At 39.7% G+C, this 144,179-nt stretch overlaps 1 protein-coding gene and 1 pseudogene across 3 annotated transcripts; both read right to left on the minus strand.

The window, feature by feature from the left end:
* Positions 1-21,592: 21,592 nt before the first annotated feature.
* On the minus strand, positions 21,593-22,158 carry LOC109248166 (zinc finger protein with KRAB and SCAN domains 1-like; annotated as a pseudogene).
* A 13,440-nt stretch (positions 22,159-35,598) lies between these two features.
* Positions 35,599-120,649, minus strand: ZNF81 (zinc finger protein 81). Of its 3 annotated transcripts, none has more exons than XM_019417558.2 (6): positions 120,517-120,649; positions 119,003-119,030; positions 114,485-114,723; positions 60,016-60,142; positions 51,323-51,418; positions 35,599-39,566 (listed from the first exon to the last, which is right to left on the minus strand). In XM_019417558.2, the coding sequence occupies exons 3-6, from the start codon at positions 114,554-114,556 to the stop codon at positions 37,858-37,860; spliced, it is 2,004 nt and encodes a 667-aa protein (XP_019273103.2). In that variant the 5' UTR covers positions 114,557-114,723; positions 119,003-119,030; positions 120,517-120,649; the 3' UTR covers positions 35,599-37,857. The 3 variants fall into 3 exon arrangements, with proteins under 3 accessions (XP_019273103.2, XP_019273104.2, XP_019273105.2); XM_019417559.2 differs by lacking the exon at positions 120,517-120,649 and adding an exon at positions 120,390-120,510; XM_019417560.2 differs by lacking the exon at positions 119,003-119,030.
* Positions 120,650-144,179: the final 23,530 nt, after the last annotated feature.

The raw sequence follows: 144,179 nt of genomic DNA on the forward strand, positions 1-144,179 counted from the left end.
GCCCCTCCCCCACTCACACTTTCTCTCTCTCAAAATAAAGAAATAAACTTTAAAAAAAATTTAAAAACCTTGTTTTGTTTTATTGTGAACCCCCCAATGCATTTTTTTGTTTCCTCTTTCTGGAAACTCAGATATTGAACTTATGGATAGGTCCTCTAATTTCTTTTCTTTTTATTGTCTCTTTCTTTGATTTTTTGCTCTGTATTCTCGATCTTTCAATCATTCAATCATAGAATCTTTCATTCATTCTATTGACTAATTTTATATTTGATTTTACATGTATTTAATTACCCAAATTCTCTTATTTTTGTTCATAGTTCCTTATTCCTGTTTCTGCTCTTTATATTGTCTCTATTTCCTCTGAGTTCCTTTTAAAAATGTCTATTTGCTCTCTGTATTCCATGTTGGAGATGTTTCTCAAATGTCTAGAGGTCCTTTCATTATGACTCAATATAAAGCTGATTGGAAACTCCATGGCATGGATGAGGCTTGTCAATCAGTAGATACCATCAGGTGATGAGCTGCTTCATTTGTTGGAAAACTTCTGTGAATTAATAAGCCCATTAACAGTAGTGCAGTGGCTAACAGGGCCACAAGGATCACTACTGCAGCTGTTAGGTTGGCTCATCATACTTTCATATTAAGCCAGTAAGTAGACAACAAACCCAAATTCATTCTCATAGTTTATTACTTATAGACACAGCAAAAGCAAGGTCAGCTTGGTGTCAGCTCTCCGTATCTCTTGTCCCACAGAATGATACCAAATGGGAGGAGCCAGATGACAGGCAGCATGGGTAGCTCTGTGTAACAACCGATTTTTTCGTTTCTGTAGTTGTTTGGACACCTGGGGCCTTGCTGACCCTGAAGGGCCTGTCCCTCCAACGGTTAACTAATTCCCGGAGATAGCAAAAAACTGATCTGCAAGTGTACCTGTCATATCCAAACCAACCAATCCAGAGTCCATACCCCCAACCACCTGCTTTATTGGGTTCTCACACTCCTGGCTCTCTCCACCTGCCCTGATCACCCCATGGCCAGGTACCAGACAGCTAGGGACAGCTTTTAAGCCCCAGTGCTCACTGAAATTGTTCAAGCTAGCCAATTGCAAGACTGCTTCACCTGCCTTGCCTGTTACTTCGCTCAGAAACGACAATAAAAGCTTTTGCCCACATTTTCTTCTCACTCCTTCTGCCTCCTGGCTGACCCTGATGCTTCCCCATATGGTCCTGCATGGTATACCCTGCCTCTTGTTTCTAGGGATCTGTGAATATAGAAATCTTTCTTCATGATAGTAATCTCCATGTTTGCATGATTAAAACAAATCCTGGGTACATTAAAAACATTCTTCCATTGAAGTCCCAACTCTAAACTACAGCCAAGAAGTTTTATAGACTTATGCAGAAGGTTACAGCAAAGTCCTGTGCTCAAGTACACCAGGGAGATGGATGAGAAATGGCCTTGTGATGGTCTCCCATAAAGTAGAGAGGCAGATGGGAAACTGCTTCACAGCAGCTTTTCATGAAACTGCTTGTCTTGCTATGTTCCAGGTAAAGCTGCAGGACATTCTGCCAAGACTCATGTCAAACTTCAGCCTAGCATTTTCCTGTGTGGCCTATGTGGAGCTGTGCAAGTTGACCATGCTGCCATGGCAAAGCTGTTCCCCCCCAAGTGTACTGCCTGACCTTTCATGTATCAAGCTAGGGATTTTTTTTTTTTTTTTAGAATCATAAGCCATCCCATCAGTTGCCCCAGTTATTTGTACTGATAAGGGCTTGGATGAAGTCTTTTCTATTTGTCTTAGGAGACATAAGATAGGAGTGACCATGGTTATGACTCCAAATAGAATAATCAGACCCACTGGAGGATGGACAGCAGCCAGACTCCTAGTCTGGATCCAAGCCAGCTATGTCATTAATCCAGGTTCAGCAAGAGGTGTTGGCAACCTCATACAGCCTGCCTTAGGGTGGCCGTTAAGGAATCAAGGGCAATGATATTTTCCATCCCCAGTCATACCAGAGTTTATACTGGTTTGTGTGTGGCAGGCAAATATAGGCCTAATGTCTGTGTTAGAAGTAGTACCCTACTGGGGCATAAGTGTAGTGTAAGTATCATTTATTAGAACAGGAATAAGCCAATTTTGTGTCCCTTATGGTAGACAAACTCAGTTGAATTAACAGTTTCTGCAAAGCAGGCTGGAGTGCCTTTGATGATAGTAACTTGGCTATCATATCTGGCCTACTCTCAATGCTCTGTCCTGCTCTGGGTGGACTAGAATCTGCCAATATTTGTAGTGACCTAAGAAGCAACATTTTATTGACTTGGGGTTAGGGTACAATCCTTATAAGCCTGAAGGTTTCGATTAATAACGGGAACCTTAAGTACCAGAACGGACTTGTTAGAGGAATATGACCTTCTGAAGTTTTCAAAGGAACAGCTATTGAATTCTATTGAAAGAGTTGAGTGGAAGATGACGGATCCAGCAATTGATTAAATTCAGAGCAATAGCTATGTTCAAGTAAAAGTATACAAGAGACATTTGTTTTTACTTAGGCAGTAGAGGGAGACCACAGGGAGCTGTCAATAATAAGATAAAGTTGTATCTTGCCGCTGAAAGAAAAATTATTAGTTCCAACAAGATTTTTGTGGATCCCTTTGGATTTTATATAAAAAATCATGTCATATGAAAGTAAAGATTTTTACTTATTCCTTTCCAACCTGGCTGCATTTTATTTCTTTTTCTTGCCTAATTTCCCTGGCTATAACTTCCAGTACAATGTTCAATTTAAGTGGTGAGAACAGACACCCTTGTCTTGTTCCTGATCTTAGTGAGAAGAAAGCAGTCTTTCACCATTAAATGTGATGTTAACTGTGGATTTTTTGTAGATGGTCTTATTACACTGAGAAAGTTACTTCTGATCCTAGTTTTTCAGTGTTTTTATCCTGAAAGGGTATTGGATTTTGTCAAATGCTTTTTCTGTGTCTACTGAGATGACCATATGGTTTTTAATCTTTTATTTTATTAATTTTGTGTATTTGTTACATTGATTTTCACATGTTAAATCAACCTTGCATTTCTTGCATAAAATCCCACCTGCCCAATGGTATATAATCCTTTTTTTATGTTGCTGGATTTGTTTTGCTAGTATTTTGTTGACAATTTTTTGCATGTTCATAAAGTTTATTGGTCTGTAGTTTTATTTTCTTGTGGTATCTTTATCTAGTTTTGATATTAGTGTAATACTAGCCTTATAGAATGAGTTGGGAAGTGTTTCCCTTCTTCTATTTTTTGGATGAGCTTGTGAACTTTGGTAACAATTCTTTAAATGTTTGCAAGAATTCACCAATGAGACCATCTGGGCTTGGGGTTTCCTTTGTTGGAAGTTTTAAAATTACAAATTCTATCATTTTGCTTGTTATAGGCCAATCTAGATGGTCTATTTCTTTTTTTAAGGTTTCCATTTAAATTCCAGTTCGTTAACGTACAGTATATTATTAGTTTTCAGTGTACAATATAGTGATTCAACACTTCCATACAACACCTGGCACTCATCACAAGTGCATCCTTAATCCCCATCACCTATTTAGTCCATCCCCACACCCACCTCCCCTCTGGTAACCATCAGTTTCTTCTCAGTAGTTTAAAGTCTGTTTCTTGGTTGGCCTCTCTTTCTCTTTTTTTACCCTTGCTCGTTTGTAAATTCCATGTATGAATGAAATCATGGTATTTGTCTTTCTCTGACTGATTTCTTTCACTTATAATACACTCTAGCTCCATCCACGTTGTTGCAAATGGCAAGATTTCATTCTTTTGTATGGCTGAGTAATATATATATATATATATATATATATATATATATGCCACATCTTTATCCATTCATCAGTTGATGGACACTTGGGCTATTTCCATAATTTGGCTATTATAGTTAATACTGCTATGGTCTATTTTATTTATTCATTTATTTATTTATTAATGTTTATTTTTGAAAGAGAGAGAGAGTGAGGGAGGGGCAGAAGAGAGATGGGGACATTCAGAATTTGAAACCAGCTTCAGGCTCTGCACTGTCAGCACAGAGCCCGAAGCGGGGCTCGAACTTGCAAAATGTGAGATCATGACCTGGGCTGAAGTCAGATTCTTAACTGACTGAGCCACCCAGGTGCCCCTGGTTTATTTATTTTTTTTTATTTTATTTTTATTTATTTTTGGGACAGAGAGAGACAGAGCATGAACGGGGGAGGGGCAGAGAGAGAGGGAGACACAGAATCGGAAACAGGCTCCAGGCTCCGAGCTGTCAGCACAGAGCCCGACGCGGGGCTCGAACTCACGGACCGCGAGATCGTGACCTGGCTGAAGTCGGACGCTTAACCGACTGCGCCACCCAGGCGCCCCAGCCCCTGGTTTATTTATTGAACCAATCTTGGTAGTTTCTGTCTTTCTTGAAATTAAGCTATTTCATCTAAATTATCTCATTTGTTGACATACAGTTATTAATAGGTGTCCTAATCCCTTCAGGCTACTATAACCAAAATACCATAAACTGGGTGGCTTATAAACAACAAACATTTATTTCTCAAAGCTCTGGAGGCTGAGAAGTCCAAGATCATGATACCAAAAGATTTGGTGTCTGGTGAGCCCTTGCTTTCTCATTGTAACCTCACATGGTGGAAGGGACTAGAGATCTCTGTGGGGTCTCTTTTATAAAGGCACTAATTCCATTTACGAGGGCTCTGCCTTCATGCTCTCATCACCTCCCAAATGCCCCACCTCCAAATACCATCACATTGGGCAATGGATTTCAACATATGAATTTTGTTGGACTTTCAATATGGACATTCAGTCCATAGCGGTGGTGTCTTATGATCCTTTTTATTATTGTGGGGTCAATAATGATACCCCTTATTTCATTCCTGATTTTAGTAATTTGAATATTTTCTCTTTTTTTCTTAATCAATCTAGCTAGAAACTTCTCAAGTTTTTTGACCTTTTTAAAGAACAATTTTTGGTTTTGTCGAGGTATTTTTTTTGTTTTGTTTTTCATTCTCCATTTCATTCATTTCCCCTCTTGTTTTTTATTTCCTTCCTTCTGGTTGCTCTGGTGTTTGTTCTTCTTTTTGTAGTTTGTTAGGATGGAAGGTTAGATTATTGATTTGAGATCTTTCTTATTTTTTAATAGAGGAATTTACAGCTTGTACATTTCCCTCTAAGCACTGCTTAACTGCATCCCATAAATTTTGTTTTTATTTTCATTTGCCTAAAAGTACTTTCTAAGTTCACTTTTATTTTTTTACTTTGACCCATTGATTGTTTAAGAGTGTGTTGTGTAATTTCCACATATTTATGAATTTTCCAGTGTTTCTTCTATTGATTTCCATTTTTTTCCATTGTGGTCACAGTAAATACTTTGTATGATTTCAATTGTTTTAACTTCACTGATGATTACTTTATGGCCTAGCATATGCTCTCTTCTGGAGAATGTTTCATGTGTAACATGTAGTTTAAGACTGTTGAGTGGAGTGCTCTATAGATATCTTTTGATCTAATTGATTTTTATTGTTCTTCATGTCTTCTGTTTCCTTGTTGATCTTCTTCTTACTTGTTTTGTCCATTATTGAAAGTGAGGCATTGAAATCTCCACTTATTATTGTTGAATTATGTATTTCTCCCTTTACCTCAGCTCCTAGTGGCTGCCCATATTTCCTTGCCATGTGGGCTTCTCTATTATAGTCACTTTATGACATTTATTTCTTCAAAGCTACCCATAGTTAGAGAGTCTCTGACCTCAGGAGGGCCCAGTCCCCCTTTTAGAATTTTTAACATGATTAAGCAGGCACAGATGGGGTAATATGCCCTTATTAACTAAAAATCAATTGATCTACATGTGCAAAATCCCCTCTCCTTTGCCATATTCTTTTTTAAATATAATTTATTGTCAAATTGGCTTACATACAACACCCAGTGCTCATCCTAACAAGTGCCCTCCTCAATGCCCATCACCCATTTTCCCTATCCCCCACGCCCCCATCCACCCTCAGTTTGTTTTCTGTATTTAGCAGTCTTGTGGTTTGCCTCCCTCCCTCTCTGTTTGTAACTATTTTTCCCCTTCACTTCCCCCATGGTCTTCTGTTAAGTTTCTCAATATCCACATATGAGTGAAAACATGATATCTATCCTTCTCTGACTAACTTATTGCACTGAGCATAGTACCTTTCAGTTCCATCCACGTTGCTACAAATGGCATGACTTCATTCTTTCTCATTGCCAAGTAGTATTCCACAATCTTTATCCACAAGCCACATCTTCTTTATCCATTCATCAGTTGAAAGACATTTAAGTTCTTTCCATAATTTGGCTATTGTTGAAAGCGCTGCTATAAACATTGGGGTACATGTGCCCCTATGCATCAGCACTCCTGTATTCCTTGGGTAAATTCCTAGTAGTGCTATTGCTGGGTCATAAGATAGTTCTATTTTTAATTTTTTGAATAACCTCCACACTGTTTTCCAGAGCAGCTGCAGCAGTTTGCATTCGCACCAACAGTGCAAGGGGGTTCCCGTTTCTCCACATCCTCACCAGCATCTGTAGTTTCCTGATTTGTTCATTTTAGCCACTCTGACCAGTGTGAGGTGGTATCTCAGTGTGGCTTTGATTTGTATTTCCCTGATGAGGAGTGACGTTGAGCATCTTTTCATGTGTCTGTTGGCCATCTGGATGTCTTCTTTGGAAAAGTGTCTATTCATGTCTTCTGCCCATTTCTTCACTGGATTATTTGTTTTTCAGGTGTTGAGTTTGGTAAGTTCTTTATAGATTTTGGATACTAACCTTTTATCTGATATGTCATTTGCAAATATCTTTTCCCATTCCGTAAGTTGCCGTTTAGTTTTGTTGATTGTTTCCTTTGCAGTGCAGAAGATTTTTATCTTGATGAGGTCCCAATAGTTCATTTTTGCTTTTAATTCCCTGCCTTTGCAAAGAGATGTGTCGAGAAGGAAATTGCTGTGGCTGAGGTAAAACAGGTTGTTGCCTGTTTTCTTCTCTAGGGTTTTGATGGTTTCCTGTCTCACATTTAGGTCTTTCATCCATTTTGAGTTTATTTTTGTATATGGTGTAATAAAGTGGTCTAGTTTCATTCTTCTGCATTTTGCTGTCCAGTTCTCCCTGCACCATTTGCTAAAGAGACTGTCTTTTTTCCATTGGGTGCCCTTTCCTGCTTTGTCAAAGATTAGTTGGCCATACATTTGTGAGCCCAATTCTTGGTTCTCTATTCTATTCCATTGGTCTATGTGTCTGTTTTTGTGCCAATACCATACTGTCTTGATGAGTTCTGTATGCTGAAAACTATAGAAAGCTTATGAAGGAAACTGAAGAAGACACAAAGAAATGGAAAAACATTCCATGCTCATGGATTGGAAGAATAAATATTGTTAAAATGTCAATACTACCCAAAGCAATCTACCCATTCAATGCAATCCCAATCAAAATTGCACCAGCATTCTTCTCAAAGCTGGAACAAACAATCCTAAAATTTTTATGGAACTACAAAAGACCCCAATAGCCAAAGTAATATTGAAGAAAAAAACCAAAGCGGGAGGCATCACAATCCCAGACTTTAGCCTCTAATACAACGTTGTAAAGCCATATTCTTTTTTAAGTGTTTATTCATTTATTTTGAGGGAGAGTGAGGGAGAGGCAGAGAGAAAGGGAGAGAGAATTCCAAGAAGTCTCCGTGCTGTCAGTGCAGAGCATGACACAGGGCTCAATCCTGTGTCAGTCATGACCTGAGCTGAAATCAAGAGTCAGACACTTAACCAATTGAGCCACCCAGGCGCCCCACCTTTAACATATTCTATTGACTAGAAGCAAGTCACAGGTCCTGTCCACACTCACAAATTATAAAGGGCATGAATACCAGGTGTCAGGAATCATAAGGTCATCATAGGGTCTACACCCTACAAGGGGTATATATTGTAAATGTCTAATAATTTTTATGTGCATTTAATCTATAGAGTCTCCTCTAAAATAGCTTTTCTTACATTTTAATTGTTGTTATTGAAAAACCCGGGTCATTTATCCTGTACTATTTCCAATAGTCTGGATTTTGCTGATTATATCCCCATGATGTTGTCAAACGTATTATTTTTTATTTTTAATTTCCTATAAATTGATAGTTATATTTAGGGGTTGATCACATGCAAATTATATTTTTCTTTTTTTGGCAAGACCACAACACAGAAGACCATTACAGAAGGAACATGTTGACCAGTTTTTCTCTTGTTGTAATAGTATCACCTGTTGACGATTGTTTCCTAGATCCATTAATTCGTTAGAAGTTGACAATGGTGAATTTCAATTCTATCTTTTTTTCTTTATCTGGCTATGCTGAAGTACAGTTCACATAAAAAGGTCAGGATAAATGTTTGATTCTTTTTTTGGTCAATTATCAAATAATGAGATGATTATCTTGTGTCCTCTAAAGATGTAATACTAACTTAACAGAAGACCATGGGGGAAGAGAAGGGGAAAAATAGTTACAAACAGAGAGGGAGGGAAGCAAACCACAAGAGACTCTTAAATACAGACAACAAACTGAGCGTGTCTCTGACTGTTCAACTTTGGAGCTGGGGTGGGGGAGAGGGCAAAATGGGTGATGGGCATTGAGGAGGGCACTTGGGATGAGCACTGGGTGTTGTATGAAAGGCAATCTGTTAATAAGTTGTGTTTAAAAAATAAAATTACAATCTAAAAAATAAATAAAAACATTAAAAAATTTTTAAATAATAAAAAACCATATTTGATATATTTCAATCCATTGCAGTTATTTACTGCTACATAGGTGTCCCATCTTTGGCCAATAGGAGCCTGTTTGGGTTGGCTCCTGGGTCTGTTTGGCATGAATTAGCACTCTTTGAGAGCTTCTCTGCTTTCTGATGTTTCAGGTTCAAGGTTTATCATATATATCTTTGCTACCCCAGACCTGAAAATCAGACATTTCTCCAGGAGCTTTTCCTTTAGGTGGGAGATGGTATTTGAGCCCACAATCTGGGTTGCTAGGTGTTTTCATGGCTCTGGATTGGTCATCATTTCCAGTTCTTTTTAGGTGGAACAAAGTGAAGAAATATACATTTTAAGAGAAGGTGTATCATTACTTCATATAGATATTCCCAAATAAAATTTAGGATTACAAAAAGGATAATAGAAAGGAGTTGAAACCTTATTCCTAAAAGAGTCTGAAGGGAACAGAGGCTATATCCCAATGGTCAGCACAAAGTGTCTGTCTCTGAAGGTTCAACTTCGGAGCCTGGCTATGCTGATCAGAATATCCAGGGGTGTGGATGGGTGTAAATATAGCCATGGTTGGCTGGTCCTTCGAACTCTGTCCTGGGATCTGGAGAGAATGCCTAAAAGGGCATCCCAGGTACTTATACTGGTGCAGTGGGGCAAGTGGGAGAGTTGTTTACAGAGACAACGGAGGGCAAGTGAATGGAATTTGTGGACTCATCTGCAATGAGAAGTATCGTGCTGGGGTATGTCCTTTTATAGACATGATCACATTTCTCTTTATTTTCAGGTGTTTCCACAAACCAGAGGTCTAGTCCCTTGAGGGGCCTTGATTGTTTTCAAGGGAATGAGGAACATTGGAACTGAAGAGAGTTTATGGGGTGAGGGACTGAATGCTTGCAGTTCACCAGGACCTATTAAGCCCCAGGGATCCACCTTACTCCCTCCACAAGAACAGAGTTGAGGTGACTGTGTTCTGGTGGGAGATATGTATGAAGAAAGTATGTAAATAGCTCTGTTGAAGTTTATAGGGTAATACCATATTGCCTGAGTGATGGAGGGTTTGACCAACAAACAAGCCACAACACTGTAGAGGCAGAAATGGATCAAGCATTCACAGATTCAAGATTTCTTCATTTCAAAATCTCCGGAAGATAGTGTATAGAACCACTTCCCAAACTCCTCCCATGCAGCCACATCGAGATGGTATTTATGGCCCTTCTAGAACCCCTTGTTGTGATACCCATGGTAGGGAATTTTCAGGAGTTTATCCAGAATTACACAAGTCCAAGTCATATTAAAGGGACTTGGGGTGCATGAGTGCTAATGGACAGAACCAGGAGCAAAGCAGAGGTCAGAAAGAATGTGTGGTCCATATTGAGGGCTTTGGAGGAACAAAGTGAGGAAGTCGAGGAATGACTTCCTCCAGCCCAGCTTGCATCTACCTCCAGTAGGAGACAAGGCTGCATTTCAGGGAACATTTACATCTGTTACTTCTCAGAGGCATATAGGATGGGGAGGGTATTGAAACTGCTCAAGTGGAAGAAGGAACACTGAGTCTGGTGCCTTAGATACAATGGCCCCCTCTCTGTTAGAGCCTTGTTTCTCCACAAACATCAGGCAATCCAACAACACGGAATTGTGGCCTGGGTGGGGCTGCTCATGTGAACCATTCTTGCGGTTTAATTATCTCTAGAACGTATGTGTATAACCTACCTGAGTGGGAAACTGACAGTAGGGAGTGTATTCAGAACTCAAACAGCTTCTTCTCTCCTCCAGGGTTATGTTTTTATTTTATTTTTCATAAATATACCTATTTAAGATTTGGTAATAAATTTACATGGTTCAGAAATCAAAGTGATAAAACAATATATAAATTAAGAAGTCCCACTCCCACCCATGTGTGTGAGTGTGTGTGCACACTTTCACACACATGTCTAGGTTTTAGCAAAAATTTATTTAATTCGCTTGTTGGTTTACTTGGTTTTCTTTTTGCAAATATAAGCAATACGAATATATATTTTTACTTAACCCCTTTTCTCACACATAATTTAGCATGCTATATATACTGTTCTATACCTAGTTAGGTCTTCTATTCTCAGTATATTCTAAAGATCTGCCTATGAATATATACATGGTTTTGTTATTTCAATGTATTCCAGTGTGCATATCACCATATTTTATTTCTATTGATGAACAATTGAGTTATTACTAGTCTTCTAGTAGTACAGACAATACTACAACATAACTGTTTCCATATGTTATTATTTAATAATTATTTTTTATTTTTTCAGTCCACATGCACACTTTTTTATAGTTTATTCTTGAGAGAGAGAGAGGGAGGAGGGGCAGAGAGAGAGGAGACAGAGAATGGGCTACAGAGAAATCTGTAGCTTCCTCTAAGTTTTGTTGTGAACATAAAACTGCATTTTAAAAAGTCTATTTTTATAAGGTTGTTTCTTTTTTGAATTTAAATTCAAAGTGAGTTAACATACAATGTAGTCTTGGCTCCAGGAGTAGAACCCAGTGTCTCATCTCTTACATAGGATACGCAGCGTTCATCCCCAAAAGTGCCCTCCTTAATGTCCATCACCCATTTAACCCATCCCCTCACCCACCTCCCTCCAGCAACCCTCAGTTTGTTCTCTGCATTTAAGAGTCTCTTATGGTTTGCCTCCCTTACTGTTTTTATATACCTCACACCTGTCAGAAATGTTAAAATCAAAAACACAAGAAACAACAAGTGTTGGCAAGGATGTGAAGAAAAGGGAACCTTTGTGCAACTGTTGACAGGGTTCCTCAAAAAATTAAAAATAGAACTACCCTATGATTCAGTAATCACACTACTGGGTATTTACCTAAAGAAAATGAAACACTACTTTGAAAGGATACATACACCCCTGAATTTATTGCAGCATTATTTACAATAGCCAAATTATGGAAACAGCCCAAGTGTCCATTGATAGATGAATGGATAAAGAAGAAGTGGTATATATATTCAATGGAATATTATTCAGGCTTAAAAAAGAATGAAATCTTGCCATTTGCAACAACATAGATGGAACTAGGAGTATATGCTAAGTGAATAAGCCAGGTAGAGAAAGGCAAATACCATATATTTTACTCATATGTAGAATTTAAGAAAGAAAATAAACAAAAGGGAAAAGAAGAGACAAACCAAAACCCAGACTCTTAACTACAGAGAACAAATAAATGGTTACCAGAGGTGAGGTTAGTGGGGGGATGGGTGAAATAGGTGGAGGGGATTAAGAGTACACTTATCTTGATGAGTAATGAATAATATATAGAATTGTTGAATCAGCATATTGTATACTTGAAACTAACATAACACTGTATATTAACCACACATAAATAAATAAGTAAATAAATAAATAGATAAATAAAGCAGTTTCATTAGAAACAGAAAAAAAACTTTTCTTAACAGTGTGAGGGGTGCCTGGGTGGCTCTGTCGGTTGTCTGATTCTTGATTTCAGCTCAGGTCATGATCTCATGGTTTGTGACATTGAGCCCTGCATCGGACTCTGTGCTGAAAGTGAGGAGCCTGCTTGGGATTCTCTCTCCCCCTCTCTCCATGCCCCTCCCCCGTTCTATCTCTAGCTCTCTCAAAATAAATAAATAAACTTAAAAATGGGCAAAGGATGGGGCGCCTGGGTGGCTCAGACGGTTGAGCGTCTGACTTCGGCTCAGGTCATGATCTCACAGCTTGTGAGTTCGAGCCCCGCATCAGGCCCTGTGCTGACAGCTCAGAGCCTGGAGCCTGCTTCGGATTCTGTGCCTCCCTCTCTCTCTGCCCCAACCCACTCGCATTCTGTCTCTGTCTCTCTCAAAAATAAACATTAAAAAAAATGAGCAAAGGAATAATAAAAAAAAGAAAAATGGGCAAAAGACCTGAATAGACACCTCACCAAAGAATATACACAGATGATAAATAAGCATGACAAAATACTCCATGTCATATGTCATTAGGGAATTACAAATTAAAACAACAATGGGATATAATTACACACCTATTAAAATGGTAAAAATCCAAATCACTGACAACATGAAATGTTGGTGAGCAACATGAACTCTCATTTATTAGTGGTAGGAATGCAAATGGTACAGCCACTTTGGAAGACAGTTTGGTGGTTTCTTATAAAACTGAACATACTCTTACCACACGATCCAAAAATTGCACTCCTTGCTATTTATCCAAATAACTTGAAAACTTGTATCCATATGAAAACCTATACATAGTTGTTTGTAGCAGCATTATTTACAAGTGTCAAAACTTGGAAGCAACCAAGATGTCTTTCAGTAGGTGAATGGGTAGGTAAACTGTGGTATATCTAGACAATGGGATTTTATTTATTTATTTATTTATTTATTTGCATTTTTAAAAAAATGTTTATTTTTGAGAGAGAGCGTGAGCAGGGAAGGGGCAGAGAGAGAGAGGGAGACACAGAATCCAAAGCAGGCTCCAGGCTCTGAGCTGTCAGCACAGTGCCCGACATGGGGCTGAAACCCACAAACTATGAGATCGTGACCTGAGCCAAAGTCGGACGCTTAACCGACTGAGCCACCCAGGCACCCCATTGGGATATTATTTACTATGAAAAAGAAATAAGCTAAAAAGCATGAAAAGACATGGGAAGACCTTAACTGCATATTACTAAGTGACAGAAATCAATCTGAAAAGGCCACATACTGTATTATTCCAACTCTATGACATTCTGGAAAAAGGGAAACTATGAAAGCAGCAAAAACAAACAAACAAACAGCAACAACAACAAAAAACAAGACAAAAAAAGCAAACAAAAAACAGTGGTTGCCAGGGGATAGGAGGTAGGGAATCATAAATAGGTGGAGCACAGAAGACTTTTGAGACACCAAAACTATTTTGTATGATACTGTAATAGCAGATCCATGCCATTATACATTTTTCAAAACCCATAGAATGTACAACACCAAGAGTGAACTCAAACATAAACTATGGGGTGATGATGTTAATGTAGGTTCATCAATTTTAACAAAGGTACTACTCTGATGGGGGATGTTGATAGTAGGGGATGCTATGCATGTAGGGGGAAAGGGAGAGAGAGAGCTCTTCTGCCCATTTTTATTTATTTTTTTTAAATCTGAAATTTATTGTCAAATTGGTTTCTATGCAACACCCAGTGCTCATCCCCACAGGTGCCCTCCTCAATACCCATCATCCACCCTCCTCTCCCTCCCACCCCCCATCAACCCTCAGTTTGTTCTCAGTTTTTAAGAATCTCTTATGTTTTGGCTCCCTCCCTCTCTAACCTTTTTTTTTAATTGTGTTCTTTGTTTTCTTATTGCTGAGTTTAAGAGTTCTTTGAATATTTTGGATAATAATCCTTTATCAGGTATCCTTCGGAAATATTTTCTCCCAGTCCAGCCTGTAGCTTATCTTCTCATTTCTTGACACACACACACACACACACACACACACACACATTTACATGATCATATGTATATAAACATATGTTTTACATCATATGTCTCTAATAAATTCTTAGAAGTGGAATTTCTTAAAGGTAAATACTTCTCCATTTTTAAAGTACTAAATGAGCCCCATAAGAGCTCTACTATTTTTATTTTATACTTATAACATCACTGTATGAGAGTGCCTGTGTCCCCATTCCATCATCAACCTTCCCCCTCCCCTCACCATATCACAGTTGAAGGATAATACCTTAATGTGGTTTGGATATGTGTGTTAGTTATTTATAGCTGAGTAACAAATTACCCATAATTCAGCAGCTTAAAACATAGGACTGCTCAAAACATGGAATTTTTCTTTTGTCAGTATAAGTGATACAAGATAGAGTGCCCAACATGGATGCCACAATCTTTTATAACTTAATCTTGGAAGTGACATTCCATCACTTTTGCTGAATTCTCTTCATTGGAAGTGAATTGATGAGTCTAGCCTCACTCAGGGGGAGAGGATTATACAAGGGAGTAAATACTAGAAGGTGGTATCATTGGGGCCATCTTAGAAGCTGACTACCACAATATACATTGATATAGCCACTGTTGGTGAAGATGTGGAGCAGCTGGAACTCCCATAAGTTCCTGGTGGGAGTGTGAAATGGTATAACCACCTTGGAAACTAGTTCCACAGTTTCTTATAAAGTTAACCATATACTTACTATGAGACCAACAATTCTACATCTTTTACTTTTTTGATCATGGTCATTCATAAACTTTTATTTAACCATTTATTTTGAAATATTTTATTGTTTTTATAAACGTTTATTTATTTTGAGAGAGAGAGAGAGAGAGAGTTCATGCACAAGTGAGGGAGGGGCAGTGAGAGGTGGAGAGAGAATCCCAAACAGCCTCCTCACTTTCAGCACAGAGCCTGATGCGGGGCTCGATGTCACAAATCGTGAGATCATGATCTGAGCTGAAATCAAGAATCAGACACTTAACCGACTGAGCCACCCAGGCATCCCAAACACTTTAAAAAAATTTTTTTTCCTGTTTCTACTGAAACTGTTATTTATTTATTTATTTATTTACTTACTTACTTATTAACTTATTTATTTATGTGTAGTTAATATACAGTGTTATATTAGTTTCAGGTATACAATATACTGATTTATCAATTCCATATAGTATTCATTACTTATCAAGATAAGTGTACTCTTAATCTCTTTCACCTATTTCACCCATCCCCCCACTAACCTCACCTCTGGTAACCATTTATTTGTTCTCTGTAGTTAAGAGTCTGGGTTTTGGTTTGTCTTTTCTTTTCCCTTCTGTTTATTTTGTTTCTTATGAGTGAAATCATATGGTATTTGTTTTTCTCTGAATGGCTTATTTCACTTAGCATTATACTCTGAGAGCCCAACGTGGGGCTGGATCTCACAAACTGCAGGGTCATGACCTGAGCTGAAATCAAGAGCTGGACACTTAACCAACTGAGCCATTTAGGCACCCCTGAAATAATTTTAGACAGACAAAAGTTGAAAAAAATAGTACAGAGAGTTCTTCTATTCCCTTCATCTAGTTTCCTTTCATATTAACATATTCCATATTGCTCATGTTAACACATTGCATAATCATTTTATATAATCATTGATATAATTATCAAAACTAGAAATCAACGTTAGAACAATATCATTACTTGACCTAAAGACTTTATTCAGATTTCACCAGTTCTTCCACTAACGTTCCTTTTCAGTTCCAGGAAACAATCCAAGACACCACATGGTAATTTAGTTTTCACAGCTTTATTGTGTCATCCACTCTGTACAGCCCCTTAGTCTTTAATTGTCTTTCATGGCCTTGACACTTTTGAAGAGTACTGGTCAGCTATTTTGCAGGATGTCCCTCAGTTTGGGTTGGAGCTACAATTTTTTTGCTTATATTTTAATTCCAGTTAGTTAACATACAGTGTTATATTAGTTTCAGGTGTGCAGTATACTTATTCAACACTTACATACCTCATTGCGTGCTCATCACAAGTACATTCCTTATTCCCCATCACCTATTTAACACATCCCCCCCCCCCCCACCTCACCTCTGGTAATCATCAGTTTGTTCTCTATAGTTAAGACTCCACTTCTTGGGGCACCTGGGTGGTTCAGTCAAGCATCTGACTGTTGATTTCAGCTCAGGTCATGATTTCATGGTCATGAGATCAAGCCCCACATTGGGCTCCATGCTGAGCATGGAGCCTGCTTAAGATTCTCTCTCTCTCTCTAAAACAAAGCAAAAGAAATGAGTCTGTTTCTTGATTTGTCTCTCTTTTCCTCTTTTCTTTTTGTTTTGTTTCTTAAATTCCATGTATGAGTGAAGTCATTTGGTATTTGTCTTTGTCTGACTGGTTTATTTAACTTAGCATTATACTCACTAGCTCCATCCATGTCATTGCAAATGGCAAGATTTCATTCTTTTTATGGCTGAATAATATTACACACACACACACACACACACACACACACACACACACACACCCATACATACCATATCTTTTTTATCCATTCATCTAGGCATTTGGTCTGCTTCCATATCGTGGCTGTTGTAAATAATGCTGCTATAAACATAGGGATGCATGTATCTCTTTGAATTAGTGTTGTTTTATTCTTTGGGTAAATACCCAGTAGTACAATTGCTGGATCATTAGGTAGTTGTATTTTTAACTTTTTGAGGAACTCCATACTGTTTTCAACAGTGGCTTCACTAGTTTGCATTCTCACCAACAGTGCATGAGTGTTCTTTTTCCTCCACATCTTCACCAATACCTGTTGTTTCTTGTGTTGTTGATTTTTAGCCATTCTGGCAGGTGTGAGGTGATATCTTATTGTACTTTTGATTTGTATTTCCCTGATGATGAGTGATGTTGAGCGTCTTTTCATGTGTCTGTTAGCCATCTGGATGTCTTCTTTGAAAAAATGTCCATTCGTGTCTTCTGCCCATTTTTTAAACTGAATTATCTGTTTATTTGGTGTCGGAGTTTGAGAAGTTCTTTATAGAGTTTGGATACTAACCCTTTATCAGATATGTCATTTGCAAATATCTTCTCCCATTCTAAACGTGCCTTTTAGTTTTGTTGATTGTTTCCTTCGCTGTGCAGAAGCCTTTTATTTTGAAGTCCCAATAGCTTATTTCTGCGTTTGTTTCCCTTGCCTCTGGAGACATATATAGAAAGAAGTTACTATAGCCAATGTCAAAGAAGTTACTGCCAAAGAAATGGTCCAGATTCATTCTTTTGCATGGTGCTGCCCAGTTTTCCCAGCACCTTTGGATATTCTTTCTTGCTCTGTTGAAGATTAATTGACCATTAATTACATTAATTACATTAATTGTGGGCTTATTTCTGGATTTTCTGGATTTTCTATTCTGTTCTACTTTTGTGGAGTACCATACTGTTTATATTACTACAGCTTTGTAATATAACTTGAAGTCTGGAATTGTGATGCCACCAGCTTCACTTTTCTTTTTCAAGATTGCTTTGGCTATTTGGGGTCTTTTGTGGTTTCATACAAATTATAGGATTTTTTGTTCTAGTTCTCTGAAAACTGCTGTTGGTATTTTGATAAGGATTGCATTAAATCTGTAGATTGCTTTGGGTAGTATAGACATTTTAATAATATTTGTTTTTCCAATCCACAAGCATAAAAATTCTTTCTATGTCTTTGTGTCATCTTCAATTTCTTTCATCAATGTTTTATGCTTTTACGAGTATAGGTTTTTCACCTCTTTGGTTAGATTTATTCCTAGGTACCCTATTATTTTATGTACAATTGCAAATGGGATTGTTTTCTTAATTTCTCTTTCTGCTGATTCATTATTGGTGTATAGAAATGCAACAGATTTCTGCACATTGATTTTATATCCTGCAACTTTGCTGATTTCATTTATCAGTTTTAGCAGTTTTTTGGTGGAGTCTTTAGGGTTTTCTATACATAGTATCATGTCATCTGCAAATAGTGACAGTTTTACTTCTGCCTTACATCCTTTCATTTCTTTTTGTTTTCTGATTGCTGTTGCTAGGACTTTCAGGACTATGTTAAATAAAAGTAGTGAGAATGGACATCTTTGTCTTGTTTTTGACCTTAGAAGAAAAGCCCTCAGTTTTTCTCCATTAAGGATGATGTTGGCTGTGAGTTTTTCATGTATGGCCTTTACTGAGGCTACACATTTTTAAATTTTTTCATGTTTTACTCATTTTGAAAGACAGAGAGAGAGAGAGAGAACGTGAACAGGGGAGGGGCAGAGAGAGAGGAAGATACAGAATCCCACACGGGCTCCAGGCTCTGAGCTGTCAGCACAGAGCCTGACGGGGGGCTCGAACCCACAGACTGTGAGATCATGACCTGAGCTGAAGTCGACACTCACTGGACTAAGGCACTCAGGTGCCCTGAGGCTACACATTTTTGACAAGAATACTACAGAAGTTATGTGCCCTTCTTAGTGCTGCATATTAGGACACATGTAACACCAAGGTCATTTTACTGGTGATGTTGACTTTGATCAGTTGGTTAACCCAGGCGTATCTGCCAGGTTTCTAAACCATAAAGTTACTATTTTCCCTTTGTAATTAATAAATATCTTGGGGAAGATATGTTGAGACTATGCAAATACATTGTTTCTCATCAAACTTTCACCTACTAATTTTAGTACCTATGTATGGATCTTGTCTGCAACAATTATTACAGTGCTATTCTAATAGTGCTTTTCTGATCTCATTCTTTTCACATTTATTAATTAGAATTATTCTGTAAGTAAAAGTTGCCTCTTTCCCCTCATTTATTTATTCAATTAGTTATTTACATCAATTTTGACTCATTTATTTTATTCTATGGGTTATAATCTAATAGTATCATTATTTTCTGGTTCAAATTGTTCCACCTATGGCCATTCACAAGCTCTTTCAGGTTGGCTATAGTGCTTGTTTGATATGCCCACATTTTTTAAATTATTTTTTTGAGTACTTCCTTAATTTCTGGGACTACAAGATGCTCCAACTCATCTTGTATTTTCCCTGTCCCAGTTCAAATACTTCTTCAAGGAACTCTGTTTCCTTCTGACTACCACCTATGTTCACTGGTACTCATTGGGCTATTATTGCTTCTACACTATCTTAAGTAACTTGGAGACTTGGAGATATATGAATGTATTATTATCCCATGTCGCACACATTTTGTCTTTTTTCTTTCTTCCTTTCTCACTGTCTCTTTACCCCTTTCTCCCTTTCTCTTTCTTTCTTCTTTCTTTCTTTCCTTCTTTTCTTTTCTTTTTTTTTCTCCCTCCATCCTCCTACTCTCTTTTCTTTGTCTCTCTCCATCTCTGTCTTCCATCTACCTACCTGCCTACCTACTTACCTCTCTACCTACCTACCCGCCTCTGATTCCAACCCAACACCACAGGGCTCATTCCAACCTTACCCTTTTCCTTAATTTTAACATCTTTCACTCACAGTGAGAAATCTGGCTCTCATTAACTACAGTAAATTTACTTATTTGTTCAACTATTGTATTCACATTAAAAAAATTCAAAATTGCCAACCCATACCCCTGGGAGAAAAAAATTTATTAATTATAGTACACTATTTATGTTCAGTTCTTTTCACTAATATCCAGCAGAAATGCTATTTTCCAAATTATGTAGGTTATGTCTTTTCTTCCCCACCCCTTCAGTGTAGTCTTAGTGATTTGTAAACCAATTAGGTTCATTTTTTAAAGTTTTTGTTCCATTTTAGGTCCCCCCCATATCCCTTTTATTTTATTTTATTTTATTTATTTTTTAAAAATATAATTTATTGTCAAATTGACTTCTATACAACACCCAGCCAGTGCTCATCCCAACAAGTGCTCTCCTCAATGCCCATCACCTCCATATCCCTTTTAAAAAAATTATATATTGGGGCACCTGGGTAGCTCAGTCGGTTAAGTGTCCAACTTCTGCTCAGGTCATGATTTCAAGGTTTGTGAGTTTGAGCCCCGCTTCAGGCTCTGTGCTGACAGCTCAGAGCCTGGAGCCTGCTTCAATTCTGTCTCTCCCTCTCTCTCTCTGCCCCTCCCCTGTTCATGCTCTGTTTCTCTCTCTCAAAAAATAAATATTAAAAAAATTATATATTATAAAATTCACATTTTATCATATACATTTCTATGGGTTCCGACAAATGCAGAGTCATGTATCCACCACCACAGACATGAATGAAGTCTAATTTATAGATTTTTAATTTTTAATTAATTGAATTTAATTTTTAATTTTTAATTTATAGATTTTTAAAATATGTTTATTTATTTTTGAGAGAGAGAGAGAGAGAGCAAGTGCAAGGAGGGGAGGGGCAGAGAGAGAGAGAGAGAAAGAGAGGGAGAGAATCCCAAGTAGGCTCCACACTGTCAGTGCACAGCCTGACCCGGGGCTCAAACTTATGAATTGTGAGACCATGACCTGAGCCAAAATCAAGTCAGCTGCTTAACTGACTGAGGCACCCAGGCACTCCCAATTTATTGATTTTTTTTAAATGGATTGTACTTTTTCACGTCATATCTAAGAAATCTTTGCTAACCCAAGATCACAAGCTCTTCTTCCATCTTCCATGTTTTCGTCTAGAAGTTTTATATTTTTATGTTTTACATTTAGGTCTATGATACACTTTTTTGTGGTAAAATATACATAACACAAAATTCATCTTTTTTTTAACTGTTGGAAATTATGTAATTATTAGATAAAATTAACAGTAGTTTACAATTACATGTCACTTTACAGTTTACAAAGTTGTTAAATATACATTCAGTTTAATACCCTGAAATAAGGAAATTCAATTCTTTTGCCCTCCCATCTCCCATCCGTGAAGGACAGAGCTAAGGAAAACTTGATCAGGAAAGGTCATATAAATGCATCAATCTGTATAGCACCACAAAGAGTAAAGGAGACAAAGGCACGGCTTTGGAAGGGGCCACAGGGACGTAAAGGAGAAGACTAGAGTGTTAAATATGAAGAAAGGCCAGGGGTTGTAGGCAAATTAGGCAACAGAAATGGCAGGGTCACGTTCACTCAGAAAAGAACAGTGCACAGCATATGTCCCACATTCTAAAATAACATGAAAAGATCATAACTGAAGAGCTGGAGTTGAACTTTGTAGTTTCACAGAACACAAGTAGATGACCACCAACCGTGGCTTATGAATGAACTCAGAACTCAGGTTCAAAATGCATCTGGCTGCAACGGAGGGCCTCCTTGGCCCTTCAGAAATTTAACAAAGGTCATCTGAGGAGCTGCAATTTTACATAGTGGTGGCATCCTGAGAGCATCGATCAAGTGTTAATATCTTACAATCGTGGAAAAGGAGTTTCCAAGAGGGGCCGAGCAATATCGATGGGAAGTCGATACCTGGGCCATCTCTTGGAGATTCCAGCTGAAAGAACTGCCAAGTGTTTCTCCAGAGAAAGCACTTGCCTGGGTACGACTCAGGGCCGGGCAGGAATTCACACTATGAAACCGGCTGGAGGAAGGCGGAGAAGTAGCCCAGGAGACCACGTTCCCATAATTCTCTAACATCACTTCTCTGTAGAGATTCCTCCGAACAGGGTCCAGGCATCCCCATTCCTCTCAAGTAGGGTGCACAGCCACATCCTCAAATGTCACAAACTCCTGGTACCTGGCTGGCAGGAGCGTGGCTGCCTGGTCTCCTGGGCTTCCCTTATGGGGAAGAGCAGGCACCTGGGGAACAGGTGGAGCCCCGTTGAGCTCCTGTTCTATGTCAGTGCCCTGTGCGAACTGAGGCTCTGGGGACAGACCCTCAGACTGGCTCTCCAAAGACTGAAACTGGACAATTGGTGATCCTGCTGATTCATGGGCTGATATTTCCTCCATCCTTGTTCTGGAGGACAATGGTCATCACTGAAAGGAGGGTCAGGCCAAGCAGCTGTCCCGTCGCGGACACCCTCACTCTAGGGGCAGCCCCTCCAAAATTCATGCTTTATCCACTTTAAAATGTACAATTTGGTAGCATTTAGTATATTCACAATGTTCAGCAACCATCACCACTATCTAGTTCCAGAATATTTCCATCACCCCAAAAGGAAACCAATCCATTAAGCAGTCACCTGTCATCCCACTCTCCCACCAGCCTCTGGCAACAACTACTACTGTCTGTCTCTACAGATTTGCCTATTCTGGGTATTTCCTTTAAATGGAAACATACGGGGCACTTGGGTGGCTCAGTTGGTTAAGTGACTGACTCTTTTTTTTTTTTCAATATATGAAGTTTATTGTCAAACTGGTTTCCATACAACACCCAGTGCTCATCCCAAAAGGTGCCCTCCTCAATACCCATCACCCACCCTCCCCTCCCTCCCACCCCCCATCAACCCTCAGTTTGTTCTCAGTTTTTAAGAGTCTCTTATGTTTTGGCTCTCTTCCACTCTAACCTCTTTTTTTTTTCCTTCCCCTCCCCCATGGGTTTCTGTTAAGTTTCTCAGGATCCACATAAGAGTGAAACCATATGGTATCTGTCTTTCTCTGTATGGCTTATTTCACTTGGCATCACACTCTCCAGTTCCATCCATGTTGCTACAAAGGGCCATATTTCATTCTTTTTCATTGCCACGTAGTACTCCATTGTGTATATAAACCACAATTTGTTTATCCATTCATCAGTTGATGGACATTTAGGCTCTTTCCATAATTTGGCTATTGTTGAGAGTGCTGCTATAAACATTGGGGTACAAGTGCCCCTATGCATCAGTTAAGTGACTCTTAATCTCAGCTCAGGTCATGATCTCACAGTTTGTGAAACTGAGCCCTGCATTGGGCTCTGTGCTGGCAGCGTGGAGCTGGCCTGGGATTCTCTCTCTCCCTCTCTCTGCCTCTCCCCTGTTTGTGCTCTCTCTCTCTTTCTCAAAATAAATAAATTAAAATAAATGGAATCATACAATATGTGGCCTTTTGCATCTGGCTACTTTCACGTAGCATAATGTTTTCAAAGTTTATGTTGCAGCATGCAACCATGCTTCATTTGTTTTTATGGCTGTGTGAATATACCACATTTTCTTTATCCACTCATCAGCTGACAGACACTTGGGTTATTTCCACCTTTCAGCTATTGTGAATAGTGCCTCTGAATATCTGTGTACAAGTTTTTATTTGAACACATGTTTTCAACTATTTAGGATATATACCTATAAGTAGAATCAATGAATCATATGGTAATTCTATGTTTAACTTATTGAGGAACTGCCAAACTATTCTCCATGGAGGTGGTTCAATTTTACATTCCCATAAGAAATGTGTGTAAGTTCCAATTTCTCCATATCCTTGCCAACATTTCGGAGTACATAACTTCTTTCAGAAAAAGAGGAGGGGACACTTCCCAACTCATTTTATTAGGCAAGCTTTATCCAAATACTACAGTTAGAAAAAGATATGACAGAAAAAGAAATCTGAAGACCAATATCTCTCAGGAACATGACACGAAAGTCTTCATTAAAATATTAGCCATATATAAATATGTAAATATATTTTATATACTTACATTTATTAAAAGATATAGAAAACATACAGGAGATTTTATAAAGGAGATCACCCACACACACACACATATTTATATATCTTACACATCACAACAATGAGGGTTCATGCCAGGAATGCAAGGGTGTTTCAACATATGAAAATCAATCATTTTAATTCACCATATTAACAGACTAAGTAAGTCATGCCATATAATTATCTCAGTAGATGCAAAGAAAGCAGTTTATGAAATTAAATATTTATTTGTTATAAAAGTTCAAAGCAAGCTAGGAATATAATGGAAATTCCTTAACTTAAATAGCATCTACACAAACCCTACATCATACTGAATGGTGAAATATTGCATGCTTTCTTCCTAAGATCAGAAAAAAGGCAAGGATGCCCTCTCTGACTATTCAACATTCTGCTGCAAGTCCTAGATAGTGCTGTCAGATAAGAAAAAGAAATAAGAGGCATTCATATTAGAAAGAAAGAAAGAAAACTCTATTTCCAGACATTGTTGTCCACATAGGGATAATTTAAAAATCTACAACTAGAACTAGGGAGTTTAGTAAAGTCTCAGGATATACTGTCAATATACGAAAGTCATTTATTTCCTATATACCAGTTATGAACAATAGGAATTTGAAATTTAAAAATATAACACATACAATATCACCACAAAACACAAAAATGAACTACTTAGGTAGATACCTAACAAAATTTGTATGGGATCTGTATACTGAAAGTAAAAAAAAAGATCAATGAGAGAAATCAAACATCATCTAAATAAATGGGAAGAAGGACCATACTCAAAAAATTAAGATGACAATTCTCTTCAATTTGATCTATAGATACAAGGTAATCCCAGTCAAATTCCCAGCAAGCCTTTGTTTTTTAGATACAAACAAATTCAAAAATTAATGTGGTAAAATAAAGGAGCAAGACTACAGAATGGGAGAAGATATTTACACATGATATATCTGATAAAGGGTTAGTATCCAAAATCTATAAAAAACTTATCAAAATCAGCACCCAAAAACCAAATAATCCAGTGAAGTAATGGGCAGAAGACATGAATAGACACTTTTCCACAGAAGACATCCAGATGGCTAACAGACACATGAAAAGATGTTCAACATCACTCATCATCAGAGAAATATAAATCAAAATCATAATGAGATACCACCTCACACCTGTCAGAATAGCTAAAATTAAGATCACAAGAAACAACAGGTGTTGCGAGGATGCAGAGAAAAAGGAAACCTTGTGCACTGCTGGTGGGAATGCAAACTGGTGCAGCCACTGTGGAAAACAGTATGGCGGGTCCTCAAAAAACTAAAAATAGAACTACCCTATAATCCATTACTCAGCCTTGTAGAGGAATGAAATATTGCCATTTGTAATGATGTGGATGGAGCTTGAGTATATTATGCTAAGTGAAATAAGTCAGGCAGAGAAAGACAAATGTCATATGATTTCACTCATACGTGGAAGTTAAGAAACAAAACAGATGAACATGTGTGAAGGGGAAAAAACGAGAGGGAAACAAACCATAAGAGACTCTTTATGATAGAGAATAAACTGAGGGTTGATGGAGGGATGTGGGTGGGGGATGGGCTAAATGGGTGATGGGTATTAAGGAAGGCACTTGTTGAGCACGGGGTGTTGTATGTAAGTGATGAGTCACTAACTTCTACTCCTGAAAACAATATTACACTATATGTTAACTAACTAGAATTTAAATAGAAATTTGAAAAAGAAAAAAAAAAATAAAGGGGCAAGAATAGCCAAAACAATTCTGAAAAATAAAACAAAGTTGGAATATTTGCATTACTAAATTTTACGACTCACTGTAGAGACTCAGTTATCAAAACAGTGTAGTATTGACAAAGCATAAGAAGCATAGATTAATGGAATAGAATAGAGAATGGAGAACAATATAGAGAATCCTAAAATTGGCTCACACAAATGGAATCAACTGTTTTTCTTTCCTGTCAGAGAAAAAAGTACAAATAAACAAGAACAGGGAGAAGGCTAAAGGAACCCTTTGGTACTGGGTTTGAGTCAAAAATATCAGTATAAACTCTTGTTTATTTAAAGATATACACAGCTAAAGAAATAAAAATAAATATGTATGTGTACATGGGTTAGAATATCTGTATGTATTTCCTTGCTCTTCGACACTATTAGCAGTAATACACCAGTAGCAATGAACACAACTAATACCAAGGGTTTGGTTTCTAATGCCAATTTCCAGCAAAGGAATCAGATCTCATTGGAGAAATTAATAGCTGACTGTAGATCTGGAATAGGGAAAATTCAAGATGACCCTGGACCATCCTATAGTTCTAGTAGATAAGGAAGTGCCCTCTTCTACAATAAAAGGATGGGGGCATGTCAGAGGGATGCAGGAACCAACTTCAAAGACCTAACAATGGCCAAATCTGTAACAATTTGTGCCACATATTTAAAAAATGCAGTATTGGATTATAACACAAAGAATAAAATAAATGTCCATTAATTCATATTGCTATAAACAAATAACTGAATGAATAAGTAAATAAATAGAAGATGGAAAGGGCAAATCTTTCTTACAGAAGAATCTCAATTAATAAATGCAGAAGCAACGAGGGAAACAGAAAATTACTATTAGAACAAGACAGCAGTATTGCCTAAGGTAAGATCCACTGATGAATGCTAAAATTACTGGGTAAAACTTTAAGGAGAAACAGGATATTTGCATAACCTCAAAGTAATTCCCTTGTGGTGGTTTTAAAATATGACCATAAACTCTTTGCTACCTCTCTAACCAGAAAGTGGAGTTTAATCCCCTTCTCCTTTAATACTGAGGACTTTGACTCATTTCTAATGAAGATTATGGAAAGATGAAAAATAATAACTTTATAACAGAGAAACTTGGGAGATACCACTATAACAAAGTAACCAAGGTTAATATCACCAGTAATAAGTCATGTTGATATCATCTGTTCCCTGAAACAATGCAATGAGAAGGGCACATGATCTCTGTGATATCCATCCCTCAAATATATAACCTCATCTGTTCATGATAAAACAGACAAAAACTGAGAGACAATCTACAAGATACATGACTACTCTTCAAAAGTGTCAAGCTCATGGAAGACCAAGAAATACCAAGAGGCTGTCACAGACTGGAGGAGACTAAAGAAACGTGACATCTAAAAGTAAAGTGATATCCTGGATTGGATTCTGAAACAGAAAAAGCTTAGTGTACAGTAAAGGATTAACCTTGTCCAAAGAAAGGTTTGGTCCTTTGCCCTGGCTTCTAGGAGGTAACTTCTAAGCCTTTGGAGTGTCTTGTTTGATAAGAGAATCTGTTTACCTGAAGGCTTGAGCCATGCTGGACAGTCTACACTAACAGTATAATTTATGGTAGGGGCTTTGGGCTATGTGGTATCAGCACAGTCTCTGGAGGGCTAGAGATTATATATATTTATATATACATAAAAATATATACTTGCTAAAATTAATCAAAAGAAAAAATGGAGTGGCTATTATTGTATAATTTTTTTAAGCCAGGATAGAGTAATTTCATAATAAAATAAATGGAAAGATATATCCTGTTCATGGACCTGAAAACTCAATATTGTTAAAATGTCAATTATTTACAAATAGATCTATAGATTCAATTCAATCTCAATCAAAACTCAAACAGGCTATTTTATAGTTTTATAGTAACCAACAAACTGATTCTAAAATTCATATGGAATTTCAAAAGACCTACAATAGTCAAAACGACTGTAGAAAAGTAAACTTGGAGGACTTATACCAACTGACTTCAGGAAGCTACAGTAAGCAGTAATGCTATAGTAATACAGAATCTACAGCAATACCAGTAGTGGTGTTGGCATTAAGATGGACAAAGAGGGGTGTCTGGGTGGCTCAGTCGATTAAGCGTCCGACTTCGGCTCAGGTCAGCATCTCGCGGTTTGTGAGTTCGAGCCCTGCGTCAGGCTCTGTGCTGACAGCACGGAGCCTGGAGCCTGCTTCAGATTCTGTGTCTCCTTCTCTCTCTGCCCCTCCCCAACTTGTGCTCTGTCTCTCTATGTCTCTCAAAAAATAAATAAATGTAAAAAAAAAAATGGACAAAGAGAAAAACAGAACTGAAGTACTTCAAGAAATAATACTGCCAACTGATTTTTTACAAAGATGACAAGGCAATTCAGTGGAGCAAGAATAATTTTTTTCAACAAATGGTTCTAGAACAATTGAACAGCCATATGCAAAACAAAATGAACTTAAATATTTTCCTAAGTAAGACCATATAGAAAAGTAAATAAAAATGGATCACAGAACTAAAAGAGCCAATATTGGGGTGCCTGGCTGGCTCAGTCGGTAGAGTAAGTGACTCTTGGTCTTGGGGTTGTGAGTTTGAGCTCCAAGTTGGGTCCATGTGGAGATAACTTAAAAATAAAATCTTTAAAAATAAATAGAGGAGCCAATATTATAACACACCTAGATGAAAGCATAAGATAAAATCTTAGTGACTTTGAGTTCTGCAAAAATTTCTTAACCATTACTCAAAAAGCATGAGCTATAAAAGAAAGTATAAATGAATTGGAATCATTAAAATTAAAAGTTTTTTCTCTTCTGTTATTGAGATGAAAAGGCAAACCTGGGAGAAAAATGTTTGCAAAATATATACCTAACAAAGGACTTATTATCTAGGATACATAAAGGACTCTTACAATTCAATAATAAGACAAACAGCCCAATTTAAAAATGGGCGAAATATTTTCAGGGAAACATCAACCAAGATGATATATAAATGACAAACAAGCACAAGATTCTCAACAACATTAGTTATTAGGAGAGTGTACATTAAAACCACAGTGAGATACCACTTCACTCCCACTAAAATGGCTTAAATTAATAGGAATCATCATGCCCAATGAGGACAAAGATGTGAAGCAAATGAAACACTTATATACCGCTGGAATACAAGATTGGTACACCACTTTGGAAAACAGTTTAGCAGTTTCTTAAAAAGTTAAATATACACTCACCATATGACCAAACCATTCATTCCCAGATATTTATACAAGATAAATGAAAGCTATGTCCACACAAAGACTTGTACATAAATGTTCATATCAGCTTTATTGTAATTTATTTGTAATTAGAAATAACATGTTAATCAACACATGAACGGATAAACAAATTTGGTATATCTATACAATGAAATACCACTTAGCAATAAAAAGGAATGTATATAGATACATGTAACAACACAAATAAATCACAAAATAATTACGGTAAATGCAAGAAGCCAAACAAGAGTGCCTATTGTATGATTCCATTTATACAAAATTGTAGAAAATGCAACTAATCTATAATGACTGAAAACAGATCAGTGGTTGCCTGTGGATGGGGAAGGGTATGGGGAGGGACAGTTGGATGACAAGGGACATGCTTGTCATTGTAATGATGGTTTTAAAGGTGCATGTATATGTCAAAACTCATCAAATTCTATTTACCATGTGCTAATTATACCTCAATAAAGTTGTAAAATATATTTGGGGGTCAATGGAAGAAATCTGAAAATAGGCTAGATATGAAGTATCATTGAATTAGGTTGATAATGATAATCCAGTTATGTGGGAGAATGTCCTTATTTTTAGGAAATGGATGCTCAAGTATTTATGAGTGTAATGCTATGTCTATAACTTACCATCGACTTTTCAGAAAAAAATTTACATATACACTGTTGAATCTAGGTGAAAGTTATGTGTGTTCACTGTACTGTTCTTTCAGTATTTCTATATGATTGGAAATTTGAATAATTAAAATGTGGGGGAAAACCAATATTGCTATATTGTTTTATTGCCCATCCTCCTCTTCAGAGAGAGAGAGAGAGACACTGACACTATCGTACTGGAATGTAGGCAGATCTTTTCTGGGAATTTCTCCAGGGAGAAAGACATTTTCTATCTTTACTGTCCTGGAATATAAATAAATCTGAACACACTGGCTGTTAATAAGCAGACAATAAGAAATATGAGAGATTCATGGAGATCTATCTTTGAACAGGAGGCTAGAGATAATCACGCACAACTAAAATAAATAATGATATTAAATGAATGTAGACTGGTATGAAATGGATGGAGAAGATGACAAAGACATATTATATATGCATAATTGATATCCTTGAAGAAGAAAAGAAATGGATCAGAAAAAAATTTAGGTAAATTAAAACTTCACTGAAATGAAAGGCTTGAATCATGATTGAAACTGCTCTTTGTAACTAAAATTAATTCACAAAAATCAAGACCAAGGCATATGCTTCTAAAGATCATTAACTTTGACTATATAAAAGAATCATAAGGCAGAAAGGTACAAGACAAAAAGAGAGATTAGCCTAAGACTTCTCAATGGCATCACCCAATTTTAGAAAAGCAACACTCACTAAGTTTTCAGGAAAAGGAAGTAACTTAGCAGTCAGGGTTCAATTAGGGAGTGGATTCACTATAATTATTATGGAATAAGGAGTTTTTTAATATGAATTCGACCATGCACAATTGTGAGAGTAGCTGGGAAAGTAAAGGTATGGAAAGGGGAGATGGAAGATTAGAGAAGTCACTAAAACAGCCCTTTTGAAATGCTGGCATGGGAGGATAAGGCAGAGCTTGCAGGAAAATCTGAGAAGCCAGGCACATCCAGCTGCCACAGTGAGATTGTCAAGGGAGAACTTAAAGAGAAGTCTATGAAAAGCTGTTGCCTTTATGGGCCTCAACCAAGCATCTGGTGGTAGACCTGGGATCACTGGTGGTCAGCAGGGCTGGGAGATACAAAGAAGGATGGAATATAGAATGGAAGAGAGAGAGGAAAAATTAAAACTTTCTGGGTACCTCTGCATCTGTCCTCTACTGTATCTAATCTCAGACTTGTAGAGTAATGGTTATTCCTTCACTTTGACCTCCCAAACCTCATGCAATTTTTACTTCTGGACAATTCTAATCTGGAGCCAAATAGGACTTTTGAAAAATGCATTTCTTAGTATAACCCAGACAACAGAGCAGTACAGCCCAATGACCTAATTATTTTTCTACTGAAAAAGTTTTGTGGTGAAGTAACATTACCTGAGTTCAGAAATTCCTTCAGGTTTGCTAAGTTTTTTCCCTTTAGTTAAATTCACTTTTAAAATAACACTCATTGGGGCGCCTGGGTGGCTCAGTAGGTTAAGCGTCTGACTTCGGCTCAGGTCATGATCTCATGGTTCGTGAGTTCAAGCCCCTCGTGGGGCTCTGTGCTGACAGCTCAGAGCCTGGAGCCTGCTTCGGATTCTGTGTCTCCCTCTCTCTCTCTGCCCCTCCCCCGCTTGTGCTCCGTCTCTCTCTCAAAAATAAAAGTAAACATTAAAAAAAATTTAAATAACACTCATTTAAGTTAACAATGACCTCCTTGTCACAAATTTCAAGAAGCAGTTTTCCATCCTCATATGAGTTGACCTCCAGTCTGGACAATTTCCCCGCTGAAGCACTGCTTCCACAGTGTTTCCAACACTGTCTTCTGTCAGCCCCTTCCTCACCTGGTATGTTTTTACCTCTGGCTGCTCCTTCCTGTTATCTATAGATGAATCCCTCCTGGCCTGGTCCTCAAACGTTGGAAGCGAAAACCTTGGTCTGAGGCCTACTTTTCCAGTTACCCAATACATTTTCTGTAGGTAACTGGATGAGACTAAGACACCACAGAGAAGCTCTCATATCCTGCCCAGGCACAGAGAATTATAGGGGGACTCGAGCAGGTACAGGAAGTGGGGTATATCTAATATTCATCAAGAACTCTCCATGCATAGTTCTAAGTGCTTTATACAGGTAAGTGCATTAACTTCTTGTTATGGGTAATCATGTCTCCCCGAAAAGATATGTCCAAGTTCTAACCCCCAGCACCTCACAATGTAAACTTGTTTGGAAAAAGTCTTTATAGAAAGCAATCAAGTTAACATTAGAGTGGGCTTAATTCAATATGACTTGTGTCCTTACCAGAAGAAGATTAGACACAGAGACAGACATGCAAAGGGAATATAATGTGAAGATACATGGGGAGAAAATGGCCATGTGATTAATGTTATCTAATGCCAAGGAATGCCTGAGGCTACCAGAAACCAGGAGACAGGTATGGAACAGTTCCTTTCCCAGGGATTTCAGAGGGAACATGGCCCTGCTGACACTTTGATTTCAGACTTCTGGCCTCCATAACTGTAAGACCAAACAATTTCTGTCGTTTTAAGCCACTCAATTTGTTACAGCAGCCCTAAGAAGCTAATACACTTCTCATGTCAAATCTTTAAGATAGGTACTAGTGTGAACATCCTTTAAAGCTGAAGAAAATAGGACAAAAAGGTTAACTAACCTGCCTACGGTAACACAGCCATTAACTAGTAGAGCCAGGATTAAAACCCTAGCAGACAGGTTCTTGAGCCCATCTACCTAACCACTATACAAACTAACTCTTAATATTTTTAACCGCATTGTTCCTAGTAACAAAAGGTTGAAAAAAGGATGTGTGTGTGTGTATCTAAATCTTCACTTGATCTTAGCCAAAAGGCTGAGAAGTGACAGGTGTATAAACCTTAATAAGAAAAAGATTGAATAAACTATTTTATATTCATCCCTATGAACTATCATGCAACCATTCAAAATAGTTATTATTGGGGAATAAAGCAAGATGCAGAGACAGTTGTATGAGAAGATCCCATATTTGAAAATCAAGGAAAAAAACAATTCTTACATAGCTTCTCTCTGATTATAAGCATGGTAACATACATGCTTAATATAATTAAGAGCACAGATTAAAACATGAAAAGTGTTCATAGTAGTTGATTAGTACTGTTTATCTGTTGGAGATGAAGAGTGGAGAAGGAAATTCAGTAAATAGTAAATGTATTAGTTACCTTTTTCTGGGTAACAAGCCACCCAAAACTTAGTGGCTTAAAACAATCAATACTTAATCCATGATTCTGTGAGTTGTCTGGGATGGGTGAGATGGATGGCAGAGTTTTTCTAGTCTGGGTCAGTGTATTATTAATCTATTAATATGTTACAAGTTACCCTAAAATTTAGCAGCTTAAAACAACAAATATTTATCTCACAGTTTCTGTGGGTCAGGAATTCAAGTGAGGCTCAGAAGGGTGCCTCTGGCTGAAGGTCTTCAAAAGACTGTCATTTGGGGCTCTCATCTGAAGGCTACGCTGGGAGGATATGTTCCCAAACTCACTCACATGGGTCTCTCCATAGATCTGCCTCATGAGATGGCAACTAGCTTCCCCTAGGGTGAGCCATCTGAGAGAGTATCCAAAACAGAAGCCACATCCCTCTGTAACCTCACCTTGGAAGTAACATCCCATTACCTCAGCCTCATTCTATTTATTAGAATCAAGTCACTAAATCCAGCCCAAGCTTGAGGAGGAGATTATAAAAAGGCGTGGATACCAGGAAGTGTGGATCATGCAGGGTCAGCTCAGATGACACTGACCACAGTGGGCTTGTGGGTGGCTAGGGTTGGGTGGCTAGTATAGCTTCATTTGCATGTCTGGCAGATGAAAATCTGGTTGGTGTAGGGAACCTTAACTGGGATGGGTCATCTCTGTTCCATCACTGCTCCATGAAGTCTCTCATCATCTAATAGCACAACCCTTGTCCTTAGGATTCCAAAGAGGAGCAAGAATGGGCAAACCTCAATATGCAAGCACTTATCAAACCTCTGCTTATGTCATATTTGCTAATGTCCCATTGGCCAAAGAAATGGCCATCCCAGTTTCAAGGGATGGAGAAATAGACTCTCTCTCTTGATGGGTGAAGTGGAAGAGTCACATTGAAAGGGGGGGGGGGCATATATTCTGCTGCTAGTGGCCAAAGGAGACCGTCCAGATTTCTGGCTTCTGCCTAGGATATAGACATCTGGAAAGAGCATAGCTCCCATTCTTATAATAAGAAGAAAATATGGGTAATCTATAAAATCATAACTTTTCTTGAACTCACCAGAGAACGAAGATCATAGAGCAACCAACTAGCTTATATATAAGACAAGTGCCTCAAGGGAGACACGAAGTTGTCCCTGGATCACCTGTGGCAAAGCAAGAAGGAATATGGGCCCACCATGCCAGCAGTTAAAATTTCAGCAAGAAATTTTAATGAAGTTCTAAAGGCTGAGTGTGGGATAATATGAGAATATAGAAGCACTGAGGGCTGGAGACCTAAAGGTAGTTGGCCTTCACTTGCAAGCTCTTCCCTACAAACCTCCACTGGATCCTCACAAGAAATAATGGGGGTAGGGAAGGAGACTGGAGAAAGCCTCTCTCAGTGGTATAGGCCTGCAAGGGCAAAGCTGCTGATACAGAAATGGCACGAAGCCCCAATGGGACCCTATTTCCTTAATGAACAAAAGCCTTAAGCCACTTAAAGAGAAGTGATGCAAACCCTGTTGTTCCCAGATACAGGTGCAGATCCACTGTGGCTAGAGAAAAGGGAAAAGGGAAAAGGGAAAAAAAACTTCCATTCTTGGGGGAAGGGCAGGTAATCATCCTGAGCTCAGACCATTAAAGGCATTTTACCAATGGGGAGGTGCAGGATCACTGAAAAAGCACCACCCTCAAGACCTAGGGATACAGGGCCTGCCTAAAACTAAGGTTGGTTTAGGACAACTCCTGCCCCCTACTCATCGGGTCACTACGATCCAAGTAATAACAGTAGTCTACTACTAAGGGAGAGACATGGGCATGGAGAGAGATCCTCCCTGAGATGCAGGCACACAGGAAAGGTCTAAAGGCAAGGGTGGTGCAAGAATATTGAGAAAAATGATCTGTAAAACCAATGCCTACATTAAGCCCAAGGTAATACTAGAGAAATTTGAAGTCTATGGTACAATGAAGATAACCACAGCCAACAACAAAACCTAAATCCAGCCCAAATTCTGACTAGATGGACCTCCCCCCCTTCCTCTCTGATTTATCAAAAGAGCAGCCGTGATTATTTCCAGGAATAAATATTATTTATCTCAGTTTCTACTCTCCTACATACAATATCTTACATTCAGCCAAAAATTATTAGATGCAAAACAGGATAAACAATCTGCTGTTAAGAGACAGAGAAATAAAAATAAATCTAGACTCAGCTGACCCAGTTGTTAGTACTATCAAATAGGGAATTTAAAATAACAATGATTCATATGTTAGAGAGGATGGTGGGAAGTGTGAACAACAGGTATGAACAGATGGGGAATTTCAGCAGAAAAATGAAAACTAGAAGAGTCAAATGGAAATGCTAGAAATAAAAAAGAAAACATAACTGAGATGAAGAATGCCTTTCATGGGTTCATCAGTAGACCTAACAGAAGTAGGGGTTAAACAGACCTAACAGGGAAGGGGTTAAAATTAGTGAACTTGAAGATAGGTTAATAGAAGTTATCCCAACTGAAACACAAAGCAAAATAAAGATTGTAAAGGGACACACATATAGGGATGGTAGAAATTTGTAACGTTTTTCTATCTAACACAATCTATCTTCTGGTCACTATTTATATATCACACCATGCAAAATATGTTCATCCTCATTCCAAGACCTCCAAATGTCTTATCCCAAATTATGGCATCAAATCCAGGACCTCAAGTCTTCTGTATCAGGTTCAGATGTGGCTGAAGCTCCTTGGGTGCAATTTGTTTCTTGATCCAGAGACCTGTGAGCTAAATGGTAGGTTATATGACCATCACCCCCACCCCCCCCCCTCCACACACACACACTCAAAACACACACACACAAATGGAAAGATAGGGTAGGGACTGGAGAACTGCAATAGACACTTTCATTTAAAAGAAGGGAGGAACAAGAGGCACATATTAGTCACTGTTCCATAATAATTCTGAAATCCCACAGAGCAAATGTTGTCAGATCTCCCTGCTCCAGGGGCAGGATGTTTCTTGATTGGGTCACAGTTCTACCTGGGAACAGCTTCCCAGTCCATTTTAATATATTGTTCTTGGGTCTCCTTTCTGAGACATCCTTCTTTTTCCATAAGAAATGGCAGCTGAATAACTTTCTCTGCTTGCTTCATGTTCATAGAAGTTAGAAAAGGTAGTCCAGAGACCACTTTTCATTTTGGACTGTTTCAATTCCTTTAAGTCCAACCTGGAGGTAGTAAAACTCTATTAGAAACTTTATAGGTGTTCTATGAATCTGGTTTGTATTTACTCCATGCCCCAAATGCCACACTGACCATTCTTTTTAAGACAGGCCCCTTCTCTACTTTATCAATATGTCAGGTTACTGGACGATGTCATGAAGTTTTTAGAAGCCATCTGGTTTAGCTGAGAGAGTTTCCCAAACACCAACTTAAATATTTCACACATTTTAACAAAGGGTCTTATAGCCACACCCATGATTTGATCTCTACCCTGAGGCCACTTTTCACCTTGAGAATATTTTGATGTCCGGAGAGACTGGAGATGTGAGAAATAGTTATTTTCCAACCCAGCAAGTCCTGGCTTTTTAAATATTTCTTCTGAATTCTGCTTGCAAATGGAACAGTTATTTCCTTAGTTCATCTCTTTTTGTACCTTACCACATGCAGCTAAAAAGAAGCCAATTGATATTTCCAACATTCTGTTGGAAATCTCCTTAGCCAGATCCACAAGTTCATCTGGTATATTCTCTATCTTCTCACACAGCATGGTAACTGTTTTGTTATTCTTTTCCTTAGTAAATAACATAAGCTGCCATCTTTTTCAGCCTTTCTTAACAGTTTTCCTCATTGTTTTTCCAGTCTCCACCTGCCGCCCAGGCCCAAAGCTAATGCCACATGTCTTAGGTTTTGGTACAATACCTCCGCAAGCATACACTTTTAGGTATTGCTTAGCATTTTCTGTGCAACAAACTACCAAAAACTTAGCAGCTTAAAACAAGAATCATTTTATTTATCCCCCAATTCTGGTTGGCCTGGTTAACTGGTATGGCTCTTTTGGTGTGGGCCAGTTTGGCTGGGGCTGGAGGTTGAGGAAGGCCTCACTCTCCTGTCTGGCAGTTGGTCTAAGAGGCCTCATCTGTGCTGGCTCATTTCTGTTCCATGTGGTTTCTCACCCTCCGGCTGAGTACTCTTGAGTTTCTTCACAGGAAGGTCTCAGAATTCCAAAGAGCAGCAAAAGATAAGCCTCAAGGCAGACTTTTCTCCAGGCCTCTTCTTGAATCTCTTTGCTAATGTATATTGGCCAAAGCAAATCACATGGCCAAGCCGAGAGTCAAGGAGTAGACAGAGTTCTACCTCTTAATAAAAGAAAAAAAGAGTAACATTGCAAAGGGGTGTGCATAAAAGGATGGGAGAGGTCTGTGGCTATTTTGCATTGTACCACAATTAAAGAAGATAAAAATAGAATGTTGTGGAAACCAGTATGAATGATAGGATTATATTTATGTGTTCATGTAAGAGTATATCTGCAGATATGGGTATATATAAAACCATAATGACATTAAAACTGTGGATTCGCGGGAGGATTCAATAGGAAACATGTTTGACAGACACAATTATATTAAATTCAAAAAAGAATTTCAATTCAATTATTCCTTCTGTTGTGCAATGTGTTCTGCCACAAACACCCTACAGAACTGAGTGTAGGTCTACACGTCAAATACATTATTTTGTTGTTCTTCCTTTCACTTTGTTGCCACTTTAAATTGCCTAATATAACACAGTAAACATGACTGTCATTTACATAATTTTGCTCACTCCATCTATAAAGAATTGGGTAACAATTTGCCTTATCACACTTTCTACAGGAAGGCTTTACCTAATGCATCAAACTGATAGCATTTTCCCCAAACTGACAGGATTCGATTCTATTTTGTGAAGCCATGCAAATATGAAAAGTCCCTTTGAATCAATGCATTCTTAGAGGGTCTCTTGAATAGTTTTTCTCATCTCAGGGGCAAGAGCCTGAAAACTGCTTTTTATTATGCAGTGTATTCATGTAGGGTCTGTCTTGGATAGATTTCATAATACACATGTAGACCTGACTTCTGTGATAAGGTTTTCTCATTTTTAAGAAACAGGGTTACTTTCATGTATGAATATTGCGATGCATACTCAGAACTGATTTCTGAGTGAAGCCCTTTCCACAGTCACTGCATTTATAGGGTTTCTCTCCAGTATGAATTGTCTGGTGCTTATTGAAATTTGACCGGTCAGTGAAGGCCTTCCCACATTCGGCACACATGTAAGGTTTCTCTCCTGTGTGAATTCGCTGATGTACTTTGAGATGTGGTTTCTTGGAGAAGGATTTCTCACATTCAGGACATTTATAAGGCTTCTCTGTAGTATGAATTCTCTGATGTGTAATTAACTCTGACTTCTGGATGAAGGCCCTGCCACAGTCAGCACAAACATAGGGTTTCTCTCCAGTATGAATGGTCTGGTGTTTATTGAAATTTGACCGGTCAGTGAAGGCTTTTCCACATTCAGCACATATGTAAGACTTCTCTCCAGTATGAGATTTCTGGTGAGTATTGAGATTTGATCTGTTGGTAAAGGCCTTCCCACATTCAGTGCATATATAGGGTTTCTCTCCTGTGTGAATTCGCTTATGCATCTGGAGTTGTGACTTAGAAGGGAAAGACTTCCCACAGTCACTGCATTCATAAGGCTTCTCTCCAGTATGAATTCTTTGATGGGCAATCAAGTGTGCTTTCTGGATGAAGGCCTGCCCACATTCAGTACATATATAAGATCTCTCTCCTGTGTGAATTCTCTGATGCATCCTGAGTGTCGATTTTTGGGTAAAGGCTTTCCCACACTCACTACATTTGTGGTGTCTCTCCCCAGTATGAATTTTCTGATGCACATTGAGGGCTGAGTTCAGGGAGAAGCCTTTCCCACATTCACTGCATTCATAGAGTTTTTCTCCAGTATGAGTGGTCTGATGCCTAAGTAGAGATGACACCTGGAAAAATGATTTTCCACATTCGCTGCATTTATAGGGTTTTTCTCTAGTATGAGTTTTCTTATGCATAATTAATTCTGAATTATGGATGAATGCCTTCCCACAGTCAGGACATATGTACAATTTTTCGTCTCTATGAACTCTCAGATATATACTGAGTAGTGGCTTCTGTGTAAAAACATTTACACATTTGCCAAGTTCATGAGGTTTTTCCATAGTATGGATTCTCTGGGGTGCAAAGAGGTGCGACTTCTGGGTGAAGATCTTCCCAAACTCAGTACACACATTTGTTTTCTCCCCAGCAGGAAATTTCAGATTGTGACTGAATGCTTGTTTAAGGCTGAGGACTTTTCCACACTGATTACTTTCACAGAATTGCCCTCCTGTAGGAGTATTTGCATGGCTAGTATAAGAAGAGCTCTGAGTGAAAACTTGACCACGTCCAATATTTTTATCAAAATTCTTTGTTGCAATGTTTTTACTAGGAGTATGTAAGTCTAAATTCTGCTTAAAACTCTTTCCAAATGAGTCACGTTTATGCGGTCTTTTCTGTGAAGGAATACGATTTGGGCTTGAAGGCACAAATTTTCCACTGTCTTTATATTCAAAGTCCCACTCTGTATTCAATATTTTCTTATTGATGAAAACAGCATGACTCAGAGGTTTGCTCTGTTTTTCCTGATATCTTTTAATCTGTTCAGAATCTTGCCACAGTTCTTCTAAAATGGAATACAATGAATCATCTGTTGTATCTTCACCCTCCATTTCACTATGAAATGAAGCTTTTCCAGAAATTCTTCTTTGTGGGGTCTTAATCCCAAGCCTCCCATCTAAAAAGAGAAAGAAAGTAAAATTGACACAAAGAATAGATAGCAGGGTATTAAAAGGTACACATAAGCTAATCCAAATTGAACACAGGGAAACCAGTATATATGATGATGATAATGACAGTGATAACAAGAAATACACATATAGCACTTATTATGTGCCAAGTTCCTGCATGACACTTATGATGTTCCAAGCATTGTTCTGAGAAATACATACACACATTGGGGTGCCTGGGTGGCTCAGTCGGTTAAGCGTACGACTTAAGCTCAGGTCATGATCTTGTGGCTCCTAAGTTCAAGCCCCGCGTCAGGCTCTGTGCTGACACCTTGGATCCTGGAGCCTGCTCTCCCCCTCCGCCCCAACTCTCAAAAATAAATAAACATTAAAAACGTCAAAATTTCACATTATTGAGAATTTCAAGACAGTGGGGCGCCTGGGTGGCTCAGTCAGTTAAGCGTCAGGCTTCAGCTCAGGTCATAATCTCACAGTTTGTGGGTTCCAGTCTTGCCTCAGGCTCTTTGCTGACAGCTCAGAGCCTGGAGCCTGCTTCGGATTCTGTGTCTCCCTCTCTCTCTGCCCCTCCCCCACTCACACTTTGTCTCTCTCTCTCTCTCTCTCTCAAAAGTAAACATTAAAAAAAGTAAAAAATAAAAAGAAAGAAACACACACACTCACTCACTTAATCCTTTCAAAAGCCCTTTGAGGTATTTTCTATTATTAGGTATTTCTATTATTATCTACCTATCGTAGATAAGGAAAGTAAAGCTCAGAATAATTTGCACTAAACATAAGTTATTAAGCATTGGAGATCGGAGTTCAACATAACCAATCTAGCTCTATTTTGGTAGGAGGCTCGGATATAAAGTAGGGTGGACTGAAGTTTTAAAAGACAAAGGTTTTGGGGCGCCTGGTTGGCGCAGTCGGTTAAGCGTCCGACTTCAGCCAGGTCACGATCTCGCGGTCCGTGAGTTCGAGCCCCGCGTCAGGCTCTGGGCTGATGGCTCGGAGCCTGGAGCCTGTTTCTGATTCTGTGTCTCCCTCTCTCTCTGCCCCTCCCCCGTTCATGCTCTGTCTCTCTCTGTCCCAAAAATAAATAAAAAACGTTGAAAAAAAAAATTAAAAAAAAAAAATAAAAGACAAAGGTTTTAAGGGAAAATAATCTGTGGATAGAGTAGTTTTGGAGGAGGTGATTCAGAGTCTAAGTCCTCATTAGCTTTTGATTCTAAATCCTCACTCGTCTTGTTCCTTTTTGTTTATTAGCAACAAGACCAAATTAATGTGATCAAAAAGCCAATTTAATTTGCCAACAGAGTAGATCATTAAAGTTCTCATCATAAGGAAAAAAAAAAACCTTTTTTTTGGGTATCTTATGCAATGGGTTTTAACTAAACTTATTGTGCTGATCTTCCACGATGTATTTAAGTTAGATCATGATGCAGTACACCTTAAATCTATACAGTGTTGTATGTCAATCTCCATAAAATCGAGAAAAACTTACGCCTATAGGAAAAATACTGGGGGTGATAGCTATTCTGGCCTATATAAAAGAATAAGTAGATATCCACACTCCAACTCTCCATCTAGGTATAACTGTTTTGTTGGACCTAAAATCATACACATCTAACAAGAAGCATAAAATCAGAGAGAAGATCAGCTATCTGTGGTAGACTGAAAGCTGTCCACTAGAACCTATTTCAGCATTCTTTTGCAATAAGAGGAAAGTAGCCAGGCATATGGCTGCCCAGTCATGATAGCATTTCTCAGCCTCCTTTGAGAAAATTGGTTTGGCCATGTGACAATGTTCTCATCAACAGAACGTGAGAGAATACGATAGCTGCCACTTTCAAGTCAGCGCACTGTGACAGTAGGCATGTTTCCTCTATACCCTCTTCGGCCTTCTTGCTTTACTAAAACCTGGCCTTGGCAGCAACACAGATACAAACGTGCAGGTGGCACGCACACACACACACACACACACACACGGACAAACCCAAGAGATGGCCGGGTTATGTAATGGAAGGAACCTGGATTCCCGAATAAACATGAGCAACAAGGTTTTCCAAAGGGCTGTGATATTAGCAACTTTATCTGAGAGAGGAATAAAATTCTTCAGTATTTAAGTCACTTTACCTTATAATCTCTTTGTTACTGCAAATAAGCTTTAATATAATTTAAAAAAATTTTCCACATTTATTTATTTATTTTTGAGAAACAGAGTGAGACAAAGCATGAGTGGGGGAGGGGCAGAGAGAGAAGGAGACACAGAATCTGAAGCAGGCTCCAGGCTCTGAGCAAGCGGTCAGCACAGAGCCTGATGCGGGGCTCGAACTCATGGACTGTGAGATCATGACCTGAGCTGAAGTCAGACGCTCAACCGACTGAGCCACCCAGGTGCCCCAGCGTTAACATAATTAATACACTATTTTCACCCAGAGTGGGAATCACAGATGTTTCCATGACCAGTATAGTGCATGAGACATATGAGATTCTTGATAATTTTAAAATGGAAAAATTATACATTATTTCCTCAGCAAGAGATTTTAGATTGTGAGAATGCTCTGAGTCATCAAGTTCAGTTTTACCCCGTTGGTCACTTTGATGCTGTATTCTGGATACATATCCCAGCCAAAAATCTCATCCTTTTATTCTTACGTCATGTTTTTATTCTCACACGCTTGGCTTTAATGTATTCTGGAGATATTAAGCACTGGATTCCGAGTCATGGTTTTAGAAGTGGTTCTGTTTTTCACTTTAAATTATATATATTATATATATATGTGTGTATATATATATATATAATTATAATATTATACATATTAATATACAGAAGAGGTTCTGCTTTTCACTTTAAATTATATATATAATTATATATTATTATATTATATACTAATATAATATATATAATGAGTATAAATATAAAACTTATAAATAATTAAGTTAGCTTCTAAACCCCTGCTGTATTGGACAATATTTACATCACCAGTACCAATTTTTAGTGCAAAAAATCTGCAATAAAAAGCTTCCCTACACTTTTCCTGAGCCCACAGACTCAATGAACAGTACATAAATGAAGAGTCGACGGTCTAGATAAAACCTGTGGTGCAAGCTTGCATTCTATTTGCCACTCACAAAAATGCCTCAAGAAGTCCAGTTTATTCTTAAATCAAAAGACACATTTATACCTTCTTCCTCCATTTAGCCTGCTTAGCACTTAATTTCTTTTGTGCCACTGGAAAACATATTTATGCCGAGAGCTCTTCCTCTCTAGTCAGGAATAAGACAGGGATGTCCACTCTCATCATTACTATTTAACATAGCGCTGAAGTCTTAGCTTCAGCAATCAGATAACAAAAAGAAATAAAAGGTTTAAGAGACAAAACAGATGAACATAAGGGAAGGGAAACAAAAATAATATAAAAACAGGGAGGGGACAAAACAGAAGAGACTCATAAATATGGAGAACAAACTGAGGGTTACGGGAGGGGTTGTGGGAGGGGGGATGGGCTAAATGGGTAAGGGGCATTAAGGAATCTACTCCTGAAATCATTGTTGCACCATATGCTAACTAATTTGGATGTAAATTTTAAAAAATTAAAAATAAAATTAAAAAAATAATAAAAGGTACCCAAATTGGCAAGGAAGAAGTCAAACTTCACTATTTGCAGATGACATGATACTCTATGTAGAAAACCCGAAAGACCACCAAAATGTTGTTAGAACTAATACATGAATTCAGCAAAGTTGCAGGATATTAAATCAATGCTCAGAAATCTGTTGCATTTCTATACACCACTTATGAAACAGCAGAAAAAGGAATCAAGGAATTGATCCCATTTGCAACTGCACCAAAAAACTACAAGATACCTAGGAATAAACCTAACCAAAGAGATACAAGATCTCTGAAAACTATAGAAAGCTTATGAAAGAAATTGGAGAGGACACAAAAAAAAGGAAAAATATTCCATGCTCCTGGATTGGAAGAACTAACATTGTTAAAATGTCTATACTCCCTAAAGCAATCTACATATTTACTGCAATCCCTATCAAAATACCACCAGCATTTTTCGAGAGCTAGAACAAACAATCCTAAAGTTTGCATGGAACTACAAAAGACCCTGAATAGCCAAAGCAATCTTGAAAAAGAAAAGCAAAGCTGGAGATATCATGATTCCAGACTTCAAGCTATATAACAAAGTTCTAGTCATCAAGACAGTATGGTACTGGTACAAAAACAGACACATAGATCAATAGAACAAAATAGAAAATCCAGAAATAGACCCACAACTATATGGTCAACTAATCTTCGACAAAGCAGGAAAGAATATCCAATATAAAGAAATACAGTCTCTTCAGCAAATGGTGTTGGGAAAACTGGACAGCAACATGCAGAAGAATGAAACTGGATCACTTTCTTATACCATATACAAAAGTAAATTCCAAATGGATGAAGGACCTAAATGTGAGAGAAAGCAAACCATCACAACCCTAGAAGAGAACGTAGACAGCAACCTCTTTGACCTCAGCCACAGCAACTTCTTACTAGACACATCACTGGAGGCAAGGGAAACAAAAGCAAAAATGAACTACTGGGACTTCATGAAGATAAAATCTCCTGCACAGTGAAGGAAACAATCAACAAAACTAAAAGGTAGCCTATGGAATAGGAGAAGATATTTGCAAATGACATATCTGATGAAGGGTTAGAAACCAAAATGTATAAAGAACTTCTCAAACTTAACACCCAAAAAACAAATACTCCAGTTAAGAAATAGGAAAAAGATGGGGCGCCTGGGTGGCTCAGTCGGTTAAGCATCTGACTTCAGCTCAGGTCATGATCTCACAGTCTGTGAGTTTGAGCCCTGTGTCGGGCTCTGTGCCGACAGCTCGGAACCTGGAGCCTGCTTCAGATTCTGTGTCTCCCTTTCTCTCTCTGCCCCTCCTCTGTCTCAAAAATAAATTAAAACATTAAAAAAAAAGAAACAGGCAAAAGACATGAATAGATATTTTTCCAAAGAAGACATCCAAATGGCTAACAGACACATGAAAAGATGCTCAACATCAGTCATCACCAGGAAAATACAAATCAAAACCATGATGAGATACCACTTGATGAGATACCTGTCAGAATGGCTAAAATTAACAACACAGGAAACAACAAGGTGTTGGCGAAGATGTGGAGAAAGCAGAACCCTCTTGCACTGCTGGTGGGAATACAAACTGGTGTAGCTGCTCTGAAAACAGTACGGAGGCTCCTCAAAAAACTAAAAGTAGAACTACCCTACAATCCAGCAGTTGCACTTCTAGGTATTTACCAAAAGGATACAAAAATACAGATTCAAAGGGGTACATGCACCGTGTTTATAACAGCATTATCAACAACAGCCAAACTATGGAGAGAGCCCAAATGTCCATTGAATGATGAATGGATAAAGAAGATATGGCATGTATACACACACACCACACACACCACACACACACACACACACACACACACACACACACACACACACACAAATATTACCCATCCATCAAAAAGAATGAAATCTTGCCATTTGCAATGATGTGGATGGAGCTGGAGTACATATGCTAAGCGAAATAAGTTAGGCAGAGAAAGACAAATGCCGTATGTTTTCACTCATGTGTGGAATTTAAGAAAACAAAACGGATGAACATATGGGAGTGTAAAAAAAGAGAGAGGGAAACAAACAATAAGAGATTCTTAACAATAGAGAACAAACTGAGGGTTCTTGGAGGGGATGTGGGTGCAGGGATGGGCTACATGGGTGATGGGTACTAAATAGGGCACTTGTTATGATGAGCACTGGGTGTTGTATGTAAGTGATGAATCACTGAATTCTATTCCTGAAACCAATATTGTACTATATGTTAACTAGGATTTATTTTTTTTTTTAATTTTTAATGTTTATTTATTTTTGAGAGAGAGAGAGAGAGAGACAGAGTGTGAGTAGGGGAGGGGCAGAGAGAGAGAGGGAGACAGATTCTGAAGCAGGCTCCAGGCTCCAAGCTGTCAACACAGAGCCTGACGCAGGACTTGAACTCACAAACTGTGAGATCATGACCTGAGCCGAAGTCAGACGCTTAACCGACTGAGCCACCCAGGCGCCCCTTAACTAGGATTTAAATAAAACTTTGAAAAGAAAAATAAATTAGACAACAAAGGATAAAAGAAACATGTTTATGCTTCATTAAGCAGTTTGAGCCTTTTACTTTGAACATTAATCTGATCATATTGCTAGCAAGACTTTTTCCAAATTCCAAAAGCAGACACCTTCTGTGCGATTCATTTTGCTAATTATTTTAATAGATTTCTATTATGATAGAACATAATGCACAAGCAGTAAACCTTTTTAAAGCCTTTTTAAATGTTTATTTACTTTTGAGAGAGAGAGAAAAAAACAGAGTGCGGGGGGGGGGGGGGGGGGGGGGGAGGGGCAGAGAGAGAGGGAGATATCTGAAGCAGGCTCCAGGCTCTGAACTGTCAGCACAGAGCCCGATGTGGGGCTTGAACTCACAAACAGTGAGATCATGACGTGAGCCAAAGTTGGATGCTCAGCCAATTGAGCCACCCAGGCGCCCCAAGAATAACAATCTTCCACAGACTATTTCAGAAAATAGAAAAGGGAACACTTCACAACTCATTTATGTGGCCAGCATAATCCTAATACCAAAACCTGACAACATTGAAAAAAAGGAAAACTACAACCAAAATCACTTATGAAAATGAAAATATTTAAAACAAAATATCAGTTAATATAACTCAACAATATATATTAAGGGTTATATATCATAAACAACTAGTATCTATCTCAGAAATATAAGGTTAATTTAACATATGAAAATAAATAACTCACATATTAACAAAATAAAAACAACAACTCATATGATTAATAAGATGAGTAAAAAAACATTTGACAAAATTCAACATGTAACCATGATTTTAAAAAACTCTTAAACAAGCTAGGATTTAAAAAGAACTTCTATAAGGGTACCTAGGTGGCTCAGTTCCCTGAGCGTCCAACTTCAGTTCAGGTCATGATCTCACAGTTCGTGGGTTCAAGCCCTGCATTAGGCTCTGTGCTAACAGCTCAGCGCCTGGAGCCTGCTTCAGATTCTGTGTCTCCCTCTCTTTCCGCCCCTCCCCCCCCCCCTTGAAAATAAATAAATGTTAATAAAAAATTTTAAAAAAGAACTCCTATAACTCGATAAAGGGCAGCTTCAAAAAACATCATACACAATGGTATGAATTTTTTATCCCTAATATCAGGAACAAGGCAAGCGTGCCCACACTCACCACTTCTACTCAACATCAAATTGAAGGTCTTAGTGAAATAAGGAAAAGTAAGAAAAAGCATGAAATTGGAAAGGAAAAAGTAAAAATGTTTCTTTTTTTAAAAAAAAAATGTTTATTATTTTTGAGAAAGACAGTAAGTAGGGGAAGGGGCAGAGAGAGAGGGAGACAGAGGATCTGAAGTGGGCTCTGTGCTGACAGCAGAGAACCCGACGTGGGGCTTGAACTCACAGACCCTGAGACCATGACCTGAGCCGGAGTCGGATGCTCAACCGACTGAGCTGCCCAGGCATCCCGTAAAAGTGTTTCTAAAGTGATAATGATTGCTTACATGAAAAACCCCAAGGAACTTACAAGAAAACTAATAGGTGGATGTAGGAATGCCTCAGGATACAAAGTCAATGTACAAAAATCAATCATGAGCAATTTATACATACTAGCAATGAACAATCTGAAAATAAAATTTAAAAAACAATGCCGTTTTACAATAGTGTCAAAAAGCATCAAATATTTAGGGATAAATTTAATGAAGGATGCATAAGACTTCTACACTGACAACCATAAAACATTGCTGAAAGCAATCAAACACCCAAATAAATGCAGAAAGTATGCCATGCTCATGGATTAGAAGGCTCAATATTGTGAAGATATCATTTCTCGTAAAATTGGTCCATAGAGTCAACTCAACTCCAAATAAAATCCCAGCAGACTACCTGAGTTCAAGACTCATTATAAAAGCTACAGTAATAAAGCAAGTGTGGGTTTGCCAAAAGGACAGTATATTAACTATATTTTCTTATTTTGTTTTTTTTTAAGTTTTTAACTTTAAGTCCACTATAGTTAATGTACATGCTATATTAGTTTCAGGTGCACAGTATACTGATTCAACAACCCTATACATTGCTCAGTGCTTATCATGAGAAGTGTACTCTTAATCTTCTTCACCTATTTTCACCCATCCCTCCTTCCCCCCCCCCTCTGGTAACCATCAGTCTGTCCTCTGTAGTTGAGAGTGTGTTTCTTGGTTTGTTTCTCTTTCTTTTTCCTTTGTTCATTTATTTTATCTCTTAAATACCACATATGAGTGAAATCATATGGTATCTGTCTTTCTCTAACTTATTTCGCTTAGTATTATATTCTCTAGATCCATCCATGTTGTTGCAAATGGCAAGATTTCATTCTTTTTTATGCCCGAATAGTATTCCAGCATGTGTGCGTGTGTGTATCATATCTTCTTTATCTTATTTTCTGTATTCTTTTTTAAAATTTATTTTTAATGTTTATTTATTTTTGAGAGAGACAGACACAGAGAGAGAGAGAGAGAGAGAGAGAGAGAGAGAGCGCACAAGCGAGGGAGGAGCAAAGACAGAGGGAGACACAGAGTCCGAAGCAGGCTCCAGGCTCTGAGCTGTCAGCACGGAGCCCGATGTGGGGCTCAAACTCACGAACCGTGAGATCATGACCTGAGCCAAAGTCAGAATGCTTAACTGACTGAGCCACCCAGGCACCCCTTATTTTCTGTATTCTTGATGCTCTGCCATCTGGTGCCTTGCTCATCCTGGAGAGAATGCCTCTCCCAGTGCTAGTTCATGCCCAGAGATAGCAAATGACTTCCCTGTAAGCATAACTTTCATATGCAAACCAACCAATCCAGAGCCCATGTCCACCAACTATCTCCTTTATTAAGTTCTCACAGGTTGAGCCACTATCCCGCTGCCCTAATCACCTCAGTACCAGATACCAGGTAACTACAGACAGTCCCTACACCCCAGAAGCCCTGCTGAAATTACTCAAACTAGCCAATGGTAAACCTTCCCAGCCTGCTCACTCTGCCTTACCCATTCTTTCCCAGGAAAATAACAATAAAGGCTCTTGCTGTGCTTTCCCCTCATGACTTTGGCCTTCTGACTGACCCTGGGGCTTCCCGGTGTGGCATGTCTCCTCTTCTTGGGAACTGTGAGTTACAAACTATCTTTTCTTTTTGAAGTTTACTTATTTATTTTGAGAGAGACAAAGAGTGAGTGGGGTAGGCGCAGAGAGAAGGGGAGAGAGAGAGAATCCCAAGCAGGCTCCGTGCTGGCAGTGCACAGCCCAGTGTGGGGCTCGAACTCATGAAACCATGAGATCATGACCTGAGCAGAAACCAAGAGTTGGACGCTTAACCAACTGAGCCACCCAGGTGCCCCAAAAATGTTTGCTTTTTGACAGACACCAGTAGGAAGATAGAAGTGAAAGCCACAAATTAAAACAAAATGTTGACAATGGATATATCTGGCACAGGAGTTATAGCCAGAAAATATAAAGAACTCTGAAAACTCATTAAGGAAACAACCCAATAAAAAAAAATGGGAAAGATAGTTGAACAGACACTTCAAACAAAAATGTACAAAGGTCACTAAGCACATGAAAAAATACTTTTCATTACTCATCAGAGGAATGCAACTTAAAATCATAATGAGATGCCATTACACATCCAGGATAATAGCAAAAATGAAAGAGATTGATGGTGGCGAGGGTTGGCAAGAATGTGGAGCAACCGAAATTCTTGTGTGTTGCTGCTGGAAGTGTAAAATCACAGCCACTTTGGAAGATAGTTTGGCCATGTCTTATTTTTATTTTTATTTTATTTTATTAAAAAAAAGTTTATTTACTTTGAGAGAGAGAGAGAGCAAGAGCGAGAGAGCAAGCGAGTGTAGGCAGAGAGAGACAGAGAGAGAGAGAATCCCATGTAGGCTCCGCACCATCGGTGAAGAGCCCGACGTGGGCTTGAACACCCAAACCGTGAGATCACGACCTGGGCCAAAATCAAGAGTCAGATGCTTAACTAAATGAGCCACCCAGGCGCCCCTGGCCACGTCTTATAAAGGCAAGCATATACTTACACAATTATATCACCCACCAACTCCACTCCTAGGTATTTACCCAAGAGAAATGTGAACATATGGTCACACAAAGACATACCAGAATGTTCACTACAGCTTTATTCACAATAACCAAATAATAACCACCTGTCATCAACAGGTGTATAGATAAACATGGCAATCTATTCATATCAGGGAATAGTATTCAGCATTTAAAAGGAATAAGCTAAGGGCACCTGGGTGGCTCAGTGAGTTAAGTGTTGACTTCGGCTCGGGTCATGATCTCGTAGTCTGTGAGTTCGAGCCCCGTGTCGGGCTCTGCTGACAGCTCAGAGCCTGGATCCTGTTTTGGATTCTGTGTCTCCCTCTCTCTGTGCCCTTCCCCACTCGTACTCTGTCTGTATGTCTCTCTCTCTCAAAAGTAAACATTAAAAAATAAAATAAAAGGAGTAAACTAGTTATATACTCAATAACATGGATGAATCACAAAATCATTATGCCAAAAAAATGAAGCCAGACCCAAAAGGGTATATATAGTATGATTTTATTCATATGAAACCCTAATAAAGACAAATCTAATCTATAGTGACAGAAAGCAGGTCAATGGTTGCCTGGGGCTAAAGGGGTGGTACATACTAACTACTAGGGGCATAAAGGCTCATTTTTGTGTGTGTATCTTCTTTGTGTACTTGAAATGGATACATTTGATTGTATGTAAATTATACCTGAATACAGCTGACTTATTTAAAAGAAAAAATGCTAAATGACAATGATCCTAAGGTCAGAAGATGGGAGAGATACATTGTGATGGGGAGGTGGAGAGGAGTAAGGAATATGAAAGCAATTCCTACAGAGAGAGGAGGAGGTGAGGCTGGTTGTAGATGACAGTTTATTGGTATCTTAGACGTGAGAAGATAAAACTTAGGAGAAAGAAGGTGGAGTGAGGCAACAAGCTGGTTTACAAAGAAGGCAAACTCATTAGAACCTAAAAGTATAGGGGCGCCTGGGTGGCTCAGTCAAGCATCTGACTTCGGCTCAGGTCGTGATCTCGCAGTTCGTGGGTTCAAGCCCCGCGTCGGGCTTTGTGCTGACAGCCCAGAGCCTGGAGCCTGCTTCAGATTCTGTGTCTTCCCCTCTCTCTGCGCACCCCCTGCTTTCTCTCTCTCTCTCTCAAAAATAAAGAAAGATTTAAAAAATTAACAACAAAAAGAACCTGAAAGTGTATGATAAGAATCTAAGACCTTGGGGGTGGGGTTTAAATAATGAAGCATAAAAATGTGATGGAAGGACAGAACATCCAAAAAAGCAAGATCTATAGGGAGGAAGCCTGGCATATGATCCAGAGTGTAGGAACTGTAGCAATTCTCCTGGACGCAAGTCAGGCCAAAAAGACAGTTGACAACAGTAAGGGAAATAAAGGGAGAGAGCAGTCTGGTACCTAAGAGGCCAATGTTATTTTTCCTTAAGCAGCTTCCAAAGTTTAGAACCTTCAAGATGGTAGAAATAATAGAATTTTAAAGGCACCAACCTCTTAGGAAAAGAAAAGTGTTTCTGTGCCCCCAGATCTGCCTGGGTTGCACTCACTCACCCGAACAGCTCTGATGTGGGGTTTTTCTCTCCAAAATCCATGGCTCCTCTCCTTGCTCCAACTTGAAGATGACTTCTGGTTTGGGAACTTCATACCCTGTTAACAGGACATGATAGAATTGGGTCCAGCTAATTGCTTTCCAAAAGTAACCACATTTCACTGGGAAAAGAGCAATAATCACAGAGGTTAATGGACTGAAGCATCTCAGACCAATCAAGGATGCCACCAGCACACACATCAGATGTTGCAGAGTTCTCAGCAGCTGAGAATGGAAATACTCTCATGGAGGCTCTGTGTTCGTTTCCTAGGGCTGCTCTCACAAAGTACCAAAACCTGGGTGACTTAAAACAGCAGAACATCATTGTCTCACACTTCTGGAGGCTCAAGTCTGAAATCAAAGTGTTTAGCAGGGCCATGCCCTCTCTCACAGATGTAAGGGAGAATCCTTCCTTGACTCTTCTAGCTTGTTCTTTGCCAGCAACGACGTTCCATTCTTTGATGTTCCTAAGCTTGTAAGTGCATCACTTCAGTTACATGGCCGTCTTCCCTCTATGTGTGTCTATTTCTATGCCCAAATTTCCCTTTTTTTATAAGGACACCAGTCATATTAAAAATCTTTTTTAATGTTTATTTATTTTTAAGAGAGAGAGAGAGAGACAGAGAGAGAGAGAGAGAGAGAGAGAGAGAGAGAGAGAAAGCAGGGGAGGGGCAGAGAGAGAGGGAGAAACAGAATTTGAAACAGGTTCCAGGCTCTGAGCTGTCAGCACAAAGCCCGACACAGGGCTCGAACCCAGGAACCTTGAGATCATGACCTGAGCTGAAGTCAGACGCTTAGCCAACTGAGCCACCCAGGTGCCCCAGGACACCAGTCATATTAGATTAGGGCCCACCCCAATGAACTCATTTTAACTTGATTTCTTCAGGGGTGCTTGGGTGGGTCAGTTGGTTAAGCAACCAACTCTTGATTTTGGCTCAGGTCATGATCTCACAGTCGTGAGCTCTGTCAGCGCAGAGCCTGCTTGGGATTCTCTCTGTTCCTCCCCTCTCGTGCTGTCTCTCAAAATAAATAAACATTAACAAAATTTAACTTGATTACCTCTATAAAGACGCTATTTCCAAATAAGGTCACATTCTTGGGTACTGGGGGTTCAGACTTCTGCATATCTTTTTTTCAGGGGACACACAATTCAACCTATAAAAATCTGCCCTCTGACCCCCCCAAATTCATGTCCTTCCCACGTGCAAAATATACTAACTCCATCCCAATATCCCCCAAAGTCTTAATCATTCCAGCATCAAGTCTTAAGTTCAAAATCTATCAAAATATCAACTCAAAGTCTCAAATCTTATCTAAATCACCCAAATTGGTTATGAATGAGTTGGGAGTGTGAATCATCTTGGGGCAGTTTCTCTCCACGCGAACCTGTGAAAGCAGACAACTTATCTGCCAAAATACCGTGGTAGGACAGGCATAGGATAGACATTCCCATTTCAAAAGGGAGAAACTGGAATGAAAAAAGGGATCACAGGTCCCAACAAAGTCCAAAGCCTAACAAGGCAAATTCCACTAGATTTTAAGTTTTGAGAGTAATTCTTATTGGCTCAATATTCTACCCTCCAAGCCTACAATGGCGGTGGCCCCACTCCGTTGGCCCCAGCCCAGGAGTGGCACCATTCACTATTACCTCTCCTGGTCCATTAGCAAAATATTTGCTTCCTGTTCTTATGACCTTAAGCTCTGCTGTTCCAAAGGGAGGAATGCTTCCACTGGGAGACACAATAGTGATTCCACTGAACTGGGAGACTTATCTGCCACCTGACATTTTGGGCCCCTCACATCTCTGAATCAAAAGGCAAAGAAGGGAATTACTGTGCTGGCCTGGGTGACTGATCCTGGTTACTCAGGGGAACTGGACTCCTGCCCCACAATGGAAAAGAGGAAGAAGCATGTCTGGAATACAGGAAATCCCTTGAGGGGGGGGTCTCTTAGTACTACTGTGTCCTGTGATTAAAGTCAATGGAAACTACATTGACTACAACAATCCAATTCAGGCAGATCCTTCAAGGAATGAATTTTCAGGTCAGCCCACTAGGTGACGAACCATAACCCACTGAGGTGTTTGCTGAGGGCAGAGGGAACAAGGAACGGCTAGTGAAAGAAGGAATTCTACCTCAAGACTGCAACACAGACACCTTGCCTCGGTTTTCAGTGTTCTGGCCTGCCCTGAAGATTCCAGACTCAGGATTACAGTATCAGCTCACCCGAATTTCCAGCCTGCAGGCCTGCCCTATAAATTTCAGAATTGTCAGTCCCTGCAGTCAGGTGAGCCAGTTCCTTAAAATAAACCTCTTTCCCAGATTCTGTGTATATGTACATGTATTCATTCTCTCTGTCTCTATGTATATGTACGTATGTATAGTGTGTGGGTGTACTCTGTATACATATATAACCGTATCTTATTGGTTCCATTTCTCTGGAGAGCCATAATACAAATTTTGAGGGTGACTCTAGAGGAAAAGAATAGTAAGAATGAGTTTTCTGAACTGGCTATGGGGTTTCTAGAATTGGTTCCCTATTCTGATTAGATTTGAATGCGCTAATGACTCTATTTCCAGTAGTAAAGAGGGCACTAATAGTCCATGGCATGATGTGGCAAAAGAGATATGCAAAATATCACCCCTGGATACTCCTAATCAAATGCTGATGAGAGGCATCTTTCTGCAGGACCTTATATTTGATACCCTAGACATTTTTGTCAAACTTACAAGTATAAGATTGCCTGGTTGCTCTTAATTATGCTGGTCAAAGTGGGGGGCCGGAAACTAAAGGATGCACTCAGGGATTTGATTTCCCAGCTCAAGCACTGCATACATGACCTGAACATTTCTATGTCTTTCCTGAAAGAAACCCCTACCTCCTGTAGCTGCAGAGTTGATATTGCTGAAAACCAAACCCAGAGTCTCATCCTGTGAATGGCTACATTACAACACAAACTGAATTCCCAACCTCACAGGGTGTCTGCTATTCAGGTGAGGGAACTGACTGAGAAGGAAGGAAACCTAAAAATTGGAATGGAAACATATGAGGACGCTGAACTTCTACATTCTGATGAGTCTTCTTTGCCAGTAGAAGTAGCCCTTCTACCCCTCTCTGAGAAGACTAACCCTACTTTGCCTGAGGACCTTGCAATGGCCTCCTCTGAGGTACTTGCCTTGCAAGGTACTGCTGAGTTCTCCCAGGACATACCCTTATTTGCTTCTAGACCTCTAACTAGACTCAAGTCTCATCAGGGCCCAAAGAGTGAGATATAGTGTAAATTCATGAGAAGGTGCAAAAGAACTGCATTATTTGTCTAATTTATATAGACAGAAATCTGGGAAATCTGGGTAAAAATGGGTATGAAGAGTGTGGGATAATGGGGGCACCTGGGTGACTCAGTCACCTGAGCATCCGACCCTTGATTTCAGCTCAGGTCACGATCTCACAGTTTGTGGGATCAAGCCCTGCATTGGGTTCTGTGCTGACAGTGTGGAGTGTGCTTGGGATTCTCTCTCCCTTTCTCTGTCTTCCCTTTCCCCACTCTCTCTTTCTCTCTCTGTCAAAATAAATAAAAGAGTGCGGGATAATGGAAAGAACATAAAGTTGGATCAGGCCAGATTTAGTGGTATGTGCACACTAAACAGATTCTGAATTTAATGATGCCACTTGGGTTAGAGAGGGCTTGAACATTTTGCTTAGTTGGCAGAAACGTGGATCAAAACATGGCCTGTACTAAATGCAGCTGAAATGGAGAACTGCTTTGGAAGAACTCTCTATACTATAGAGAAAGGCATCCAAAGGCTTGGGGATACTGGGATGTTAGAGTGGGTTTATCATGTAAGACATTCTGTCCCGCACTGGGAGGATCCAGAGGACATATCTGTGACCATGGCTGTGACAAACAAATTTGGGTGGGTGTGGGGAGGGGGCAGAATCCTTAAAGATTTCTGTGATTGCTTCTTCTCTGTAGGACACACAATTATAGTGGAAGTGCTGCCACTCAATTGGGAAACCCAAATGCAATGGGCATAATTGGATCCTGGGGTGGCAGGGGCCACATGGAGGCACTGAATTGCTAAATGCAAGGTGGGCACAGTTACTATAGTGGACAGCAGGGTCAAGTGATACTATAGTGGACAGATACTATAGTGGACAGCAGTGATCAGAATAGTCTGACTTGCAGGGAGACCCATGGTGTTGGCTAGTTGATCATGATGTCTCTAGAAAATAGATGAGCAATCTACTAAATTCTTTTAAAAATTTTTTAATGTCTATTTATCTTTGAGAGAGAGAGAGAGAAAATCTGAAGCAGGCTCTAGGCTCTGAGCTGTCAGCACAGAGCCCGGCGTGGGGCTCGAACTCACGAACTGTGAGATCATGACCTGAGCTGAAGTTAGATGTTTAATCGACTGAGCCACCCAGACACCCCAGCAATCTATTAAATTCTTACTTGATCTGTATAAAGAGAAGAGTTCTAGCTCAAGTGAACAGAAGTCTAACTTGAAACATAAAAACAGAGAGTCTCAGCTCCTCCATCAATTTTCAGACTTGAGCCAGTTTACAGACCCAGAAATCTCTGAATGAAGGGGAGACAGCTCCCCTGAGGAAGGACCCCCACTACACTGTCAAAATTTATACTACTAATCTCTCTCCCAGCCTTCTCTAAAGGGATTTACAGTCCCCTTGTCAGGGTGACTGTGCATTGAGGCAAAGGACATAGTGAGGCTTTTCAGAGATCATTGGACACCAGTTCTAAATGGACACTAATTCCAGGAGACGCAGGATGTCACTGTGGCCCACTAGACAGCATAGGGGCTTATGAGAGTAAAGTGATCAATTGCGATTCAGCCCAGCTCCATCTCACAGGGGGCCCAGCAGTCCCCCAAACCCATCCTGTGGTTATCTTCCTGGTTCAGGAATGCAAAATTAGAATACAGATACCCAGCAACTGACAGAATCCCCATACTGGTTCCCTGACTTGTGCAGTGAGGACTATTACAGTGAGAAAGGACCAGTGGAAGCCACTAGAACTGCCTCTACTAGGAAAATAGTAAACCAAGGAAATATGTATTCCTGTAAGAATTGCAGAGATTAGGGCCACCATCAAGAACCTGAAGGATGCCAGGGCGGTGAGTTCCACCACATGTCTATTCAACTCACCTATTTGGCCTGTGCAGAGGACAAATAGATCTTGGAGAATGACAGTCGCTCATCATAAGCTTAACCAGGTGGTAATTCCAATAGCAGCTGCTGTACGAGACACAGGTTCACTGCTTAAGCAAATTAACGCATCCCTTCGTACCTGGTATGGTAGCTATTGATCTGACAAATGTGTGGGTTGGGTTTTTTTTTTTTTTTTGGCAATACCTGTTAGTAGAGACTACTAGAAACAGTTTGCTTTCAGTTGTTAGGACCAACTATATATATACCTTTACTGTCCTACCTCAGAAATATATCAGCCTTTCAGTCCTATGTCATAATTTAGTCTGCAGGGATCTTTTTTTTTAAGTTTATTTATTTATTTTGAGAGAGAGAACAAGTGAGTGGGGGGAATGGGAGGGGGAGAGCAGAGAGTTGGGGAGAGAGACAGAATCCCAAGCAGGCTCTGCACCGCCAGCATGGAGCCTGATGAGGGGCTCGAACTCACAAACTGCGAGATCATGACCTAAGCTGAAACCAAGAGTCTGATGCTCAACTGACTGAGCCACCCAAGTGCCCCAGTCTGCAGGGATCTTGACTGCCTTTCCCTTCCACAAGATATCACGTTGGCCCATTGCATTTATGACATTATGCTGACTGGACCTTATGAACGAGAGGTAGTAATGACTCTTGACTTACTGGTGAGATATTTGTATGTCACAGGGTAGGACATAAATCTGACAAAAATTTAGGGGCCATCTACCTGAGGGAAAGTTCCATGCCACTGGACCCCTAGAAATCTCCAAGTGAAGAATAAGTTTTTGCATCTGGTTCTTGCTATAAGTAAAAGAGGGATAATGCCTACTGGGCCTCTACAGACTTCAGAGGCAATATATTCCTCATCTGGGTGTGCTATTCTGGCCCATTTACCATGTGATCCAAAAAACTGCTAGTTTTGAACAAAGCCCAGAATGAAAGAAGGCTCTTTACAGATCCAGACTGCCATATAAGCTGCTCTGCCACTGGGCCATATGATCTGGCAGATCCAGTGGTGTTTGAAGTGTTCGTGGCAGATAGGGATGAAGCTTTTGGCAGGCCCTCACAGGAGAATCACAGAGCAAACCTTAGGATTTTGGAGCAAAGCCCTGCCATCCTCTGAGGATAACTGCACTTCTATAGAGAAACAGCTTTTAGCTTCCTACTTGGTCTCAACTTACTTACTTGCTGAATTTAAGCGTTATTAGCACGTGGAAGAAAGGACACTTAACAAGGACTCCTTCAGGGCGCCTGGGTGGCTCAGTCGGTTAAGCGTCTGACTTTGGCTCAAGTCATGATCTCCAGGTTCATGGGTTCGAGCCCCATGTCGGGCTCTGTGCTGACAGCTCAGAGCCTGGAGCCTCCTTTAGATTGTGTGCCTCCCTCTCTCTCTGCCCCTCTCCCTGCCCTCCCTCTCAAAAATAAACGAACATTTAAAACATTTTTAAAAAAAGAACCAAAGACTCCTTTAGTAATGGGCAGTGAACATGGAAGAGTCCAGTGCTGAATCCTCACCCAGTGGTGGGACACAGGAAATGTGGCCAGCAGGAGAGACCCACTCCCCACTCACAGGGGGCCCAAGTCCTTCTGATCAAGCCCCAGCCTATAGATGGTGAGAGGTCAGTAGTAACCCCTAGAGCACCGAGCCTGGGTCTTCCCGGAGTGTGCTGCTTGAGCATGCTTCCCAAGGTGGGTGGCAAACTCCATCTAAGGCTAAATAATGGCACAAACGTGACAGTCGACAAGTACTATAAGGGAGAGTCGAAAAGAACTTTGGAGCAGCAATTCAAGAGAGCCGAAAGTTGTCATGAGGTGTGACCTCAGATCAGATGTGGCAACTCCACACCCTTGACCCTGGGTGAGAGCTCTGCCCCTTCAGGCCTGGAACCAAGCAGGTGGCTTGCCCTCTGGAACTGAGGAGGTGATGGTCTGTCACATGCCATTTTCCCAGACAGTGACTTCTGGGCCTGTGGTGGTGGCAGCAGCCCTGTTGGCCTCTGACCCATCCCTGGAGTCATTCATCCCTCTTCTTGAAGGAAAACGCGTGTACACAGCCAAACGGTTTTACCAGCCTACGTCCTATCTGCACAATCCCAGATAGCCTACAGCCTTCCCTCATTTTCCTGGACAGCTCATTTTTTCCTGTCTCCGTCCTCTTCAGTCTAAGCTGGCAGTATTTCTACTGACAGGGTTGACTGGATCCACAAGGCATACATCTGTTCTGCTTAGCAACTGGTTGTCCACCCCTTTGGTGTTCTTTCCAGAGTCCATCTCATTTTTTTGTGATATGGATAGGCCAAACATTTTCCATATCTTCAAGTTCTGCTTCATTTTTACTAACAATTCCTCTTCAATGTCTTTCTTTCCTCCTACATTTTACTATAAGCAGCAAGGAAAGCATAGGCCATGCCTTTTAACACTACTTAGAAATTTCCTCAGCTAGGGGCACCTGGGTGGTTGTCAGTTAAGTGTCCGACTCTTGATTTTGACTCAGGTCATGATCTCACACTTCATGAGATTCAGCCCTGCATCAGGCTCTGCGCTGACAGTGTGGAGCCTGCTTGGGATTCTCTCTCTTCCTCTCTCTCTCTCTCCTCTGCTAGCACGTGCTCTCTTGCTCTCAAAATAAATAAACATTAAAGGAAAAAAATGTCCTCAGCTAAAATTCCAAGTTTGTCACTTACAATTTCTACTTTCCACTCAACAGAACAGAATTCAGTCAAGCTCTCGGCCACCTTATAACAAGGATCTCCTCTCCTCCAGTTTCCATGCTCCTCACTCCGAGACCTCACCAAAAGCCCCTTTAACATTCCTATCGGCAATCTCTTCAAAGCAATCTAGGCCTTTTCTGTGAAGTACCTAAAACCTTTCCAGCCTCTACCCATTGCCCAATTCCAAAGCCACTTCCATGTTTTTTTTCAGTATTTGTTACAGCAGCAACCCACTTCCCAAGTATAAAAATTCATGTTACTTTCCTAGGGCTGCTATGATAAAATACCACAAGCTGGACAGCTTGAAATAACAAAAATTTCCTGTCTCACAGTTCTGGAAGCCAGAAGTCCAAAATCAAGGTATCAGTAAGGCCATGCTCTTTTTGAAGTAGAACCTTCAAAACAGGAAGGAACCGTTTCATGTTGCTCTCCAACATCTTGGTGGTCTTGGGCATTTCTTGGCTTACAGATGCATCACTCTAGTGACGCGGTCATCTTCTTTTCTTTATGTGTCTTCACACGGTCTTTCCTCCGTGTGTATGTGTCTCTCTGTCTAGAGTTCCCTTATTTTAAGTACACCAGTCGTACCAGATTAGGACCCACCCTAATGACCTCATTTAAGCTTGATTACTTCTATAAAGGCCCTAATTCCAAAAGAGGTCATATTCTGAGGTACTGGAGGTCAGGACTTCAACATATTTTACAGGGAGGATACAATTTTATCCATTACATGCTCCTTTGTAGATTCTTAGAATGGCTGTGCTTACCCAATGAGAGCAGGTGGCTGTAGTTTTCCAGCATCACATCCTGGTACAGGCGTCTCTGTGTAGAGTCCAACTGCTGCCACTCCTCCCTGCTGAAGTCCACAGTCACATCCTCGAACGACACGGAGCCCTGTAACAACACAATCCTGCTCAGGGCGACATGGCCAGCAGTGGGTGATAGGGAGAAGATCAGTAAGAAATTATTTTATTTTATTTTATTTTATTTTAAATGTTTATTTATTTATTTTTGAGACAGAGAGAGAGCATTCGTGGGGGAGGGGCAGATAGAGAAGGAGACAGAGAATTCCAAGCAGACTCCGTGCTGTCGGCGGACAGCCCTATGTGGGGTTCGAACTCACAAGTTGTGAGATCATGACCTGATCCGAAATCAAGAGTCAGACGCTTAACCGACTGAGCCACCCAGGTACCCCAAAGAATTTTTTTAAATGACTTTCACCAGAATATGCTATATGGTGTGTCTATTAAATACCTAGTTATATATAATGTGTAGAATACAAATATTGAATTGTAAATTTTTGCTATTCATTGGTACAACAGTCAGTCATACATTTAAAAAAATTTTAATGTCCACTTGTTTTTGAGAGAGAGAAACAGAGCACAAGCCGGGGAGGGGCAGAGAGAGAGGGAGACACAGAATCCGAAGCAGGCTCCAGGCTCTGAGCTCTCAGCACAGAGCCCCATGCGGGGCTTGAACTCAAGAACCGTGAGATCGTGATCTGAGCCAAAGTCAGGCACTTAACCAACTGAGCCACCCAGGTACCCCAGTCAGTCATACATTTTTAAAAATAATAGTTTTGTACAGGATTTGACCTTGATCCTATTTTGTTGTTAATTTTAGTGGGAAGTTTGTGTTCTATAACTTTTAGAAGGAAGCATGTATACCTTTTTTTAATTAAATTATACATAGCTCCCTCTACTATTGCTTTAATTTATTTGTCAAAAATACAGCCATTTTCTCTTGATGCTTTTTCGTTATTCATTTCTAACTTAATTCCACACTGTCAGAAAATATACTCTGTATGATTTCTACATATGCTCTATCTAGGAGAATGTTTCATGTGTCCCTGGAAAAGAATATATATACAGCTGTTGATGGCTGTAGTATTCTATTAATATATACATCAAATTGGTTGAGTGTTATTGAAATTTGCTATCACCATACTCATTTGTCTTCTACTTGTTCAATCAATTATTTGTCAACTTTTTGGTAAAAACTGGCAAGGAAATGTTAATGTTTATGTGGCTAGGCAAAGAACCTAGAATAGCCAAAGCAGGGATTTATATGTAGTGTTAAGACTTACTATAAAGCTACAATACTTCAGACAGTGTGGTATTGATGTAAGTACAGATAGATATATCAATAGAACAGAACAGAGTCAAGAAACAGAACCATACCCATACAGACAAACTCTTTTTGACAAAGGCACCACAGTGATTCATTGGGGAAAAGGAAGGTCTTTTCAAAAATTGTGCTGGAACAATGGATGTAAGTTTTGGATGAAAAAAACAAACCTTGGCCCATACCTTATACCACATACAAAAGTTAACAATAATTTGCAGCCACTCTGGAAAACAGTGTGGAGGTTCCTCAAAAAATTAAAAACAGATCTACCCCATGACCCAGCAATAGCACTGCTAGGAATTTACCCAAGGGATACAGGAGTGCTGATGCATAGGGGCACTTGTACCCCAATGTTTATACCAGCACTTTCAGCAATAGCCAAATTATGGAAAGAGCCTAAATGTCCATCAACTGATGAATGGATAAAGATGTGGTTTATATATATAATGGAATACTACTTGGCAATGAGAAAGAATGAAATCTGGCCATTTGTAGCAACGTGGATGGAACTGGAGTGTTATGCTAAGTGAAATAAGTCATACAGAGAAAGACAGACACCATATGTTTTCACTCTTATGTGGATCCTGAGAAACTTAACAGAAGACCATGGGGGAGGGGAAGGGAAAAAAAAAAAACTTAAGAGAGAGAGGGAGCCTAACCATAAGAGACTCTTAAAAACTGAGAATAAACTGAGGGTTGATGGGGCGGGGAGGGAGGGGAAAGTGGGTGATGGGCATTGAGGGGGGGCACCTGTTGGGATGAGCACTGGGTGTTGTATTGAAACCAATTTGACAATAAATTTCATATTAAAAAAAACAAAAAACCAAAAATTAACAATAATTAAGTTCCAGAAAGACTGAATTTCTTTTATCAGACCAACTTTCACATAGATAACAACTATACTCTGAACAAAATATTAAAAAAAAACTATCTGGAGATACTGAAGAGCAACAAAATCAGGTATTTACTGGAGGAGAATTGACAATTAGAAAAAGGGACAGCACTGGATATGTTTACCAAATTTACAGCCTTTAGTTTGTGCGTAGACCTAGTCACTTGCCATGGGGGGGGGGGGGTAACTAAAACTCCATTAGAAAAACTTCAGTCAAACTGACTTGAGGGGCACCTGGGTGGCTCAGTCAGTTAAGTGTCCGACTTCAGCTCAGGTTATGATCTTGTAGTTTCTTGAGTTCGAGCCCCATGTGGGGCTCTGTGCTGACAGCTTGGAGCCTGGAGCCTGCTTCGGATTCTCTGTCTCTCTTTCTCTGCCCCTCCCGCGCTCGTGCTCTGTCTCTTTCAAAAAGAAATAAACATTTAAAAAAATCTAATTATTGACTTGAAGAATCAAAGGAGAGTTTTTGCAGACATCATGAGCACCAGAAAGTCAAGGGAGAATTCAGACAGAAAAAGGTGCCTAAGTTCTGCATGTGAACTCCTCCTAATCTCTGGTTGACTACACAAATTAACTAAATTTTGGGTTACCACAAGCCACAGAGGAGACAGTTTTCCAGTTTTAGTTAAGCCAAGTTAAATACTTGCTAACCCAAATGAAACAAAAAATCAGCAATCTTCAGGGGAACTAAACAGAATTAAAAATGTCTACAATATATGATTCCCAACAACCAAGATACAATTGAAAATAACCAACACAGAAAGAGACAGAAAGGTATCAAGAGAAATAACAGAGGTTTAAGAGGAAATGCAGAGACTGACCCTGAACTGATTCAAGTGCTGGAAGTAGCAGTAAAGGATTTTAAACCAGCTTTCTGTAAGTATGCTCAAGACATAAACAAAAATATGCTCACAGTGAAAGAATAATAGGATGGTTCAACAGAGAAAAAACTATAAAAATCACCAACTAGACCACTATGTACAATTACATGCAAACAAACTGGACAACCTTGAAGAAATGGATAAATGCCTAGAAACACACAACCTACCAAGCCTGAATCATGAGAAAATAGAAAATTTAAGCGGACTGAATACTAAAAAGGAGACTGAAACAGTAATCAAAAACCTCCCAACAAAGAAAAGTCCAGGACCAAACAGCTTCACTGATGAATTCTACCAAATATTCAAAGAATATCAATCCTTCTCAAATTCTTCCAAAAAACAGAAGAGAAAGGAACACTTCTAAATTCACCTTACAAGGTCAAAATTACCCTGATACCAAAATCAGACAAGGCTACCCCATGAAAAGAAAGTTACAGGTCACTATCCCTGATGAATACAGATTTAAAAATCCTCAACAAAATATTACCAAACTGAATTCAACAATACATTAAAAGAATCGTACAAAATGATCAAGTGGGATTTATTCCAGTGACATAAAGATGGTTCAACATCTGCAAATCAATAAATATGACACACCACACCAACAAAATGGATAAAAATCATATGATCATCTCAATAGATGCAAAAAAAGAATTTAACAAAGTTCAACATCCATTTATTTATTTTAATTTTTTAAAACATTTATTTATTTTTGAGAGAGAGATAGAGCACGAGTAGGGGAGGGGCAGAAAGCAAGAGACACACAGAATCCGAAACAGGCTCCAGGCTCCAGGCTGACAGCACAGAGCCCACATGGGGCTCGAACCCACGAACCGTGAGATCATGACCTGAGCCAAAGTATGACACTTAACTGACTGGGCCACCCAGGTGCCGTAGTTCAACATCCATTTATGATAAAAACTCTCAACAAAGCAGGTATAGACAGAAGGTATCACAACACAATAAAAACCATATATGATGAGCCCACAGCTAACATCATAATCAACAGTGGGAAGCTGAAAGCTTTTCTAGGATCAGAAACAAGACAAAGATGTCCATTCTTGCCACTTTTATTCAACAGAGTATTGCAACTCCTAACTAGAGCAAATAGACAAGAAAAAGAAATAAAAGGCATCCAAATTGAAAAGGAAGAAGGAAAACTATCACTATTCGCAGAGGACATCACATTATATATAGAAAACCCTAAAGACTCCCCCAAAAATAAACCTGTTAGAACTAAAAAATGAATTTAATAAAGTGGCAAGGACACAAAATCAATATGCGAAAACCTGTTGTGTTTGTGTACACTAATAATAAATTACCAGAAGAAGAAATTAAGAAAACAATCCCCCAAATTTATAACTGCATCAAGAAAAATACCTACCAATAAATTTAACCAAGGTGGTGAAAGACCTATACATTGAAAATTATAACACACTGATGAAAGAAACTAAATAAGATATGTAAATAGAAAGATATTCTGTGTTCACGGGTTGGAAGAATTAATATTGTTAAAATGTCCATATTACCAAAAGCAATCTACAGATTCACTGCAATCCCTCTCAAAATTCCAATGGCATTTTTCACAGAAATAGAACAAACCTAAAATATGTATGGAACCACAAAAGACTCTGAATAGCCAAAGCAATCTTGAGAAAGAACAAAGTTGGGGATATCATAACCCTGATTTCAAACTATTTTCCAAAGCTCTAGTAATCAAAACATTATGGTATTAGCATAAAAACTGATACTTAGATCAATAGAAAGAAGAGAGAGGCAAGAAACAAACCCAGCCATATATGGTCAATTAATTTACAACAAAAGAGAAAAAATATACACAATGGGGAAAGGACAACCTCTTTAATAAATGGTGTTGGGAAAACTGGACAGCTACATGCAAAAGAACGAAACTGGACCACCTTCTTACATCATACATAAACATAAACTCACATGGATTAAAGATTTAAATGTGAGACCTGAAGCCATAAAGCTCTTAGAGGAAAACATAGGCAGTAATTTCCTTGACATCAGTCTTAGCACCATTTTTGTAGATATGTCTCCTCAGGCAAGGGAAACAAAAGCAAACATAAACTATTAGGACTACACCAAAATAAAAAGCTTCTGCACAGCAAAGAAATGATCAACAAACCAAAAAAGCAACCTAGTAAATGAAAGAAGATATTGGCAAATGATATATCCAATAAGGGGTTAGTATCCAAAATACATACAGAACTTATACAACTCAACACCAAAAAAAAAAAAAAAAAATCCCAAATAATCTGATTTAACAATGGGCAGAAGACCTGAATAGACATTTTTCCAAAAAAGACATACAGATGGCCAACAGATACATGAAAAGATGCTCAACATCACTCATCAGCAGGGAAATGCAACTCAAAACCACAGTGAGAGATCACCTTACACTTGTCAGAATGGCTACAATCAAAAAGAAATAATAAGTGTTGGTGAGGATGTGGAGAAACAGGAACATTTGTGCACTGTCGGTGGGAATGTAAATTAGTTGGTACAGCCACTGTGGAAAACAGTGTGGAGGTTCCTCAAAACATTAAAAATAAAATACCATATGATCCAGCATTCCACTATTGGGTACCTATCCAAAGAAAATGAAAACACTAATTCGAAAAGATATATGCACCCCTATGTTTATTGCAGCATGACATTTACAATAGCCAAATTGTAGAAGCAACCCAAGTGTCCATCCATAGATGAACAGATAAAGAAAATGGATAAAAAAATATATATACACGTGTATATATATATGAATTATATACGTGTGTGTGTGTGTGTGATGAAATATTACTCAGCCATAAGAAAGAATGAGATCTTGCCATTTGTGACAACATGGATGGACCTAGAGGGTATTATGCTAAGTAAAATAAGTCAGAGAAGATAAATACCGTATGATTTCACTTTATGTGGAATCTAAAAAACAAAACAAATGAAGAAACAAATGAAAAATCAGACTCTTGGGGTGCCTGGGTGGCTCAGTCTGTTAGGTCTGTGAGTTCGAGCCTCACATTGGGCTCTGTGCTGACAGCTCAGAGCCTGGAGCCTGCTTCAGATTCTGTGTCCCTCTCTCTGCCCCTCCCCTGCTCATACTCTGTCTCTGTCTCTCTCAAAAATAAATAAACATTTAAAAAAAAAAGAGGGAGAGAAGAAAAAGCAGACTCTTAAATACAGAGAACAAACTGGTGATTGCCAGAGGGGAGGTGGGAGGGAGGATGGGTGAAATAGGTAAAGGAGATTAAAAGGTACAAACTTATAGTTATAAAATAGATAAGTCATGAGACGGAAAGTACAGCAGAGGAAATACAGTCAATGACACTGTAATAACGTATGTTGACGACATTTATTGTTCCAAGCACTAACATAAAATTGTTGAATCAAGATGTTGTACACCTAAAACCAATATGACATTTCATGTTAGTTAAATTATAATTTTAAAAAGGAAAAAAAAAACAAAACTAAAAATGCTCTAGAAGAAAACATAAGGGTATCTTTGCAACACTGGGTCAAGCAAGGATTTCTTGACATAGTGCAAAAAGCAACAAATATAAAAGAAAATTTTGATAAATAGGAGCTTACAAAAATTAAAATTTCTGTTCAGAAAAGATTTCATTAAGAAAATGAAAAGTCAAGACATGGACTGGGAGAAAAAATTTGCAATATATATATATATATATATATATATATATATATATATACACACACACACATACATATACAAAATACCCACAGTAAAAATGTAGAAAGAACTTCTACAAAGTAATAACAAAAAGACACATAACCCAACTTTTTTAAATGGGAAAAAACTTAAACAGACACCAAAAAAGATACAAATGGCCAATGAAGCATATGAAAAGTTGTTCAATACCATTTGTTATGAGGAAAATGCAATTTATTTATTTTGTAAAAAATTTATTTTAATTCCAGTGCAATTAACATACAGTTAGTTTCAGGTATACACTATAGTGATTCAACAATTCTATACATCACCCAGTGCTTGTTAAGATAAGTGTACTCTCTCCTTTTTTAATGTTTTTATTTATTTTTGACACAGAGAGAGACAGAGCATGAGCATGGGAGGGGCAGAGAGAGAAGGAGACACAGAATCTGAAGCAGGCTCCAGGCTCTGAGCGGTCAGCACAGAGCCGGATGCAGGGCTTGAACTCACCTCGAGATCATGACCTGAGCTGAAGTTGGATGCTTAACTGACTGAGCCACCCAGGTGCCCCAAGGTAAGTATACTCTTAATCCCCATCACCTGTTTCACACATCTCCCAACCCACCTTTCCTCTGCTAACCATCTGTTTGTTCTCTATAGCTAAGAGTTTGGTTTTTGGTTTGTCTCTTTTTCTTTTGTTTGTTTTGTTTCTTAAATTCCACATATGAGTGAAATTATACGGTATTTGTCTTTCTCTAACTTGCTTATTTCACTTATCATTATAGTCTCTAGATCCATCCATGTTGTTGCAAATGGTAAGATTCTTTTTTATGGCTGAGTAATATTCTATTGTGTATGTATATATACCACTTCTTCCTTATTCATTCATCTATCAATAGACACTTTGGTTGCTTCCATAATTTGGCTATTGTCATTAATGCTGCAATAAACATAAAGGTGCATAACTGTGGAAAACAGTATGGAGACTGTTCAAAAAATTAAAAATAGAATTACTATATGATTTAGTAATTGCACTACTGCATATTTACTCAAAGAATATGAGGAAAATGCAATTTAAATTACACTGAAATAGCACTGTACACTCACTAGAAAAGCTAAAATTTATAATAAACTAAAAAATTGCTGGAAGGAATGTAAACTGAATCATCACTTTGGAACCCTGTGTGGCAGTTTCTAATAAAGTTAAACATACACCCACCCTATAATCTAGTGTTTCCATTCCTCTGTAGTTACTAAAATAAAATGCAAACATATATCCTCAGAAAAATTCTACAAGAGTGTTTATAGCAGGCTTTACTCATGATAACCAAATACTAGAAGACATTCAAAATGTTCATCAGCAGGTGACTGCATAAACAAAATATGGTATATTCATACAATGGAATACTCAGTGATAAAAAGGAAAGAGCTGGTGACAGATACAACCTGAATGACTCTCAAAAATATTTTATTTTATGGGTGACAGGCATTAAGGAGGGCACTTTTTGGGATGAGCACTGGATGTCATAGGCAAGAGATGAATCACTGGGCTCTACTCCTGAAACTAAGACTACACTGTATGTCAACTAACTTGAATTTAAATAAGCATTACAAATATTTTATTTTTAAAAATTTTTAATGTTTATTTATTTTTGAGACAGAGAGAGACAGAGTACAAGCAGAGGAAGGGCAGAGAGAGAGGGAGACACAGAATCTGAAGCAGGCTCCAGGCTCTGAGCTGTCAGCACAGAGCCTGACGTGGGGCTTGAACTCAAGAACTGTGAGATCATGACTGGAACCGAAGTTGGACACTTAATCAACTGAGCTACTGAGGTGCCCCAAATATATTTCATTTTATAAATAGAAGCCAAACACAGAACAAATGATTCTATTTATGTGACAATCAAGAACAAGCAGGGCTAATCTATAGGGATTAAAAATCTTAAAACTGGTTGCCTCAGGGGTAAGAAATTGACTAGTCAAAAGGGAACTTGCAAGGGTGATGGACACATTCTGTATTTCAGTTTGAGTGATGGTTACATATATAAATATATTGGTCAATTTTATATATATATATATATATATATATATATATATATATATATATTTGTCAAAACTCATCAAACTATATATAATTCAATGTCTTTCAAATATAACTCAGTTTCAAAACACACACACACAAAAAGTGTATGTTAGAAATATATTTGAGGTACACTGTGGGCTCCACAGAAAAAGTAAGTCTACTCGAGTGCTTAGAGTTGGTACAGTTTATATAGGATCTTGGGGAAAAAGTAAGTGTGATGGAGACAAATGGGGGAAAGTATTTTCTAGAAAAGACAAAGGGAAAGGTATGGAAAAAGGAAAATGCATGGTGATTAATGAAAGAACGAATGGCTCCGTAAAAAAAGGAGAGAAGACTATACAGTATGTCAGGCAGGTGATTACAAGAAAAAAAAAATCTAAGGAAGTACGCTAGGGTCTGATCATGAAAGTAACATGCATTCTTTTCATAACACAGGCATACCTTGTTTTACTGTGCTTCACTTTATTGCATTTTGCAGACACTGCATTTTTTACAAATGGAAGGTCTGTTGAGATCTTGCCTTGAAGCACGTCTATCAGTGCCATGTTTCCAACAGCATTTGCTCCTTTTGTGTCTTTGTGTCACATTTTGGTAATTCTCGCAATATTTCAATCTCTTTCATTATTATTTTGTTATGGTGATCTCAGATCAGTGATCTTAGATGGTACTATTGCAATTGGTTTGGTAGTGCCACGAACTGCACCCACATAAGACCATGAACTTAATTGATAAATGTTGTGTGTGTTCTGACTGTTCGCTTGACCAGCCGATCCCCCCATCCCCCTCCCTCTCTTTGGGCAGGACTCCCTATTCCCTGAGACACAGCAATATTGAAATTGGACCGATTAATAACCCTACAATGGCCTCTTAAGTGTTTAAGTGAAAGGAAAAGTCACATGGCCGGTTGCTCACTTTAGACCAAAAGCTAGAAATGATTAAGCTTAGTGAGTGAGGAAGGCATGTCAAAAGCTGAGATAAACCAAAAGCCAGGCCTCTTGAACCAGTTAGCCTAGTTCTTGAAGGAAATTAAAAGTGCTTCTCCAGTGAACACACTAATGATAAGGAAGTGAAACAACCTTCTTGCTGATATGGAGAAAGTCTGAGTGGTCTGGACAGAAGATACCAAATCAGCAAAAACATTCCCTGAAGCCAAAGCCCAATCCAAAGCAAGGCCCTAACTCTTCTCAACTCTGCGAAGATTGAGAGAGGTGAGGAAGCCACAGAACAAAGGCTGAAGCTAGCAGAGGTTGGTTCATGGGGCGTAAGGAAAGAAGCTGTATCGCTAACATAAAAGTGCAAGGTTGGGGCGCCTGGGTGGCTCAGTCGGTTAAGCATCCGACTTCGGCTCAGGTCATGATCTCACAGTTCATGGGTTCCAGCCCCACGTCGGGCTCTGTGATGAGAGCTCAGAGCCTGGAGCCTGCTTCCGATTCTGTCTCCCTCTCTCTCTGTCCCACCCTTGCTGGTGCTCTGTCTCTCTCTTAAAAATAAAAACATTTAAAAAATTATTTTAAAAAGTACAAGGTGAAAAAAGCAACCGCTGATGTAGAAGCTGGAGCAAGGTGTTCAGAAGATCTAGCTAAGATAATTAATGAAGGGGGCCACATTAAACAACATATTTTTAATGCAGATGAAACAGGTTTTTATTGGGAGAAGATGCCATCTAGGACTTTCAGAGCTAGAAAGAAGTCAATGCCTGGTTTCAAAGCCTCAAAGGACTCTCTTGTTAGGGGCTAATTCAACTGGTAACTTTAAGCTGAAGCCAACGCTTATTTGCCATTCTGAAAATCCTAGGGCCCTTAAGAATTATGCTGAATCTACTCTGCCTGTGCTCTATAAATGGAACAACATAGTCTGGATGGCAGCACACCTGTTTACAACATGGTTTACTGAATATATTAAGCCTACTGTTGAGACCCGCTGTTCAGAAAAAAAAAAGATTCCTTTCAAAATATTACTGCTCATTGACAATGCACCTGGTCACCCAAGAGCTCTGATGGAGATGTACAATGAGATTAATGTCGTTCTCATGCCTGCTAACATCACATTCGTTCTGCAGCCCATGGATCAAGGAGTAACTTCAACTCTCAAGTCTACTTAAGAAGCCCATTTTGTAAGACTATAGCTGCCACAGATTCCTCTGATGGATGTGGGCAAAGTAAATTGAAAACCTTCTGAAAAGGATTCACCATTCTAGATGCCATTAAGAACATTCATGATTCACGGGAAGAGGTCAAAATATCAACATTAACAGGAGTTTAGAAGAAGTTGATTCCAACCAACCATCACGGACGATTTTGGGGGGGGGGTCAAGACTTCAGTAGAGAAGTAAGTGCAGATGTGGGGGAAATAGCAAGAGAACTAGAATTAGAAGTGGAGCCTGAAGATGGAACTGAACTGCTGCAGTCTCACGATGAACTTTACTGAATCAGGAGTTGCTTCTTATGGATGAGCAAAGAAAGTGGCTTTTTAAAAAAAAAAATTTTTTTTTATGTTTTTATTTTATTTTTGAGAGAGAGACAGAGTGAGAGAGGGGGAGAGGCAGAGAGAGATGGAGACAGAATCTGAAGCAGGCTCCAGGCTCTGAGCTGTCAGCGCAGAGCCCGACGTGGGGCTCACACTCACAGACTGCGAGATCATGACCTGAGCTGAAGTCAGACGCCCAACCGATCGAGCCACCCAGACGCCTCTTTAATTTTTTTAATGCTTACTTTTTAAAAATTTTTTTAATGTTTTTATTCATTTTTGAGACAGAGAGAGACAGAGCATGAGCGGGGGAGAGGCAAAGAAAGAGAGGGAGACACAGAATCTGAAGCAGGCTCCAGGCTCCGAGCTGTCAGCACAGAGCCTGACGCGGGGCTCGAACTCATGGACCTCGAGATCATGACCTGAGCTGGAGTTGGACGCACAACCGACTGAGGCACCCAGGCACCCCACTGTTTACTTATTTTTTGAGAGACAGAGAGAGAGAGAGAGAGAGACAGAGTGCAAGTGAAGGAGAGGCAGAGAGAGAGGGAGACACAGAATCCGAAGCAGGCTCCAGGCTCCAGGCTCCAAGCTGTCAGTACAGAGCCCGACGCGGGGCTTACACCCACAACCTGTGAGATCATGACCTGAGCCGAAGTTGGACATTTAACAGACTGAGCCACCCAGGAGCCCCGAAAATGGTTTCTTTTTTTTTTTTTTTAAGTAAGTTCTATCTCAAACATGGGGCTTGTACTCATGACTTCAAGATCAAGAGTCACATCCGCTACCTACTGAGCCATCCAGGTGCCCTAGAAGGTGAAGATGCTGTGAAGATTGTTGAAATGACAGCAAAGGATTTAGAATATTACATAAACTTAATTGATAAATCAGTGACAGGGTTTGAGAGGATTGGCTCCAATTTTGAAAGAAATGTTACTGTGGGTAAAATGCTATCAAACAGCATCACATGCCACAGAGAAATCATTTGTGAAAAGAAGAGCTAATCAATGCAGTTAAACTTCACTGTTGTCTTACTTTAAGAAATTGCCACAGTCACCCCGACCTTCAGCATACACCACCCTGATCAGTCAACGGCCATCGAAACTGAGGCAAGATCCTCTGCCAGCAAAAAGATTCTGACTTGCTGAAAGCTTAGGTGATGGTTAGCATTTTTTAGCAATAAAGTGTTTTTTAATTAAGGCATGGACATTTTTTTAGACAGAATGGTATTGCATACTTTATAGACTATGGTATAGTGTAAACATAACTTTTTAAAAAATGTTTATTTTTGAGAGAGAGAGAGAGAGAGACAAAGAGCGCATGTCAGAGAGCGGGGGGGGGGGGAGGGGCAGAGAGAGGAGACAGAGGATCTGAAGCAGGCTCTGTGTTGACAGCAGACAGCCTGATGTGGGGCTTGAACTAATGAACCACGGGATCATGACCTGAGCCAAAAGTTGGAGGCTTAACCAACTGAGCCACCCGGGCCCCCATGTAAACATAACTTTTATATGCACAGGGAATCCAAAAAATTCATTCAATTCGCTTTACTGCAATATTCACTTTATTGCAATGCTATGGATCCAAACCTGAGATATCTTCAAGGTATGTCTATAGATCACCACTGAAGCATTTTATATATCAGGAAATCATTTTAATACGATTATCTTTCGTGGGGCATCTGGGTGGCTCAGTTGGTTAAGTGTCCAACTCTTGGTTTCAGCTCAGGTCATGATCTCATGGTTCGGGCCCTGCACAGGGCTCTGCACTGGCAGCACAGAGCCTGCTTGGGATTCTCTCTCTCTCTCTCTCTCTCTCTCTCTTTCTGTCCCTCCCTTGCTTGTGGGCTCCCTTTCTCTCTCTCTCTCTCTCCCTCTCTCTCTCTGTCAAAATAAATAAATAAACTTAAAGAAAAAAGATATCCTCTAAAATGATTATTTTTCCCCTAAGTACTGCATTTTAAGATAAATAGTTGATTATGGAAATCTTTTCTTTGCAGAAGCTTTCGAGCTAATTGGTGCTAATAAAAGCAGAGATCTTCAGTGGGTGGAAAACCATTAGGGTCAAAGACTGAAGGAACTTCACCATCTATGGCTCAGGTTGACACCCCTGAACACACTGAGAGAGATAACCAGGCATTATGTGGCTGCCGGAGGGATGAATTAGCAAGCATTCACCACCACCTACGAAGTATTCTGACTAAAAAATTAAATCTGAATTGATCAAGCCTTGAGATTTATCAGTTCAAATTAAAATGGAGATACAGGAACTGTTAAATAAACAACCACAAGAATACAACTAGCCAATTCCCGAAATGTGGGACACGGTTGAGGAAAAATGGCCCAGTTTCTTCAAGAAACAAATAGCAAGGGGGAAATGCAAAGGAGGAGAATGTGGCAGATCTGTTACAGATTAAAAGAGACTTGAGAGACAACTCTCCAGGGGTCTCTCACATTTCTGCACGCCTTGCAAGCACCCTCACTGACTGCCTTTTTTCCAAGCCATCTTTTCAAACATGTTTATACAGCAAACAGCCTTATAAGATAGAGTCCCCCAACTCCAGAGCTATGGGATAGGTAATGTAAGAAATTTCACTCAAGATAATTTCTCCCTCCAGGCAAAGATCAGGCAGGCTTACTGCTCATTATGAAAGATTTGGGGTCCAAAAGCTTTCGGGTTCCTTTCATCTAATGGAACCCACTGCACGGGCAAGTACCATCTGGCCCTCTTCGTGTCACCCTGTGGCAATCGAGGCTTAGAGAATTGGCACAAATGTTCACACTCTGGCTCCCACTACTGTTGTGAGTATTAAAGTCCTTTGTCTCTGACTCAGGAGTCTTGTCTCTTCTGCCAGACTCCATAAAATGGTGGCAGGTAAGTTGTTATAGCTTGCAAATAGGATAAAATTTCAGACCCTTCACAGTTCTTGGAAGTTTCTGGTGATTAGGAATGGTTGCACACAGAGATGTGGCTTTCTGGAAAAAGAAGAATGAGGGCTTTGTGGGCCTCTGGTAGGCAGAATGATGACCACCCCCCACCCCCTGCCGCTCACCACTGCCACAAAGATGTTCACATCCTAATCCCTGGGACATGTGACTACATGATACTACATGGCAAAAGGGCGTTAAGGTTAGAGATGGAATTAAGATTGCTAATTAGCCGCCCCTGAAACAGGGAGAGTATTTGGGATTATCTGGGTGAGGCCAATGTAATCACAAGGGTCCTTAGAAACATAAGGTCAGAGTGATACAATATGAGAAGAATCCATATGCTGTTGTTGTTGGCTTTAAAGATGAAAGAAGAGGGCCACAAGCCAAGGAATGTGAGTGGCCTCCAGAAGCTGGGAAGGGCAAATGGATTCTCCTCTTGAGCCTTCAGAAAAGAGTGCAGCTTGCCTGGCACCCTGATTTTAGCTCAGTGAGAGTTATTTCTGACTTCTGAACTACAGTACTAGAAAATAACATATTTTGCTTGTCTCAAGCCACTAAAGTTGTGGCCATTTGTTACAGAAGTGATAGAAGTAATACATGGGCCAATTAAGGGGATCTGAGGGAAGCCCATGGGAACCAGAAATGAATATGTCGATGTTCACCTTATGAAGGCTCCTCTGACACATAAAACTTATGTTAACTAAATCTGTATGCTCTTCTCTCATGAATCTGTCTTTTGTCAGTTTAATTTTCAGACCCAGCCAGGGACCCGAAGAAGGTCAAGGTCAAAATTTTTCCTCCCCTACACTGTCATTAAAATGACCAGTGAGTGCCCCCGATTAAAGTGGATATCCTAACCGGCTCAGGTCATGATCTCACAGTTCATGGGTTCGAGCCCCGCATCGGGTTCTGTGCTGAGAGCTCGAAGCCTAGAGCCTGCTTCGGATTCTGTGTCTCCCTCTCTCTCTGCTCTCCCCGCCCTCGCTTGTGCTCTCTCTCTCTCTCTAAAATAAATAAACATTAAAAAAATTTTAAGTGGATATCCTTGAATAAAAGTTGCTACTGTCCTCATAAAGCCTGAGTCAATGGGCACAGCTGGTAAGCAATGTGGCTGTGGTTGTAGAATTGGGGCATCCCCAAAGTTGAAATAGATGGTGCCAGTCATGAAGACTTAGCCACCTTATAGACAGCTCTGCACATCCTGAAAACATAAGATGTTCATTTGGGTGAGCTCTGAGTAGCCGCTTTATTGTTCGAACCCAAAAGTAAACATAAGGACTTGCCGGATGGCGTGCATCCGCCCTCTCACTCCATGTCTCATCCCTTTCTCTCTGTCTACCCTGAAAACAGCTGCTGTGAAGAAATGACTAGGAATGGGACAGAGGCTCCCTGTTCCCAAGAGAGACCAAAGGCCATAGACACCCCTTCAGGGATGGGAGAGCTCAGATTTTTTTTTAAGTGTATTTATTTATTTTGAGAGAGACAGAGAGAGGGAGAGAAAAAGCATGAGCGGGGGAGGGGCAGAGAGAAAGGGAGAGAGAGAACCCCAAGCAGGCTCTGAGCTGTTGGCACAGAACCTGATACGGGGTTTAAACTCATAAACCACGAGATCATGACCTGAGCTGAAGTTGGATGCTTAAATGAATGAGCCACCCAGGCGCCCCAGAGCTCAGATTTTTTAAGGCTCTGTTGGGGAGAGTTGCCCGAAACCAAACTATCTGATCTCAAGGGAACAAGGGGGCACCCAAATTCAACTGATAGGGTTTTGGCATGGATTAGCAAGGAAAGGAAGCTAAAGGGACTGGGGTGGGGGGAGGTGGCTTTAGGCCAATTCAATGTACTGTCATTGCGGCTTCCGTGACTAAATGCATCACTGGTATGGTGTTTTACATGCTTGTTCTGTGAATGTTCATAAAGTCTGAAGGGGGTTCACCTGTTCAGGGACTGCCATATGTAGAGACATGGTAGTGAGGCATGCACACTACTCCCCAACTTATCTCCCTAGCCTCTCCCCCATGGCCCAACAGAAATAACAGAGAATCCCTGGAGGACAAAGGCAAGTCACAGCCTTGATTAAGACTAATATGCAGCAGGTACAATAAGATAAGGAACACATCAATAAAACAGCCCTATATGGCCAGTGAAAAAGACTAGCAGAGGGGTACCCGGGTGGCTCAGTCAGTTAATTAAGTGTCAGACTCTCAGTTTCGGCTCAGGTCATGATCTCACGGTTCATGAGTTTGAGCGCCCCACATCGGACTCTGTGCTGACAGCGGGGGGAGCCTGCTTGGAATCCTCCTTCTCCCTCTCTCTCTGCCCCTCCCCTGCTCTCTCTCTCTCTCTCAAAATAAATAAACTTAAAAAAAAACTACTAGCAGAAGCTGCAGCTCACTATGGATTTCTGCCAATGGAATTCAGCTGTCAGTCCCATGGCCCTGGCTCTTCCAGACATGGTGACTATAACTAAATATACTGCACAGACCGATGGCATTTGGGATGCTGGGTTAGACACTGCCTTAAGTTTTCTTTTCTGTTCCAGTGGGTTGGAAGACACTCCTCCATGGGTCTCTTGTGCTCCCATACAGCCTGCTGGGTAGGACAAGAAAGCAAGGCCCTGAACACTCGTTCCTTGGCATTTTTCAGGTTTGTGTTTGCAGCAAGCAGCCTTGAGGCCGCCTTGCAGGCTGCTGGTAAGCAGCCGATTACTCAGGCTCCGTGTTCATTTTCTGTCATGCAACTCACTGCCTGTGCAGGCAGCTGTCAAGGACAACCTGAGTCGCTCCTGGGGGGACTGCAGCTTAGGGTACCAACAGCCTGGAAGGTTAAAAACAGGGAACTTTCCCTGTAGCCCAAATAGAGACCCTTCCCCCCCACCCCCTTCCCTTAGAGCATTTCCTTAAGAAAACTGGCATTTGTGGGGAGTCTGGGTAGCTCGGTCAGTTGGGAGGTCAGTTGGGTGTCCGACTTCGGCTCGGGTCATGATCTCACAGCTCATGGGTTTGAGCCCCGCATCGGGCTCTGTGCTGACAGCTTAGAGCCTGGAGCCTGCTTCAGATTCTGTGTCTCCCTGTCTCTCTGCTCCTCCCCTGCTCACATTCTGTACCTCTCTCTCTCTCTCAAAAATAAATACACATTAAAAAAAACTTAAAAAAAACCCCTGGTATTTGTAAATCTTTCCTCTGCCCCTTGGATATGTATGCAAATCTTTAAAAAGGCTAAATAAGCCTTTTGTCAGCATTACAACCCAGGGAGGTTTTTCTTAAGGGCCTGGAAGCCATCTCTTTGAATGTAAAGGACGATGGCATCCCTATTTCCCTGTCAGGTTGGGAGCTTAGCCTAGGTGCCTGGCTCTAAACTGTACTACCTGCTTGTCACAGAGGCAGGGGAAATTTGATTTTGCCTTTCTATGCAATGAACTAGCACAGATGGCCACTCCAATGACCAGGTGAATTTAGGATGAACTATGAAAGAATGTGGAGCAAATGGTGCTACCAAGTAATCTCCATGAGGACTGGTTACCATTTATCTTGAAAACGTGCATATAATGGACTGTATCTGCTCAGCTACAAAAGAGGGTGAGATTTCCTTCCATTTCTGCAATCTCTGTCTCTCTTTTTAAAAAGTTTATTTATTTATTTATTTATTTATTTATTTATTTATTTATTTAGAGAGGGAGAGAGAACAAGCTTGGGAGGGGCAGAGAGAGAGAGAGGGAGAGAGAGAGAGAGAATCCCAAGCAGACTTTGCACTGTCAGTGCAGAGCTCGATGGGAGGCCCAAACTCACGAACCATGAGATCATGACCTGAGCCGAAATCAAGAGTCAGACGCTTAACTGAATGAGCCACCCAGGCGCCCCTCTCTCTGCAATCTTTTTAGCAGATTACCCATGGGGTTGCCAGGAGATTTTGTTTTTAATTTTCCCCAACAATCTGCTGAGGATGGCATAGCCTTAAAGTTCCTGAACTAAGCAGACCAGCTGAAGGCGAACTATAACATGTCTCCCTTCTAGCTCTGTGCTCTTTTCAAATACTAGCTGGATGAACCATGCTTTTCGAATTCTAGATTTTATTCTTGAGTAAACATGCAAAATACAGGACCTAAAATCCATCAGGACCACCACCAGCTTTGATGGTGGAAAAATATGGTAAGCCACGAATGTTGCCTGCATGTGTTTTTCTAAAAGAGCTCTTGTATCTCTAGAGAACATTTGGAATGGAATCTATTTGAAATGAAAAGCCAGTATCACAGTGGCCTGAGGACAATGCCTTTGGTTTGAGTGAATTAACTTATCTGTGTTGGTTTTTAGAAGGACCTCACCCTGAGCAAATGAATTACTTGTGCTCATGGGATAAACATCATTCCAGGGAAAAAGTTAAAAGTTATTTAGAAAGAATGACAAAATGGAAGAAGAAATGAGAGCATTAAAGTCACTTTTTCTTTACTAAACTCTCCTCCTTTCTCTGCTGTCCCACTCCCTTGCTCCCCTTCTTCTGCTGGATCTCTTTATTCCTTCCTGTCTCCACTGACTCCTGGTAAGAAGGAAGCTATGATCTTTGAGACAGGCAGTTCTGTTAATTAGCAGATTTCCCTGCAAAGAGGAGCAGGGGCACAGCTTTTGGAGCCAGTAATGGGTTATTTGCCCTGTGTGAGATTTGTGTCCGACTCCATCTCATGCTTATGCTAGCTTTCACCTCCAAGAGTTCCTTCTTTTTTTTTTTTTAATGTTTATTTTTGAGAGCAACAGACAGAGCACGAGCGGGGGAGGGGTTTGTGAGATTGAGCCCCACATCTTGCTCTGCACTGACAGCACAAAGCCTGCTTGGGATTCTCACTTTCCCTCTCTCTCTCTCTGCCCCTCCCCCGCTTGCTCTCTCTCAAAAATAAATAAATAAACTTAAAAAAAAAAACCCTGACAGATCGAGGAAGTCTTGGAGGTGGGTCCTGGTGAACCACAAGTTCAATAACTTTCCCGCAGGCTAAACTATGCTTGCCTTTTCTGGTAAATATTGATGCTACTTATTCTGAAATTCCCTCAGAAATCTGTCACTTTCATCTAGTGGTAGGTCCACACAGGTTGTTGATGTTTTCTACTTGTTCCTTTTCTTCCATAGTTTCCATAAAGATAGGCCATCTGATGAAGAATATGCTTTCTTACTTTCTCCTGTAAACCTACTGGCAAGAGACCCACTTACAAATTTGCTGTGTAAAATAAAAGCCACCATATTCTGTACCCTGGACAGACTGCTCTGGCGCTGCCTACAGAAAAGACACCTGATTTGGTGGCTATGTGCCTTCAGAAAGAAAAGGGGTGTGGGAGAGAGCGGCAGTCTCACACCGTGCTGGAAAAATACCCCAAACTGAGACAAATCAATGCATTGCTTCGGGCCCTAGAAAATAATAATATTGGTTCAATTGAAGACAGAGAAATCGATAGAAGTAGCCTTCCAAAAGGATGAGCTGTGGCCATGTATAAATCAATATTCTTTGCAGAGAGCCTAATTAGAGAGAATAAAATCGGTTATAAGAGAATTGGAAAAACCAGGGATAATTTAAAAAGGGAATTCACCCTCTAATACCCCCACACTTCCAGTAAAGAAGGAAGATAAAATTTGATGACAACGGACAATCGCTATATAGATTTGTACAAGAGTTTAGAGAAGTAAATAAATTTGTTGTTCCATTAACCCCTATAGCTCCTAACCCTGCAACTATTCTGACTTTGGTACCAGAGTCTACAAAGTGTGTTTCTGTAGTGTATCTGTGTCTTGCTTTTTTTTCTGTTCCTCTAGCTTATGAGTCTAAATTCTTGTCTGATTTTACTCATTAAGGACTCTAGTATTTATGGCAAGGGACTCTCCTACTACTTTCTCTAGCCATTCACAGGAAAGCTTAGTGAAATCTGTCCCACTGGAGGAATCTACAATTATTCAATATGTAGGTTATGTGCTAGCAGCCTCTGAAACCTGAAGAATAATACAAGGCTGGGACTTTGGCTTTGTTACAATTCCTTGCTTCTCTGAGGCACAAGGCCTCCTTGGACAAATTCTAATATTGCCATGCTGAAGTAAGACATTTAGGGAATCTGTTGACGGGGGAAGGCTGTAATTTAACAGATGGAAGGTTCTATTACACTAAGACATTCAGACAACTTGAGGGACTGGTAGGGTACTATACACAGTGGATCCCAGCTTCCGCAGAGAGGACATAACCTTTAGTGGAGCACTTACATAGTGAGTCTTCAGAGATTCTGATTTGGTCCCTAGAACCTGAAGAGGCTTGTGAACAACTGAAATTGGCTATAGGCTCCCCCCATCTTTGGGGATTCCAAATCTTAAAAAACCTTCCCACTTGTTTCGTGGAATTTTCACTCAAAAGATGGGGTGCAGGGTGCCGGGGGGAGCTCACTTGGTTAAGCATCCGACTTTGGCTCAGGTCATGACCCCACAGTTCGTCGGTTCAAGCCCTGCGTTGGGCTCTGTGCTAATAGCTCAGAGCCTGGAGCCTGCCTCGGATTCTGTGTGTCTCTCTCTCTCTGCCCCTTCCCCCACTCACGCTCTGTCTCTCTCTCTCAAAAATAAATAAAACATTAAAAATAAGAAAAACCACAATGAAAAAGAATAAAATCTTGCCATTTGCAAAAAAATCAGATGAATATGCTTTTTGAAGTAACAAAATTTTGCAACATCTATTTTGCGAAATTTTTAATAATCCAATTTTAGATGTGCATTACTTTATGAAGTATATCATTTGTATAAGATATTGGCACACTCGCTTCCCATTGTAGTTTTCAGTATGTTACCTATGCAATAAAATATTATTTTTGCTTTATTATTATACAAATAAAAAGTGTCATTTAAAACATAAGAAAAAACAGATGGGTTAAAACTATAGACCAATGCCCTGGAGTGGTGGAAGCAGCCACCACACTTAGTGAAAAGACACAAGCCCTTACCTTGGGTCACTTGACTTATCTGCATGTCCCACATGCTATGCCAGCTATCTTCCAAGTACATAAGAGCCAGCATTTATTGGTACCCCATCTGACCATAAATAAGCATTATTATCCAGTCCTAATCTTGTGCTTGGAAGATGTAATCTCCTAAACCCTGCTGCTCTTTTACTGGATCCTGACCAAACAGATGATCATGAGTGTATAATGGTAACAGAAGACACTGGGCAGCAACCTGATTTTTCCGATATTCCTGTTCAAAATGCGTATCTGATAAATATTTACTGTTGGGTGGGTCATTTACCCGGGAGGAAAAGGGCCACCTTGAGGCTTCAAACACTGTGGCGACTGCTCAGGAAATCTTGGCAGCTTATGCTTTGCCTGAAATTAAATGAGCAGCAGCCAAGTTAATAGCAATGTTAGGGCTACAATGCTTGGCTTAGGACTTAAAGCGAGTCTATATACTGATAGTAAATATGTGTTTGGTGTCTGTTATGTAACAGGGAAAATGTGAAAAACTAGGGGGTCCTTGACTTCAATGAGAACTAAAATGTCTCATGACAAATTAATATCTGAGTTGTCAGTGGGTTCACAACTGCCTGCCCAGATATCAGTACTCCATTGCAGAGCACATATAGGACAGAATGACTACATTTCTAAAGGCAAGGATTTTGCTGCCCGAGCTGCAAAAGTCACTGTTAAAACGTGGCAGACTCGGCTTAGAAGCCCCACTTCTAATACAACAGGAAACCTTCCTTCTTTTTTAAAAAGATGCCTGCCAAAAGGAAATGGACAAACAGATTAGGAAAGGGGCAAAAAAGAAATTCAACTGTACCATGGGAATTACCTGACAATATAATTCCTGGTCCGTGGTCTCTACCATACTTGGAGGGTATTGCTGGGTCATCAACAAAATCAGCTAAGCCAGAGAGGGATTTTAAAGGCATGAGACTCTTACTCTGCTCACAAAAAGATGAATGTACTCAAAACATATTAAAGAGATGTGCTATTTGTCAGCCGAGTTCTTTCCAGGCCATTCTCAAGGTAAGTGCCAGAGGTTTTCCCCAACCAACTTTACCAGGACCTGGTGGCAGTGGGATTTCATACGCTGATGCTTGCAGAAGGTAAGAGGTTTTGTCTAGATATGGTATATATGATGTGAGGAGGGTCTGAAGTTTTCCTTTCTCCAAAACCAATGCTCAGGCGATGGTAAACATTCTTTAATAAATATAACTCCTGGGGCGCCTGGGTGGCCCAGTGGGTTAAATGTCCAACTCTAGATTTTGGCTCAGGTCATGATCTCGCAGTTCCTTGGGTTCAAGCCCTGTGTCAGGCTCCGTGCTGACACTGTGGAGCCTGTTTGGGATTCTCTCTCTCTGTCTCTCTCTCTCTCTCTCTCTGCCCCTCACCCACTCACACTATCTCTCAAAATAAAATAAATAAGCTTAAAAAAATATATAATTCCCACTTTGGGGATACTAGAGCACACGGAATCAGACAGAGGAAGTCACTTTATTTCCACTGTTGTTCAGGAATTATGCAAATTATTTCTTTTTTAAAGTTTATTTGTTTTGAGACAGAGCGACAGAGAAAGAGAGAGAGAGAGAGAGAGAGAGAGAGATCATGAGTGGGGGAGGAGCAGAGGGAGATGGAGACACAGAATCCAAAGCAGGCTCCAGGCTCCGAGCTGCCAGCACAGAGCTGGACGTGAGGCTCAAACTCAAGAGCTGTGAGATCATGACTTGAGCCGAAGTTGGATGCTCAACCAACTGAGCCACCTAGGCACCCCAGCATATTAGCTTTATATGAAAACAGGACAGCTATTCCTTTGGAGGAAATGTATTTCCCGCTCTGCCAAGGAGAGCAAGGCTGCTGGGCTTAATGAGGGCCTTGATTCACAGAGGTTTCCCCAAATGCGTGGACCTGATCCACTGATGGTTTGGCCAAGTTGGAATCTAATGTTTTCCACTAGGCTCTGTAGCTATTCTATCTCAGCAGAACTGAGACGAGATGTGGACACTCCACTCAGAAGGCAGAAGTCAAGGCCATTCTCATGACATAGCCAATATTTCCTTTGATGTATTTATTTCTTAAGAATTTGCTTACTTTAAATTGTTTAATGTTTATTTGGTTTTGAGGGGGGAGGGGCAGAGAGAAAAGGAGATCCAGAATCCAAAGCAGGTTCCAGACTCTGAGCTGTCAGCACAGTGCCTGACGCGAGGCTCGAACTCATGAACTACGAGATCATGACCTGAGCCAAAGTCGGACGCTTAACCAACTGAACCAACCAGGTGCACCCTCCTTTGGTATTTTTTGATCCTTGAGCTATTGCCAATGTCCAGCTATTCAGTCTCCCACTTGGAAGACTATAGACTGAGAGACTGGACAGCCCTCTTTGGTATCATGGACTGTGGAAACAAATCGCAGCTTGTAACTGCAACAGTCTGGGTCACCCAGATAGATGCCTGTGGTAAAGGGCCATTCTCTGATGACACTGACTAGAATAAAGCTGCTGGCTGAGCCTTCTCTGCCCAGCTTACTGCCACTGCTTTCTGCATCCATCATCATATTGGACATGGCAACACATCCATCAACACAGACTGGGCACAAATGTCGAGACTCTACCTTTCTGACGCAGAAGTTAACCATTGCATGCCAGTGGGTATGCACTTGTCACTCCTTCCCAAAGATGACCCATTCATTGTAAGGAGGAAGGACATGTTGCATGAAATATGGCCCCACCTACTCATGACAAACTGACTGTATCACACCTCAAGCCCCCTCTTAGGGCTTTCACTGGTGTTGCACCCCTGTTGACATTTTTTTCAGGTGAAAGTGTGACTGTTTCGGTCTGCTCATCTGGCTCCAGCCACACAATTGTGGCACTTAGAATTAATGTGCGTCAGGTTGTCAGCTTTCTGGACTATTTGCAGCCTGAAGATGGTTCTTCTTTTATTACAAAAAAGCCATGTAACTGTGGGCTGATAGTCAAGGTATTCAATGGACATCTACACTGGCATCTGGTATTGTTGAGCACTGGAATGGCCTCCTCAAAAATGGGCCCAAAAGAACTTCAGACTCTACCTCCCCCACCTCTTCCTGGTCCATATACCCTAGCAAGGAAGTTTGATCAATGAATATGGCTGTCCCCAGAATAATCTTTCAGCCATTCCCTGGGTAATGATCAGAACAAAAGGTGTTAGGGGTTATATGAACATATTTTGACAGTCTGGGATGCTGTCTTAAAAGTTCCTGAGTATAATCCTCTTTCTTTCACCTAAGAGCAACCCCAGACTTCGCTAACCCACTGGGTGGCAGCCCAGCCGGAAGGGAGGGAGCCTAAAGTTTAAATTTAATTCTGGGGGTGCCTGGGTGGCTTAGTGAGTTAAGCGCCCAACTCTTGATTTTGGCTCAGGTCATGATCTCACGGTTCGTGAGTTTGAGTCCCACATCAGGCTCAGCGCTGACGGTAGGAAGCCTGCTTGGGATTCTACCTCTCCCTGTCTCTCTCTCTCTCTCTGCCCCTCCCTGCTCATGCATGCTCTTTCTCTCTCTCTCAAAATAAATAAATATACATTAAAAAGATACAATAAATTTAATTCTGGTTCAGCCACTTGAACTCTCTGGTTGGATTGACATTGTCCTAGATCATAAGGACAATTACTACTTGGTTTAGAACATTATTCACTGTACCCCCTTACAGTGACCCACATGGGCTAAAGTGCAGAATGTAACGATCTCTGTAAATTTATAAAAACACCCTTGCTCCTCTTGCATCTGACCCAGTCAGAGGAAAGGTCTGGGAACTAGTAGGAGACGACTTGGGGGTGGGCATTTTTACAGTTACTAGCATAGGCCATAACAATTTTTTTTTTGTCGGTAGAGGGTGAGGATCAACACAGAACCTGAAGAAGAAACACCTTTGATCCCAAGAGGTCAGAAAAAGGAGGGACGTTAATGATCTTGGTCTTTCATAACTGCCCCTGGAGACTTCCTCACAAAGGAAAGTGTCTTGGTGCACCTCCCCCAAACTGTTGCAAGGGCCTTAAATTTAACGATGATCGGGTCTGCCAATACATGCAACCAGGATGTTATCACCCTTCCCCTTCATGTTGCCGAGAAGTCTATCAGAAACGGCAGGAAGGGGCCCCAGCTCCTGCATCTCACAAGCAGAACAGCTGTCAACACCTCTAAATGTCTCCTTGAACCACTTCCCTTAGCCACCAGTCAGCCATTCTGAGAGGCAGAAGAATGCCAGGTGGCTGGTGGCACAGACATATAGGACTAGACTCCAGCCTCCAAACAGAACTGAGAATGCTTGATAATGCTGAACGTCACCTGAGCCCTGGAAATAGTGACAGTTAAGAAATACCCCCACCTGTTTGTGTTCTTCCTCAAGAAATGGCTCGCCACAAAGAATCATTCTTCCCATAGAACTTAGATAAGCCTGGCTATCCACTCTTCCTCATGACTCCCATAAGAGTTTCAAACACCTCCCTTATTTACCTGTGACAAGGCCAAATGCAAACCTTTCCCCTTTGGCCTGAAATTGCAGACAAGGCCAGACACTGACCCTCCAACTCCCTGTTCTTTGTCTCATGAATGATTAAGTGAGATGAGAAATTTGTCCCTCTCACTCTTAAATACAAGAGAACAAACTGAGGGTTGCTGGAGGGGTTGTGGGTAGAGGGATGGGCTAAATGGGTAAGGGGTATTAGGGAAGACACTTGTTGGGATGAGCACTAGGTGTTATACATAGGGAATGAATCACTGCAATCTACTCCTGAAATTATTACAGCATTATGTTAACTAACTTGGATATAAATTAAAAAATAATTAAAAAAAGAAAGTAAAGAAAAATAAAAGAAATTTGTCCCTCTTAAACTAGGCAGATACAGAGACAAACATTTCTTTTTCAAAAAAAAAAAAAAACATTTCTTTTTCAGCTGATTTGAGACTTTTCCTGATTGCTAAAACAATACCACCCATAAATCTCCCCACTACAACTTGCTTACTCCCCCCTGTGAAAGTAAAAGACAAAACTGCCCTGCCCAAGCACTCCAGTTTTCAGATTTCAAGTGCTCTCTTGATTGCAATAGCCTGCATAAAATCAGTCTTCTTGCTTATTCAGTTTTTGTCTTGGACAGTATGGTGCCATGACTTGAATTAGGACTGGAAAGCCCACCCCGGGAACCCCATCTTCCCCACCCAGGTACTGAGGTCCCTGCAGCACACTGTGCTCCTTCCCTGACTGGTGATTCGGGGATCCCATGACGAGTTCAATTTCTGATCTCTGTGCTTGGACACTGTCCATGGTAGTACAGTAAGGATGCGATTTTCATTCTTTGAATGCTCTTCTGGTTTTATCGTGTTGCTGGATTTTGTTTAATGTTGGTATCCATTGGAAACTCTCCATCCAGTTCTCAACTCCTTCAAAAAACTCCTGCTGATTACATGCCTCGCCACTATGGCGACAATTCAATGCCTCCAAAGATAGCACATTTTGATAACTAAGGACAACTTAGAACTCCATTGTCCCCTTTGGGGCATTTGAGATCTCCCTAAACCGGTTCATTTATGAAGTACCCTCAAATCTTAGGGCTCTAAGATCTCTTTTTACCAATGGTCAGCTTCTTTGTTTGGCACAAAGAGGCTGAAAAATGAGAAAATGCCTTCAATCTATCCCAAACTGTATAGTCCCTTAAGGACTATCTCTCTCACCACCAGCCTACCCCTCCTGCTCTTCCTTCACCTCCTTACAACCCTTTCCTCACCAGAACCCTCCTTGTGTGCCACCCTAGTCCTTTCCCCTACTTATGATTACTCCTTATTCTGTAGATTCCTTTTATCCCGCCTTTAGCCCCTACTCCCCCTCTTCTACCTTCTGTGGCTCATTATACTTTACTGCTCCCAAACACCTACCCTCAACTGGATTACTGCCATTCTCCAACTATGATGGAAGGTCAACAACCTGAGTGCCTAGCTGAACAAGGCCTGGTCTCGTTCAGCTTTACATACAATTGTTAAAGATTTTCCAGACCCCTGTAACAACAAAGAGGAATTTAGCCATCTATTCAGACTGGCCTTTGGGGCATAGTCTCCTGGGCTCCCTGGTTTATGTCAACTAATACAACTGCTAATGGGCCCCAACGATGGACCTTCAAAAAATCACAACACCTCCTCTGAGGCTAGCATGCAAGTCAAAACCATAAGGGAGAGCAAAGTACCAACCGCACTTCTCACAAAACTAGAATAAACAATCCCAAAATTCATATAGAATCACAAAAGACCCTGAATGGCCAAAGCAATCTTGAGAAAGAAGAATAAAGCTGGAGGGATCACAATCCCAGATTTCAAGATTTACTACAAAGCCTCAGTAATCAAAACAGTATGGCACTGGCACATAAATAGACACACAGAATAGTGGAACAAACTAGAGAGCCCAGAAACAAACCCATGATTATATGGCCAATTAGTTTACAGTGAAGGAGGCAAGAATATACAAGGGTCAAAAGACAGTCTCTTCAATAAACGGTGTTGGGAAAACTAAACAGGTACATGCAAAAGAATGAAACTGGACCATTTTCTGACATCATTCAGAAAAAAAACTCAAGATGGATTAAAGCCCTTTATAAATGTAAGACCTGAAACCATAAAAACTCTAGAAGAGAACACAGGCAATAATTTCTCTAACATCAGCTGTAGCAATATTTTTCTAGGTATGTCTCCTTAGGTAAGGGAGACAAAAACAAAAACTTTTGGGACTACACCAAAATAAAAAGCTTTTGCACAGCAGAGGAAACCATCAACAAAACATAAAGGTAACCTACTGAATGGGAGAAGGTATTCATAAATGATTTATCCAATGAGGGGTTAATATCAGAAAACATACAGAACATATATAAGTCAACATCAAAAAAAAAAAAAAAACAGAGTCCAATTAAAAACTGGGCTGAGAACCTGAATAGAAGACATACAGATGGCCAACAGACACATGAAAAGATACTCAGCATCACTAATCATCCTAGAAATGCAAACCAAAATCACAATGAGTTATCACCTTATACTTGCCAAAATGTTTAGAATCAAAAGAAATAACAGGTGTTGGCAAGGATATGAAGAAAAAAGAACCCTCACGCACTACCGGTGGAAATGCAAGCTGGTGCAGCCACTGTGGAAAACTTCGTGGAGGTTCCTCAAAAAATTAAAAATAGAAATACCACAGGGGCACCTGGGTGGCTCAGTCAGTTAAGAGTCCGACTTCAGCTTGAGTCATGATCTTGCAGTCCATGGGTTTGAGCCCCACATTGGGCTCTGTGCTGACACAGCTCAGAGTCTGGAGCCTGCTTTGGATTCTGTGTCTCCCTCTCTCTGTTTCTCCTCTCTCTGCACCCCCATTCCCTGCTTGTGCTCTCTCTCAAAAATAAACAAACATTAAACAAAAAAGAAATACCATATGATCCATTAATTCCACTACTGGGCGTTTACCCCAAAAAAACAAAAACACTAATTCGAAAAGATGTATGCACCCCTATGTTTACTGTAGCATTATTTACAATAGCCAAGATATGGAAGCAACCTAAACGTCCACTGATAAACAAATGGATAAGGAAGATGTGGTGTATAAATAAATACACACACACACACACACACACACACACACACACACACAGGAATATTATACAGCTATAAAAAAGATGAGATTATGCCATTTGCAACAACATGGGTGGACACAGAGGGTATTGTTATGCTAAGTGAAATAAGTCAGAGAAAGACAAATACCACATGCTTTCACTCATGTGGAATCTTAAAAAAAAATGAATAAACAAGAGGCAGAATCAGATCCATAAATACAGAGAACAGATGGTTGCCAGAGGGGAGGGGAGTGAGGGGATGGGCAAAATGGGAGAAGGGGAGTAGGAGATGCAGGCTTCCAGTTATGGAATGAATAAGTCACAGGAATAAAAGGCACAGCATGGGGGATATAGTCCATAGTATTGTAATAACACTGCATGGTGACAGATGGTCGCTACACTTGTGGTGAGCTCAGCATACTGTATAGAGAAGTTGAATCACAATGTTGGGGAGAGCCTTTTGCAATCCATTCCCACTGAAGTCCCCTCAAGAATTTATTGGTCAAAGATACAACACTGCAGACAACAGAGAGGTGAGTTGATCTCTAACTACAGACAGATTAGAAAACATTTGAAAAAATTACTCCGCTCTCACTCTCAACCATCAAATTGCATCCACCTTGGTCGCTAACTGTTGATGGCTTACAACCAGAAATTAAAGACATTATCCAAAAACATAATGTAAACTGGCGAACTACTCTTCTCTCCTGAATATATACACTAACTAGCTCAACACCATAAGGATTCCCCTAGTCAACACAATGCAAACCCAAGACTTTTCAACTTAAATAATTAGAAGAAAACAAGCCAGGTCAATCTGCTCCACCCAAAACCTCCACATTATTTTTAAAAAGGAAAGGGGCACCAGACTTGGGATTTCTTGGCCTAAAAATACAAAAGGGAACAAGAGTCTAGGGGCACCTGCGTGGCTCAGACCGTTAAGCACCCGACTCTTATTTTGGCTCAGGTCATGATCTCGTGGTTTGGGAGTCCGATCCCGCATTGGGCTGTGCACTGACAGTGTGGAGCCTGCTTGGGATTCTCTCTCTCCCTCTCTCTCTGCCCTTCCTTTGCTTGCTCTCTTTCTCCCTCTCTCTCTAAAAATAAATAGATAAACATTTTTTTTAAAAAAAAAGGGAACAAGTCTAAAATTCCATCTCCTCAATGGCTTTTTCTCCAAAGGGACCCTCCCACTTGTGCCCACACCTGACTCAATGTGCGAGTGGAAATAATCATCCCCAAGCCATGGACATCCCATCACCTTGCTAGTGGACGCAAGGCAACAAATTCCACTACTAACACCTCTTATTTTCCTACCACCTTCCCTCAGGATATACACACCATACCTGTGGTGGATCTGGATAACCCACCACATGACTTTTTTCCATCTAAACCTCCTTCTGTCTTACTGGGTTCTCTCAGTACCCAGCACAGGGTTCTGTTTAGCTCCACTACCCCAGTAAGCCCCCTGGGGAAAAAATAGCTCTTTCACATGAACCAGTGAGCTATCAGCCCTCTATTTGTGTCTGTATGTGTGTTTACATGTCTATGAGGAAGTAATGCATTCCTACCTCGAGGGAAAAATGAAGAGTCCTAAAATTCCACCAAATTAAATACCTTTGAACTTCTAATACTTTCAATGTGCTTACAACAAGGTATTCTTACAGAAACTAACTCAAATATTTTAAGAACTCAAGTTCAAATAACTGAGGTAAATCTTGGGCAAATGGAACTAGTTTAATATTGTTGGTTAATAAAAAACAGCCATGTCTTCTGCATTACCAGCATCAAGTATAATACAAGCATACTTGTCTAAAATTGCAAGCAGCTTTTATTTTTAATGAAATAGAGTAAAGGAGAAAAGGAGAGAAAATATCCCAGCACATTATTTCTAAAGGGTACTGCTTCTAAAACTTTGGTTTATTATATTTGTGTGTGTGTACAGTGTGAGCATGTGTATATATACAGTCAGGATGTATATACCAGTCACCATGTAAAATGTACTTCTCCCCTTGCCTCACAGTTCAAAATGTGTGCAAAAAGGCTCAATGACCTTTTAAAAACATGTTTGAAAGCCTCTGCTCTATGTGCCAGATTGCCTTGAAGGACAAGCAAAGCAACAGATCGCAATGTCATTTTCCATTAGATAAAATATTTGCCTGAAGAATCCAGAATGTCTGATTGAAGTCTACAAAATAAGCATGAACTCAGTGGACAGAGAAAGCTCTGTCCATCAGGCAGCATTACTGGGGAGGTTCTCAGCACATCAGTGCTTCCTGGAAAACTGCCATCTTGCTTTTCATTCCAAATGACCGTCAATCACTGGATCACCGACTTCTCTGTAGTCCCCTGCAGGCTAAGTGACTATTACTTCTGTTAAGAATGGACATAGCGGAGTGCCTGGGTGGCTCAGTCAGTTGAGCATCCAACTTCAGCTCGGGTCACGACCTTACCGTTGAGTTCGAGCCCCGCATCAGGCTCTGTGCTGACAGCGCAGAGCCTGGAGCCTGCTTCAGATTCTGTGTCTCCCTCTCTCTCTCTGCCCCTCCCCTGCTTATGTGCTCGCTCTCTCTCTCTCTCAAAGATAAATAAATAAACTTAAAAAAAAAAAGAATGGACATGGCTAGGCAGAAGACATGAATAGACATTTTTCCAAAGAAGACATCCAGATGGCTAACAGACTCATGAAAATATGCTCAACATCACTCATCAGGGAAATACAAATCAAAAGTACAATGAGATACCACCTCACACCTGTCAGAATAGCTAAAATCAACAACACAGGAAACAACAGGTCCACTGGCAAGAATGTGGAAAAAGGGGAACCCTCTTGCACTGCTGGTAGGAATGCAAACTGCTACAGCCACTCTGGAGAACAGTATAGAGTTTCCTCAAAAAGTTAAAACTAGAACTACTCTATGATCCAGAAATCGCACTTGTATTTACCCAAAGGATACAAAAATACTGCTTTGAAGGGGTACATGCACCCCGATGTTTATAGCAGCACTATCAACAATAGCCAAATTATGGAAAGAGCCCAAGTGTCCATTGACTGATGAATGGATAAAGAAGATGTGGTATATATATAATGGAATATTACTTAGCCATAAAAAAGAATAAAATATTGTCATTTGCAACAATGTGAATAGAATTAGAGAGTATAATGTTGAATGAAATAATTAAGTCAAAGACAAACACTATATGATTTCACTCATATGTGGAATTTAAGAAACAAAACACATGAACATGGCGGGGGGTGGGGAAGGGAGGCAAACCAGAAAACAGACTCTCAACTATAGAGAACAAAATGAGGGTTGCTGGAGGGGAGGTGGGTGGGGGATGGGCTAAATGGGTGATGGGGATTAAGGAGGGCACTTGTTATGATGAGCACCGGGTGTTATATGTAAGTGATGAATCACTAAATTCTACACCTGAAACTACACTGTATGAAATTACACTGTATGTTAACAAACTGGAATTTAAACAAAAACTTGAAAAAGGAAAAAAAAAAACAAAACAGTGGACATGGCTATAACATTAAAAAGCTGAAATCCATGAATGATCTAAGAGCTTCCTTTCAAACGATTCCCTACATCAAAAATCGAGATTGAAAAGGAATAAACATACATTTTTATTCTGCTTGGGTAATTCTTTCTAAATTTACCCACGTTTACTGAGTGCATAAGCTAGCATCACATCTATCAGAGGTTTAAGGTTATGAAATATGTAAATCTGTATTTAACCAAACTGAACCACCTTTCTGACAAACTGTATTTCAACAGTAATTATGTTTTGTAGTGTGTTAGCTTAAAGATAGTTTCCAATATCTTTAGGTAACTTATTGTAACCTTGGACTTATGTTAATGGATATTCGTTAGACACCTGTATCATTTCTAGATAAGACATAAAACTGAAACATTAAGATTAATTTTAAGTTTATATGCCTTTTGCAACTTATTTTTATATGGTACAGGGAGGTTACATATATTGATTCTGTCAATGAACATGTTTGGTTTTGCCACTGTGAGAAGTTGTACTACCAAGGATGTGAATGACTATGAAAAACTGTGAGATGTATATTCATAAGACCTGCTGGTTGGCTACAAAATGTTGATGCAGGCAGACAATTCACAGTTATTCACAGCCCCTGGTTTTCTCTGTGAAATAGAAGCTATTGCAGTTAAAAGTTGTAAACAGGGCGTCTGGGTGGCTCAGTCGTTAAGCATCTGACTTCGACTCAGGTCATGATCTCACAGTTCATGAGTTCAAGTCCCACATCAGGTCATCTCCTGCCCTGCATTGGGTAAGCATGAGCCCCACATCAGGTGAGCTCAAAGGTTACCCAGTAAACCTGGGAAAATTTAGAAAGAATTACCCAAGCAGAATAAAAATGTATGTTTGTTCCTGTTCAATCTCAATTTTTTGATGTAGAGAATCATTTGAAAGGAAGCTCTTAGATTACTGATGGATTTCAGCTTTTTAATGCTATAGCCATGTCCACTCTTTCTTTTTCCAAGTTTTTATTTAAATTCCAGTTCATTAACATACAGTGTAATATTAGTTTCAGGTGTAGAATTTAGTGATTCATCACTTACATATAACACCCAGTGCTCATCATAACAAGTGCCCTCCTTAATCCCCATCATCCATTTAGCCCATCCCCCCACCCACCTCCCCTCCAGCAACCCTCAGTTTGTTCTGTATAGTTGAGAGTCTGTTTTCTGGTTTGCCTCTCTTTTTTTCCCCACTTCTCTTTCTCCCTCTCTCTCTCTCTCTCTCTGCCTCATTGTGGGATTCTCTCTCTCTCTGCCCCTTGCTCACTTGTGCCCTTTCTCTCAAAAAGAAAAAAGTCATAATCAATAATATGTGAATGAGATTCTGCTAGGAGCAAAAGTGGCAGAGAGGGATAATTCTGTATGCAAGGTATGCAGGGTATGTTTCTGTTAAGGAAAAAGCAAGCAGTTTTTTCCTAAAGTAAAATGACTGGTTATTCCAGAATGAGAAAGAGGAAAACGCAGGACAAAACCTGAATGGACACCAAAAGTTGTAGAAAGTTCACAGAAAGGGAATTTTATTTGCTGTAATCAAAGTTGGCTGAGGTTTAAAAAGTTTATGTATAGGTTGTTTAAGAAGTTTTAGCATCAAATATTACACTTAAGCAAAATTAAAATTTGGGTTTGTTTCAGTCAAAATTAACCTCTGGCATTATGCATCTTTCTGTATCTCTCCTTCTCTTCCATTGACCTCTAACCCAACCATCTCTCGATCCAACCCTGTAAGGTGAATTGGCCCCTCATGGTGGTCCTCTCCCCTTTACATCCCCACCGTATGAACAAAGAAGATGAAATCTCTTGTTCGATTTTCAACTGTTATACTGCACTCAAGCATGTCTCATCCTTCATCAGACCCTCAGGACCAACAATCTAATCAACCATTCCCTTCAGCACATCCTGTCTGCCCTTAGTGGTCCATACTGGTATTTAAACCACCCCACACCATCAACCCCAACCTTTCGGTATATGCTAACTATACCTTATTCCCCAACATAATTAATGCTTCTCTTGAAATCTCCCAACTCCACAACTCACTTCCTCAGGATCGGGTATAAAAAAATATATAGGAGCCCTCTTCATCCCTGATAACCACCATTTTCTCCTCTACCACTTTCCGATCAGCCTTACAGACTTGGCTTAGTTCTCCCTAAAGACTCTTCTGTCCTGAAGGGCCATGCCAAGGTTAACCACAGCCATTTATTAATAATGGTTCCCAGGGGTACCTGGGTGGCTCAGTCGGTTAAGCGTCTGACTTCGGCTCAGGTCATGATCTCACAATTCATGAGTTCAAGCCTGGCGTCAGGCTCTGTGCTGACAACTCGGAGCTTGGAGCCTGCTTTGGATTCTTTATCCCCCTCTCTCTCTGCCCCTCCCCCCTCACTCGCACTCTGTCTCTCTGTCTCTCTCTCTCTCAAAAATAAAGAAACATTAAAAAAATAAGTAACAGTTCCCACAACACAAACACCCCTATGAAACTACTTTTTTTTATAGCTGCCAGCCTACCCCTGCCTTCCTCACATGGATCTTTCCTGTGTCTTTATAATCCTTGTCTGGGACCTTCAAATGTTGAAAACTACCACTCTACCTGCTGACCACATGTCCCTTTGGAGACTTAAACAATCACTCCAAAATGAGGTGACTATAGGGTGTCCTTGAACTTCCCTGGGAAATCAGCAATTCTCTATGCACCATCTCTTTATTTAAATGTTTATTTTTGAGAAAGAGAGAGCACGCAAGCATGGGAGGGACAGAGAGAAAGGGGGACAGAGGATCTGAAGCAGGCTGTGCTGAGAGCAGAAAGCCCAACGCGGGGCTCAAACTCACGAATGGTGAGATCATGACCTGAGCCAAATTCAGACGCTTAACCGACTGAGCCACCCAGGCGCCCCTGGGAACCATCTCTTTATGAGAGCCATTTCACCCACCAAAGGAATTATACCACTAGAAAAAAAACTCCCTACTCAACCCTTGCTGAAGTAATAAATGATACCACTTCTACCTTAGGAGCACAGTGAGTACATTTAAACGCACTGGCCCAAGTCATTATGGAGAATGGTGTAGCTCTTGACCTCCTTCCTAGTCAGGGAGGCATCCGTGCCACAGCCAACAACACATCTCATTGCACTTGGATACGCACCACAAGCCAAATAATCACTAAATTCAAGAAGGCTACTGTTTATAATCTTACCCCTTGCGGTTGGGAATGCATCCTTCCCAGAGTCTTAAATGCTACTATTCAGCCAGTCTTGACAAATGATTCAACAACAACAGACCTAGGAATAACTACTCCTCCAACTGACTTTGCATATAGAGGCTAAATTTGAACTGACAATTTTACCTGTGGAGACCAAATCTGGACTGAAAATCATATAGACCCGGGCATTGCTCACATCGCCTTGTTTCCAAACAAAGTTGCTTAAGGACAACCTTATGGTTATCTTGAACAAGAGGGGGTCTGACAATGTTGAATGCTGAATTCCACCTGAGCCCTGAAAATAGCAACAGTTAAGAAATCATCTCACCCTTTTGTATTCTTGGAAATAACTTATGGCAAAGAATACCTTGCCCCATATACTTTAGATAAGACTTGCTGTCCACCTGTTCTCATAACTTCCATAAGACTGCTGAGTTTAGGGGCGCCTGGGTGGCTCAGTCGGTTAAGCGTCCGACTTCAGCTCAGGTCATGATCTCGCGGTCCGTGAGTTCGAGCCCCGTGTCGGGTTCTGTGCTGACCGCTCAGAGCCTGGAGCCTGTTTCGGATTCTGTGTCTCTCTCTCTCTCTGACCCTCTCCCATTCATACTCTGTCTCTCTCTGTCTCAAAAATAAATAAACGTTAAAAAAAAATTAAAAAAAAAAAAGACTCCTGAGTTTACCTGTGACAAAGCCAAACACAGACGTTTCTCCTTTTGTTGAATCTGCTGAAAGGCCAAACACAGACCTTCCAATTCCCCATTCTTTGTCTCATGAATGATTAACTGAGATTGGCAGTCTGTCCCACTTAAACTAGCTAGACACAGGGGCGCCTGGGTGGCTCAGTCGGTTAAGCGTCCGACTTTGGCTCAGGTCACGATCTCACAGTCTGTGAGTTTGAGCCCCACGTCGGGCTCTGGGCTGATGGCTCAGAGCCTGGAGCCTGCTTCTGATCCTGTGTCTCCCTCTCTCTCTGCCCCTGCCCCATTCATGCTCTGTCTCTCTCTGTCTCAAAAATAAATAAAAACGTTAAAAAAAAAATTTAAACTAGCTAGACACAGAGATAAACATTTTCTTTTCAGCTGAGACTTCCCCCAATGCAGAAACAATCCCACCTGTAAATCGCCCTCCTATAACTTGTCTATTTCTCCCTATGAGAGTAAAAGGTAAAACCACCCTACTGAGACAGTCTGATCTTCAGATCTGGGGGGCTCTCCTTACTACAACAGCCTGAACAGAAATCAATCTCCTTTCTTGTTCGGTTTTGTCTTTAACAGGTAAAGGCTATCGGCTGGCTGACAGGTCACATTGGAAGCAATCTCAACCTGTGTCCCCTGACTGCTAGGGGTCCTACTTAGAGGGCTCCACCTGTTGTAAATGCCACTTTCATTCAGGAGGGACACCCTGGAACTGTACTTTATGTGTGGAAGCCAGACATTAACTTGCCTTCCCCCCCCCCAAAAAAAAACATAGTGCTTTGCATCTTAGGGGTGGTCATAAGTGACCTGCAAGTGTTTACGGTAGGGACTGGTGGTTCAGGTACCCCTTAAATGATTCTGGAGATCTCTCCAAAAGGAGGCTACTCTTAGTTTGCTAGGAGGAGCTTCCTAGAGGGATAAATGGCTTGGTGTTTTTTTTTTAATTTTTTAATGTTTATTTATTTTTGAGAGAGACAGAGACAGAATGTGAGTAGGTTAGGGGCAGAGATAGAGGGAGACACAGAATCCGAAGCAAGCTCCAGGCTCTGAGCTGTCAGCACAGAGCCCGACGCAGGGCTTGAACCCACGAGGTGTGAGATCATGACCTGAGCTAAAGTCGGATGCTCAACTGACTGAGCCACCCAGGTGCCCCAATGCCTTGGTATTTACGTGCACACTGAGGGAAGTTGTTCCTATAACAGGAATCATCCATAGAAAAGGTGGTTAAGAAGGGCACCTGAGTGGCTCAGTCGGTTAAGCATCTGACTTCAGCTCAGGTCATGATGTCCCAGTTCTTGGGTTCGAGTCCCGCGTTGGGCTCTGTGCTGGCAGCTCAGAGCCTGGACCCTGCTTTGGATTCTGTGTCTCCCTCTCTCTCTCTGCTGCTCCTCCCCTGCTTGTGTTCTCTCTCTCTCTCTCTCTCTCAAAAATAAATAAAACATCAAAAAAAATTAAAAGAAAAAGAAAAGGTGGTTAAGAAATTTGTCCTTGATTTTAGCTGAGGTGATCAATCATACTACCTTGGCCTCGGAGGGTGTTCTGGTCAGCCTCAGCTTACTGTCCAGGGTTGTCACAGATGATGAAATTGCCAAGGCAGAATCTGTGCAATTGCTAATACATGCTGTGGCACCTGGATTAGTGTCTCAGGCCAAGCAGAAAGGTTAATACAGAAACTTAAGGAGAAAAGCACCTGGCTTTGAAAGGTAAACCTTAAGGACTTATGGGGTATGTTCAGCTGATGGAGTCTGGAACCCTGGAGGTCATGGTTGAGCAAAATAGTGTACAACGGCCTCATTCTGCCACTTCGGGTCCTGTTGATAATAACTTCAACTAACTGCTGCATGAGACAACAGATTTGGCTCTAGCCTCCCTCAGTCAGATTAATCAGAGTGGCCAATGGAATAGTGTACTCATGAGAAAATTTGCAGAAGGCAAGACAATATAGAAATGAGGGGTGGACACTGTTGGGAGACAATTCTCCATGGGACTCTCACACTTCTACATGTCTTGTGGGCACAAGCACAGACTGCCCTTTTGCTCTGGACTATCACTTCAAGGATGTTCTCATTGCAAACAGCCTTGGAACATGTGTGTGCCCCGCTCCAGGGCAAAGGATAGGTTTGCTTACTACTCGTTATAAAAGACTCAGATGGGGACGCGTAAGTGGCTCAGTGGGTTAAGTGCCCAACTTTGGCTCAGGTCATGATCCCGCAGTTTGAGGGTTCGAGCCCCGCATCGGGCTCGCTGCTTTTAGCGCAGAACCCACTTTGGATCCTCTGTCCCCCTCTCTCAGCTTCTCCTCTGCTTGCGCACACATGCACGCTCCCTTGCTCTCTCAAAAATAAACATTAAAAAAAAAGATTCGGGTAATCTAAGTAACCCACTGTGTGTGCAAGTGTCACGTGGTCCTCTTCATGTCACCCTGTAGGAACTGGGACTTAGGGAACTGGCACAAATGCCAAGGGTATTAAGTCCTCTTTCTCTGACCCAGAAGTCTCACGTTTTCTGCCAGCATTCAGGCCACTGTGGCAGGCTTGTTTGTTAGCTTGCAAGTAGATAAAATCTCAGACCCTTCCCATTCTTGACAGAGACACAGGAACAAAATGCAATGGCACGGATGGAGCTAGGGAGTAGCACGCTAAGTGAAATAAGTCAGAGAAAGACAAATACCATATTATTTCTCTCCTATGTGGAATTTAAGAAACAAGACAAATGAGCAAAGGGGGAGAGAGAGACAGAGAGAGACAGAGAGAAATCAAGAAACAGACTCTTAACTATAGAAAACAAACTTCTGGTTACCAGAAGAGAGGTGGGGGGGCGGGGAATGGGTGAAATAAGGGATGGGGATTCAGGAGTGCACTCGTCCTGAGGAGCACCGAGTGATGAATGGAAGTGTTCAAATCACTATGTTGCACAGCTGAACCTAATATAACACTGTATGTTAACTAACTGGAATGAAAATAAAAACTGAAAAAAAAATGCAATGTGTGCACTTCATGTGGATTCTGAAGTAACCAACTTTGAAAAGACACTTGCTTCAGCTGCGTTAAAAATTGGTGTAATATTGGGGCATCTGGGTGGCTCAGTCAGTGAAGCATCTGACTTCGGCTCAGGTCATGATCTCACAGTTCGTGAGTTCCAGCCCTATGTTGGGCTCTGTGCTGACAGCTCAGAGCCTGGAGCCTGCTTTGGATTCCATGTCCCCCTCTCTCTCTGCCCCTCCCCTGCTCATGCTCGGTCTTTGTCTCTCTCTCTCAAAAAAAATAAACATTAAAAATTTGTTTTAAATTGGTGTAATATATTGGCAGACCTCAATAAAAAAAAGTGAAAAAACAAACAAACAAGAAATAATATAGAAATGATGTCTAGAACAATTCCTGCCCGGAGAACAGGGACAGAGAAAGAATTATGACTAGTAAACAAAGTGAGGTGGAAATGAAGACTTTAAAATCTGCTAGAGAAAAAAAACAAAAACAGGGAAGACAGGAAATTCAATATACATATAATTTGTGTCCCTAGACTGACCCAAACAAATTGAACAGACAAGCTCTCAAATAAAATTCAAGGAAAGCTTACAACAAATAAAAGAACTCTTGAAATAGCAGTATACAAATCTTGTCATTACTCATACTGAACAGTTAGTAGACACTGTTTCAATAATTGGAATATTAATTATATTTTTATAATAGTAACCACTTAAAGAACCAAAAAAGAATTCAACCCTCCCAAATTACTAGAAGGAACTCAAAACAAAGCAAAACAGACCATGTAGTGAAAGATATTTTAAAAAGCAGCATTAAAATTAGAAGACGTCAGGGGCACCTGGGTGGGCTCAGTCAGTAAAGCATCTGACTCTTAATTTCGGCTCAGGTCATGCTCTTACAGTCTGCAGGTGCAAGCCCTGCATTGGGCTCTATGCTCACAATGTGGAGCCTGCTTGGGATTCTCTCTCTCCCTCTCTCTCTCTCTCTCAAAAATAAATAAACATTTTTTTAAAATTAGAAGACATATAAAACACACTGTTCATATGTTGTATAGCAAAAATGTTCCCTTGGTCAGGTTTCTGTACCAAAACATTAAACAGAAAGTATAAGAGACCCTAGGGAAAGCAGGATTCTCGCAGGGATATAGAGTATGTAGGGAGAATGGAGGCTTGGAGCCCAAGAAACAAAGAGTTGAGGGCTGGGAGGTTGGGTTAACTGAGAATCCTAGGATGGGCAGAGAGGAACGGTACAATGGGGGAGGGCTATAGGGGGAGTGACACCCCCAACCCCAGTTCGAGGAACCAAGTCCCTGGCCAAAAACCTAACCAACAGGAGAGGACATTAAACATATATAGAGCAGAAGGTCTTGTCTGTGAGCTTACAGGAATTACTTATCTGGTGAAACACCTTGGCTGGAAGTGGATCAGGAGTCGAGGGGAGAATTTTTGACATGACAAATGTGACTGCACGTTATATGCTTTGGGAAGGTACCAGCACAGAAGAGGAAAGGTGATGATATAGGAAAGAGAGGAGATACCTATATGGGGGGTGGGAAGGGGTTCAGTGGAGAGCTCATTTCTTTTTAACAGAAAGGAAAATTCATGGGCACAGGGAGGGCAGATGTAAAGGCATTCAACCCTATCATTTTCCCTCTACCTGCAAGTTTTGCTTTACTGCATAAACTTAAAAATGTGCCACTTGAAGCTCACCTGTTATGGACTGGATGCTTGTGTCCCCCTAAAATTCCTATGTTGAAGGAATCCCAATGACTTGGTATGCAGAGATATGGCCTTTGGAAAGTAATGAACACATGACCTTATGAGGATGGGGCCCTAATGATGGGATTAGACTGGGGCCTTTAATATGACTGCCCTTATAGGAAGAAACACCAGAGAACCTGTTGGCTCTCTGCAATTCCCATCCGCGTGCACACAAAGAAGAGATCACATGAAGAAAGTGAGATGATGGTTACCTACATGCCAGATCCTCACTAGAACCCAACCCTGCTGGCATCAGAATCTCCAACTTCCAGTCTTCAGAATTGTAAGGGAAAAAATATTGTTGCTTAAGCCACCCGGTCTAAGGTATTTTATTATGACAGCTTGAGCTAAGACACCCTCTATGTCTTTTGTAAAATTGTTTTCTATTTAAAACATATTCATGTAGAAGCTCCTGGGTGGCTCAGTCAGTTAAATATCTGACTTCGGCTCAGATCATGATCCCACAGTTCACGGGTTTAAGCCCCACGTCAGCCTCTGTGCTGACAGCTCAGAGCCTGCTTCGGATTCTGTGTCTCCCTCTCTCTCTGCCTCTCCCCTGCTCGCACTCTGTCTTCCTCAGTCTCTCAAAAAATAAATAAATGTTAAAAAAAATTAAAAACATATTCATGTAAAATATTTTAATGTTTGCAGATATTATTTATTTTTGCTAGCTTTTTGCTTTTTATTTTTACTTCTCTGTGGTTGTAGAATATTACCACCTACATTATAGCAAAGCTTTAGATTATTTTGCTTTGTGTGATCAAGGGTAGGTTAAAATGGCTAAGGGTAGAATTAACTACTTCTGCTAGTTTCTTTTTTTTTTAACGTTTATTTATTTTTGAGAAGAGAGAGACAGAGCATGAGCGGGAGACGAGAGAGAAAGAGGGAGGCACAGAATCTGAAGCAGGCTCCAGGCTCTGAGCTGTCAGCACAGAGCCCAATGTGGGGCTCGAACTCACAGACCACGAGATCATGACATGAGCTGAAGTCAGATGCCCAACCGACTGAGCCACCCAGGCGCCCCAACTACTTCTGCTAGTTTCAATTTTACATACTTTAAGGATATATATCATCAGCTTTAAGGGTGTTGATCATTTTTATATTTCTTAGCATTTAATAGTTTGAACCATTTACCTTCATCCCTTGTGATATATTTCACCTTTCATTCCCTCTGGTCTGATATTAAAAATGCAGCTCCAGGTTTCTACTCGTTCTTATTTGCCAAGTCTATCGTTTTCTATTCCTTTATTTTCACATTTCCTCCATCTTTTCATTTTAAGTGTAACTAGAGTTTATAAAATAATGCTTGACCTTGGACGGTTTTTGCTTTTTTTTCCCATCCAGTCTGAGAATCTCTTTCTTTTAAGGAATGATTTTAATGCATTCATAATATGTGATTACTATAACACTAGGACTGATTTCTGCTATTTATATAGTTCTTTTCATTTCTTTTAATCTCCTTGACAAATCAACTTTTGGGTGTTTCCCTATTTAATGCTCATATGAAAATTACTCATTCTATTTTCATTTTTCTGCTCACTTATTCCAGCATAAGACCATAGTTATATGTATGTTTCTCTAACAAGCTCTAGCAATATCTATATCTTTCTCATAATAAGAATAACAGAGGGGCACCTAGGTGGCTCAGTCAGTTGAGCATCTGACTTTGGCTCAGGTTAGGATCTCACAGTTCATGAGTTCGAGCCCCACATCAGGGCCCAATTCAGATCCACTGTCCTCCTCTCTCTCTGCACCTCCCTGACTTACACTTTCTCTCTCTCAAAAATAAACAAACATTAAAACAAAAAAACAAAAGAATAAGAGAACCACAGTATTCTTTGTTTTTCCTTTTACCCACTCTCCAACTACCTCTTGTGTATAGAATTATAATTTCAGGTCCAATTTGTGATGATATACACTCATATATTTGCATTGTTATTTTTCCTTCAGATAATAGAAACAAAAACTGATGTCAAGAATATATTTGAAGAAAATATTAACACACTAATGGGAAATGCAAACATTACTTGAAAAAATATAGATGACATACCTTATTCTTTAGCAGGAAATCTGAATCGTCATAAAGGGACAAATGATTCTACCTTAAAATATAAATGTAATGCAAGCTCATTGACAACAGCAAAGAGATTTGTTTTTAAATTTGGCAAGCTGATTATAAATTGTGTACAGAAATTAAAACAATCAAGAGTACAGTATAGTTCTGATAAAGAAGGGTAATCAGAGACTTAGTCCTACAATCTATTAGAATAAATTATAAATATAGGGGAATTAGAATCACAAAGATTATGACTATTATTAGATCAATGGAACAGAATAAGGTCCATAAATACACCCAGAGTTACATAGTAGAATATATACATACACTAATGTAGTATTGTATGTTAGTGGGGAAAATATAGGTCATTCAATAAATGGTGTTGGGACAGATCAATAGGCATCTTGAAGAAAATGAAAATGGATCTCTACCTTGGGGTGCCTGGGTGGCTCAGTTAAGCGTCTGACTTTAGTTCAGGTCATGATCTCATGGTTCGTGGGTCTGAGCCCCACACCGGGCTCTGTGCCTGGAGCCTGCTTCAGATTCTGTGTCTCCCTCTCTCTCTGCCCCTCCCCTGCTCACGGTCTGCCTCTCTCTGTCTCTCAATAATAAATAAATGTTTAAAAAAAATGGATTCCTACCTAAGGCTTTAAAACAACCACCGAAAATCTAGATAGTCAGAGAAGTAGAGGTTAAAGGTAAAAACATTAAAGTACTGAAAAAAAAACTGCTCAAGCATAGCTGAGCATTGGGGAAAGCCTTCCTAGTTATGATACAAAACTTGGAGGACATAAAAGATTCATAAACACAATTACATACAATATCTGGATAAAACACCAAAATTTTCATTTAAGAGACAAATAAGGACAAATATTTGGGTCTCCTATAAAAGACAAAGAGCTACTCTCCTTAAGATACAAATAGCAACAACCTAGGGGTGCCTGGGTAGCTCAGTTGGTTAAGTGTCCAACTTTTTATTTTGGCACAGGTCATGATCTCGTGGTTGTGAGATCGAGCCTGCATCAGGCTCTATGCTGACAGAAAGGAGACTGCTTGGCATTCTCTCTCCCTCTCTCCCTGCCCATTCCCTGCTCGCATTCTTTCTCTCTCTCTCTGTCTCTCTGTCTCTCTCTCTCAAAATAAATAAACATTTAAAAAATGGCAACAACCTAATAGAAAAATGGGCAAAGAAAATTTAAAAACAGCACAGGAAAAATAATATAAATGGCTCTTTTAACATAGTCAAATATATTTAACTTTGGCCATACTGAGAGTAATGCAAATTAGATCCATAATGCAAATTTGATCCATACGGAGACACCATGTTTTCATCTATCTAATGTGCCCAAAAGAAAAAACAAATATGACAAGACACTGTACTCCACCGGGTATGGTAAAAACAGGCACTCTTCTGTAACTGATAGAAACCACAAGGAAGGCCAAAATGCCAGGGTGCCTGGGTGGCTTGGTCAGCTGAGTGTCCGACTCTTGACTTCAGCTCAGGTCATGATCCGAGTGTCATGGGATCAAGCCCCAAGCTGAGCTCTGTGCTGAGTGTGGAACCTGCTTAAGATTCTCTCTCTCTCTCTCTCTCTCTCTCTCTCTCTCTCTCTCCCTCTGCCCCTCTCACTCACTCATGCATGCTCTCTCTCTCCAAAAATAAAAAAATGAAAATGCATTATTAATGTGTTCTGAGAATTCCATTTGCAGATATTTCTCTTTAAACATACTCCCTTTTGTGTCAAGTGAAATATGTATAAGGATTTTCATTGCAGCACTGTTTGTAATAGCAAAAGATTGGACATATCTTAAATGTCCATAAAGAGGAGACTGGTTATATTTTGACATATCCACATATTAGAGTAGGATTTCAATTCAGTCTTTAAAAAGAATATGTAACTCATTACATCTACTAACACTGAATGATCACCAAGATTTATTAAGTAGGAAAAGCAAATATTGAAAACTCAGAAATGGATATAGAGGTGTGAGTGTGTGAGTGTGGGTGTGCGTGTGTGTGCATCTGCCTTTGCAAAGGGTATATGGGAGACTGGGGTCAAAATTAGAGGGTATAGTCATACACTGTTGGTGGGAATGCAAACTGGTACAGCCACTGTGGGAAAGAGTGTAAAAGTTCCTCATAGAACTACCCTATGATCCAGTAATTGCACTACTGGATATTTCCCCCCAAAATACAAAAACACTAATTCAAAGGGATACAGGCACCCCTCTGTTTATAGCAGCATTATCTACAATAGCCAAATTATGGAAGCAGCCCAAGTGTCCACCCATAGATGAATGGATAAAAAAGATGTGGTACACACACACACACACACACACACACACACACACACACTGGAATATTACTCAGCCATAAAAAAGAATGAAATCTTGCCATTTGCAACAACATGGATGGATCTAGAAAGTATAATGCTAAGTGAAATAACCCAGTCAGAGAAAGACAAATACCGTATGATTTCACTTATATGTGGAATTTAAGAAACAAAACAAATGCGCACAGGAAAAAAGAAGAGAGAGAGAGACAAATCAAGAAAGAGACTCTCAACTACAGAGAACAAACCGATGGTTACCAGAGGGGAGGTGGGTGAGGGGTTGGGTTAAATAGGTGAAGAGGTTTAAAGAGTACACTTATCCTGATGATCCTGATCCTGAGTAATGTACAGAATTGCTGAATCATATATTGTACAGCTGAAACTAATATGTATATTAATGATACTGGAATTAAAGTTAAAAAGTTAAAAAAATTTTTATTTTCAAAAGATTTTATTATGAAATATAATATTCATGTAAAAATATATGAAACATAAATATTTGGCTTACTGATTATTCAAGGAAAATACCGACTAATTCTCACCCTAGTGTGGAAACAGAACAGGGCTAGTTCCTTGCCCAGAAGCGTTCCTCATGCCTCTTTCCTCTCCCCGACCCCTAACTCCCGCCAATCAAGAAAACCACTGTCCTACTTCTGATGGTAACCACTTCCTTGATTTACTTTCTAGTTTGACAACCTCACCATACACCCCTGTACAATACAGATTTTTTTGGCCTGCCTTAAACTTTATGCAAATTGAAATAACACAAATTTGTTTGTGTCTGGCTTCTTTTACTCAATATTACATTCACTTTATTTAACCAGTCTACTGTTAATGGACATTTAAGCTATTTCTAGGTTCTGGCTGTTGCAAGTAATGCTACAGGAAGCATTTGTACACGAGTCCTGGTACATCAGCCAAGGGTTTCTGTTGCACATTTTCCTGGGAGAATTGTTTCCTCATATGGTCTACACATGCTTGGAGGAAGAAGGCTAATATGTCTTCCAAAGAGACTGTGCCAATTTATAGCCCCACCAGCAGCATAGAACTGCAGATAAAAGCTAATGTATCAACAGCTGTGTGCACTGACACGAGCATATGAGCCACTGATATGGCTCTTTATCCACTCAACACTTGTCACTGTCAGTCTTCTTAATCTTAGCCATTCTGGTGACAGTGTAGTGGTATTACATTGTGGTTGAAATTGTGCATTTCCCTAATGACTAATGAGATTGAGCCCCTTCTCAGGTGTTTATTAGCTATTTGTGCATCTTCTTTGGTTACGTGTCTGTTCAAATAAAGTCTCTGAACTGGATAGTCTGCTTTTTCTTACTGTTTTGTTGTTCTTTATATATTCTTATACAAGTCTTTATATATTCTTATATAAGTCCTGTCTTGTCTATTTCTTCTCCTACCCTGAGGCTTGTGATCCTCTTAATGGAAGTGATTATTGTAAAAGTCAGGGTAGTAGTTATCTTTGGGAGTAGGGAGATCCTGGAATGCTGACTAAGGATACTTTCTAGACCTATCGTGAAAAATCACTGAGCTATACATGTGTGTTTTGTACACTTTTCTGTATGTATGTAAGATGTATTCTACAATAAAAAATTTTACATATAGGCTTAAACTATGACCCATTAACTCCACCCCTATATATATAGTTAAGAGACGGGTATACATGTACATGAGGAGACATGATAAAAAGTGTTCATGGCAGCATTGTTTGTAATTCATACTGTATTTCACCAAAAGACTTAAAATTAATAAAAATGATATGTTTAGTAGGCCACCATTCATGAAATAAAAAGGATAAAGTAAGAATGTGTTCACAGCTGCTTTTATTTACATAAAAAACCCTAATCATTCAGAGAAAAGTAACTAAATTGGTTAGAATATATTAGAGAGAACCAAGCTGAGAGAAGAAAGACGGTAAGAGAATTTAGACTGTACACTTTTACATTTTTAAATTTTATACAGTTTTATATTTTTTAACTTTTGAGCCATGTGTCCATATCATTATTCAAAAAATTAAACTAAAAAACTATTACTAATATCCTTAGACTGATAAGACACTACACCCATAAAGCTATTATAAAATTCTGAAAACAGGGGGCACCTGGGTGGCTCAGCTGGTTGAGCATCGACTCTCGATTTCAGCTCAGGTCATGATCCCAGGGTCATGGGATCGAGCCCTGTGTTGGGCTCCATGCTGAGCGTGGAGTCTGCTTAAGATGCGTGCTCTCTCTCTCTCTCTCTTGCCCTCTGCCCCTCTCCCCTGCTCTCTTTCTCTCTCTCTTAAATTAAAGATATTCTGGGGGTGCCTGGGTGGCTCAGTCGGTTGAGCGTCCGACTTTAGCTCAGGTCACGATCTCACGGTTTGTGAGTTCAAGCCCCGCGTCAGGCTCTGGGCTGATGGCTCAGAGCCTGGAGCCTGCTTCCGATTCTGTGTCTCCCTCTCTCTCTGCCCCTCCCCCATTCATGCTCTGTCTCTCTCTGTCTCAAAAATAAATAAACATTAAAAAAAAATTTTTTTTTAAATTCTGAAAATAAAAAGAGCTATTTGAAATAAAAATATAAGTATTAATGAGCAACACAGAAGACCTGGAAGATAATTAAAAAAAAAAAACTACTAGAAAAGAGAACAAAAGAAAAAGAAATGAAAATCAGAACAAAGAATTTTTTGAAATGGAGAATCAACAACCAAATAACCGTTTTTCTGTAAAGCTGAGAAAAATGTGTGCATGAATAGAAAAGGACTAGACTGGAAACTAGGCTTTTAAAACTCTGCACAATTGTGGCACCTGGGTAGCTCAGTCAGTTAAGTTAAGCATCTGACTTCGGCTCAGGTCATGATCTTGTGGTTTGTGGGTCAGAGCCCTGCTTTGAGCTCTGTGCTAACACCTCGGAGCCTGGAGCCTGCTTCAGATTCTGTGTCTCCCTCTCTCTGTACCTCCCCACCCCCACTCATGCTCCCTGTCTCTCAAAAATGAATAAACATTTAAAAAAATTTAACAATAAAATTCTGCACAAAAATGATTTCCAACCTAGAATTCTATAATCAGCCAAAAAGATATATTTAGTGTCAAGGTCAAGTAAGTATATTTCCATGGCATGTATTACTTTTTTATTTCTATAAATGTACTTATACAATTATAGATAGTAAATAATATATTCTTGCATGAAATTGTCAAACATACAAAGTTTCATAAAATCTACCTGTCATGCATCCATTCTCAGGGATAGACTGAAGAATGTACTCCCACAAAATGAGGGGGTAAATCAAGAAAGAGGAAGACACAGGACCCAGGAAACAGGAAAGAAGGCAGAGGATCCCCGGGAAAGGGAATAGGACACAAGACAGAGGTAAGAAAGATTGTTTAGGGGATGGCAAATGTATTACCAAGGTAATAGCTGCGGGTGAAGCTGAGAGCTACCTGACCAGTCTTCAGCAAGTCAACCAGCTCCAGGAGGTTGTTATGAAGATGCGTTAGTATATGTTGTGTGCATATAACACTGCTGGCACATGGTAAACATGATATGAGTGTTTATAATTATTGTCATTATGATTATTACCTAATATGTTTGAATATGCAGAGAGGAGATTTAAACAACTGTGAAGAATCTGGACTTGAATCATTGATATGTATCTAGTAAAGCAAAGAAATGACTAAACCAGAAAATTATTAATCCCAGGGAAAAGAAAGAGTTGTGCGGAAACAGTAATCACAGCATAGACACTATGTGATCCAACTCTAAATAGTCACAGTAATAAACACTTATGATGAATCTGATCAAAACAATATTTATAGGCAAACGTTTATGTTGGTGGGGGTGTATGGAAAAGCTAAATCTCCACCTTCCATAATGGAAAGTCAACAGATAATTTAAGCCAAAATTAAAAAAAAAAAATTGAATCCATTGAAAAGATTAAGAATGTTTGCCTCCAGCAAGCTGGAATCTGGCAGAAACAAAGCAGGAAAGAACCATTCTAAAAGTCAATTTAGACCTGAGTGGCTCAGTCAGTTAAGGAACCGATGGCTCAGGTTATGTTCTTGCAGTTCGTGAATTTGAGCCCGCATTGGGCTCTGTGCTGACAGCTCAGAGCCTGGAGCCTGCTTCGGATTTTGTGTCTCCCTCTCTCTCTGTCCCTCCCCCACTCATGCTCTGTCTGTCTCTCTTTCTCTAAAATAAACAAACATTTGGGGCGCCTGGTTGGCTCAGTGGGTTAAGCTTCTGACTTTGGCTTAGGTCATGATCTCACGGGGTTCATGAGTTTGAGCTCCACCTCAGGCTCTCTGCTGCCAGCGCAGAGCCTGCTTCAGATTCTGTCTCCCTCTCTCTCTGCTCCTCCCCTACTCATGCTCATGCTCTCGCTCTCTCTTTCTCTCTCTCAAAAATAAACAAACATTTAAAAAAAATAAAAAAAGCTTGTTCCTGAAAGGAACAGTATTCTGGAGCCAACTGGCTGGCAGTAAAGAGGGAATCACAGTATACAAAAAAACCCATCAAACTCCAGAGGAACTTAAACTACAAAATCCAGGTCATTATAGTAACTGTACTGGGTTATAATGGAAAAAAAAAAGTTAAAAACATGTAAGTAGGGGTACCTGGGTGGCTCAGTCAGTTAAGCATTCGACTTCAGCTCAGGTCATGATCTCATGGTTCATGAGTTAGAGCCCCACGTAGGACCTTGTGCTGACAGCTCAGAGCCTGGAGCCTGCTTCACATTCTGTGTCCCCCTCTCTCTCTGCCCGTCCCCCACTCACACTCTCTTTCTCTCTCTCTCCCTCTCCCTCTCTCTCTCTCAAAAATAAACATTAAAAAAATAAGAGAAAAAATAAACATTAAAAATGAAATAAAATAAAATACGACTTACAGAACTGTTTGACACCCTTTACCACTTGTAAATAAAACAAAAAACTAATTTCAAATTACAAAGTGGCAAAAAACATTCACAAAAATATACAAGAACCATAAAGGGTCATGAAACTTAATATTAAAAAAAAACTTTAAAAAAACCATAAGCTATGAAACTAGAAATCAAGTAGAAACACTCTGGAAAGAACACAAACACATGGAGGCTAAACAACATGCTACTAAGCCACAAATAGTTCAACCAAGAAATCAAAGAGAAAATCAAAAAATACATACAGACAGATGAAAATGAAAACACAATGGTCCAAAATCTTTGGGACTCAGCAAAAGCACCTCTAAGAGGGAAGTTTATAGAGATACAAGCCTATCTCAAGAAGCAAGAAAAATTTCAAGTAAACAACCTAACCTTACATCTAAAGGAGCTAGAGAAAGAAGAACAAACAAAGCCCAAAGCTAAGGAAGGAAGGAAATAATAAATATTAGACCTGAAATAAATGGGATAAAGACCAAAAAAAAAAAAAAAAAAAAAAAAAAAACAACCCAATAGAAAAGATCAATGAAACCAAGAGCTGGTTCTTTGAAAAGATCAACAAAATTTATAAACCTTGAATCAGACTCATCAAGAAAAAAGAATATTCAAATAAATAAAACCAGAAAAGAAAAAGAAGAAATAACAAGCGACATCACAGAAATACAAAGAATCGTAAGAGAATATTATCAAAAATTACATTCCAACAAATTGGACAAGCAAGAAGAACTAGATACATTCCTAGAAACATATGATCTCCCAAAATTGGATCCAAAAGAAACAGAAAATTTGAACAGACTAATTATCAGCAATTAAACTGAATCAGTAATCAAAAAACACCCAACAAACAAAAGTCCAGGACCAGATGGCTTCACAGGTGAAATGTTTAAAAAAGAGTTACTACCTATTCTCAAACTATTCCAAAAAATAGAAGGGGGAAGAAAACTTCCAAGTTCATCCTACAAGGCCAGCATTTCCCTGATACCAAAACCAGACAAGGACACTACAAAAAAAGAAAAATACAGGCCAATACTTCTGATGAACATAGATGCAAAAATCCTCAACAAAATATTAGCAAATGGAATCCAACAATATATTAAAATCCTAACCCATAATCAAGTGAAATTTATTCCATATATCACATTAACAAGAGAAAAGATAAAAACTATATGATCATTTCAATAAATGCAGAAAAAGCATTTGACAAAATACAGTATTCATTCATAATAAAAACTCTCAATAAAGTGAGTTTAGAGGAAACATGCTTCAACATAATAAAGGCCATACATGAAAAACCCACAGCTAACATCATAGTTAATGGTAAGAAACTGAAAGCTTTTCCTCTAAGATCAGGAACAAGACAGGGATGTCCACTCTCACCACTTTTATTCAACATAGTACTGAAAGTCCTAACCACAGCAATCAGACAAGAAAAAAGATATAAAAGGCAGCCAAATGAGTAAAGAAGAAATAAAATATCACTATTTGCAGATGACATGATGCTCTATATAGAAAACTCTATAAAGACTTCACCAAAAAACCAGTAGAACTGAAAAATAAATTCAGTAAAGCTACAGAATACAAAATCCATATATAGAAATCTGTTGCATCTCTATATACTAATAATGAAGTAGCCAAAAAAGAAATTGAGAAAACAATCCCATTTACAATTGTACCAAAAAAGAATAAAATACCTAGGAAAAAATTTTACCAAGGAGGTAAATGATCTGTACTCTGCAAACTATAAAACATTGATGATAAAAAAAAAAAAAAAAAGAAAAAAGAAAATAACACCACCAGGGGCGCCAGGTAGCTCAGAAGGTTAAGCATCTGACTCTTATTTTGGCTCAGGTCATGACCTCACAGTTTCATGAGTTCAAGCCCCACATCGAGTTCTGCGCTGGCAGCATGGAGCCTGCTTGGGATTCTCTCTCATCCTCTCTCTCTGCCCCTTCCCCATTCATGTTGTCTCTGTCTCTCTCAAATAAATAAGTAAACTTGAAAAAATTGAAAAAAGAAAATGACACAAACAAAAGGAAAGATACACTCAGATCATGGTTTGGAAGAATTAATATTTTTTAAATGTCCATATTACCCAAAGTGAGCTATAGATTCAACGCAATCCCTTCAAAATAGCAACAATTTCCACAGAACTAGAATAAATATTCCTAAAATTTGTACAGAACCACAAGACACCAAATAGCCAAAGCAGCCTTGAGAAAGAAGAACTAAGCTGGAGGTTTCACAATCCTGGATTTCAAGATCTACTACAAAGCTGTAATAATCAAAATATCATAGTACTGACAGAAAACCTGACACACAGATCAATGGAACAGGAAAGAGAGCCCAAAAATAAACCCACATGTATACGGTCAATTGGTCTATAACAAAGGGAGGTAAGAATATAGAATAGGGAAAAGACTGTCTTTTTCAGTAAATGGTACTGGGAAAACTGGACAGCTACATGCAAAAGAACGAAAATGGGCCACTTTCTTACAATATATGCAAAATAAACTCAAAATGGATTGAAAACCTAAATGTAAGACCTGAAACCATAAAACTTCTAAAAGAAAACACAGGCACTAATCCATATTTATGGATATTTCTCCTGAGGCAAAAGAAACAAAAGCAAAAATAAACTACTGGGACTATACCAAAATAAAAAGGTTTTGCACAGCAAAGGAAACCATCAACAAAACAAGAAGGCAACCTAGCGAATAGGAGAGGATACTTAAAAATATATATCCAATAAGGGGTTAATATCCAAAATATATAAAGGACTTATACAATTCAACACCAAAAAGGTCCAAATAATCTGATTCAAATCTAGGCAGAGGACCTACATAGACATCTTCCCAAAAAAGACATCCAGATGGCCAACAGGCACATGAAAAGATGCTCAACATCACTAATCATCAGGAAAGTGCAAATCAAAACCACAATGAGATGTAACCTGACACCAGTCAGAATGGCTAGAATCAAATAATAAGTGTCGGTGATGATGTGGAGAAAAGGGAACCTTCGTGCGCCGTTAGTGGGAATGTAAATGGATACTACCACTTTGGAAGACAGTAATTACTCAGAAAATTAAAAATAGAATTACCATATGATCCACTGATTCCACTACTGTGTATTTACCCAAAGACAATGAAAATACTTATTCAAAAAGATATACGCACCCCTATGTTTATTGCAGCATTATTTACAATAGTCAAGATAAGGAAGCAACCCAAGTGTCTGTCAATAGATGAATGGATAAAGAAGATGTGGTACACACACACACACACACACACACACACACACACACACCATAAACAATGGAATATTACTCAGCCATAAAAACGAATGAAATCTTGATGCACCTAGCTGGCTCAGTCAGTGGCGTGTGTGACTCTCGATCTCGGGGCTGTGGGTTTGAGCCCCACACTGGGTGTAGAGATTACTTAAAAATAAAATCTTTTAAAAAAGAATGAAATCTCACCATTTATGACAACACGAATGGACCTAGAGGCTATTATGCTAAGTGAAATAAGTCAGACAGAGAAAGTCAAATACCATAGGATTTCACTTATCTGTGGAATCTTAAGAACAAAACAAAACGAACAACCCAAAAACCAAAACAAACAGATTCTTAAAGACAGAGAACAAACTGGTGGTTGCCAGAGGAGAGGTCAATGGGGGAAGGAGCAAAATAGATAAGGGGGAGTAAGAGGTACAAACCTCTAGATATAAAATAAATAAGTCACAGGGATGAAAAGTACAGCATAGGGAATAGAGTCAGTAATACTGTAATAACATTGTATGGTGACAGATGGTGAGTACACTTATTATGGTATCTAGTAATGTATAAAACTTTCCAATCAATATGTTGTACATCTGAAACTAATAGAACATCCTATGTTAATTATAGCTCAATTTAAAAAAGTCCATAAGCTAAGATAAATAAAACAGCAATAGACAAGAGAAGGAAATTCACACAAGGGAAAGGAATGACCAATAAAAATTCCCTCATTATGCTGCTTGATTAAAATACAAGTTGTACAAATTAAAATAATCAGATACTATCTTTCATTCTGGATGAATTCCTGCCCCTGGGCACCCTTTCCTCCTCACCTCACACGAGTTGTCACATCTCCCCACAGCCAGAGCCAGGGATGGCCCGGGAGAGCTCTGGTTGGCTGGCATGTTCCCGCTGGGCCTCAGCCCTCTAGCTCTCTTCCTGATGCTCCTCCCAAGAGCCGGAAGCCAGGTGGGGTCCGCGGACTCAAACAGAGCTGCTGGGGCCGGAAGGAAGTTTCTGCAGCCTCCGCTATGGGGTCTGGCCCGCGGGCTCAACAGAGACTCCAAGAAACCTGGAAAGACAGTGTCCACATAGTCAGTCATTCAGCAGTCACCCCACGAACACTTCCTGGAGGCACCCAAGTACAGTTCCTGGCACTGGATACTGCGGGGTAGACAAAGTCCAGTCAATATCGATTCTGGTTATTCGTCAAAATGGAATATGAGCAAGACCATGAGATTTAGATTAAAATTAATAAAGGCTTACATTCTAGCTCTGCCAACTTTTAGCTACAAGAGTATAAAAATGTTTCTTCATTTTCTCTCTCTCAAAAATATTTTTAAAAAATTAAAAGGGGCACCTGGGTAGCTCAGTCGGTTGAGTGTCCGACTTCGGCTCCGGTCATGATCATGCAGTTTGTGGGTTTGAGCCCCACATCGGGCTAGCCTACTGCTGTCAGCGGGGAGCCCGCTTCAGATCCTCTGTCCCCCACTCTCTGCCCCTCCTCCACTTGCACTCTCTCAAAAATAAACATGTCAAAAAATGTTTCTTCATTTTCTTTTCAAAATGAGTCAAAACTACCTCATGAGGCTGTGAAAATTAAATGCAGTGCTGTTCATAAGACACAGCACCAGGCTGGCCCAAGTAAACATTTAATTCATATTAGCAAGCATTGTGATTACACGGAATCATGGAATATGCAAAAGCTGGTACCCTCTGAATTTGCACAACAATCCTGTCCCCTACATGTTGCCATAATCATTATTATTTCATTTTATGCACACAGAAACAGGGATTTAGTGATGTTAAGTCAAACCCAGTCTACCTGGCTTCAAAGCTCACATTCTCAACACTACAACACAGTACCTTTTGTGTGGTTGGCTTAAAATAAACAGGGTTCTGTTTAACAGATGTTGAAAACATGACTGCGGTTTGGAATAAAAAAAGAGGAAAGTTTCTTAAAACAGAAGAGATACACCATAAGGAAAATATTAATAGCCTGGGACTGTAATGTTTTAATTACTTCAAAATATTCAGAGGTAAAACTGTTTCTCCTTTTACGGGGTCTAGGGAGGAGAGGATGTCTCTGTGTCTATGTTGAGGAACAATTTTATTCTGATCAACTAATGGAAGCACTATAGATTTAGTCATTCTTGGTAGGAAAGGGAAAGTATCCTTTATAAAATGAAGAGGAACAGAAGTAAGAAAGACAACAAAAATAAGAAATGGGATAAAGAGGCAACAAGAAAGTAAATAAGGAGTAAAATAAAAGGCATGATCAAGTTGAATTTTAAATACATAAACATGTTATACCAAAGAAAGAGGGACTATGCTTTCTTTTCTTATGCGCATTAACTTTTATAAAATTCCACCAAATAGTTTGGCCAGGAAGGAAATCTGGTAGATGTTTTTATACTGGGAATTGACAGGCTACATTGTCTGATCATAGTATAAGATGTTCAATATAGGGGCGCCTGGGTGGTTCAGTTGATGAAGTGTCCAACTTCAGCTCAGGTCACGATCTCGCTGTTCGTGAGTTCAAGCCCCACATTGGGCTCTGTGCTGACAGCTCAGAGCCTGGAGCCTGCTTTGGATTCTGTGTCTCCCTCTCTCTCTGCCCCTCCCATGTTCACGCTCTCTCTCTCTCTCTCTCAAAACTAAATAAACATTATAAAATTTTTTTAAGATGTTCAATATCATTAGTCATTAGGGAAATGCAAAGCAAAACCAAAATATTCTATTCATTAGGAGACTGCTTCACATCCATCAGGATGGCTAAAATAAGGGGGGGAAAAAGACAGTAGTAACAGGCATTGGTGAGATGCAAATCAATTGGATCATATATTGTCAGTGGAATTGTAAAATGGGATAGCCACCCTGAAGAACAGTTTGGCAGTTCCTCAAAATGTTACTCATAGAGTCACCATATGATCCAGCAATGCCACTCCTAGGTACCTAGCCAAGAGAAATGGAAACACACGTCTGCTCCAAAACTTATATACACAACTATTCACAGCAGTATTAGTCACAGTAGCCAAAGTCTGGAAACCATATAAATGTCCATCATCTGAAAATGGATAACCAAAGTTTAGTATAGCCATACAATGGAATATCATGTGGCAATAAAAAAGAAGTATTAATACATGCTACAACATGAATAAACCATGAAATCACTATCTTACTTGAAAGAAGCCAGTCACACAAGACCACAGATTTTATGATTCCACTTATGTAAAATATTCAGAATAAGCAAATACATAGACACAGAAACTTGATTAGTAGTTGCCTAGGCTGGGAGTGTGGGGTGGCGTGAATGGTGAATATCTGCTAATGTGTACCAGGTTTCTTTCTGGGCTATTGAAAATGCTCTAAAATTAGACTGTGATAATGATTTCACAACTCTGTGAATGTACTAAAAACCACTGAACTGTATACATTAAATGGATGAATTTTATGTTACTGGAATATATCTAAATCTATTTTGTATAGCTAAATAAATCTGATTTATTTTTTAATTTGTACTTTTTTAAATAAATCTGTTTTAAAAGAAAAGGAAGGCATTTCTAAATAATCCAGGGTAAGTGGGAAGTCAATACAGAAGCCACACAATTTTTACCAGAAGTCATGGGACACACTAAAGTCATATAGAATGAAATTTACACCTTTAAATGGTTGATTTTAATTAAAAATAAATATAACAACAAAAGAACTATGTGTTCAGCCTAAAACATTAGAATTAGAAAAAACAAAACTAGGCAAAGCCCCCTCCACCAAAAAAATAAAGTAGTTGCTAATAAAAATTAAATCTTAAATAATTCAAATAAATATAATAGGGGGTTTAAAGAAAACAAAGAGCTAGTCCTTTGAAATGACCAATGTCAGAGATAACCCCATGGCAAACCAGATAAAGGAGGATAGCTTAAAACATATAATAGGTATAGATATAGATGTAGATATAGATATAGATATCTTTCCCAGATAAGGCAGTGTTTCAAACTACTTATTGTGGGATATTATGCATAAATGTATAGCAACATATTTTCATATTGATGTGAAACAGGTGCTTCCCTAGCAAGGTGTAAATTAACAAAGTTAATACAGGGAAAAAACAAAAGAGAACAATAAATGTATAAGAGACCAGGAAAAAAAATGACATCACACAACAAATACAAATAGTAAGACTCTGAGATGTAGAAAGGAAAGGCAGATAGCCCATGGATCTCAGGGTCTGAGGAACAACACAGTGGTGAGTTCCCTAGGTTTCCTTTTCCTCCCATATATCACAAACAGGGCACTGGAGAAGCTTATAACTCAGAACTGTCAACAGATACAGAGACAAAAACTCTGAGAAAAGCCTACTTCCCTTAATCAAAGGACCAAGAAAAGGGTGGACTAACTAAACATATCCATCCCATTCCAGCCAAATACTAACAGAATACACTTTCTCTTCAAGCACCCATGCAATATTCTCCAATACCTACCACACCCAGGGTCATTAAACAAACCTCAGTAAATTGAAATCATATAGTGTATGTTCTCTAATATCATCAAACTGGAAATCAATACAGAAAGATAACAGGAAAGTGTCTAAACACTTGGAAATCAAACAATAATTTCTTTTTTTTTAATTTTTTTTTAACATTTATTTATTTTTGAGACAGAGAGAGACAGAGGATGAACGGGGGAGGGTCAGAGAGAGAGGGAGACACAGAATCTGAAACAGGCTCCAGGCTCTGAGCAATCAGCACAGAGCCCGACGCGGGGCTCGAACCCACGGACAGTGAGATCGTGACCTGAGCCGAAGTTGGACGCTTAACCGACTGAGCCACCCAGGCACCCCAATAATTTCTATATAATCCATGGATCAATGGAAATTAAAAAGTAATGAATTGAAACTAAAAACACAACATATCATAATTTTTTGGATGCAGATAAAGCAGTGTTGAGAGGGAAATTTATAGTACTAAATGTTTATATTAGAAAAGAATTAAGATGGGGTGTGTGGGTGGCTCAGTTGGTTGGGTGTCCGACTTCGGCTCAGGTCATGATCTCATGGTTCCTGGGTTCAAGCCCTGCGTCGGGCTCTGTGCTGACAGCTCAGCCTGGAGCCTGTTTCAGATTCTGTGTCTCCCTCTCTCTCTGTCCCTCCCATGCTCGTGTTCTGTCTCTCTTTCTCTCAAAAATGAATAAATGTTTTAAAAAATTTTTTAAAGAAAAGAATTAAGGTCTTAAATCAATAATTTAAGCTCCCATCTCAAGAAACTAGAAAACTAACAAAGAAAACTCAAAGCAAGCCAAAGGAAGGAAGTAATAAATAAAAGAGCATAAATCAATAAATTTAAAACACTTACCAAATTGTTGAATCACTCTATAGTACACCTGAAATAAACAAAAATAGTTGAGAAAAAAATATATATGTAAACACAGGAAGAAAGAAAGAAAGAAAGAAAGAAAGAAAGAAAGAAATTGAAAACAGAAAAACAATAGAGAACAATCAATGAAACCAAAAGCTGGTTCTTTGAAAAGATTGATAAAATTGGTAATCCTCTAGTAAGACTGAAAAATATAAAAAGAAGATACAAATTACCAATATCAGAACTGAAACAGAAGATATAACTACAGACGCTAAACTTTCCATTAAACGGAAAGTGAGGGAATACCATAACCAACTTAAATGCACATATATCCAACAATTTGGATGAAATAGTCCAATTCTCCACAAAACACAAACTCCCACAACTCACCCACTATTAAATAGATACTCTGAAAAAAATAATCTCAATAGTCCTATAACTACTATAGAAGTTGGAGCCATAATGAAACAGCTTCCAAAAGGAAATGTTCGAGCCCAGATGGTTTCACTGGAGAATGCTACCAAACACTTAAAGGAAAATTAGCATAACTCTACACAATCTCTTCCAGAAAATACAAAACAAAAGAATACTTCCCAACTCATTCTATGAGTTGTGTATTACCCTAATTCTAAAACCAGACAAAGACAGAACAAAAAAAAAACAAAAAACAAAAAACAAAACTATAGACCAGTATCTGTCATAAACTGAGTCTCAAAAATTCCTCAGAAAAAAAGCATTAGCTAATCAATTCCTGCAACATATAAAAAGAACTATACACCAAAACCAAGTGAGAATTATTCCTGGAATGTAAGGCTGGTTCAACATTCCAAAATAAAGAATAAAGAACCTAAAAATAGCCCCACACAAGTATGGCCAATTTATTTTTGACAAAGGCGCAACACAAGTCAAGGAAGTAAGGCTAGTTTTCAACAAATGGTGCTTGAGTAATTGGACATCCAAACAGATGAGCTTCAATCTAAGTCTCACACTTTATACATTATTAACTCAAAATGCATCATGGACAGCAGGAAAGAGAAATGCACCAATCACCATCACACTGGAGAGTTTCCCTCTCTGTCAGTAACAGGAGAAAAAGACAACAAAGAGTGCAAATTTTGTATGACACAGTTGACAACTAAACAACTAAATATTATTTCTGATTAAAATACGGAACATTTATAAAAATTAACTATGGCCTAGACCATGAGTGTCTTCCTATTTCAAGGAGGGAGCTTCACGTAGCCACTTTTCTTACCACAGAAGACTAAGGTTAGAAATCTATTAAAAAGATAAACTTTTGGAAACTAAAAACGCACTTCTAAGTAACTCGTGGGCAGAAGAAAAATCAACTCTTAGGGAACACTCAGAACATAATGCACCAAACCTTGTGGGTCTTGGAGTGAAGTTCAGGATCTTAACGTTGACAGAAGAGGAAAATAATGATCGAATCATCCAACTACGGTTAGACAACCGACTCTACCACTGACCACACAGAACTCCCCAACACTCACCCTCCCTGGGGACCCATCACCTCCACATCCCTCCGACACAGTGCAAAGAGATCCTCCCGACAACTATTGAACCACTGCTGAGAACCGTAGCTGCTTCCGGTCACCAACCCTAGCACCGCCCCTTCTCAGGGTTTGGGGCGAGGAACGAAGGGGGCGTGGTTCTGCACACGCGCAAAACCACATTCGAAGCCACTGTCAGCCCAAAGTCAACGTGGGGACGTTACGGAGTCGGTGCTTTGGCGCATTCAGTGCCCCTCGCCCGAGTTATCAAGCGGGGAAAATGGCCGCGCCCAGGTCGCGCTTCCCTGTGGGGTGCGCCATGTTGGGGGAGTGATCATTCCGTAAGGAGGGTGGGGAAGCCTCTAAACTCACGAGGCAGAGCTGTGGAGCCATCTCACAGATGGCGCAGAGCATGGGTGCGAACGTTATTCTGGGCGGTCTTCCTGGGGGAGGGGGTCTTTGCATCTGTATTCTGGATCTGTGCAATAATGTTCAGAGAAGTTGAAGGGCCTCTGGAAAGACGCAGACGTGCCAGTGGCTGTTCTCTCCTGGCAGATACCACAGGATGAGCAGGGGGAGAAGTCAGACAGGTTTACAGTCCCCTCCTGGAACATACCACGAAGGAAGAAGGGGAAGAAATTGGGGGTGTGCAAACCCTATTAGGATGTAGCACTGGGGGGAAAAGGGGAGAAGTCAGTGTTAGATTCCCCTCTGCTGTGCTTGTGGGGGTTGGCTGTGGAGGTCTGAATGCTCCCATTAGTCTACATTATCTCCCACTCCAGCAAACCCAGATAAAATAAAAGGTATAAAATAATATATCTTTTGATTTTTTCTTAATCTAAAGCAATATGGCAATAAAAGCATCTTTAGGGAACCATTATTTTTATTTCCACATAAAATAAAATCTGCATAGTGATAGTCTCTTTGAAAATGTAGTTTTAAGACAAGACCGATTCTGCCTGACTTCAGCCAGTTTGTTGTCCCTAATAGTACTTCTCATATAGAAATTCTGGAGATGCCTCTACCCTTCTAGGAGATGTCACTGGGCAGAAAGAGAAGAAGTCCCATTGCCATTACCTGGGAATGCATACTTTTCCTTCAAAACCAAGTTCAGATATCTCCTCCTCCAGGGAATCCTCCTGATCGAGGTAGAAGGCCTTTCTGTGCCCCGCTGAAGGCCTTTCTGAATCGTCCCGCTGAAGGCCTTTCTGAATCGTCAGGTGAGGAAGATGTTTTGAGAGGAACTGACACAGTCTCAGGTATGAACTTGCTGGATGCTCTCAGTCCAGTCACATCCCCTCTGGGTCTCAGTTTAACAATCTGGAATGTAAGGGTGTCCTACTCAGCCTAAGACCATCTGGGACTAATTTGTGGTCTGAAAGATCCATCAATCAATGAGGGAGACCACACACCAGAGGAACCACGGATTATTTCACTAATCAAAGGAAAAGATAGAGTTATAGGATTCTGAAAACTGGTGAAGTTCAGATGAAATATAAATGAAAGTGTTTTGGTAACATGAAAGCAAAACAAGGCCGTATGTGAACTGCAAAGTGAACCGAGTCCTGTTTTTTTGGAAACGATAAAATTAAGATAGATGTAGAGTGTTGTGTCTAAGTACCCTTATCTCTGTTCAGGTTTGAAAATCTTGGCTGCATTTTTGGGTCTAAGTGACTTAGAGTCTCCAGCAAGAGTAGGATGTTTCATTAGTACTGATACCGTTTTGAATGGCAGTTTTTTGATAGTCTACGATTGTAGAGAAGGAAGTTTCCTGGCAACTAAGAAAGTAGTAGTCACTCAAAATAGAGCTCTGTGTGACATTACAGCTGCAGTCCTTGGGAGAAATAATGTTTCCTGTTAATTTTGCATCTGTGATTGTTCTCCCAGCCTGATGAATGGCAGGGCAGGTTTTTATAGTCTGAGATAATTTTTGCTTTTTACAGTGTTGGACTCTCTAATTATTCCAAATTCTCTTTCTACATCTATAAGCCTGGTCTGAGAGTTTATTGAATGAATAAACGAAGAAGAAATTGAATCAAGGGTAGCATGTCTGGCATGCAGACACTTCTATACAGAGCTCCAAGAATCAGTGTTAATGAAAAAAGGGGGAGGCAGTGCCTGAATGGCTCATTTGGTTAAGCCTCCGACTTCAGCTCAGGTCATGATCTCATGGCTTGTAAGAAAGATAATCATATTAAAATGATTTCCTGATATATAAAACATTTCAGTGGTGATCTACAGGGATACCTTGAAGATATCTCAGGTTTGGATCCATACCATTGCAATAAAATAAATATTGCAATAAAGTGAATCAAATGAATTTTTTGGATTCCCTGTGCATATAAAAGTTGTGTTTACATGGGGGCCTGGCTGGGTCAGTCGGTTAGGCCTCCAACTTTTGGCTCAGGTCATGGTCTCGTGGTTCTTGAGTTTGAACCCCACATTGGGCTTCCTGCTGTCAGCGCATAGCCCCCTTCAGATCTTCTGCCCCCCCCCCGCCCCTCCCCCTGCCTTCTCTCTCTCTCTCTCTCTCAAAAATAAAAAAACACTAAAAAAGAATCACTGTTAATGTTGTTGAACATCCTAATAGTACTACGGTTATGTTTAAAAAAATAATAGGTCATCTGTTAGACCATTCCAGAGAAGGAAAGATAGAGCCAATAAACATATGAAGAGATGTTCAAAGTCATTAGAGATCAGAGAAATGCAAATCAAGACATAATGAGGTTATGTTTTACACCCATTCAATTTACAAAAATTTCATTCCGTAAATACCAAGAGGATGTGCACCCACAGGATCTTTTTGCCCTGTTGAAGGAATGTGAATCAGTGTAACAGCTTTAGAAAGTAGGCATTCCCTCCTACAGTGAATATTTACATATCTCACAATCCAACCAGTCCACTCTTAGGAATATACCCAAAAGAAACACTCTGCACAAACCTAAGATATGCATGACAATCTGTCCACAACAGCAAAACCAGGAAACAAAAATGGATGCTCATCAACAGGAGTCAAAATGAATAAACTAGAACAATGCTCAACAATATGGATGAATATTAAAGGAAAAGAGCCCTGTAATTCCCAAAAGATTACATAAAGAATAACACACTTTCACAAAATTAAAAGCTACTAGTATAAAGAACATAAATTATTTAGGATTGTGTGTAGTTGTGATAAAATCATATTAAAAAATAAAAGATTGATGAACTTGGGATTCAGGATGATGTTTACCTCAGTTAAGGGGAGGCAGGGCAATGAATTGGGGGACCACATGGACAGATGGGGGTTATTGTCAAGGCCATACAATGGGTTGTAGGCACATTAAGTACTAACCTTATTATTAAAACTATTTAAATTAATTGGGAAAATTAAACTGTTAGATAAAAATCTAAATATAAAAAGAGAAAGTCGGCATGGAGAAAAGTGCTGTCCTTTCCTTGAATGGGGCAAGAAAATCTTTGGCCCCAGCCAAGAGATGCCATCCAGTGGTAGGATGAGCAGAGAGGCAGGAACTCCAGACCTTGACACTTACTGTAGCCCCTGACAGAGATGCTCTGGTTCCATTCCACCTGCTCAAGTGTCTTTTCTTTAGATGTCTTTCTTTCCTGACCTACCCCACTACTCTCTAGCTCCTCACCATGCTTTTGTTTTCTTCATAGCCTTCCTTTAAAACATTTTTAATGTTTTTTTTTTATTATTTTGAGACAGAGAGAGATTGAGAGAGCAAGGAGGGGAGGGGCAGAGAGAGAGAGAGAGAGAGAGAAGATCCCAAGTAGTTTCCCCACTGTCAGCGCAGAGCCTGATGCGGGGCTCCATCTCACAGAGATCATGAGTTGGACGCTTAACTGACCCAGCCACCCAGATGCCCCTACCCTTCCTTTTTACCGGAAATGATTGTATTCATGTGCTGTTTGCTCCTTTACTTGTTCACGCTGATAATGAAGTGATTTCTGCTTCTCACGTATGTGGAGTAATCAACTACTTTATTTTTGGTATCTCCACCACACATGCAGAGAGCAGTAAAACACAACCAGGTTCATCGTCTTAAAAGATTACTTATTCCCTTCAAAAGACTCTGCAAGCATCTCTGAATGACACAACTAGTTACAAAATTGACTTGGTAGGAGTAATGCAGGAAACAGTAAAAAGATGCAGAACGTATAAGTATATATAAGACCCTATTTGTTCTTCCATAAAATATCTGTTGATCACCAGTCACTGCTCTTGATGCTTGATGTTTGGCAAAACAAAACAGGCCCTAAATTCCTAGCTTCATGAGCCCAGCATCCTAGTGGGAAAGAGGGCAATAAACATTGTTTATCAAAAGTTGATAATTGCTAAAGGGGGTGGATGGGACAGTGACATGAGTTAGAAATGTGGGAGGGAGGGGAGTTGCCACGTCAAATAGATCAGTCTCCTTTTTTTTTTTTTAATTTCAGAGACAGCGTGAGGAAGGGAAGAGGGGCAGAGGGAGAGAGAGAAAATATTAAGCAGGATCCACGCTTAGCACGGAGCCCTATATGGGGCTGGATCCCATGACCCTGGGATCATGACCTGAGCCAAAATGAGGAGTTGGACACTCAACTGACTGAGTCACCCAGGAGCCCCTAGAGATCGGAGTTTCCTTTTAAACTCTACAAATGACTGTCTTGAATCCTGGAGCAGGCCAGTTGTGAATCTTCCCATTTATGCCAACGTCCAGTTGAAAACAAGTAAGAATGCAAGGTCAGAATATTTTCACATCTGCAGCTAAGGACATAATGATGAGCACCTCTTTGTCCTACAGTAAATACAAAGATCAGGCTTCTGATCAGTCTTGTCTTGCACACTTTCTTTTAATAGATGAAAAATATTTCACAACATTGTAACATATCATCTGTCTCCCACTGACAGAGATAGAACACTTCATGAAAGCATCAGGTTCAATGGCTAAGCAGGAACCTCAGCTTACTTATTCTACACCCAGCTTTTAATTTTTATTTTTTAGGTTTTTTAAATTTTTTTTAATTTTTATTTTTGAGAGAGAGAGAGAGAGAGAGAGAGGAGAGAGAGGAAGAGAGTGCAAGCAGGGGAGGGGCAGAGAGAGAGGGAGACACAAGATCTGAAGCAGGCTCCAGGCTCAGAGCTGTCAGCACAGAGGCTGATGCGGGGCTCAAACTCATGAACCGTGAGATCATGACCTGAGCCGAAGTCGGACGCTCAACTGACTGAGCCACCCAGACGCCCCTTTAAGTTTTTTTTTTTTAATTTTTAAGTAATCTCTTCGACCAATGTGGGGTTCAAACTCACAACCCTGAGATCAAGAGTTACACACTCTACCAACTGAGCCAGCCTGGTGCCCCTACACCCAACTTAAAAAAAAATGTTTTGTTTTATTTATTTTTGAGAGAGAGAGAGAGAGAGAGAGAGAGAGAGAGAGAGAGAGAAAGCAGGGGAGGGACAGAGGGAGAGGGAGACACAGAATCTGAAGACAGGCTCCAGGCTCTGAGCTAGCTGACAGCTCAGAGCCTGATGCAGGGCTTGAACTCATGAACCATGAGATCATGACCTGAGCCAAAGTCGGATGCTTAACCAACTGAGCCACCCAGGCACTCCCCTACACTCAGCTTTTTAATGGAAAATTTTTACATTACACAAAAGTTGAAAGAATTGTGCTATGAACATTCAAATGCCCTCCACCTGGATATAATAACTGTTACCTTTTGCCACATTTGCTTTATCTTTTTATACATACGTACATACATACAGGCCCCATATCATTTAAAAATAATGTCCAGGGGAGCCTGGGTGGGTCAGCATCCGACTCTTAGTTTGGGCTCAAGTCATGATCTCACAGTTCATAAGTTCAAGCCCCATGTCAGGGTGGAAGCTGACAGCTCAGAGCTGGGGTTCTCTCTCTCTCTCTCTCTCTCTCTCTCTCTGCTCCTGCCCCCCTCAAATAAATAAACTTTTATAAATAAATAAATAAAAATAATTTCCAAAGAAAATTATTTAAGGCATTGAAGGTTGTATTCAGCTGATGGGCATTAGGTAACACCCTGATTGAAGCAGGATTAGGGTTTTTATAGGGGAAAGTTGAATATGTATCTTTGCGGTTTGGGCTTAGGTGATAGTTTTATGTACTTTAAGGGAAACTCACAGTTAGAGGGTTGCTCTTGTTTTTGTTCCCCTCTCTCGATGAGAGCCACATACCAGAAGAACAGCACTTTCTGAGAATTATTTTTGTAAGCTTTGTGGCTTATCTGCTAGTCAAAGTTCATGCTGGAGGGGAAGGGATAGATAACGAAAGGAAGAAAAAGAAAGAAAGAAAGAAAGAAAGAGAAAGAAAGAAAGAAAGAAAGAAAGAAAGAAAGAAAGAAAGAAAGAAAGAAAGAAAGAAAAAGAAAGAAAGGGAGGAAGAAAGAAAGAGGAAGGAAAGGGAAGGGAAGGACTCTGGCATGTTTGTTTTATAATACCTTTCTACAGTAAACTGTGGACATCATGCTCCCTAAAGGCTAAATACTCAGCATGTATCTCCTGAGGGACTGAATATACAAACAGATAATGGCTAGACCATATACAGTTGATCCTTGAACAATGGGAGTTTTAACTGCGGAGGTCCACTTACAGGCAGAATTTTTTCAATAACTACGGTTTTGTAAATGTATTTTCTCTTATGACTTTCTTAATATCATTCTCTTCTCTAGCTGACTTTATTGTAAGAATACAGTATATAATACAAAGCACATACAAAATATGTATTAATCGACTGTGTTATTGGTAAGGCATCTAGTCAACAGTAGGCTACTAGTAGTTACATTTGGGGCAAATCAAAAGTTATTCCACTGTGTTGGAGGAAGGGAGGTCGGTGCCTCTAACTCCTGCGTTGTTAAAGGGTCAACTGTATATGACAATAGAACTCTGACCTACAAGCTCTGTAGCAACAAACCTGGGAAGCCAAACCGCTACCCCTGCAGCAATGGGTCTAGATAGTTAGGATCTGGTCAATGACCACCAGCCTCCTTATTTTTTGCCTCCACTCTCCACTTCCGGCTCAGGTCCAACCAGAGAAAACCAAATCTGCTCCCCAAACCAATCACCCAGGATGCCCCGCTTCTAGTTAGCTTGCCTACAGCTTCCCCATGCCAATGGCTTTGCAATTAGGGCACACCTGAAGCCTTCCCTTTTCTTACTGTAAACTTTTCCCATTCTTCTGTTTGCCTTTGAATCTCTGCCAAAAGGCAAGTGACAATGTTGAACTTCCTTGCTATAGCAAGCTTGGAATACATGGCCTTTGCTTTTCTCTTTTGGTCTGTCTTCATTTATTTCCACAAGGCATACATGAAGTCTTTCCTTCTTTCCCTATAAAACTTTCCCACGTGATAGTGACTGACTCCCTTGCTATAGAGACCTGTGTAGTTTCTGTTCTCATTTCGGTGATCTTTGTATATTTCCACGCTCCTAAGAACAAAGACTTTTTTTTTACATAGCCACGAGCCCATTCTCACATCTAAGAAATTTAAGATATGATTTTCAATTTAACTTAAAAATTATCATATAGCAAAATTAACTTTTTGGTGTCTAGTTCATTAATTTGAATACATGTATAGATTTGTGTAACCACCACTGCCATCAGGATACAGAAAAATTCCATCACTTCCCCCCAACTCCTTACAAACACCTCATCACGCCTAAGAAATTTAACAAGGATACAATAATATTATGCATCCCAAATTCAAATTTTTCTAATTATCCTCAAATTTCTTTCCAACTTTTTAAAATCCCAAATCCAAACAGGGTTCATGCATGACATTTGGCATTGTGCATAGCATCATGCCTCTTTAGTCTCTTTAATCCAAGAGGATTTTCCCAGCCTGTTTTGTCTGTCATGACCTTGATATTTTTGACCAGCATTTGCCAATTGTGTTGTAGATGGTTCTGCATTTCTGATTGTTTCCTCATGAATAGATTCAGGTCAAAGAGCTTGGGTAAGAAATCTGCTTGGGTGATATGTCCTTCTCAGTGAGTCATGTCTGGAAACGTGTGTCCATGCATCCTGTATTTGGTAATGCTAAGTTTAACTTCTTCATTGCAAAGAAATCTTTTTTCTTTTGTATTTAATTACTTACCCGTGGGGTGATTCTTTGGGGACACTGTGAATAATCTTTTCCCTCAATGTATTAGTTTGCTAAGGCTGCCATAACATAACACCACAAAGTGGGTAGCTTAAATAACAGAAATCCATTTTCTCACAGTTCCAGGGGCTGGAAATCCAAGATCAAGATGCTGGCAGGTTTGGTTTCTCCTGAGGCCTCTCTCCTTGGCTTGCATGTGGTCCCCCTCTTGCCACATTCTCACAAGGTTGCTCCTCTGTGTACCCGGTATCTCTCTGTAAATTCTAATCTCCTTTTATAAAGACACCAGTCTTGGGGCACTTGGGTGGCTCAGTTGGTTAAACGTTCCACTTCAGCTCAGGTCATGATCTCATGGTCCGTTAGTTCAAGCCCCCAAATCAGGCTCTGTGCTGTCAGCTCAAAGCCTGGAACCTGCTTCAGATTCTGTGTCTCCCTCTCTCTCTGCCCCTCCCTCACTCTCACTCTCACTCTGTCTCTGTCTCTGTCTCTGTCTCTGTCTCTGTCTCTGTCTCTCTCTCAAAAATAAATAAACATTAAAATATAAAGACACCAGTCAGATTGGATCACCTCTTTAAAGACCCTATTTCCAAATATGTCATATTCTTGGATACTGAGGGTTAGGGCTTCAACATACGAATTTGGGGGGAACAAAATTCAGCCCACAACACTCAGTAAGCATTCACAAAATAGTTTTATCATCCATTGATGATCTTTGCCTAAACAATGATTAACTTGGGGTTTGCAAAATGGCGGTTTTCTAATTCTTTATCTTTCTATATTTATTAGTTGGCATTGTTCTGTAAACAGTTTCCTGGGGTGCCTCGGTGGCTCAGTTGGTTAAGCGTCTGTCTCTTGACTCAGCTCAGGTCTTGATCTCAGGGTTGTGAGTTCAAGCTCTGTTTTGGACTCCACGCTGGGTGTGGAGTCTACTTAAAAAAAAAAAGAGTTTTCCTTCCTCTTGCATGTTTGTTTGTTGAGAATTATTATATTCATGTGCCACCATCATAATGTATTTGCATCATAATGTGTACATAATACACAATTAGTGCTTAAGAAATATCAGTGCAATTAATGAATAATAAGTACTATCATAACATTCTACTAGAACTCCTGGACACAGTCTGTACTCATAGATTCCAGTTTCCCTCCCAAACTGCAACTTGTCATATATACTAGTCCCCTGATTTTTCTTTGTCTTGCTCTGAAACCGTGTTTATTCTTACTTCTAATGTTACATCTAGATGTTTCTTGATTCTGTTGACTGGAATCATGCTGATCATTTGATTTCATTGATTTCTTTGAGTCCTACTGATGAACACTTGGATTTTCCAGTATTTTCTATTTCAAACAATGCCACAATGAACCACCTTGTACTATACCTTCCAAATATGTATAGGTGTATTCCTAGAATAGAGTCCCAGAAATGTAGTTTCTGAGCCATAATTAAATGCATTTAGAATTTGCTGAATATTTTCATATTCACCTCCATAGGATTGTATCACTTTGACTACCCCCCAACTATAGATGAGAGTGTCCATTTTCCCACAACTTCACCAACAGAGAGAGTTGTTAAATTTTTAGATTTTTGCCAATCTGATAAGTGAGAAATGATATCCCAAGTATAGTTTTAATTTTCATTTCTCTTAGTATGAAAGTGATTGAGTATCTTTTCATATGTTTAAAATCATCTGTATTAGTTTTTCTCTTAATGATTTTTGTCCATGTTTAGTTCAATTAATATGATGATTCATACTAATATTCTTCAAAAATTTTAAACTCCCTTGTAGTCCTCCTTTAGCCTTATTTGGTTATGACATAATGTTCTTTTAATGTACTGTTGGATTCTGTTTTCTAATGTTTTACTTAGGAACTTTTTTCTTTGATGTTTCTAAATTAGAATGCTCTAAATTTTTTATTTTTCTGCAGAACTTTACAAGTCAATATACACACATGTTAACATCACTACAATCAAGATAACAAATATTTCTATCACTGCCCCCCACCAAATTTCTTCATAAGTTCCTCCATCCTCACTTCCAAATAACCACTGATGTGTTTTCTGTCATTAGAGATTCATGTGCATTTTCTAGGATATTATAGAAATGGAATAATACAGTGTTTCTCTTCTGTCTCTGGCTTCTTTCATCCAGCATAATTATTTTGAAATCATTCAGGTTGTTCTGTGTGTCACTTACTTTTTATTGCTGCATAGTATTACATTGTATGGATCCATCACAATTAGTCTATCCATTCAACTCTTAATGGATCTCTGTATTCTTCCCAGGTTTGGGCTATTATAAATATTCATGTATAAGTCTATGTGTGGACATAGCTGTTATATCTTTTGGGTATATATGTAAGAGTGGAAAGGCTGGGTCAATGGTAGGTATATGTTTACATGTTTAAGAAACTCCCAAGCTGTTTTCCAATGTACTTTTACAATTTTACATTCCCACCAGCAGTTTATGATAGTGCCAGATGTTCCTCATCCTTGCCAATGCTGGGCGAAATTGTCGTTTTAGTTTTAGCCATTTTAATGGATGTCAAGTGATATCTCATTGTGGTTCTAATTAGCATTTTCCTGCTGTCTAATGAATCTTTCTGTTTGCTTAATGGCCATTTGTATGTTTCCTAAGGAGAAAGCTTAGATTATTGATGTTAGTCTTTCTCCTTTTCCAATATTCAATATTCAATATTCAAGGTTACAAATTTCCCTTTAATACTAGAGGAGGCCAGAGACAGCAACCTCTTTGACATTGGCTATAGTAACTCCTTACTAGACATTTCTCCAGAGGCAAGGGAAACAAAAGCAAAAATGAACTATTGGGACTTCAAAATAAAAAGCTTCTGGGGATGCCTGGATGGGGTTCAATTGGTTAAGTGTCCAACTCTTGATTTCGGCTCTAGTCATCATGTCACAGTTCCTGAGATTGAGCCCTGCATCAGGTTCTGCACAGACAGTGAAGACCCTGCTTGGGATTCTCTCTCACTCCTCTCTCTGCCCCTCCCCTGCTCACACTCTCTCACTCTGTCAAAAAAGAAAAAGAAAAGATAAAAAGCTTCTGCACAGCAAAGGAAAACAATCAATAAAACTAAAAGGTGACCTATGGGATGGAAGAAGATATTTGCAAAAGACATATCTGATAAAGGATTAGTATCCAAAATCTATAAAGAACTTCTCAAACTCAACACCCAAAAAAAGGAAATAATCTAGTTAAGAAATAGGCAGAAGACATGGACACACATTTTTCCAAAGAAGATATCCAGATGTTAAGAGATGCATGAAAAGATGTTCAACATCACTCATCATCAGGGAAATACAAATCAAAACCACAATGAGATACCATTGCACCTGTCAGAATGGCTAAAATTAAGAACATAGGAAACAAGAGATGTTGCGTGAGGATGTGGAGGAAGGGGAACTCTCTTACATTGTTGGTGGGAATGCAAACTAGTGCAGCCAGTCTGGAAAACAGTATGGAGGTTCCTCAAAAAGTTAAAAATAGAACTACCCTATGACCCAGCAATTGCACTACTAGGTATTTACCCAAAGAACACAAAAATACAGAATCAAAGGGGCACAAGCACCCTGATGTTTATAGCAGCATTATCTACAATAGCCACATTATGGAAAGAGCCCAAATGTCCATCAACTGATGAAAGGATAAATACACAAACACACACACACACACACACACACACACACACACACACACACACTGGAATATTACTTAGCCATCAAAAAGAATGAAATCTTGCCATTGCAATGATGTGGATGGAGCTAGAGTATATTATGCTAAATTAAATAAGTCAGTCAGAGAAATACAAATACCATATGATCTCACTCATATGTGGAATTTAAGAAACAAAACAGATGAACATAGAGGAAAGGAAAAAAGAGAGAGGGAGGCAAGCCAAGAAACAGACTCCAAACTATAGAGAACACACTAAGGGTTGCTGGAGGAGAGGTGTGGGGGGGGGGTGGCCTAAATGGGTGATGGTATTAAAGAAGGCACTTGTTGGGATGAGCACTGGGTGTTATATGTAAGTGATGAATCACTAAATTCTACTCCTGAAACCAAGATTACACTATCCGCTAACTAACTAGAATTTAAATAAAAACTTGAAACATGTAGAACAAACAAATAAACAAAAACACCACAAATTTCCTTTTAAATATTGCTTTCACTGTATCCCACAAATTTTCATAAGTTGTATTTTTCGTTTTTGTTTCCTTCAAATATATTTTTAAGTTTATTTATTTTGAGAGCGAGACAGAGCATGCAAGCAGGGGAAAGGCAGAGAGAAAGAGGGAGAGAGAGAGAATTCTAAGCAGGTTCTGCACTGCCAGCACAGAGTCCAACACAGGGCTCGATCCCGTGAACTGTGAGATCATGACCTGAGCTGAAATCAGGAGTCGGACGCTCCATCTACTGAACCACCCAGACTCCCATAAATACTTTATGATATTTTATTTTATTTTATTTTTTTTAATTTTTTTTAACGTTCATTTATTTTTGAGACAGAGAGAGACAGAGCATGGATGGGGGAGGATCAGAGAGAGGGAGACACAGAATCTGAAACAGGGTCCAGGCTCTGAGCGGTCAGCACAAAGCCCGACGCGGGGCTCGAACTTACAGACCGCAAGATCATGACTTGAGCCAAAGTCGGGCGCTTAACCGACTGAGCCACCCAGGTGCCCCACTTTAGGATATTTTAAAGCTATCTTTCTATTAGCTATCTTTCTGTTTCTGGTTTTATTCCATTGTGATATAAGATCATAGTTATTATTTCTATTATTTTAAACCTGTTAAGGTGTGTTTTGTGACCCAAAAAGTGGTCTATCATGGGGAATGTTTCATGTGAGCATGAGAAGAATGTGTTCTGCTGTTATTGGATGAAGTATTCTAAAACTGTCAATTAGATCCAGTTTATTGATGGTTCTGTTCAGTTCAACTATATCTTTACTGATTTCTCCCTGTCAAATCTATGAATTACTAAAAGAGCAGTGTTGAAGTCTCCACCTATAGTAGTGGATTTGTCCATTTCTCCCTGCTGTCTGTCCATTTTTTCCTTAGGTATTTTGGTGCTCTGTTGTTAGGTGCATGCACATTGATTGTTAGGCCTTCTGGGAGAATTGACCCTTTTAGCACTATGTAATATCCCTCTTTATCCCCGATAAATGTCATTGTATTGAAGTCTGTTTTGTCTGAAATTAATATAGCTACTTCGTCTTCCTTTTCATTCGTGTTAGCCCTTCTATTTATATATTTAAACATAGTTATACACGTTATACATGTATACATGTTACACATTTACACATGTTAAAATGGGTTTCTTATAGACAACAACATAGCTGGGTCTTGTTTTGTTTTTTGTTTTTTTTTTTGTCCACTCCAAAAGTCCCTGTATTCTAATAGGTGTCTTTAGATCATTCACATTTAAAGTGATTACTGATATACTTGGATTAATATTTACCATGATTAACTAATTAATTAATTAACGTTTGGGGCACTTGGGTGGCTCAGTCCGTTGAGTGTCCGACCCTTGATTTTGGCTCAGGTCATAATCTCATGGCTCATGGGACTGAGCCTCACATTGAGCTCTGTGCTGATACAATTCTCTCTCCCTCTCTGCCTTTTCCCTGCACACACACTCTCTCTCTCTCTTTCAAAATAAATAAACTTTAAAAAAATTTTTAAGAAGTATTTACCATATTTTGAACTGTTTTCTATTCATTGCACTTGTTATTTTCCTTTTTAAAAATCTTTCCATAATTTTTGCCTTCTCTGCTTTTAATTGATCATTATATATTATTCCACTTTCTCTCGTCTCTTAGCAAACCAATTATACTTCTTTTTAAAATTTTTAGTAGTTTCCCTGAGTTTGCAATATACATTTACCACTAATCCAAGGCTACTTTCAATTAACAGTATACTACTTCATGGGCAGTGCAGGTCTTATAGCTAAGTATTCGCAATTCCTCCCTCTTGTCCTTTATAATGTTGCTGTCATTTATTTCATTTATCTATATGTTATAGTCATGTAACACATGATAACTATTATTATTTTGAATAAGTAGCTGACTTTTAGATTGATTTAGAACAAGAAAAATAAAATAGTTTTATTTTTTTCGGGGCTCCCGAACTCATGAACCGTAAGGTCAAGACCTGAGCCGAAGTCGAACACTTAACCGACTGAGCCACCCAGGTGCCCCTCCTCTCCCTTCTTAAATTGTGTACCTGGGGCCCTGCTAATTAAACTGACCAAAAGAAAACCAGATTAACAGGAGAAACAGTTATGGAGCCTGCCTTTCAAAGCAGAAAGAAGTGAAGACCCCAAAGAGACAATTAGACCTGGGGAGTTATATTCCATTTTAACAAAGGGTAATTGAGTGTAGAGAAGAAATTAAATAAAGGAAAAGGAAATTTGGTCTTGGGATGGGGGAATAAATTGTGGGAAGGTGATGGGCAAATAAGGATTGTTTAGTAAGGTTTGTTATGCAGACTCAAGTTATCAGGTGAGAAAGGAGTTGTCTCCAGCATCTTTTTTCCTTTTCCTAGTATAGGAGAGGAGGACACCTTTACAAATGGAAATTTCCTTTACAGAAAAGAAATCTATGCCCTGCTTTCAAATGGAAAGCTGGAAGGCAGAGAGCTAATTGCTTTCAGCTCAAAACACTCCTTAAGCCAAATTGGTATATTTGGGGTTGGCATATCCCAGTTCCTTTCGACTTCATTTATTCCTCTCCAGCACTCTGCTTTTTTAATGTAGATCTTAGTTTCAGACCTATATTTATTTTCCTTCTTTCTGAAGAACTTCTTTTAATGTTTCTTGCAAGGTAATCTGGTGATGAATTCTCTCAATGTGTGTTTGCTGGGAAAGTCTTTATTTCTCCCTCACTTTTGAAGGGTATTTTCACTGGTTATAGAATTCTAAGTTGTTGGGTGTTTTTTTCTTTTAACACTTGAAAAATTTCATTCTGTTCTCTTATTGCTTGAATGCTTTCCAAGAAAAAAGTCTGATATAATTCTTATCTTCGTTCCCCTATAGATAAGATGGCTTTCCCCGCTTTGGATTCTTTCAAGATTTTCTTTCTGCCATTGGTACTTCAGTTTGAATATCATATGCCTAGGTGTATATTGTTTTGGTACTTATGCCATATGGTGGTCTCTGAACTTGATGAATCCGTGGTTTGGTGTCTGCCATAAATTTTGTAAAATTCTCCGTTATTATTTCTTCAAATTTTCTCCGCTTCTTTCTCTCTTTCTTCTTCTGATTTTCCAATTGTGCATATGTTACACCCTTTATAATTGTCTCTCAGTTCTAGGATATTCTGTGTGGGGTCTTTTATTTGATATTTTTTTCTATTTGCATTTCAGTCTGGGAAGTTTCTATTGATATTATCTTCAACCTCACTGATTCCTTCCTTTGCTATGTCCAGTCTACTTATGAGCCCATGAAAGGCATTCTTAATTTCTGTTACAATGTTTTTGATTTTTGGCATTTCCTTTCAATTCTTTCTTAGTGTTTCCACCTCTCTTCTTGCAATACCTATCTGTTGTTACATGTTGTCTGTATTTCCCATTAGAATCCTTAACATACTTATTTTAACTTTACATAGTTATTTTAAATTTCCTAGATGATAATTTCAAACTCTATGTCATATCTGTGTCTGGTTCTGATGCATGCTTTGTTTCTTTAAACTGTTTTTCTTGTGTTACAGTGAATACTCAGCACCCAGGAAGAGACAAGCAACATGCACTCAGGGAATCAGGAAAGACTGTTTATTTCACACAGGTCCCAGCCCAGTGGAGTCACCTCCAAAGGCTGAGCATACTGCTCAGGTTTTACTGATCTTTTACACATATCTGCTTCCGTGTTGGGCTGGACTAGTATAGTCAAGCTTCTGTTTCCTGACTGCTGGCTGATTTGAGAGGCAAGCAATATTGCAGAAGCCAAAAGCATACAAGGGGAATATCTGGCCTCAGACATCTGGCTGGTCCTTTTTAATCTGCCTTTACCAGCTTTCCTTCTCACTTGCTTTTAGCCTGCTTTTATAAGTTTTTGTTGAAAGCTAGACATGATGTGTTGGCTATCGGAGGTGTATGGGCCTTTAGTGTGAAGTTTCATGTGAATCTTGTTGCATCCACACGACTCCTGAAACAGAATGCTGTGGGCACCAGTGACAGTCACAACAAAGTTTATTACAATGAGAGGCAAGGCCGACCGATCGGGACCAACACTCTTGATAAGAGTGCGGCCCTGAACAGCCAGGGTGCAGAATTTTTATAGCCGATCACATCATTTTATCATCACCTGGGAACAGAACAAAGAAAGTTTCCAGATGAGTCAGAAACAGTTGCCAGATGAGTTAGAAACGGTTGCCTAATGAGGTGTTTATTTTAGACTTTCTGCCTCTAAGTTGCACCAGTGGATCTCCTTGACCCTGCCTCTGATGCTCTTTCCTTTGGACTTTTGTTTCCTTAATTGGTGAAGCCTAATTTACAAGAGTATGAGGCATAGTTTACAAGAGTAAAGCAAGGCTGTTATCTCTTAACCTTCAGTATCAACACAAAGCTGTTATTTTTCAAGCAATAGCACTGCTAGGAATTTACCCAAGGGATACAGGAGTACTGATGCATAGGGGCACTTGTACCCCAACGTTTATAGCAGCACTCTCAACAATAGCCAAATTATGGAAAGAGCCTAAATGTCCATCAACTGATGAATGGATAAAGAAATTGTGGTTTATATACACAATGGAGTACTACGTGGCAATGAGAAAGAATAAAAAAAAAGAGGTTAAAGTGGAAGAGAGCCAAAGCATAAGGGACTCTTAAAAACTGAGAACAAACTGAGGGTTGATGGGGGGTGGGAGGGCGGGGAGGGTGGGTGATGGGTATTGAGGAGGGCACCTTTTGGGATGAGCACTGGGTGTTGTATGGAAACCAATTTGACAATAAACTTCATATATTGAAAAAAATAAAAAAATAAAATTCAAAAAAAATAAAAATAAAAAATAAAAAAAATAAAAACTCTTCACTATCAATAAAAAAAATGTAAACAAGTATGGACCTTCAGTTTATGATATGCATGTTGAAGTCTTTCAGGGTGATGTGTGCTGGTTATTGTAACATATATTGAAATGCATCAGAAATGCATCTCATTTATATGAGTATGAGACATAAATATAATAAAATGTGTTTTTATGCACACTCACTTTAAAATTCTTTCAACTTTTCTTTATGTCTGAAAAAAATGTTCACAATAAAAAGTTGGAATGAATGTGTCATACTGCATACAATTGTTTCTGATTAATTTTTTCTACATAATACTCCTCATATTGTTGGGTCTCACTGTACATTGTTCATTTTGACTCCTTTGGTGAGCATCTGATTTGTTTCCAGGTTTTTATGTTGTGAACAGGCTTTCATGAATGTCCTTTTACATGTTTTCTGGGCATGTGGGCAAGAGTTTCTCTTGGGGTTACTCCTAGGAGTGGACTCGCAGTATGGTGAGGTATTTATAGAAGGGGATGCCAAACAGTTTTCCAAAGTGGCTTCACTAATTTATCCTTCCATGAATAGTGTAAGAGATCTTGTGGGTCCACACCCTCACCAACATTAAGTCTTGCCCAATTGCTTTATTTTTGCCAAATGAGAGGGTATATATGGGATCTCACTGTGGTCTCAATGTGCATCTCTTTGACCATTAATGATTTGCTAATTTTATTTTTTCTGTTTTAGCTTATACTTAATTCCTCTGTGGATATTTTTTTCCCTTTTCTACAATTTGGACTGAAAGCTTAAATAATCAGTTTCAGTCTTTCTCATTTACAAATAAATTTACTTTGTGATATGAATCGTTGTAAGTATATCACTTTACACATCACATGGATGTTATGTGTAGTGTTCTCATGCTTTAATAGTTCTAAATAGTTGGTAATCTGTTTTAATTTCCTCCTTAACCTAAGTATTAATTATGTGCAAGTGCTTTTTCTGTCCAGGCATTTGAGTTTTTCGTGGTCTCTTTGTCTTTATCTCCACTTTTATTGCATTGTAGTCTGTGAATATGGCCTGTGTGGTATAACTTGTTAAGATGTGTTATTTCCTTATGTATATTTCCTGATGTGTATTTTTCCTTTATGTATAAAATGTGCATTCTCTGTTGAGTACAAAATAAAGATTGAATGTTGACATACACAATATCAAGTTTTTAAGTTGTATTATTCCAATCTGTATACCTTACACATTTCATCCCTTGACCTGTCCATTTCTGTGAGAAATATAATTCTTATGCTGTAATTGAATATTTGCAAAAACTTCCCTTTTGTATCAGTTTTTGTTTTATATATTTTAAAAGCATACATGCGCGCGCACACACACACACACACACACACACACACACACACATAAATGCTCATGATTGGTGCATTCTCTCAATGGCTGTATGCTTTTAAATGGAGAAATCTGTTTATTTCTCTTAAAATTCATCACTTTGAAATCTATTTTTTCTAATATTAACATTATTAGTTGTGAATATTCCATCCATTTGTTGTCCTCATTAAAAAAAAAAAATTGCAGTGCCTGGATGGCTCAGTTGGTTAAGTGACCAAATTCGGCTCAGGTCATGATCTCACAGTTCATGAGTTCAAGCCCCCCGTCAAGCTCTGTGCTGACAGCTCGGAGCCTGGAGCCTGCTTTGGATTCTCTGTCTCCCTCTCTCTGCCCCTCCCCCACTCACACTCTGTCTCTCTCTCTCTCTCTCTCTCAAAACTAAATAAACATTTAAAAATTAAAAAAAAACACTTTTCAGGAGCACCTGGCTGACTCAGTTGATAGAGCATGTGACTCTTGATCTTGGGGTTGTGAGTTCAAGCCCCATGTTGGGTGTAGAGATTACTTAAAGTCTTTAAATTTTTGTTTTTAATGTTTATTTATTTTTGAGAGAGAGAGAGAGAGAGAGAGACAAAGCATGCGCAGGGGAGGGGAGGAGAGAAGGAGACACAGAATCTGAAGCAGGCTCCAGGCTCGGAGCTATCAACACAGAACCTGAGGTGGGGCTCGAACTCACGAACCCCAATATCATGACCTGAACTAAAGACAGATGCTTAACCGACTGAGCCACCTAGGCACCCCTAAAAATAAAATCTTTAAAAGAAAGACTTTTCATGATGAAATAGCATACCAAATCCCCATGTACCTGTCACTGATGTTTAACAGTTATCAACATTCTGTCTTTCTTGTTCTTCTACCCCTCACTCTTCTACTCCTCACTCGTGTCCTCCCTTGTTTGAGTATTTGAAAGCTGATACCAGACTTCATATCATTTCACCCATATACTTCAGGATGAATCTCTAGCATCTAAGGATACTTTGCTTTCATTTTTTTATTCATCTCCTCCTCCTTTTTTAAAAGTTTTTATTTAAGCAATCCCTATACCCAAAATTTGGGGCTCAAACTCATGACCCCAAGATCAAGAGTCACACGCTCTCCCAACTAAGCCAGCCAGGCATCCCCCTTCTTTTAGCATAACCATCACACATAATAAAATTGACGTTACCATTATCAACCTAACAAAATTGACATTATTGCTGTTTTTTATACATGTCTGTATGCTAGCAAGCTTCTAAAGATTCAATTTCTTCTTTTATTTGCTCACTCAACAAACTATTATCCAATCCAGGGCTGTGGGAGGGACAGAATACTTGGTCATTAGAGAGTCCAGTCCACTACTGTCCAGAATGTTGAACTGGGGTCCAAAAAGGATGTGACTGGTCTGAGGGCACAAAGATGGAGAATACCAGAGCTCAGGCCTAGGTCTTTTCAAAAAGCTTTCTCCACCTGCTGAGTCAGAAGGGCCTTCAGCTGGTGTGGCCTCTCCTACCCCAGTCAGGGAGGGCTTCCCATAAGAGATATGTGAGCTGGGTTTTGAAGAATGTGTAGCAATTCATCCTTTGAAGACATAGTTACCTCTGCACTGGAGGGTCAATGGCATCTCCGTAATTTCCATATTTGAGGTGTTAAGGGGCAGCAAACTCACTGTGGAGCAGTGTTGAAAATTTGTGGTAATTATTTCATCTGCATAATTATTACTTAGATTTTATTTCATAAGGAGGTATGAATAATAGAGTGACCTAGAAGATGCTTTTATTGACACATTACATTTAGATAGAGAAAACAACCATTGACATATCAACATAAAATTTATTTTTTCTGATGCCTATTATTATTTTAGTTGAGGTGATTTGGCTGGTGTAGGGGCTGTTTGAGATTACAGTCACCTTTAGGCCCTCACTCTCCTGCCTAAGGTGGTGGGACTAGATGCTACGACTCAGACATTTCTCCCTCTCCTATGGTTATCTGGGGGGTGGGGGACTATATGCTCCTACTGCATCCCTTCTAGAACACTCTATAATATCATCCAGGGGAGGCTACTATTGTGACATTTCTCCCCTTTCCCCCAGTATTACCTCTCAGAGTCACTTAGGTTTTCACTGTTTTCATTAGTAATGATTCCCCTCTCCCCTGTGCTCTGTCCCTTAGGAGCCCCATAGTGTCTCCAGAAGAGCTCCAGAGCATAACTCCAAAGACTCCTGTCTCCAAGAAGTCTACTCAAAGAAGGGCTGGCCACCTCTTCCCAGGGCAGCCCCACTGTTCTACTTAGAGAGATGGAAGGCAAGTTTCTTCCACCATACGGCATGGACACCCTTCCAAGATGGCAGTCCCCACGGAGCAGCACCACTCGCGAACAGTCATATTCTGAGCCCAACAGAACTGGGGATGGTAAGGAAACTTTCACAGACTGCTCGGTAACTGCGCCCTGTTGACTGCAGACCGTAGCTTCGCAGGTGCTTTTGAGCATGCGCACCAGACACCCGTCCAACCCGTTCCTCCCTTGGACGCCGTGCTGTCAAAAGTCAGAACTCAGAAGAGAAGGGGTTTTCAGGGGCGTGCGGGTTAGTACTTGAGCCGGGCTGAGGTGAGTTTTCAGTAGTTACCTCTCCTGGTCTACTGTGCTGAGTTATGCAGAGCATCAGTGTTGGTGATGGGGCTTGTGTGGATTCAGTGTTGAGGTCTTTTACATTGGATGCCCAGCTAATTGTTATTCAGCTTTAACTTTTTCTAATGTAAGCCTTAAGGCCTTACATTTCCATATAAGGCCCAAAAGATATATTATATGGTATTATTGTTCATTTCCAAATATTTCAAAATTTCAGTTACGATTTTTTTTCATTTCACACATGTCATTTGAAGTGCATTTCTATTTGCAATAAACAGTTAATCTGTTACTGATTTCTAACCTAATTTCTCAGTTTGTAAGAGAATGTGAATTGTGGCATGAATGTTTCTTGAAACCTGTGGAGTCTTGCCTTTATGATGAAGTCCTTTGCATCTTCCCATAAATATTCCATTTATTGCTTTAAAAGAATATGTGTTCTCCAGTTGTTAATTCTGGTTTTCAAAACTTGTATACTCTCTCTGGTCTTTTGTCACCTACTTGCTCTGTAGAGGGCAGTGTGACAGTGATTTTGTGCATTTCGTTTTGCTTGTGTTAATTTTTGTGTATTGTTTGAAACTTATGAGGTACAGGTGTGTATATTTTTACATTAGATATTGCTAGTTGACTCTCAAAAATTTTATATACATTATATTACATACATATATATACATATACATATATAGTATATTACATACATATATGTGTACATATATATGTACGTATATATGTATGTATGTACATATATGTATATATACATATATAAGTATATATGTATATAATATGTATATATATAATATATATTACATACCCAATGCATGTAATATATATGTATACATACATACAGATTTATGAAATATTCATACCAGCAATGTATAAATACCCCATTTTCCCAAATCCTCTCCAGCACTGAATGATGTTGTACTTTTCATTTTTATCATTCTGAGGGGTGAATAATTATACCTAGTTCTGTGTTACTTTTTCCACCTCTCAGTGAGGTTGAACATCTTTTCTGGTTAATTGGGCCTTAGATTCCTTCTGTGCATTCCTGTATCCTTTGTTCATTCCTCTTCTCTCCCTCCCCTGGCTTTTACATATTGAACTGTCCTGTACTCCCTCATTTGAACATCACCAGTGTTATATCTATTCCTGTATGCATTAAGATCAATGCCTGGACATTTCCCTATATTTTACTGGCTGATTTATCCTTGCTTTGATTGCATTCATTGTTATTGTAAGTTTTTAATTTTTTTAACTTTTTAAAAATTAATTAATTTATTTTTTGAGAGAGAGAGAACACAAGTGGGAGAGGGACAGAGAAAGGGAGAGAGAGAATCCCAAGCAGGCTCCATGTTGTCAGTGAAGAGCCTGATGCAGGGATTGAACTCACAAACTGCAAGATCATGACCTGAGCTGAAGTCATAAGCCAGACACTTAGCCAACTGAGCCATCCAGGCACCCCTAATGTAATTTTTAATATCTGCTAGTTCAAAGACCCTCTCAGTATTTCTTTACATAATTTTCTTGGCTTTTTAAATTCCATATAGAGTTTGAAATTGTTTTACCGAATTGGAAAAGAATTGGAATGCTGTTTGGCACTTCATTACTTCAATAGGGTTAACCTTGAAGCAGTGAGGTCTTTATTTTATTATATTTCTGTCCAGGGATATGGTTTGTCTCTCCATGTGCTTAAATTTTGTATCATATTCTAAAATAATAACTATTAGTTTTCTTATTTTGTGTCCAGTACTATTCTTGTATTTTGTAGGATTTTTTAATGTTTATTTATTTTTGAGAGGGAGAGAGAGAGAGAGAATGAGAGAGAGAGAGAGAGAGAGAGAGAGAGAGAGAGAGAGGTACAGACAGAGAGATGGAGACACAAAATCAGAAGCAGGCTCCAGGCTCTGAGCTGTCAGCACAGAGCCCAATGTGGGGCTCAAAGTCACAAGCTGAGCCGAAGTTGGATGCTCAACCAACTAAGCCATGCAGGCGCCCCATATTTTGTGGGATTTTTAGGTGTTTTGTTTGTTGTCATTATTAAAGATAGAATTTTTTTTCTCTCCATATGTTTCAGTCTGCTGTACTTATTTTCTTGTATCCCACCACCTTAATGAAATTCCTTATGCTAATCTTCTGAGTATACAATGATACAACCTGCAAATGGGCTAAATGGGCGGTGGGCATTAAGGAGGTCACTTGTTGGGAGGCGCCTGGGTGGCTCAGTTGGTTAAGCGTCTGACTTCAGCTCAGGTCATGATCTTAGGGCTCATGATTCAAGCTGTGCTGACAGCTCAGAGCCTGGAACCTGCTTCCGATTCTGTGTCTCCTCTCTGCTCCTCCCCTGCTCGTGCTCTGTCTCTGTCTCTCTCAAAAATAAAAATAAACATTAAAAAAGTTTTTAAAAAGGAGGGCACTTGTTGGGATGAGCACTGGGTGTTATATTTAAGAGATGAATCACTAAATTCTGTTCCTGAAATCATTATAACACTAAATGTTAACTAACTTGGATTTAAATAAATTAAAAAATAACACACACACACACACAC

Source organism: Panthera pardus, unplaced genomic scaffold (assembly GCF_024362965.1).
Source record: "Panthera pardus isolate Hobbes unplaced genomic scaffold, ASM2436296v1 HiC_scaffold_27, whole genome shotgun sequence".
In the NCBI taxonomy this organism is placed as follows: Eukaryota; Metazoa; Chordata; class Mammalia; order Carnivora; family Felidae; genus Panthera; species Panthera pardus.

Coding starts and splice junctions, on each gene's coding strand:
- ZNF81 (XM_019417560.2), bottom strand. CDS start 114,556: ATGCCAGCCAACCAGAGCTCTCCCGGGCCATCCCTGGCTCTGGCTGTG. Junction 51,419..60,015: donor CAGCCACCTGCTCTCATTGG/GTAAGCACAGCC, acceptor TCCTGTTAACAG/GGTATGAAGTTCCCAAACCA. Junction 39,567..51,322: donor CCCACATCAGAGCTGTTCGG/GTGAGTGAGTGC, acceptor TTCTCTTTTTAG/ATGGGAGGCTTGGGATTAAG.